The sequence below is a fragment of the Rhinatrema bivittatum genome, chromosome 8 (genome assembly GCF_901001135.1).
Source record: "Rhinatrema bivittatum chromosome 8, aRhiBiv1.1, whole genome shotgun sequence".
Taxonomy (NCBI): domain Eukaryota; kingdom Metazoa; phylum Chordata; class Amphibia; order Gymnophiona; family Rhinatrematidae; genus Rhinatrema; species Rhinatrema bivittatum.
In genome coordinates this window covers 23,249,039-23,382,511 of record NC_042622.1, presented here as the reverse complement: position 1 = coordinate 23,382,511, position 133,473 = coordinate 23,249,039, and the positions used below count along the sequence as shown (strand labels likewise).

The window sequence follows — 133,473 nt, the reverse complement described above, 5'->3', positions numbered from 1 at the left end:
CATAGTGATATGATCCAGGGAGTGCTATGGTCCAATCCAAGTATTTTGAGGCACATTCATGTTTTTCGGTTGATTGTGGTGTTTTATTTTGGGGTTTTTTTAACTTTTTGGATTGTGATCCAAATTATCTTTTCATGAAAATATTGTTCAATCCCTAAAAAACTAATAACACCAACTGGAAATCTAGGATTTGGGGGGGTGGGGAAGCAGGATGGAAGTTTCAATTATTTTAATGAAAAATGCCAATAGAGGATTAGGATCCAAGGGTAGGAACAAGCCCAGAATTGCCTGGATTGTGATCAATACAAATTAAAGTCTGGAAAATAACCTCAGATATAATAACCTGAGAGTAATGAACTTCCCTAAGTGCAAGCTAATATCACCAAAGGAACAGTTTGCAAAATATCTCCGAGAAATAGTGGGCAACTCACCACTTGGAAACAACAATATTACGAATGCATATTTTCTACCTGAGATACTCAGAGAGGTGAAACAGCTATTGAGACGGGGGAAACTGAGTTGAGTGCTCTACATCACCATCGCGACGTTAAGATTTGACCGGGTTTTTAGAAACATCACAAGAAGAGCAAATAGAGAGAAGAGGAGTGTTGCTATTAAAATTTTTATTTCCTGGAGAAAGAGACAACGTACTCAAAAGATTCTTCCGTAATAGAAACAAACTTTACTTAGGTGAAAGAATCTACCTTATAAATGGGCTCTGACCGACGGCCCGCAAATGCGCAGTAGAGAGCAGCTCTACCGCGCATGTGCGGGCGAGCACGTCGGTCAGAGCCGTGCGTGCCCGAAAAAAAAAATGGCGGTGGGGCCGCAGCAGCGGCGGTGAAAAGCAGGAGCGGCGGCGGCTGCGAAGCAGGAGTGGGAGGCGCAGTAGCGGCGGCAGCAGCGACGAAAAAATGGCGGTGGGGCCGCAGGAGCTGCGGTGTGAAAAAGCAGGAGCGGCGGCGGCCGCGAAGCAGGAGTGGGAGGAGCAGGAGGGGAGGAGAAGCAGCGCGCGCGAGTAATAGCCCCCGAGATCTGCCGGCAGGAGCGGGAGGAGAAGTAGCAGCGCCGTGCGCGCGCGGGAGGGACCCCCCCCCCGAGATCTGCCGGTTGTGGATGATCTTAAAGGGGAGGGGATTGAGAGAGGGGGAGTGACTGAGGAGAGGAGGGGAAGGTGAGAGGGAGGGAGGGAGGTGAGAGGGAGGGGAAGGTAAGATGGGAGGAGGAGGAGGTGAGAGGGAGGGGAGGTGAGAGGGAGGGGGAGGGAGGTGTGGGGGAGGAAGTGTGAGGGGGGGGAGGGGTGTGAGAGAGAGAGGGGGGGGAGGTGAGAGAGGGAGGGGGTGGGGGAGGGAGGGAAGGTGAGGGAGGGAAGGGGAGAGGAGAGGGAGGGAGAGGGAGGGGGAAGGTGAGAGAGAGGGAAGTGGAGGGGGGGGGAGAGAGTAAAAGGAGGAGGGAGAATGAGGGGGGGAGTGGGAAGGAAAAGGACCGAGCCCGTTGTTACGGGCTTAACGGCTAGTATGGATATATCCGGACATTATAAGAGTAACTATTACGCAGAAAAAAAATGTCTCTCTTTGTCCAAGAGCCCGTTTACTGGGTGCTCAAATATTGATAAAGTTTCCCTGTAAATGTGTATTAACAATGGATAATAACAGATATATTTTTATGGAGCCCGAACAGCTGGAAATATTTTTTAATTCAAGAAATGAATCTAGGTTAGGCTCAGTTGATGAATGCGGTACATAATAGTAACCCTGTAACGTCCTTTATTTCATAGAGGATTGAATTCAGAATACAGTAGTATTTGGTTAGTATTGCTCCACTTTCTGTTCGTTCTCCTAAATTTCATGGTAAATAAGTTAAGGAGTAAAAAGAGTAATATAGTTTTTGGTATGGGATAAAACCATGGAAAAGAATGATTTAAAAAGTTCTACTTTGATTTATTGCTCATTTATTTCCCTTTTTTTCCTTAAAGAAATATAAATGTTTACACCTTCTGGTATAAGGCGTGTAATAATGCTTTATGTAATTGTTTAAGAATTCAAAAAAGAGATTAAAACAAAAAAAGCTGATGCATTTAGATAATTCCTTCTTTAAGAAAAGAAAATATGAAGGTTTTTACATTGGACTCCTCCCAGTGAAGATCAACTTTGGCCTTAGATTGTTGGTTATTCTGGACCAGAAATTCTTGTTATACAGATTTCACATACCCAGTCAATGTGTTCAACTCTACCATCTGGAACATCTGTCAGGGAATTAGCATAGAGGTCTGCATTCATTTTTAATGAAAAAATGCAAACACTCACATTTCCTTTCATTTAAAAATGAAACAAAAAAATTAATCTCAGAACTGTGTTTTCTTCACTGACTTTCATTTGAGAAAGTCAATAAAAAGATCCTAACACGTGAAATTTCACATCCCCCACCCACTGCTTTTCCCCAGTCTAAGCTTACCCCTTCCACAGGGGTTTCTGATATAGAAAGGGGCAAAAGCGATTCCCCAATTGATACTGTCCTGCTAGCTCCCAGTTCGAAAATGGCACCAATCAACCGGGTGCCATTTTGTTGAATGACTACGTGCTCTGTGGCTCTACAACAAAATGACACTGGCCAGCCCTGAGATTGGCGCCATTTTGTTGTATATCGCTGTGCTCTGAGGCTCTACAACAAAATGACGCTGGCCAGCCCTGAGATTGGCGCCATTTTATTGTATATCGCTGTGCTCTGTGGCTCTAAAACAAAATGACGCTGGCCAGCCCTGAGATTGGCGCCATTTTATTGCATATCGCTGTGCTCTGTGGCTCTACAACAAAATGACACTGGCCAGCCCTGAGATTGGCGCCATTTTGTTGTATATCGCTGTGCTCTGTGGCTCAACAAAATGACGCTGGTCAGCCCTGAGATTGGCGCCATTTTATTGCATATCGCTGTGCTCTGTGGCTCTACAACAAAATGACGCTGGCCAGCCCTGATTGGCGCCATTTTGTTGTATATCGCTGTGCTCTGAGGCTGTACAACAAAATGACGCTGGCCAGCCCTGAGATTGGCGCCATTTGTTGTATATCGCTGTGCTCTGTGGCTCTACAACAAAATGACGCTGGCCAGCCCTGAGGTTGGCGCCATTTTGTTGTATATATCTGTGCTCTGAGGCTGTACAACAAAATGACGCTGGCCAGCCCTGAGATTGGCGCCATTTGTTGTACATCGCTGTGCTCTGATGCTGTACAACAAAATGGCGCCAACCAGCAACATTTTCAAATCATAAGCCAGCAGTGGGGAAGTGGCTGGGGATCAGTGAAGGGGGGGCGGTTGAGGGGGGGGGGGTTTAAGGGGTGAGAACATCTTTTTGTTTTCTTCTTTTAGAAGCAGCTTAATTTAATGTTTTTTGGTTCAGCCAATGAAACAAGTTGAAATAAACATTAAACAAACCAAAACCTGAATCTGAAAAGAAAACAAAATGAAAACAAAACAAAACAAAACATTTTTTTCCATGCATGTCCCTAATTATCACCACTCAGACAGATGCTACATTGGCACTGCCTTACCCTATCCAAACTCTGCACCCCTCCCCCACCCCCTTTTCCAAAAGGAATTCAGGCAGACACTGAGAATTCAGGAAAATTACTTTATAATGGTTGATAATGGCTTCAGCATACAGCAACTTGTAACTAGCAAATACTGAAAAAGGAATTTTATACTTTCAACATCAACATCAAAGGAATTCATCTAAATTATTTGTGGAGTGGTGTCATGCCCTCATCCAGTCAATCAGCTCTCCACATCGATGTCTGTAACACACAAGATACCAGCTCCATATGAAAGCTGACAGTAAAAGTCAACCCCCTTCTACAGGCTAAGAAAGAATGGGCTAACTGGCCATGAAAGCCTCGCTCCCAACATCCAAACATGGTTTCAAAATTCGAGCCTGGATTGCTAGTAAAATGTTTTTTCCAGGAGTCACCGATTCGATCTGTAAAGGAGCAAGGTGATCCAGCTCAGTTGTTTGTAGTCAATAGTCAACTTGGTGGGAAGAGTAGGCTCACCCTGCCCAGGGTCGGTGCCAGCTTTTTTGCTGCCCTGTGCGAACAATTACCGTGTTGCCCCCCTCCCCCTCCCCGCATCATTCAGTCTCTGTCCCGTGCCCATCAAAAAAAGCCCAGCTCCCTCCAGCAATCTATGGTTTTAAAAACTGACACCCCCCACCCCCCCCCTGCCTAAATAGAACCTATGGTCAAGGGAAGGATATTAGGTATCCTAAGCCTTGCACACGCACACACAAATTTAATTATGCATTTATAGAAGATTTTACATGAAAAAAAGGACATTTAAAAGTACAGTCTGCTGAGGCAAACTATCACTTACAACATGCATATTATATTTACATGCACTGCTGTGGTGCCAACCAGAAAATCCTGCATAAAAGACACTTGGAACTCCTATGGAATTGCATTTTTTGTAATGTGTGCTGGGTGTGAGCTTGGCCCTCAGAAAGCCATGAATAAACAGAATTACCATACCAAAACAATCCTAACTGCCAGCACTCAAACAGTAACAACCTTATCTATGAGAAGGTAACACTGCACATATTACACCAGGCCCTAGAACACCAATACACTTCCTATTAGGAAAACAGATCACTACAGATAAATTATATGGTAGCAGAATATCTCACCCCTTGTGCGTGCATGTTATAAAATGCCAGGTCGGCGCGCGCAGCAGGGGAGCTACTATTGCAATTATGTGCAGCAACACATAGGAGCCTTCCCCAGTTCCCTCCTAGTCTGCTCCAATTAAGGAGCGGACTAGGAGGGAACTTCCCAACCCCCTAGCCTAACCTCCCTTCTCCTTCCCCTATCCTACCCTCCCCCATTCCCTATCCTAGCTCTCCCCATTTCTTTAACTCACATTTTGCTCCTGCCTCGGAGCAGGAGCAAGTTGCGCTCACTGGCACAGCAGCAAATGGCCGCTGTGCCAGGCGCCTCTAGCCCTGCCCCGAAACACCCCGCCCCCTGGACCACCCCTTTTTCAAGCCCTGGGACTTACACTCATCTCAGGGTTTACGCACGTGGCGGGCTGTTTGAAAATCGGCCCCGCGTGCGTAAGGCCGGCCACGCGCATAAACCCCGGGATTTACGCGCGCTGGGGTTTGAAAATCTACCCCCTTCTGCACAAATACGTGCAATGCACTGAAAGCGAGTATTTCAATCCATTGAACGTGTCTACAGTTTCTACCTATTTTAAAAATATTTGCGCGTATATTTTCAGGTGCAAAAATAAAGTAGAATTTGCGTGAAATCTGCGATTTATGCGCATAAGTCGGTATATTTTAAAACATGCACACATAATTGAAATTAACCAGTTTACCAATTAGTCCACCAGTTCGCCCAGTCCTTCTCCGGGTCATCGAGACCCTCCTGGTTCTTCAGCCTGAACCCCCCCCCCAGTTCTCCCGGACCCCCTACCCAGCCAACAATACACAATAAATAAGTCTGATATCAATTATGCAAGATAATTAGCAGGTGTAAAATAACACGAGTAAGTCGACAAATACACCCGCATGTCTTTTAAAATAGCAAGTTATGCATGTAACTGCCTGCCCCTCCCCCGAACCTCAGTCCACCCCTTTTGTACTTGCAGATATGTGCACGCGAAACATAAAGCATGCAATACTTTTCCCTTTTATCAAATAGCGATAGCACAAGCACAGGCTACTTACACACGTATATGTTCGTTGAAATTGCCTAATTCGTGATAAATGAATGCATATCTCTAATAATTAAAGCTGCAACTATATAATGCATGGGAACCCAGTAGATGTAAGCAGATAAACACCAGTTGGCCCATTCAAGCTGCATAGTTTTCTTTCGCTTCCCAAACCTCTTCCATTTGGGAAATGAAGAGAAACTGTGCAGTTGGATTTTTAGGATATCCACAATGAATATGCATGAGATAAATTTGCATACATTGGCAACCCGGTTATTTGTTTATATTGCATATAGCATTCACACACAGTATCATCGCAAGCTAACAGCACGGATTCTAATCCGTCTCTCCGGGTTGCACTGCTAGCCTATATCTTTGCATGGATCTTTCTGAAGTCTCTGATAAATGCGGCAATCCATCCAAACAGTTCTTGAATCTTGGTCTTGGGCTTCCCCAAACCTTAGCTGTGGGAAATAAAACACTAATTAATGTCAAGCTCTTGACATCTCGCAGCAAAAAAAAAAATAAAAAAAATGAAATTGCACACACAGTTTCTTCTTGCTTCACTTTAGATGTTATTGTTAGTAAAATACCAGAAAGGAAGTGAAAATCCAGTCCAGGAATGAATTTTACAGTTTGTTTCAAAGTTGAATCCATGGAACATGGACCTCAACCTCCAGGCCAATTGTTGTCCTTCATCCCAAATTTAACTCTGTTCCTTCCATGCAGACAAAAGTTATTGTGGCTCTGAACGGATGGCTTGGATCACCATATAAGTGCTTATCCACCATGTGTGGAAAGGTGCTAAAATGCTAGCAGATTTTGCTTCTTACTCACACAATACTAGTACTGTAATTTTACACATATTATTGTAACTATTCTTCAAATAATATGTTTATCTTTTCCCTTATTAGGCCTATTCAGTAATAAATATTATTCAGATCATATAGGCATACTATGGACTGGTTCTCCAGTAAGTGAAGTATTGTACTGCACTACTTATTAAGGGTGCGTATTCATTTTGAAGCATGAAAAATGCATGAAACAACTCATTTTGTTTAGTGTCGTTTCAAAGTGAAATGAAAAAATAAATCCAATGAAACTTCTTGAGTTTTTCCTTTTCTTTTGAAATGTATCCTATGCCACCGCTGCCACCATCTCAACCCAACTCACCCAGTGTCACTGCAAAAAAAGTATTAAATCCACCCCATCCCCCCTAGCCTCCCTATGCCCATTTTACCCCATGGAATAAATCAAAATAGGGCAGAAGCAATCTCCAATCAGTCATTCTCGCTCAGTTCCCATTGTCCAAATGATGCCAGTTGTCCAGAGGTTAGCACCATTTTATTGTATGGCCATAAAACAAAAAGGTTCTGACCTCAGAGCTGGCAGGCACCATTTTGGTAATGGGACTTGATGGGGCAGGGGTGATTGGAGATCATGCCTGCCTCATTCTGATTTATTCAACCCCCACAGATGGGTATGGGGAGGGTAGGGGAATGGGAAGGCCCCCGGGGGGGGGGGGGGTTAAATGTTTTATTGTAGCGGCACTGGGGTTTTTATGTAGTTAGGGAAGGGGGAGAACCTGGCCCCATTCTTTCTTTTTTATTCCTATTTTTAATTTAATTTCAATTAAATGAAAAGACACAAAATAAACATCAAACAAGACAAAAAAATGGATTTATAAAACGAACAAAAAGAAACTGAAACAAATCAAAAGGTTTTCCTGTCCATATCCCTCATACTTATCTGCAAGAAAAAACAAAAAAGCAGTTTTCTAGGTGACTCTAAAAATACTTCGGAACAGTTTATCTAAAGTTTAAAAAAAAAAGCGTCTCCTGCAGTATCTTCTGTGTAAAATCAAAAAATGTCATCACACTGCATCACAAAGTTGATTTTCAGGAGTATGGTAAAGCTTCTCATACTGGCAGACTTCTGGACAGACTTCTGGACAGCTTTGCGATGCTGTTTTTAGATTACCTAGTCCCTCTTCCCTCACTCCTTCACCTGCTCTTTTCAGACTCCATAAGATTGGACCTGGAGGAGCGCCGGACCACAAACCGAGCCGCGCCCTGTTGCTAACGCGGATGCCTGGGACAGGAAAGAAATCTCCTTGATTCCTTTTCTCTCCCAGGGCTTCCTGCTCATCCGTCTCAGCACCGGCCTCCTCTCCGCTCCCTAGGCGTAGGATATGAGATTAAGAACTGAATCTAGGCCTTCGCTTGGTAGCAGACGGCAGGCACAACTCATAAACCAGGTCCACAAGAGAAGCTTTGCCTGAACAATCTTACTCGTTTTCTTTATTGAACTTAGGTGTCCTTAATTAAATGACTCACCAGTACTTCACTGTAGAGCTTCTTCATGTCACTACTGTTTTTTGATAGCTCGGCATAGTCTGTTTCATACATCTGAATTGCATTCTGAAACACAACAAACAGTCGCGTGCTGGCTTATTCTTTATTATTCCAGAACATGTACTGCAGAATAGCATCAGAAGGAGAGCAGAGAGGGTGGAATAAGTACTTCAAAGCTATTGATATTGCACCAGAAGCAAACCTTTATTAGAGCAAAGAATGCTCTAAGACAAGAGGTTGTGGCACAAGGCTACGGGATGGTAGACTCAAGGAGATCCATATTCAGTCACTAACCAGATAGCAAAGTAATCTGGATAAACATATCCACTATCTTTGGAGGTATATTCAATAGTGCAGCCACATTATTGAATACAGCCGACTACCAGAGTTAGCCTGATGCCCACAATAACGCATGCGATAAATAATGCATCGCGAGATGCGTATACAAATTTAATCAAATGGGAAGAGTTTATCTACACCTTTTTTCCTGGCGTTTCATGGGATTTACAATAAATATCACAAATCCTACGAGAGAGAGCGAGAGAACCTCTGGGGAGCCATACCTATTAGGCAATGTTTTATACCACTGTAAGAAGGGCCATTCTGAATTCGGGGTGAGGTTTTGGTGGTGGGCTAGGTTTTGAGGGGCAGTTTTACATGCCCCTCAGAGGTATGAACAGCACAGTACACATCAGTGAAGATTTTATGATTTGGAGTGATGAAAGGTACACAAAGATGAGATCTGTACCATGAATTCTCGACCTAGCTTGATGCACTCTCAACCTAGCTGCTATCAGTCTAGTTTGAGAGTACAATGCACAAATCTCATCTTTGTTAAACTTTCATCACATCAAATCTTCACTGATGTCTACTGTGCTGTTCCTTCCTATGTGCATGTAAAACTGCCCCCCAAAACCTAGGCCACCATTAAAACCTCACCCCGAGTTACTAGTTGCCCCTCTTACAGTGGTATAAATAGTTTACGTATATGCGTCTTTCTCACTCTCTCTCTCTTTCTCTACCTCCTCTCTCAATATCACACAGATTGTGCTAAAATATCTATGCAGTACCTGGAAAATTACCCTAACCATGCCCCTTTTTTCACGATTTTATAGCAAGATGATGAATCTAGGCCTTAGCTGGTTAAATTCTAGCCAGCTTAACGTGCTAGCTGGCTCGATAAGTGCTCAAATCTTCATTTAGCTGGCTAATTAACTTCTGAATTATCTGGCTAAATGCTTTGAATATGGACTCCAAGAACAGTGGGAAATGTTTCTTCTGGAAAGGGTGGTGGATGCATGGCATGGCCTCCTGGGGGAGGTTGCAGAGACAGAAACAGTGACAGAATTCAAAAAAAGCCTGGAGACAAGTTCAGAGGATCCTTGGTGTGAAGCCAGAAATCAACTGGGGGTCTATGCACCACAAATAAAAATGGGCAGACCGGATGGACTATACGGTCCTCATCTGCCATCATATTCTCTGTTCTTATGTCAAACATAAGCAGAAACACATTATGGCCCTCAAACGCTGAAAAAAGAAAAAGCATTTTGCTAACAATGGTTACCTTTAAGTCTTTGTAGAAATGTGTTTCTTGGGTTGCAGTCTTATAATTCTTGGGTCTGGCCTGTTTTTTGTACTGAACAATGTTTTCCAGTTCTTTCCCCAAAACTAACGACGACAAACATGAAAAGAAAACCAGCAACAAATAAAGCAATTAAGCCTGGCTCTGCATTTTCTAAAATAGTCCTAAATCATCTTTATTTAACCCTAGCCTGGTAAAAGAAACATGATTTGGAACCAAGAAAAGTATTTTGGAACTCAAAACTGTGTGCGTCTAACATTCCCGTCCCTGAACTAAATGTGCATGAGGTTGTCTCTTGAATACTGGGTTTTGTGTTTGGGAATTAGACAGGTACCGCTGCATCTAACGCTGCTGAATAGGGCTGTACGTGCTGAATGTGAATGGGTTTGAATGGCTTGACGAGAACCCAGCTACATGCAAGCAGGAATGTTCTCATTGAAATTCCTCATGAAAAGACTCCGCTATGGAGCACATGGCCGGCAGCAACTCACAAAACGGAGAGGTTCAAAGCAAAATACGGGGGAGGAGTGGGGAGAACAAAAAAAAAAGCTGTCTCCTAGGGTTTTCTTACAATGTGAACACAGGTGAGGAAAATAAAAAAAGACTGAATGTTTAAAAAAAAAAGAAAGAAGCAGATAACAGGGATTGGCCAGAGCCAACCTGTGCATCTGTTAGAAAGGGAGGGAATGAGAAAAAAAAATAAAAAAGGGAAGAGAAAGGAAACAATTTGAGTCTTGAGTGAGTTTTAAGGGGCCAAACTGTAATGATCTGGCGAAGCACTGCGCTGAGGAAACCTAATAATTCAGGAACGGATATATGAAAGGTTGAAAAAGGAAACCCAAACGTAAATTTTATTTGTACAAATCCTCTGACTGAAATCCATTCCATAAGCACCCGTGAGATTTTTTTATTAATTTTCTTTTATTACAAAGAGCGTTGGTAAGCTCCCGTCCAGACTACGGAGCAATATTCCCTCCGATTCGTCAGCTCCCGAGTAATCGCTGGGGGGCCGCCCAGCCATCTTATGGGGGCGGGCGGCTCTGGCAAGTCTAGGGGGGGGCCCCCGATTCATCTCAAACAGGAAGAAGGCTGGCGTGGGCCCCCAGTGGTTAGACGGGTGCCAGCAGCCCATGCACACAGGCTAGCGCAGGGCTTCCCGAAACCTGTCCTGGGGACCCTACAGCCAGTCGGGTTTTCAGGAGACCCACAATGAATATGCATGAGATACATTTGCATACCACAGAAACTCAGCATTTGCAAAGTCTGCATATGAATCGGGGAATTACAAAACGACATCCTCTTTGCATCCACTTTCTTCTTGCAGACCTAAGCCCACCTCCTCTCCCCCACAAATATAAAAGTATGTACTTCTACTACCCATACTGAAAGGAGGGGGGTGGGGAGATGCAATTTTCCGGCAAACGTTTTACGTGAAAAGCACCCTTATAGTGCACGGCTGACGTGTAAGCACTGGCAGGCACTGTTAGAGATTTCATTACCGCTTTGTGCTGGTGGTCCCTGAAGCACGTCAAGCGCCATGCTTTTCACGCAGGATAGAAAAAGCCGCAGGCATCTCCGTAACCTCGCAGGAGCAGCCCTGAAGGAGCCGCTGGAGGCAAAATTCAAGACAGCCCCCAGGTGTGAGGGTACGAGGGGCTGGCCGGAGATCCCCTGGGGGTCTCTGGCATGCAAAAGGAAGGAAACCCGGCAGGGTAGGTGGACCTGGCTTACAGAGCTTACCTGCTGGGGGTTTTTTTTTTAGGAGTGGAAACAAACAAAATGTTTTAAGTAATAAGAGATGAAGAGAGAGGTTTGTTTCCTTACAGACAAGGCTCGCAGGGAGAAGTTGAGAAGCTGAGGCAAAACCCTTCATGGTTTTAACAGGACATTTCGTACCCCGGAGGTCATCAACACTGTTCTACCTCAGCAGGCAATTTAGGTATCGAGATAGAGATACAGTGAATGACCTGTGCTGGTGCACAGGAGTGCGCCTTCATCAGCCCACGCCCAGGGATGCGCGCGTGTTATAAAATATCCCGAACGCACGCACGCGTGCGCAAATGCCACTTCTACCGCGTAAGTGGAGGGATTTTAATAGACACGCGTGCCGGCGCCATTACCAGTTTTCCCAGTTTGTTCCCAGTTCGCCCAGGTAAGGGATAGGACTTCCCCACCCGCCCCCCCAGTTTAATAGCCTCCCTTCTCCCCCGTTAGCTCTGACCTGTTTATCTTTATTTTATAACTCGCACGTCCTCCACAGCAGAAGTAAAGTTTCGCGGCAGGGGAGCCCGGCGCGCGCCTGTGCCCGTAAGTTTTTCGATGTGAAATCCAGGAAAGCCCATGCCCCGCCCCTTGTTTGGAGCTTCTCATTTGTGTGCGTGGTGGGACCTATGCGCGTACCCGGGCGGCTTTCAATATCTGTTTGGCGCACGCCGACCCCCAACTCGTGCGCGTTTCTCCCGGATTGGGCGCGCGCCGGGTTTTTAAAAACTCACCCACATGTTTTCATGTTACTTGGACAATAAAGATGTAATTTCGCAGTCCATATTCCGTACAACAATATATTGTTATAGTAACCAGCCGCATTGCCCCCCTAGAATGACCTCTTCCTCGCCCATTACAAAATAGAAATGAATAAACAACCTGCACGGCACTGAACGTCTTCCCGCAGAGCTGCATTTACATACCGTCCACTTCAGCATCCAGACCCTTGACAGAAGCTGGAATGCAAAAAAAAAAAAAAAATTGTTGGAATAAAAGTCGTGCCCCCCACGTCAGGGTTTTGTGCCGCTCAGGAGTTTTCTTCATCCACTTACCGCCAGGAACCGCTTCAAATTCTGTCAACTCTTCAGGAAAGCTGGCCAAATCGGGCTGGTGTAAGAGGATCTGCTCCACAAGGGCGTGCAGCAAGGTGAATGCCCTCTCCTTCCCCCGCAAGTCAGCCAGCTGCAGAGATAAGAGGGAGGGCGGACGGATTTACCTAAGGATCCGCAGAGCAGGGGGGGGGGGGCCCTGGTCAGGACCGTCTGGGCAGATAGGAAACAGGACAGAGGACTGGGAACCTGCATCTCATCTGGGGTTTGTTTGGGTTTTTTTTTTTTAAAGATTCCTTTCAAGCTATGCCCTCGATAGTCTTAGATGCAGGTTCCAAGTTCCTATTTAAACAAAAAAAAAAATTCTGTTTACTTTTTTAAAAATGAATTGGCTGGCTAGTCTTTCTGGCATTAGCCATCGCCTGAGCACCTCCAGGCCCGCTCAGTGTCTCGTGATCTCCACATTTACTATCGCCACGTTTCCGTGGTGTTGAACCGACAGTCGGGGGGGGGGGGGGGGGTGCTGGAGAAGAAACTGGGAAGAGGCTCTCTAGCAGAGAGGGATTTTGTTGTTGTTATTGTTGTTGACATTTCTCACCTTCGGGCCGATGCGGGAGCGGGCAAACGCCCGCTCTCCCGGCACACGCACAGGCCATTCTCCTGTGCGCGATACAGTAAATAAATTTATTTAAATTAGGCCAGGTGGTAAAAGAGGCTAGGGACACTAGCGCTCCCTAGCGCCTCTTTTCAGACAGGAGCAGCGGCTGTCAGCGGTTTGACAGCCGCTCAATTTTGCCGGCGTCGGTTCTCGAGCCCGCTGGCAGCCACGGGTTCGGAAACCGGAGGCCGCAAATTGAGCGTCCGGTTTTCAACCCGCGAGCCGCAGCCTATTTCAAATATTTTTTTTTTTTTAACTTTTTTAAACTTTCGGGACCTCTGACTTAATATCGCCATGATATTAAGTCGCAGGGTGCACAGAAAAGCAGTTTTTACTGATTTTCTGTGCACTTTCCCGGTACCTGGAGAAATTAGCGCCGACCTTTGGGTAGGTAATTTCTGAAAGTAAAATGTACGGCTTGGCTGCACATTTTACTTATTGAATCGCACAGGAATACCTAATAGGGCCATCAACATGCATTTGCATGTTGCGGGCGCTATTAGGTTCGGGGGTTTGGACGCATTTTGGATGTGCTATTACCCCTCACTGAATAAGGGTAAAGCTAGCGCGTCAAAAACGCGCATCCAAATGCGCACTGTACTGTATCGGCCTGTGTGATAGATGAGGCACCCCAGCAGCCAGAAAAGAAAAATTCGAGCTGTGTTGCGGATTTTGCCACTGGCGATATAAATAAATCACTCAACTGTAAATACAAGTCTTAAAAGTAAATAATAAATAAATGGACCTTGCACTGATGGACCAGGCACAGGCTAATCAGATTCTGCAGGCTCAAAGTAATGTGAATCTTTATTTCCACCCTTAGTTCTGAGATCATGACCCTTACTTTCGGGTGATACAAAGAACCCTAGTTAAAGTCCAATGTACTAAGCTGCATTATAAGTGGCTGTTAATATGCCAGGATGTACAGAAAAGAGCCCCACAATGGAATGCCATATACCAGATAAGTCCTATATACACAGCAATCCACAATGTTTCAATTGCATTTCTGCAGCACCCAATAATAGGGATGTTTCTATATGCACATCATAACACTAGCAACCCGGCTTAATAGTCTGCTTCTTCCAAGATGACCAATATAATCATGGTTCACTTCTTTATAAATTTGATTTTGCTTGCATATAAAAACTTGCATAAGTACGTAACTTCTCAATGCGTATTCCCATGAAGTGCCCAACATGAGATCACGTTTTGAGGAATTCTCTCTCTGCTTTAGGGGGCTCGTCGTTTCAATTGCTGCGCTCCAGTAAAAGCTTCTCTCAGGCATTAAGGCTCGGCTCCAATCCACTCAGACCGGGTGAATAAATATCCCGCCTGCCGTCCGATCCCCCCTACTGCATGCAAATAAATGGCTTACTGCAACCCGAACAACCCCCTCCCACAACCACAGCCAAGGCTTCGAGTGAGATGAGCATGAGACCACAGCACCATTCCGCCAACAGGTCTCCTCCATCCCTACCTACCCCAATCCAATGGTCAATAAAGGCCCATAGAACCAGGAGCGATCCCCACTCCTTCCTGCTCCACAGCTGGAAATGGCACCAACTAACCTTAAGTTCTCCTTTGCCCCATATCACACACACGTGCAGGGCAAAGGAGGACCTCCAGTCAGCTGGCACCATTTTCGGCTTTGGAGCAAGAGGGCAGGAAGGAGTGAGGATCTATTTTGACCCCCTCCAGAATTTATCAGGGGGGCAAGCTGGCAGGGGGAGGGGAGGAGGTGAATGCAAGGATATTAGAGGCTCTGGTAGAGGGAGGGCAGAGGGTGGGAGGCTAGTTTGGGCCACAGTGGGCCCTTTATTTTCTGCGTGGGTATGGGGTAGAGAGGGTGGGATCGGAGTTCGGTGGAGCACTCTTTATTCGCACAGGGAGTGGAAGATCAAGTTGCAGAGACGGAGAGTCGGAGCCAGGATATGGGCAGGCACATTAGCTTGCCATTTAACTTTCTGCATTAGCCGGGGTGGCTTACAGCAAAATCGCATGAGTTAACATGATTTGCGGTCACCCGTTTTAATATCAAGGAACTGCTTTGTATGGATTTTTGTGCATTCGGCCATATTAACCCCAGGCTAACATTAAGGCAGACTAACATGCTAAAGTGTCGAAAATAGCACCGCGTAGATGTACATTAACACGTTTGTTGGCATTAATGCTATTAGTGCATTAGCCCTGCATGGCTTTGTGTTTTATTGGGTGAGTCTTATTTCAGATATATCTACATGTACAGATCTAGATCGAGATATATACTGTCTTCCAAGGGAAGACAAATGAATTAGATCTTGGTTTATTGTTCAAGGGGAAAGTGAGCCAAGATGTTAAGAAGAAAGGGCTCTATTCATCTTACTTTTACCTCAGGTTTTCAAAGCTCTTTTCCCACAGAGAGCAGAGAATAGTCAGTAGTGAGATGTGAAATGCATACGACACATTTACTGCTTAAACAGATTTCTAAAAAGGGTTTATTCCATGAAGAGTACATAAAGTTCTGCAACTTGAGGAAAGGAAACTATAATCTAGTATTGCAAGTCTAAATTTGTTGCAGAAAGCAATGTGGGACTTTTGCCCAAAAATGCTAAATTGAAGAGTTGGACAAAAGCCCCACAACAGCTTTGGCACAGCGCTTTGTTTGCAGATTTCTTCCCATTACTTTCTTCCCTTCCAGACGTTACAGGAAGTATAATCCATGTACCAGAAGGGACACAATTTGAAAACGGAACCAACAATGAAATGATACTGTCATGCAAGCCTCTCTTTCCTCATTTCCGCCCAAAACCTCAGCAGTGAATTTTCAAAGGAGTTCCGTGTGTCAAATTAGCATACATGCACGTAAGTAGCTTGTACTCGCCTACGTGCTATTTTATAAACATCAAAAGTACAGCATATTTTCAGTTTTGTGTGCACATTCACCTGTGCAAAAAATGTGGCAATCTAGGGGCATTCCTTGGCAGGGCCAAGACTACACCTGCAAGTTGCTATTTTATAAGAGATTTTCGCAAATACATTTGGCAATTTATTGGCCTGATTTTAATCCCCCACGCACGTAAAATCCGGGGGTTTGTGCATGGCCGGGCCTTGCACGCACGCGCGCATTTTAGAAGGAGCCCGGCTGCACGCGTAACCCCTGTTACGCGTAGAAGAGCCAGGCCTCTTCCAAGGGGTGGGCCGGGGGTTGGGAAGGGGCAGGGTGGGGGGCGGGGTGGAACAGCGTATTGAACGATGTCCCAAAGACTCGCGCCACGGCTGCTGGTGCGCGCAACAAACTTCAGCTGGGAAGCTGATGTAAGTTTAGAAACAAGGACCAAAAAAAAAAAGGTATGTTAAAGAGGGTGGGAGGAGAGGGGAAGGGTAGGGAAGTTTAGGGGGGGGTAGGAAATATCCCTCCCAGTCCGCTCCTTAATTGGAATGGACTGGGAGGGAACTGGGGACGGGCCGAATGCATCGCCGTACGGAAGTTGCATTCTTTCTTCCCTCCCCTTGCACGCGCTGCCTGCACATATGCGTACACCGCTCGTATTTTATAACATACGTGTAGCCACGCACGCACGTTAAAAAATCTGTGCGTCCATGTGCGCACGCACTCGCTTCTTTTAAAATCTACCCCTATTTGGGCAATTTTACACCTGAAAATTATCTAGTGCAATTGATATCAGACTTGTCTGGTGTCTGCTATTGGTGGGGTGGCAGTTCTGGATGAACTGGTAGATTTTTAGAGTGAATAACTAGGAGGGTCTCAATGGCCTGGAGAAGGAATGGGCAAACTGGTGGCAATACTAGCAAACTGGTGATCTGAATTGTGCGCGCTCGTCTTAAAGCATACCTACTGACTCGTATACATCAGGGTTTTGCATGAGCAAGTTCTATATTTTTAACACATAAAATGCACAAGCGTATGTTTTATATACATTGCAGATATTCGCATGTAACCAAATACACGTGCGGTGTGTGTGTTAGGGGATAGACATACATATATTCTATAATCTGCGCATGAATATAGGGCCTTGCAGAGTTTTTTGAAAGTCATCCTCCTAATCTGATGCACTGATGAACAACGGTGCGTCTGTCCTGCCATTCAGTGTCAGGAAGGAAGAGAGCTGCTGCCCGCCACTGGCCAGGATTGATTTCATTCTTCCTTCTTTGTGGTGAAGATTTTGTTCAGTTTCCTGGCGAGTGAAAGATCTGGCATCTTTTGCAAATTTCGCAAATGCCTGCGTTTAAAAGTGACCCAGAGGAGGGAGGGATTGTAAAATGTACATTATTAAGGGGAAATAACTTCCCTTTGAAATGCATTTGGCTAGAAGGAACTGTTTAGATGAGAAATAGACCCGTTTTGGTAAACGACGAGATCATTTCCCCTTTAATGGGATAGGGTTCCACTTCCAACTGCACTATGGCCATTCAAGAAAAATTAGCTCAAGGAATGATCTTTCTCCGTTATAGCATAATTTGAAAATACAGTCACCTGTTCACTTACTTTTGCCAGAGATGATAAGTGAAACCCTTTTGCCATCTCCTTCCCAGCGTTCTCATTTAAATAATTGCCAATCGCCAAGATATATTCCAGTACGGGCACAATCTCTGACTGGATAGCAGCTGTCTGCATGCGTTGATTTTCCTCTTTATTAGCTGTGACAGGAATTTGTACAAAGTGCATGAGTTTAAATGGTTCAAAAAACTGTAACTGTGAGTGAAAAAAATCTCTCTCTCTCACTGAAACTGTCGCACACTGGCTGGAGCCCATCTAAGCTTTGGATTCTTCTACCACTGGTTTACTTGCCAGGTTCTTATGGCCTGGATTGGCCACTGTTGGAAACAGGATGCTGGGCTTGGACCCTTGGTCTGACCCAGCATGGCATGTTCTTATGTTCTTATCTTCCCCAAAACACATTCGGGAATGGTAAAGACAGTGAAATCTGCACTGAAGACTCACTTTCAAGGCCACTCGGGAACCGTGATGAGGAGTAGTTTGCAGGAAGTCCTGCTTTGGAGAAGGTTAGACCAGAGACCTGTGCCCCCAGACCAGTCCGAGTGGTGCTGGCTTCCCGAAATGACGGTGACATCATGTCAGTGTAGAATGGCGCACACTGAGCCACTTAGCAGTGTGCTAATGCTTCTGCCAGCACGCGACACCTTGTACAATGGTGTCGGGTGCTGCTTGCTATCAGCAAAATATCTTCTTACAAAATTGTTGCACTATATAAATTGATTTAGTGCAAGCAAAACTATGAAAAAAAACATCGGGCTTCCACTTAATGTAACTTAACACGCTAAGCCATTACATAGCGTACTACAGTCCCAGATCTTTTAAAATCTAGTACTGTCACTGAATGTACATTTTGTTCATCTTTCTTAAACCTCTCTGGCATTTGAATAGTTAGTATTAAATTGCACAGCATGTTAAACCTGAGGAACTGTCTACCATGTATGTCAATGGTCAATATTTTACATGTAAAGTCAGTCACTGAATGCTGATATTAAGTTGTAATGATCTTGTTATTGAGAATTAATGTTGTCTCCAATATTATTATCATACAGTAATTAAATTTTGTAGGCATGCTACGAATTCATCCTGTCATTATAAAGTGACAAATCAATTGTACCAAAATGGTGTTTTACAATGCAGTAATTTATTTTGTGGACTCTGACAACAAATGATTTTTAATTTTCCTGTTGTGAAACATGGAAACATGATGGCAGATAAGAAAAAATGGCACCAGAATGTCTTGATAAATTACAGTGCTATAACGGCTAGGTGTGTATTGTTCCTTCTATAATTACTTGATTTGAGTTATGTATTAAGAAAGCAATCGCATTACTTACAGGCTGGAGATCTTTCATACATTTCGGAAGTTCTCGGATTGCAAGTAAAATATCCAGTCTTCTGTTTAAGTGAGGAATCTTGCACATCTACATTTAGGAGGACACAAAACAGGCAGCAAGCCAATGAGGAGAAAAATAAATAGCTTTGTAGAAAACTAGAAATCACATGCATGTGACTGGCCCGGGGGAGTAGCCTAGTGCTCAGAGCAGCAGACTGCAAACAACAGAAAGCAGGGTTCAAATCCCCATTGAGCAAGTCACTTCATCCTCTGTTGACTCAGGTACAAACTTACCCACTCATTTATCAAAATGCGCTAAGGCGTTTTCGCATGTGTTAAGGGCTTATCTCTCTCTCTCTCTCTCAACAATGGTCCCCCAGTGGTTGAATGCAGGAAATACAACAGGTCTGGCACTTATCGCAAAATCTGAAAATGTTATCACAAGTTGTGCTAACTTAGCTCTTCACATAGGTAATTAGCACAAATTGCGATATAAACTGTATATTAGCATAAAACACACCCCTTTTGCTATCACATGCGATGCTTATCGCATTTTGATATATCCAGGCCTTAGCTTGTGAGTCCTCTGGGGACAGGGAAATATCTATAGTGCCTGAAAAGGGAAACATAAATCAATAATATAAATGTTTCTGCAACAGCACTGCCCACCGCCATGGGAGAGAGCTGGATTTGTTTCTGAAGTGCAGCCTCTGCACCTTGGGCCAGCCAAGAGTGGGGAATGCAGCAGAGGCAGTGCTCACAGCCCTCCTGAGGACAGGAGGCAGGAGCTCCAGCCATCAAACAACACTCACTCACTATACTCAGGGAATAGGTGCACTAGATTCAGGAGGGTGCCCAGGTTCAGAAGGAAGAGGAAGAAAGGATAGCTAAGGTGGCAAAGCAAAGTGACAATTGCCTTTTTTTTTTCCAGGTGTGTAGACTGGATGGGCCAGCCAGTATTTTTTCTGCTCATATCCGCTGCATTATGTTACTGTGTTATGACTGACATGGTGATGGCTGCACCACACGGGATGCAGGAGTCATAAAAATCAGGAAAATGCCTGGATAATTCCAAATCAGGGGCGCATTGGCCTATCGGGGGATCAGGCTTCCCCCGGTGGGCCGTCTAGCTGGTCACGTGGTCTCGACCACGTGGCTCTTCCTCAGCCCAGCCTCAGTGCCTCCCAGTCAACCCCCCGCCAAAGACCAAGCCGGCGGGGGCCGAAGAAATTAAAATCGAGGCCGGCGGAGGCCGAAGAAAAGAAGATGGGCGCCTCCTAGCCAGCCTCAAGTGGGGGCTGGCTGGGAAGTGCCCATCTTCATTTTTTCGGCCCCCGCCAGCTTGGTCTCTGGTGGGAGCTGGCTGGGAGGCACCCATCTTCTTTTCTTCGGCCTCTGCCATGCCGGCGGGGGCCAAAGAAATTAAAATCAAGGCCGGCGGGGGCCGAAGAAGTGAACACCGGTGCTGCTAACCGCCGCCAGAGACCAGCTGTTCAGCTGGGGGCCTTAGATCAGAAGGGTGCTTCTGTGTGTGTGTGTGTGTGTGAGAAAGGAATGGTGCTTGTGTGTGTGTGTGTGTGTGAGAAAGGAATGGTGCTTGTGTGTGTGTGTGTGTGAGAAAGGAATGGTGCTTGTGTGTGTGTGTGTGTGTGAGAAAGGAATGGTTCTTCTGTGTATGTGTGTGTGTGTATGTGAGAAAGGAATGGTTCTTCTGTTGTGTGTGTGTGTGTGGTGTGTGTGTGTGTGTGTGAGAAAGGAATGGTGCTTCTGTGTGTGTGTGTGTGTGTGAGAAAGGAATGGTTCTTCTGTGTATGTGTGTGTGTGTATGTGAGAAAGGAATGGTTCTTCTGTGTATGTGTGTGTGTGTTGTGTGAGAGAGAAAGGAATGGTTCTTCTGTGTATGTGTGTGTGTGTGTATGTGAGAAAGGAATGGTTCTTCTGTGTATGTGTGTGTGTGTGTGTATGTGTGAAAGGAATGGTGCTTCTGTGTGTGTGTGTGTATGTGAGAAAGGAATGGTTCTTCTGTGTATGTGTGTGTGTGTGTGTATGTGAGAAAGGAATGGTTCTTCTGTGTATGTGTGTGTGTGTATGTGAGAAAGGAATGGTTCTTCTGTGTGGTGTGTGTGGTTTGTGTATGTGAGAAAGGAATGGTGCTTCTGTGTGTGTGTGTGTGTGTGTGTGTGTGAAAGAAATGGTGCTTCTGTGTGTGTGTGTGTGTGTGTGTGTGTGTGTGAAAGAATGGTGCTTCTGTGTGTGTGTGTGTGTGTGTGTGTGTGAAAGAATGGTGCTTCTGTGTGTGTGTGTGTGTGTGTGTGAAAGAAATGGTGCTTCTGTGTGTGTGTGTGGTGTGTGTGTATGTGAAAAGGAATGGTGCTTCTGTGTGTGTGTGTGTGTGTGTATGTGTGTGTGTGAGAAAGGAATGGTTCTTCTGTGTGTGTGTGTGTGTGTGTGTGTATGTGAAAAAGGAATGGTGCTTCTGTGTGTGTGTGTGTGTGTGTGAGAGAGAGAGAAAGGAATGGTTCTGTGTGGGTGTGTGTGTGTGGGTGTGGTGTGTTGTTCTTCTGTGTGTGTGTGTGTGTGTGTGTGTGTGTGGTTCTTCTGTGTGTGTGTGTGTGTGTGTGTGTGTGTGTGAGAAAGGAATGGTGCTTCTGTGTGTGTGTGTATGTGAGAAAGGAATGGTGCTTCTGTGTGTGTGTGTGTATGTGAGAACGGAATGGTGTTGTGTGTGTGTGTGTGTGTGTTGTGTGTATGTGAGAAAGAAATGGTGCTTCTGTGTGTGTTTGTGTTTATGGGAAAGGAATGGTGCTTCTGTGTGAGACAGGGAATGTGCTTCTGTGTGTGAGGCAGGGAGGGTGTCTGTATGTGTGTGGTGTATATGTGAGCCAGGGAGGGTGCTTGCGTGAGTCAATGTGTGTGTGTGCGAGAGAGAGATGGAGCATGTTTTGGCTGGCTTGTGGCTGTAACAGAGAGAGCATGTATGTGATTGAGCCTGTTTGTAAGTGAGATAGAACATGGTGTGATTGAGAGCTTGTGTGTAAGTGAAATAGAGAGAGCATGTATGAGATTGAAATCCTGTGTGTAAGGGGAGCGAGAGCATTGTGTGATTGAGAGAGACTGGTCAGAGAGGTGACGTGTGTATGTGTGAGACTGATCAGGGACATGACTGGTATATTGTGTGTGTGTGTGTGTGTGTGTGTGTGTGTGTGTGTGTGTGTGTGTGTGAGAGAGAGAGAGAGACTGGTTGGGAGAGATGATTGGTGTGTAAGAGACAAAACTGGTCTTGAGGCTATGACTGGGGTGTATGTGTGAGAGAGAGAAAGAAGAGACTGGTTGTGGTCCTAAGGAAGAGGACCGTGAGGACAGCTTCAGCAGCTACTGCTGCTTCTGGTGTGGCCTGCAAGGGAAAGGAGTAGGAGAACTGCTGAGAGGGTAAGTAAAGGTGGCTTTTTAAGTTCATTTTTGTTGATTGACTACCATTTTAATTATTGGGTAGTATGTGATGTGTCTGCTGCTTGAAATATTTTATTGGTGTTTGATAAAGGTTTCAAAATTTGCTTGATCTTTAATTATTGGATATTCTATTCATCAGTTTTGACATTATTTTATTAGTATGATTTATAATTATGATTATGATTCATGATTTATAATCATGAATATAAATCATGAATCATGAATGGTGACATTTTTGTTTTTCCATTGTTGCACTGTATAGAGTCTGGCGTGATACGTTTTACAGTTTAGTTTTTGTCTGCACATTTCTATTTATACTTTATGTGGCTTTATTCTGTATTTGGTGAGAGTTTGTGTTCTGCATGCAAAGACTGAGATGAAGCATCTTTTAGCATGTGGTTTCTCTGTAGGGATGTGTAGTAGCTTGGCCTGTTCTGTTTTCCTGATAGGAGGTGTATTGATATTTTAGATTCTGGTGTAATATTTGTGGTATTCTTTTTCATAGGTGGGGTTGTTATTCTTTGAGTTTTGGCAAATAGTACTGTGTTGATATGGGAGGACCATGCCGAAATATAGTGGTGTGTACATATATATGTAAATTATTATGTAAATTATTGTATATGTAATTGGGTACCCTTGGGCCAATATGGAGAAAAATCCCCCGGGCCACTATTTTCCCACAATCCGCCCCTGTTCCAAATGAAGACTTATGGGCCACAGCCCGCATCCAATTGAGCTGCAAACAGAAAGGTGCAGAAGAAAGCTGCTGGGCCAGACAGAAAAGTAGCTGTACAAGATATTGCTACACTGAATACTTGCATTCAAACCTGCCAAATCTGAAGTGACGAGCCAGGAGGTCCTCATGCTAGCAACACCTTCTGCATGTTTGGAAAGTTGTTGGATAGATTTTTTTTTTTTTTCAAAATATTATCTTCATGATAAAATGTATTCTTATCTACTTCTACAATTGCTACTACCACTAATAGTAGGTACCTGCGTAGCTGCAGTATGTTTTCTTACCTCAAACATAAATTGGTCAACAATATGTAGCTCTGAAGGAGAACCATGCAAGGACTGGTATAGTTGTATATCTTTCGGTGTTGGCACATATCTGGAAAAAATAAGTATAAACGAGAAATACGGTATATTTCATGCTAGATTAGGTAATTTATTGCCCAATGAATTTCCTGCCATGGCTAGAACCTGCTGAGGCCAGATCCAAATTCAGGTTCTTAAAAAAAGTCTGGGGTGGTGAGAGTATTTGTAGGTGGGCTCCCCTTTCTCAGCCCAGCTGGTGACCAGACAGAATTTGCCATAATGAACATTTCTCTGCTCAAAAGATGTCCAGCACTACGTAGAAAAAAGCGACCGCCCTGTCCATCACTTCCCCCAGAGAGGGAGAAGCCCAAAACGTTCTGGAAAACAAGAAGATATGGAGGGGGCTGTACTCACTGAAGCAAGATAACTGTTTTGTTGCAAAAACAATTACTGCATTCCCTATAATAAGCATCGTTACCAAGCATGAAAAGTCAAAAATGTGCATTCTCGTCGTATGTGCAGATTTTGTTTTAAAAATTTTTTTTTAATGAAATAGAATTTAGCATAATTTTGCACCTGCACAGCTACAAGTGATCAATGTTCATTAAATTTTGGAAAAACCTTTTCACTAATTTATAGGTGGTAATAAAGGACCTACATGGCAGAGATCTGCTTCGTGTAAAAATTTTGTTGTTGGGCTTCGTTTCGGGGCCCCCCCCCCCCACGGGAATTTCGTTTTTCCCACGGTTCGGGATTTTTTTTTCGGGGGCCCCGATTTTCGGGTTTAGTGCGCACTATCGGGAGTTAGCGCGCACTAACTCAAAAATGAATTTTTTCGAAATTTCAGAAAAATTCAATCATTTTTCAGTTCTCCTGAATCATTCCAAATTAGGACAAAATCATTGACATTGCCTAATTCGGGAAAAAACAATTGCACACTCCCCACTAAATGGTCATTTTGTAATGGGAAATGTAAGGTCTGTGCCATCTGTGCCCAACGCAGATATGATTGCTGTTTTGTGCTGAAATCTGTAGATTCTTTGTACTTGGGAAAGGAATATGTCTAAGCAATACTGAGTGATCTCCTCTGATTGCTTCATGAGGTCTGATGCACACAAGGATTGGTAACTTTCAAATCTAGGAACATGGCCATTGTAAAACCTGCGCGCACGTTATAAAGTAGCGGGTCCATGTAAACGTGTACCTGATTTTAAGTGGGCACGCAAATCCCGCTTCTACCACGTACGTTGGGTGATTTTAAAAGGGGTGCGCTCTGACACCATTACCGGTTTACCAGTTCATCACACCAGTTTGTCCAGTTAACAGCTAGGTCCTCTAGACTCCCTAGTTTGAAGGTCTCATTACTCGAGACCCTTTAAACCCCTCCAAAATAGCTCAATCTTTTACATAAGAACATAAGATATTTTATGCAGTTTGTATACCAATATTCATGAAAACTTCATATCGGTTTACATCATATGTCTTTGTACAAATCCAACAATGCATACATTAAACTAATCAATGACTAAACCAAGCTAAAAAAACAATCAGTTCAGTGAGTACATTTTAAAAACATATTATAAAACATAGTTACTATAAAATCATTAATAAATAAATTTAGATTCTAACATCAAAGTAATTCTAGCTGCCCATAAAACTAATAAATAATGTAAAAAAATATGTAAGTACAATAAAATAAATGATATATTAAAGTGAGGGGACCAGACTGACTATGAAAAATGCTTGTTCAAATAGCCCATGTCTTGAATTTTTTCTTAAAAAAATGTAGGTGTGACTCAAGCCTTATGACAAGAGGTAATGCATGCCATATGTTAGGACCTGCTAGGGATAAAAGCTCTGTCTCGAACAGCATTTAAATGTGCTAATTTTGGGGACGATATGGATAATAATGCCTTGCCAGAAGATCATAAATTGCATTGAGGAGTATGAATGTATAGGGCAGCATTAAGCCATTCGATTTTGTCACCGCATATTGTTTTGTGTATTAGGGTCAAACATTTGTAGTGAGATCTATAGTAAATGGGGAGCCAATGGAGGTCTTTCAGAATTGGAGTTATGTGATTGCATTTTTTACTATTAGTTAGAAGTCGGGCATACAGCATTTTGTAGAAGTTGTAAAGGGTGAATCATTGATGCAGGGAGGCCTAATAGAAAGCCTCCCTGCATCAATGTAATCAAGTTTGGAAAACAAAAGGGCCTGAGAACTGTTCTAAAATCATTGGGGTGTAATAAAGGTTTGAGTTTTTTTAGAATTTGTAATTTGTAAAATCCCTCCTTTATTATAGTTTAAATGGACTTCTTAAAATTAAATTTGCTATCTAAAATGATACCTAATCTCTTACTTCGTGAATGATAGTATGGGTATTATGTAAGGATTTTATTTCTGACGTTGCTTTATCGTTGAGTTTCTTACAAAGCAGTAAAATTTCTGTTTTGGAATGGTTTAGGGATAAGTACATCTGAGTGAATAATTGTTGAATTAAATTGAAATATATATTCCAGAGTTTTCAAAGTGTTTTCAATAGATCCTCTATAGGAAGTAAGATTTGCACATCGTCTGCATAAATAAAATGTGTAAGTCCCTAAGCCAGCCAAAAATTTACAGAGTGAGGACATATAGATATTAAAAAGATTCGGAGATAAGGACAAGCCCTGAGGGACTCCAAAAATTAAAATTAATCGGGTCAGATTCAGCAGAGCCTAGTTTAACTTTATATGCCCTGTTAGAAAGATAAGATTTAAACCACAAAAGAGTTGTATCAGCTATACCAATTTCTTCAAGTCTGTTTATCATTATGTCGTGGTTAATTGTGTCAAAGGCCAATGAAATATCATGTAAAATCAAAAGATACGAATTTCCATTGTCTATCCCTCTTAATACAATATCAGAGAGTGAGACAAGTAATGTTTCCATGTTAAAAATTTACGAAAACCGAATTGAGAGGGAGGTAAAGTAAATAATTACATTCAAGGTAATCCATCAATTGTTGGTTGACCACCTTTTCTATTAATTTGATTAAAAAAGGAAGTGTAGAAATAAGGTCGGAAATTGGATAAATTGTCTATTTCTAAATGTACTTTCTTTAAAATTGGTTTAACAACCGCACACTTTAACAAGTCTGGAAATTATCCTTCGATCAGAGAAGTATTGATGATGTTGGCTAAGGAACTCGAATACTGTGTATAATTCTGGTCGCCGCATCTCAAAAAAGATATAGTTGCGATGGAGAAGTTACAGAGAAGGGCGACCAGAATGATAAAGGGGATGGAACAGCTCCTCTATGAGGAAAGACTAAAGAGGTTAGGACTTTTCAGCTTGGAGAAGAGACGGCTGAGGGGGGGTAGGATAGAGGTGATTAAAATCATGAGAGGTCTAGAACGGGTAGATGTGAATTGGTTATTTACTCTTTCAGATAATAGAAAGACTAGGGGGCACTCCATGAAGTTAGCATGTGGCACATTTTAAACTAATCGAAGAAAGTTCTTTTTCACTCAACGCACAATTAAACTCTGAATTTGTTGCCAGAGGATGTGGTTAGTGCATTTAGTGTAGCTGTGTTTAAAAAAGGACTGGATAAGTTCTTGGAGGGCGAAGTCCATTACCTGCTATTAATTAAGTTGACATAGAAATTAGCCACTGCTATTACTAGCCAACAGTAACATGGAATAGACTTAGTTTTTGGGTACTTGCCAGGTTCTTATGGCCTGGATTGGCCACTGTTGGAAACAGGATGCTGGGCTTGATGGACCCTTGGTCTGACCCAGTATGGCATGTTCTTATGTTCTTATTTTTATCGGAATGGGATCAAGAGGGTGGGTGGCAGGGCTCACCTTATTTAATAAATTTACAAATTTCTAAGGATGAGACATTGTCAAAGGTGGACCATTTCAGGTCCGGGTTGGTGGGCAGTGAAATCTGTTGGTGGGTAGGATTGGGCCAAATTACAAATTACCTTTCGGATTTTCTCTTTGTTTAAGTTACCTTGGGGGTGGAACGGTCTACTGGTATTGGTCAATTTAGAAACATAAGAGAACAAAATCTTGGGATTAAATTGAAATTTATGTATTTTGGCAGAGAAAAAGTCTCGTTTAGACAAATTAATCTTAGATCTATACTTGCTAAGGGCAGATCTATAGTGTGCAAGTGAGGATGAATTTGGATGTTTGTGCCATTTCCTGTGAGAATGGTGTAAATCCCGTTTAATAGATTTTAATTCAGGTGTACACCAAGGAGCTTTGTGTTTGAGAATGGATGAATCCATTTCTTAATGGTGAGACATAAGTTACCATACTGGGTCAAACCAAGTATCCATCGAGCCCAGCATCCTGTTTCCAACAGTGGTCAATCCAGGCAACAATTACCTGGCAAGAACCCCAAAATTAAGTATATCCCATGCTACTGATGCTAGTAATAGCAGAGGCTATTCCCTAAGTCAACTTGATTAATAGCAGTTAATGGATTTCTCCTCCAAGAACTTATCCAAATCTTTTTTAATCCCAGCTACACTCCCTGCACTAACCACATCCTCTGGCAACAAATTCCAGATCTTAATTCTGCAGTGAGTGAAAAAGAATTTTCTCCAATTTGTTTTAAATGTGCTACTTGCTAACTTTATGGAGTGCCCCTTAGTCTTTCTGTGGGGAGATATCCCATGTTTTACCACTGAAAGCATGAAATATGGAATCAAAATAGCCAAGAAATATGCAGGCCAAATACTGACAGGCCAAACACTGTCTCAGTGGAAAATAAGAGACCTTGCCCTGATAAGAACTTTACACTGAAGGATACGTTATCTAGATCTGGCCTATTTGTAGGTGCCCTGTTTAAATTTAAAAAAAAGGACAATAAAGCAGCTAAACCCCTAAGCAGGAGTCATGGATCAGCCAACAAGTCCAGAGTCAGAAACACACCCACCTTTGGAAGAAGGGGGCAATCTGAGACAGAGAAAAACACTATGGCATAACAGCTTGGCATACAGACGTGGCAGTTCTCTCATTGAAAAAGTGGGAAGGGGGAAAAGATCTGCAAAGCGGCAAAGACCCTCTACCCACTATGTGATTATACCCGAGCTTATGCATATTTATCAGCTGGAAAGTATAAGATGGTGGTAAAATAAGAGACTGGGAATGAAGGACCCCTGGGAGCGAGACCCTGAAAAGGGAGTGAGACCCTGAAAGAGCGAACCCTGAAACCAGAGCAGAGCGAATCCTGAAACCAGAAACCAGAACCCTGAAACCAGAGCAGAGCGAACCTGAAACCAGAGCAGAGCAAACCCTGAAACCAGAGAAGGGACCCCGAAAGAAAAGGAACCCGAAGAGCAAAAGGGGTGTCCTAAGGGGACCAGCATCCCCTGCTATCGAGGAGGGAGAGAAGACAAGCTGTGGCCAGGAGACCAGAGAGAGTAGACGCCCTGCTCAGATGCGGAAAGTGACACAGAGTCTGAGACATTGAGGGGTGAAAGCAAGCCCCCAACAACCCAGCAAGTACCAGAGCCAGAAGCCAGTCTCCATCCTGGATCACCGCCAGCCTCTGCCAGACCCAAACCCAGGAACCAAGTCCTTCCCAGCACACATTCACCAGACCTCCAGTCAGCGTCTGCTTCAGAGGTGAACAGAGGGGTATTGCCTAAGCTGGGACCAGGAGTAAGTGAGTTAGCCATAAGTATTAATATATTAAGCAGGCTAAGGTTTATGGCATGTTTGTTATCACCCATGGTACAGAACTTTCTTTAGGGAAAACTGGTGCTTAGTGACCAGGATGTTAGAGAGAGGAATTGTTTTTATTTTCTAAATTCTACAACCTCCCAAATCTGATAAATGTCTGTTTCTGAGGAGAACATATTGTCTTTTTCCTGACTTAGGATCGCAAGTAAGATGGGAGGGAAACTGGAAGTGTCCTGTAGCAGACAGGTCCCTGCAACCCTAAACTTACTTATACTTCTGTTATCTGAAAGTGTAAATAACTGATTCACATTTACCTGTTCTGGACCTCTCATGATTTTAAAGACCTCTATCATATCCCCCCTTCAGCCGTTGCTTCTCCAAGCTGAACATCCCTAACTTCTTTAGCCTTTCCTCATAGGGGAGCTGTTCCATCCCCTTTATCATGTTGGTCGCCCTTCTCTGTACCTTCTCCAGTGCAGCTATATCTTTTTTGAGATGCGGCGACCAGAATTGTACACAGTATTCAAGGTGCGGTCTCACCATGGAGCGATACAGAGGCATTATGACATTTTCCGTTTTATTCACCATTCCCTTCCTAATAATTCCCAATATTCTGTTTGCTTTTTTGACTGCTGCAGCACACTGAGCCGACGATTTTAAAGTATTATCCACTATGACGCCTAGATCTCTTTCCTGGGTGGTAGCTCCTAATATGAAACCTAACATTGTGTAACTACAGCAAGGGTTATTATTCCCTGCATGCATCTTCTATAACTTACACACCATCAATAGCAGAAGTAAAGTTACACAGCAGGGGACCTCAGCACATGCTGGGGTGCGTAAATATTTATGTGCACATCTTTTGACCAGGCCCCAACACAGCCCTGCCCCTCCCCTTTCTGACAGGTTTTGAGATGTGCGCACCACGGCATTTACACTTTTTAAAATATAGTCGGTTTGTGCATATACAAATCAGAGAAAGGAAGGAGGAAGAACTTCAGGCTCTAACCAGTACTCTGTTTGGATGTCTTTTTATTCTGTACATTTTCCATTCTGTTTTCAGCTGTGATTAAGTATCCAAGGGAATACAAGCTTTGATTAAAGGGAAGAGATGTAAGTCAATAGTAATTAAATGCTGATAACCTGAAGTTGCTTCTTTCTTCATAAAGGCAGAAGATATGTTGGTGTTTGAAAAAAAAATAGAAGTGTGTGGATTTATGCAAAAATGGTAAGAAAAGCCATTAGGTGGATCAACGGTTGTTGTTGGGTTTTTTTTTAATGACTTTGCAGGCAATTTTTAAACAGTGCCAGGTACAAAAGTCTGAGGGTCCTTTGGACCCAGGGCAGATTTTAAAAAGGATGAGAGCACGTTCTCTTTGAAACCTGATGCAGAATCCGCAGGTGAATAGTACCCGCAGAAAAAGTGGAGAGTCTGAAAATTGCTCTCTTTGGTGTTAATTTTCAAAAGGTTTTCTATGCATAAAACTGACACATGCATACTTGTGTGCTCTTTTGGAAACGTTGCGAGCATGCACATAAATATTAACAGGAGGGGAAAGATGGGGCCGTTTAAGTGCCCACTTTCATGTGCATGAAGTGACTAATGTACATTATTGAAAATTGCGCTGTTTATGTACGCAAAAATTTGCTGACCACCAATTAGTTATTCAATGAATATTCTCCTAGATTCATCATTTTGCTATATTTATGGCAGAATGATGAGATGCAAAAAAAAAAAAAAAGAGGCGGGGAGATGATAGTGGGCAGCCAGCCTCATTGCAGCGGTGCGGTTTTGCCTGCTGCAGTGCAGCTGCGCCGTACACTATTGCCCCCATAGCGCCACGGGAAAAGGTGTAGTTATTTCCTGCAGTGCGGCCGGCGATAATGTGAAAAACTTTATCGCCCGTAGTGTTGCCGGGAGATAACTCTGCCCAAACCCCGCCCAAACTCCTCCCCTTCCCCTAAGAAGAATAATATCACTGCGACGCAGCCGGTATCACATGCAGTAGGGCCTTATCATGTGCTATAACCGGCACATCGCAGAATAAAGAATGACCCCCTGATTATAAGAAAAGAAAGCTGGTCTAAAAGAGCAGGTCTAAGAGAGCTGCACCTGCTTTTGAATGAGGGTCTGCTCAGTTCAGATCTGGTACGCTGGCTATAGAGCTACAGAACGGCTCTGAGAAATCTAGGAGCGTGTGTGTGTGCAGCCAAGCTATTTTATAACATGTGCACATATACATGCACAAGTTATAAAATAGCCGCGTCCCTGGGCATGGGCTGATGCACGCGCACAAATGTATGCTTGCACACTGGTTTGAAAGTTACCGTCCCAGTTTAAGTCTCCTAAATTTAGCTGAATTTTCAGTTGAAAATGTAGGTGCCTACATGACTGAAACTAGGAACCTATTTAGGTAGGGTGCCTACATTTAGGCATTCAGCATTTTTTGAAAATTGGCCTCTTAGACCAAAAGCTTGAGCATAAAGAGTGGTTACCAGGGGCATTGTTAGTCCTGAGCATGCAGGGACCTTGCCCTGAATCTCCTCCTCTATGCTCTGAGTCTCCTTCAGCAGCTGTCAGGCCATGAAAAAAAGGAGAGGCCCAATAGGTTTGCCGTGGATCCCATATCATGCTTGCTGAAGAGGAGTCCCAACAGGCTATCAAGAACCCCCATCCCACAGCAGCCGAAGAAGAGGCTCAACAGGCCACCATGGACCCCCATCTTGTGCTGGCTAAAAGGGAGATCCAAGACAGACCACTGCAGACCCCATTCTTTGGTGGCCAATGAGGAGGCCCAGCATGCTGCTGCAGACCACCATCCCAAAGTGGACAAAATGGAGGCCCAACAGGCCGCCGTGGTCCCTATCCCATGGCAGTTGAAGCAGCAGCCCGAAAGGCCACTGCAAACTCAATCCCATGGCAGCCAGAGTCTCCACAGGCCACCACAGACCCTATCCCATGATGGCCAAAGAAATGGCTCAACAGATCACCATGGATCCCAACCCACGGTGGCCGAAGAGGAGGCCCAACAGGCCACTGCAGACCTACATCCCACTGCAGCCAAAAAGGAGGCCGAACAGGCTGCCATGGACCCCATCCCATGGTGGCCATAGAGGAGGCCCGATATGCCACCATGTAACCTATCTTGTGGCAACTGAAAAGAAAGCCCAATAGGCTTCAGGGCTAAAGGGGAGATCCCTGAAAGCCTTTGTGAGTGAGAGACAGCATGTGGGAGTGTAAGTGTCTGTGTGCATGAGAGAGCCTGTGAGAATGAGAGTGTGTGTGTGTGTGTGTGTGTGCACTCACACATGTCAGTATTTGGGTGTGTGAGAGAGAGCCTGTGGGTTTGAGAAAGAATGTGTGAGAGTGGGAGCAACAGCCAGTGTGTGTCTGTGTGTGTGATGTGTGTGGGAGCCTGTGGGCGTGGGTGAGAGGGAGCCTGGGGGCTTGAGAGCATATGTGTATGTGTTTGTGTATATGAAAGAGATAGAGAGAAAACATGTATGAGAGCATGTGTTTGTGGGACAGAGGAAGTGTGTGTAACAGATCTGTGTGTGTATGAGAGCATTGTGTGTGTATATGAGAGAGAAAATGTGTATGAGAGCATGTGTGCACACGCACACGTTTGTGTCTGTGTGTTAGAGAGGAAGTGTGTATGAGAGCATGTATGAGTGTGTGTGACAGAGCATGTCCGTGAGAGAGGGAGTATGTGTGAGAGAATGAACCTGTGTGTGTGTGTTTCAAAATATGCATGTATAACAGACAGAGGATAAAGTTTGTGTGTCACCACATCCCACCCCACTAATCCAAGACATCTCAAGGTGACTGGAAATCAAAAGTTCCCAGGTATGGACAGTGGAGGATTTTTATCCTTATGAGATTCAATTATTGGGTGCTATTTGATATGTCTGTTGATTTGAAACATTTTATTGGTGTTAAATCAATTTTTTAAATTTTGTATGCATTTTTAATTGTTGGATATTATTCTGTTCATCAGCTGTTTTGAAATATTTATGCTTTTTATTAGTATGTTTTACTATTATGATTGATGTTTTATATTACTTGATTTTATTGTCTGATATTTTATGAGGAATGATATTTTTGTTTTTCCATTGTTGCACGGCATAGAGTCTGGCTTCCTGCGATTTCCAATTTAGTTTTTGTCTGCACATTTGCATTTCTACTTTATGGTCTCATTATTCTGTATATGGTTCAAGTGTTTTTCTGCATATGTGACTGAGATGAGGTAATCTGATAACTTATAGTTTCTGTATAAGGATCTGTTTTCCTAATAGGAGGTATATTGGTGTTTTTTATGGCCTGGTATAATATTTGCAGTGTTGCCTTTCAAAGGTAGGGTTTTTACTGTTTGAGTCTGGCAGTTAGGGTTTTATGGCATGGCCGGCTTTCTATAAATTCTGAGTACATTTTTTGCAGGATTTTGTATATACAATGTTCTTAGCAGTGGAAGGAGTTCGAGATGCTGTTACTGAGGTGACACCTGAATTTGAATAACATTTTTCTATGGTGAGTGTTCTGCTCTGCACCCTTTGTTGGAGTCGTCTCTGTGAATGCAGAGTATGTTAAAACTTGAGGTGCAGGTTTTATATTGGGATTCTGTTACGCTTGGCGGTTCACAGCCTCCCGCGAGCCGCCACACTCTCTTCAGTGTTCCCCAATGCCGAAAAAGGCCACACACGGAGCAGGAGCCCTGAACACAGGCCTCCTCCTACTTCACGGTTGCCGCAGCGATCTCACAGCTCACAACATACCCACTCCCTGAAGCGCGCGCGGCTGATCCTGTCCTTCTTAAAGGGCCAGCAGTGGGAATCAGGGCCCAGTGCCCCTTGATGACCTCACTGCCCCAGGGCCATTTAAGGCTGGTTCCTGCTTCCAGTCTTTGCTTTGGGAGTAGGTCAACTCCTTTTGGAGTAGCGTATTGCCTGCATTCCTGGTTCCTGAATCATGTTCCTCGCTTCCTGGTTCCTTCTGCTGTTCTTAGTTCCTATGTTCCTGTTCCAGATTCCTGGCTGTTGGTTTGCTCCTGAATTCTGGTCTCCCTAGTCCTTCTCTCCTTCATCTGGCTCCAGCGTCCAGTCTTCTATCTGTAGTCCTCATCCTCCTCTCGTCTTCCCTTTGGATTGGTCTTCTGGTTTTGTCCCTGGACTGGACATAGGAACATAAGAAATTGCCATGCTGGGTCAGACCAAGGGTCCATCAAGCCCAGCATCCTGTTTCCAACAGAGGCCAAAACCAGGCCACAAGAACCTGGCAATTACCCAAACACTAAGAAGAACCCATGCTACTGATGCAATTAATAGCAGTGGCTATTCCCTAAGTATAATTGATTAATAGCCATTAATGGACTTCTCCTCCAAGAACTTATCCAAACCTTTTTTGAACCCAACTACCCTAACTGCACTAATCGCATCCTCTGGCAACAAATTCCAGAGCTTTATTGTGTGTTGAGTGAAAAAGAATTTTCTCCGATTAGTCTTAAATGTGCTACTTGCTAACTTCATGGAATGCCCCCTAGTCCTTCTATTATTCGAAAGTGTAAATAACACTGACCTTGTGCTTTGCTGCTTGCTTCTGGCCCTGGCCTGTATACCTACTTTGCTTATTTTCTGCTGACCTCTGGCTGTTCCTCTGCTTTCCTGTCAGCATGCTGGCCACTGTGTTCCCGACTGCCTGGACTTCCACCATCACAGAGGCCCCCCTCCTAAGACCAGCTGGCCCCGGCAGCCGAGGGCTCAGCCTAAGGGGAATGTGGGCTGATATTGGTGAAGCTCCAGCTGGGCCTGCTGATGGTGGGGGCCTGTGGGGCTCCTCCCCACAGGTAGTGCCAACTCCCCCTCAGTCCAGGGGTCCACCACCACAACAGATTCGGTCCTATCTTAATTATACCCTAGACTTCACTTCCATGTGTAAGAATGTTTATTGATCGATGCTCTTGAATAATTTCAGTGGTAGTTTTACTGGATAGTTGAAAGTGGCCAGGGGTTTTCTTCTGTCTAGAGACAGCTGTATAGGAACTTAGAAAAGAGAATATTTAAGTGATGTCCAATTATGTATTTTTATAGGATCGGAAGGATCGGAAGGGAAGTTGCTGGTCATGATTGAGTTAAATATGAAAAATCTCAGGGGGAGGAAAAGAAGGGCTTATGGGCCTATGCCCTGAATCTTTAGGTATGTCTGCTGGCTGGTATAAACTCCTAAAGAGTCCAGCAGATGTACTCCCAAGGTTTCAATCCCTCCAAGGAATTATTATTGACGTGGAGCAGTAGAGAAAAAGAAAATACATCATCTAGAAATAAACCCACAAAATGAGAGGAACGTGAGTGCGTTCCTATACTGATAACACAGAGGGATGTGCATCTTTTTTGTTCACTATACCACCTAAAGAACATCAATTTACAATGTAATACACAATTATATTATTCAACTATTCTCACCAATTTGACAAGAAATTTTTTTTTAAAATTATGTAATTTTATTAAACATGTATTTTTATTACAGGGATAACATATATAAATATATATCAATTTTCTAAAAAGAAGAACTTTTTTAAGACATGTATCTTATATCTTTTAATATAGTGTGGATACCCAAACTACCCTCAATTTCCCACATGAATACAAACATTAAATATCCCATAAATTAAAAATATATACAAACCATTCACTCATCCACATTCATACAATCAATTACTTAAAAACCTCCCCACAATATTGCATCTTTCCCAAAAACATATACAATGCACAGAGATTCAGAATACGGGTATTCTGTTCAGTCATTTGGTTTGAGTTATTCATTTTCCACCCATTTTCTGACCGGGAGGAGTCAGAAGGGAGGGAGGTTTCTTTCAGATTTTTTGGCGGAGTTATTTTTTTCAGAACTAGTGTGTGCACTACTCACAAATAATGATCGCTATTCACCAAAGGGTGAATTTTAAAAGCCTGGCGCGTGCCAAAACCGTGAGATACGCGAGCAGGTGTAGCCGGCGGATTTTAAAAGCCGCCCGTGCACGCACAAATAAAAAGTTGCAAAAAAAAAAAAAGGGTTGGACGTGGCCATGGTCTCGGCAGAGCATGGGCGGGATGTGGGCGGGATGTGCACATAAGTATTTACGTACACAAGCGCGTGCCAGGGTCCCCTGACACGTAACTTTACCACTGCTATGGATGGCATATAAGTAATAAAATTTAAAATAATTGTGCTAACAGGGTAAGAGAGAGGCTATTTAACTAAGGGGGTTAGGAAGTCCTATCGCTTAACTGGGCCAACTGGGACGCTCATATCTTACAAAATGGCCACGTCCTATGGTGTGAGCTGGCAATCGCACGTACATGTGCGCCCACGGGTCAATATCAAAGTTACCATCCAGTACGCTATTACTTTTGCTGCTACTTAACATTTCTATAGCGCTAATCAATATACGCAGCGCTGTACAAAAACATATAGAGGTCGATATTCAAAAGCCATTTAGACGGATAACTTAAGTTATCCATCTAAATGGCAATACCAGCATACTCAGACACTTATCCAGTTAAATTCTAGCCTGATAACTGGCTATCCGGATAGGATTTAGCCGGATAAATGAGGGGCGTTCTGGGGGCAGACAAGAGGCATTCTGGGGAGGAGTGGCATTAGCTGATAATTTATCTGGCCAACTCTGGTTAGGCTACAGACCTGTCCTAAAGATAGCCGGATAAATGTATCCGGCTATCTTTAGGACAGGTCTGTAGCCTAACAGTGGCTGAAAATGGACCCCATAAGAAACAGTCCCTTCTCAGTACAGCTTATTTGGAAATTTTATTTATTAACATAATGGTAAATGGTTGTAAACAGGACAATCAGGGGTTAAGATTTAAAAAGCAGCCTAAAAAAGGTGGCTTACTAGACAGGATTTAAATAAGGCAAGAGAGGGGATCTGATGCACCAGCTCAGGAAGTTTATTCCAGGTGGAAAGCACAGAGTCGGGACACAAACTGAACCAAAAATCAGCACATTTGGATCAATTTCTCCATCTGGATTATCTGAAAATTTCTAGAAATTGATAAAATCTCCTGGATTTGCCATCTAGAGGGCAGTGGCTAATTTTGTGTATTTCTGTTTTGAGATCCAAAGTATATTTCTGCTATAGTCATACCATCCGGACACTGAAAAATGCCACCGGTGTGTAGAAAGTCAAGGGGATATTTCAGTTTTTGTGCCATGTTCCTTGGTGATGGTTGTTCAATACACGCCAGATTTTATGGTGGATATAACAATCTCAGTTCTGCCCCATGAATGTCCCCATGTACGGTGTTCATGCAGTAATCGAAATCTGTGCGTAAGTCTTTATGTGCGCAAGCACACGCCAGGGTCCCTACTGCGTAACTTCACCTCTGCTATGGATGGACGGCATCCATAGTACAATAAAGAAAACTATGGTAGTCAGTGGGGATTTAAGGCTGGGGGCAATTAGGGCAAAAGGGAAGAGAGTTAGCTAGGGGAATTAGGAAGTCCTCTCCTTTACTGGGGCGAACTGGGAAAAGAAGTAATTGCGTTGACGTGCGCGTCTAGTAACCCCACACACACACACACACACACACACACACACACTTACGCGAGCAAGGCAGCATTTCTGCACACATGCGCACATCAATATGAATTCGGGTGCACATGTATGCGCGAACTGCCGATTTTAAAACACGCACATGTATATGCATATGTGCGCGCGTATGTTTTAAAATTGCCGCGTCCATGTGCGCGCGGCTCTTAAAATCTACTTCATAATGAACAGAATTGGCCCCAGCACAGATTCCTAAGATGTTCCATTAATCAGCTTATTTTAGATAGATTCTGTGAGTTTTTTCAGCTAATGGAATTATGAATGTACTGAATTATGAATGTGTATGAAAGGTCCGCGAGTGGACGCTAATTATGGCTTGACAGTTGGCATTACTGCTCACAAATTTCAAACTCTGCTAACTTAACCTCTTTCAGTGAAAGAAATAAAGAATGTAATGCAAAATTTACCTTCTTAGTGCTGTAATCTGCTCGTCAGTAAGCCCACCACTGTCTTCATGTAAAATTAATAATTTTTCTTTCAGTTGGGTTGGTTTAATGTTGAAACTCTTAAGAACAATATCTAAAGAGGAGGGAAAGAACAGTTCTTAAACTTATTTTAAATGCGCGCAGGAAATAAAATCTGGGACAGTCCAGCTGCTCCACAGTCCTGGGTAAAATTAACTCCCAACTCATTCCCCACCGAAAAATCCCAAAATAAAATTCAGAACCATCAGGCTTACACTTTATTCTAAGAAACACAAATACCCTGGGGAGGTTAATTTTCAAAGGCCTATTCACTAGGGATATGCTTTTGCTCGAAATAAAGCAGGAAATTTGAGCATAATTTCCTTTTTTCAATTCATTTTGTTTGGCAAACGAAACAGATGAAAATTTGTTTTTCGTTTTGTTTCATTTTCCACTAAGCAGCCACCAGCCCTAGCTAGGGTCTCTCACCTCTCCTTCTCCCCCGCCAAACAAAAACTAGCACTGCAAAAAATTAAACATTCATAGCCTGCCCTCCCCCCCCCCCCCCCCCACACACACACACCCTCCAACCCCCTTGGATGCCTCCCACTGCTTCCTGGGGGTGGTGAAGTCTAAAGGGGGAAGGAGTGTTCCGCAGTCCCTCCTGCTCCGCGGGTCCATTTTTCAAAATGGCAGCAGTCGGCGCTGCGGGACCTCCGTACCTCAAACTTGTGCCGACACAGCAGGACAGGTGCACCCGGGGCTCATTCCTGTCCCCTTTGGATTTCAGTGACCTAGGGAAGGGGGTAGGAGGTGTCCGAGAGTGGGGGGGGGGGGGGCAGGGTGTGGAAAGGCTCTCAGGCATCCTGGATTTTTTTGAAATTTTTGTGGCGTTGGATTTTTTTTTTTTTTTGGATGGGGGATCTGAAGCAGGTTTTATTTCATTGTTTTGTTCTTGTTGGGTTTGGGGAAGGGGCTCCATTTGTTTTGCATTTTATTTTATCTCAAATAAATGTCAAAAAATGAAAAAAAAACATTTTTTTTTAAATTGAAAACGAAAAAACATTTTAAAATTAAAATGCATATCCCTAATTTCCACAGGTAAAAGAGTGTTTTACCCCCATTAATGGCCGGTTATATAAAACTGTCCGTCCGGAATGCAGGCACACATACGCGTGCATGTGATAGTCGCATGTAAGTTTACCCCAGAGATATTCCCGGGGTAGGGGATGGGGAAGGGTTTGCATGTATGTCTCTGAAATTTCCCAAACATTTAGCAGGTGTACCTGTCTGCAAGTAGTCTGGGGGGAGGGGAGGAATAATGTTCAAAAGGAAATGTGTGCACGTATGCGTAGGCGCACACAGGTCTTTTCCTCTGAAAAATGAAAATTGGTGTAACTTATGCACCTACTTGCCATCTGATTTATGCAACTCTTACAACATTTGCAACAATGTAGCCGAAATGATTTTTGGTCTTGCAGAGCCGGGAAGAAATTTATTAATGCAGTGCCATCTGGAGGCACACAAGGGTAGTAATATGTTCATCATTAATCCAGTGCCGACCAGTTGGTTAATTTGTCAATGCTGATTCATTTTTTATTTGCCTGGCATCACATTGTAGATGTATTAGAAAGTACCACGTAGCAGTGGAGTCCAGTCCCTAGATATGTGGAAGATTGTTTTCCAGTACAGGGGCAAAGAGACAGACACTGTGCAAGGTTTTAGCAGGTGGAATCGACTGAAGCAATATTTAACAGCATGGCTGGAAAGTTGACAACTGTGGAAGTCTTAAGAATTAGAACATGTGGTTCTATGCAAGCTAAGAACAGAAAAAGCTCAGATATCTTAATTTATATGTGTGTGTGTGTGTGTGTGTGTGTGTGTGTTACAAATACTAGAGAATTGTAAGGTTAATAAATTGTAAGGTTAATAAAAAAAAGTGCGAAACTTGCTGGGCAGACTGGATGGGCCGTTTGGTCTTTTTCTGCCGTCATTTCTATGTTTCTACGTTATGCCTTAAATGCTTTTGGTGATACCATTACCATGAAATCAAAGATCAATTCATATCAATATGAAGTCATATCTGGTCAAATAAGTTTGAAATGCCACTTTAACAATAATTTTCTACACTGCATATTTTTATTTGTAACAACAACAATAAATAGAACTCAATTGGGCATTTTTTTTATCTATTGCATTTTAATCACTTATGAGTTATGATATAAATGTATGAATGTTTATTTTCTCTGTTTGTTTGTTTTTTAATTGTAAATCATCTCAAGCTTTTCACAGTAGAGGCAAAACAGAAAAGTGTATATAAATAAATAAATAAGAGTGGGCATCGGCAGTCTTTGGAAACCAGGGGTCAAAACATCACTCACTAACTATTTAAGGGGAAACCCTTGCACCTCATCATGTACAATTGTTCTGTTTACATCATGAAGGTTCCCAGTTCTGGGCTGACCTGTGCTTGCTGGCACAAGAAATTGTTTCATTATATTGAGAGTTTCCCTAGAATTGGGAGACATTACTTCTACATCCAAAGAATGATTTCTGTTCAACCATAAGGTAAAAAAAAAACCCAAAAAAGATAACTATCCAGAAACGTGCACAATTTAAAATGAGTAGAGGAAATATACCAATCTCTTCAATTTAGCATACACAAGTATTACATAGATGTAATTTGCTAGATTTGTGTTTTGGTAGGTCAAGTTAAAAATGCCTGTTTCCTGGGACTGTTTCTAGGGCATCTGGTGATTGATTTGAGATCCTTTGGCTCACCTCATGATTTCCCTACACAAAATTGTCCCATTGGAATGGGAATTAATGGAGAAATCTGAGGGAAACGACGCTGGAATTCTGCGCATTTTCCGCAGGTCCAGACATTGCGCAGCGCACATAACTGCAGCCAGTGTAACATGTAATATGCGTTATTTGCAAAGCACATGCCAAGGATGCATTCTGTGGCTGCACAGGACGCATGCTTTGCTGGCAGCATTTAGCAGTGTGCGTGCTATGGCTTTATGTTACACAGGATGTTGCCAAGACATAGAAGCGTGCATGCACTTTAGAGGAGTAGACCATTTGCTATGTCATACAGGCACAGGTGCTATTAGGGATATAGACTTGTACTGTTGGGGAGCAGAGAGTGCGTTATTGCCCAGCCCAAATACTCTCATCTGCAATTCATATGCACAAAAATGGTGTGTTGCTGTTGTCAGAGGCAGGGGCAGAGTTGCTGGGAAAATGAGAGTACACGTTTAGATGCTTCTTTACCCTATTAGGCAGGCACTTCTACTAATACCTTAAGAATTTGTGCATTGATATACAATTTAAAAAAAAACATACATACTTACTAAAGTTGTGTGCAATTTTTGAATCTAAAAGAATAGGTTGATTTCCCAGCGACTCACTGGCTGAACTATACAGTGGGTCCTGGATCTTGAACTGATTAAAAATTCTGGAGATATCTATCTTCCTTTTGTCTGGGTTATAACATGCCCAAACGGATTTACCAATCTGAAAAATAAGAACAAGAAGGTAAGGTTTAATGAGGTCTTTCCTGCAAGATTTTCAGCTGAAATTCTTATGGGTCTGCAGACCACCAGGATGTGAGAAATCCCTGGGCTGGTTTTTATTTTCAGTTACAGAAATATTTTTCACATCAACATGGGGAGGGTATAAATTACTCTCCCCCCATGAAGCAGGCATTACCGGCACGACTACAAGCTCAGCTTCAAAGGGGAACTCGGAAAAATGCGGCTGGCATGCACAGGTGCAAAGTGCGCACCACAAAGTACAAAGAGGTTTAAAAATTAAAATGCTGCAGACTCTTTTACTCCCCTAACTCTTATCTCTGGGGGGGAAGGGCAATAAGCAAGGCACATTCTTATGTGAGTAAAAACACATTTACCCACGTTAAAAGCTTTGGGGTCAATGCAATACCGTGCGCTACGGCTAGCGCAAGGCTTAACATGCGATCGGACGCGCATTTTGGATGTGCGTCCATAACCCTGCTGCAATAAGGGGATTAGCGAGTCCAAAACGCTCTTCCAAACTGCCGCGTAGCTAATAGCCCTCATCACATGTAAATTCCATATAGATGAGGCTATTAGCTAATACCTGCTGTGCAAAAAATCTCCCACATGGCCATTGCGCCCATGGCTGGCGTAAAGGAATAAGACAATCAAATGAGCTGGTGTATAATGTGAATATCTGAGCCTGCTAATAATTGTAAATCATTTTATCAATGGTTTTATCAAGAGGAAAAAAGACCTCAGCACTGGTATCATTTCTGAATATTTAATCAGATTTGAGACCAGTCGGTCTTGTAATAACCTCTTTTTTTATTTTATTGAAAACTCTCTTTTTTTTTATAGTTTTAAATTTTTCTTTAAAACGAATTTAGTGCTGAATCAGCTACTTTCAGTCTTGTTAATGCCAAGCTTCCGGTGCCTCATAAATCGGTTATTTCAAAAACGCTTTTCAGGCAACATCATAACTATCAGAACCCAGGTAATATTTTAACAAGTTATCGCAGTCTGTGCAATTATTCCATGAAGCCCACAGACCAATGAAACTTATATCGGCAACTTATAGGCGTAAAGTTACTTTTTCTTGGAAGTTAATTTCCTTCTTTGAGATTTGAACGGTGCTCAACGTTACTAAATAAGAGGAACCACAGAAAGAAGATTCTGGTAAAAAAAAAAAAAAAAAAGTCTTGGGTAAGCATAAAAATAGTAATTCTGGGCGCCCAATATAAACGCACGAGATACACAGTCCAGGTCGTGCGTCTTGTGCGTGTAGATTGTGCCGGTAGCAGGAGGAAACGGAGGCTCGTATTGAGCATGCAAGCCACCTCTCCTGGGCGCCTGATGCCGCGGAGGCACTAGGACGCACAGTTTTCCACAGCGCCTCCTCTTTAGCGCAAACCCTCATTTACATATTGCATCGGCCCCTTACTGCACAACTTTTCCCAAAGATCTCATCAAAATAACACCTAGGGGTGTGCATGAGAAAAACTTTATTCATTTTTGGGTCAATTTTAAGACCCTAGCTTGTGCGCATGTTATAAAATACAGGCCTCGCATGCACATGCAAATTTTCATAACCGTGTGCGCCTGTGTGGGCGGTGGCCAGCTCCGCGTGCAGGGGGGAAATTTTAACAAAATACACGCGGCGACGCACTCGGCCCTCCCCCAGTTCCCTCCCAGTCCGCTCCAACTAAGGAGTGGACTGGGAAGGAACTTTCCTATCCCTAACCCTACCGTTCCTACAACTTCCCCTCTCCTCCCCGACCCCTACCCCTACCCTAAGTAATCTATTTCTTTTTTAATTTTTGAACTTACCTGCTCCTTTGAACAGTAGTAACTTCCACGCGCCAGCCAGCTCACGACTCGCGCTTTCCTGGGACAGCGGCTAATGCCCTGCCCCTCCCCACCCAGACCACACCCCCTCCCCCACTCACCCCTTTTTCCAGGGCCCGACTCTTCTGCGCGCAACCCCCAGTTTTTACGCACGTGGCCCTTTTAAAATCGGCCCATTTGTTCCTCTTTTCTTGCTTCATTTTTAAATCTCATGTTGTTTCATCTGTTCACTTACCAGCACAAAATGCGTTTTTTTGCCAGGATATGCATTCGTGTACACACATCAAATTGATTTCATGCAACATAACTACAATTTTGCACGCATAAATTAAGTGTGCGTGTAAAGAAACGAAACAAATGCGCATCTCTAAGACAGTCGAAACCTTGTTCCTTTGATCCTGACCTTTTCCTGAGGGACTGGATGCCAGTGAAAAGCTTTTGTTTTCTTTAGAGCCGTAGATGGAGATGGAGGAAGAGGAAGAGGAGGAGGAGGCGGTACAGGAGGCTGCACCTCAAGGAAAGATGGTGGACAAGCTGTTGGTTCTAGGTTTGTTTGTATCAGTGCTTGCTTGGGAGCTGAAGACAAATTCTTAGCTTGTAGGGCAGGTGAGGGCAAGCTTGCAGGAATGGATGGTAAAAATCCAGTTTTCACATCTTCGGGCGTGATTTGTCCCTCACGTTCAAGCTTTTGGTGAGGCGATCGGTTGATTCCCTCCTCTGGTTTGCCCCAATCTTCTGGCGCAGGCTGCAGGTTTGACAGGCTCTTGCAGGGGGCGCACTGCTTCTGGATGAGTTCAACCCATTCATCACAAATTTTCCTGCTCTCCACTTTACACTGGGTCTGGGCATTAACAGGTATTCGAAATCTAAAAAAAAAATATATATATATATATATGATGTAAGCAGTGCCTAAGATTAAAAACAAATTCAATAGGTTTCCAAAATCCTCTTCTCCAGTTGGTCAGTAGGAATGCACACTGTGTGATACTGTAACTCCAGCCCTCTCCTCATGGCCTGACTTGCTGATGCTGACGTACTGCAACCAGCGCCAAAAATAAATCAGCATTAGCCATGCTTGATGACAGTACAAAGCAGGGTAGAGAGATTCAAATGGACCGCTGAAAAGTCCATATTTAAAAGATCTCTCCTGCTAAATTTAGGACTTAACCAGACAAACAATGGGATTTAAGAAAATCTCACCATAAAGATTGCCTCTCATCTATCTGGATTAGTTTTTAAATGAATAAAACTTATCTACATAAAACAGAGGCATTCCAGGGGCATTCCAGGAAGGGCTAAATTATGCAGATAACTTACCCAGATAACACTGATATTCAGTGCTATGTGGCTAAGATATCCGGATAACTTTAGCTCTGCCAAAGAGCTCTCCTAAAGTTAGCTGGGTAAATATTGGATTTAATCAGGCAGAGACAGTGACGCGGCTTTGCCTTTGAGTAAACTTATCCGGTTAACTTACCCAAACAGCCCAGGGGTGAAAATGGACCTCTAAAGATGTAATTCTGTGTTTACAGGAGTGATGCCTCAGAGCCAAAGTATAATTTACTATTAGGAGAGAGGCAGCTCTTCCTCCAGCAAGGGAAGGGCTGCTTGAATGACTTTTGCAAAAGAGATCCCACTGTTTTGGTGTACAAACAAGGTTTCCATTCAGTGGATTAGAAGTATAAAGCAGTCAGGTTTCCTCTGCCGCCTCCTCTCCTAGCCCTCATGCCATTGGCCATTCAAAAGGGCTCAAAAGATGGCAATGACGAGGGCAGGAGGAAAAGAGAGGTCATCTCCTATTTCACTATAAGGACTGGAAAAGCTTTTTAAGTTTTCAGTGAAGGGCAGCACCAGTGCCTTAGAGAAGTACAACATTTTTGGTGAGGATCTTGCAATAATAATAATAATGTTGCTCTGCCACGTTAGGTGAGACGCTTGGATGAAATGGCACCAGTCCTGGCGAGGGGCCTGCGGCAACTCACTCATTGGTGATTTTAGCTCCTGAGGATTAAGGGTCATGCATGTAAAAATCGGTCATTTCATTTTCCATCTCGTTTTCTATTTATTTGGGGGGGGGGGGGGGGGGGGGGAGGAGTTGTTTAATTTTTGTCATTTTAGCACTCATCAAATGGTTTAATGCACGATAAAATATTTAGCACCAAGGTAAAATGACAGAAAGAAAACAATATTTCATTGGTTGTGTGTGTGGTTTCGGATGGGAAACGAAACAACAAATGCTGTTGTGTTTCCCTGTCATTTTTTGAAAAGGCTGCCCATCCCTACTCAGGATAATTCCTTCCCCTGCCCCAGTCCAGAACGTATTTTCAACATCTGGCCCACAAACATCTGATTTAAGGCAGCGTGCATAGGAGCATTGTCTTTCCTAAAGGCGCCAATTCTGACCTTTTCGGGCACCATTAATTTGCTCAGACTTTTAACATTATTGTGGAAACCCCTTCTGCCACATATGGACTCAGCAGGGTGTTTTGATGCGGGATCAACAAAACCTGCTTGCTGTCACCTTTCCGTTGCATCTCATGTGCGAACACTCATGAGCTGATTTCCCCATTAGCTGAGGCTATCACGGAGGCTCCCTGGTAACCCTTTCACCAGTTGATCTATAAACCACCCTTCTTATTTGCCCTCACAACCACTCTATAGTGGCTTGGCTCTTTTAATTCTTGTATTATACAGATTACACCATTTGATTTTTATTGCTTGTTTCTGCTTCGGGGGCCAATTCAGACAGAGGTAAACTGTTATTCCATTTTATTTTTAATTGCCACCCCTCAATAAATAATTAATTACCAGCAATACTTACAAATAGTGGGTTTCCTTGGTCTGGATGGAGAAACAATCACCTTCCTTTTGTTTATTGACATTTGCATTACCGTCTGACAAAGGAACTGTAGTAGCCAGAGGGCCCGAACTCTCATTCGGTTCACTGCAGCCAATGTAGTGTAAAACTACTTCCCCTTCCTTTAATTTCACCAAGCATCTGCAGGAAGATACATGCAGAGGGGGAAAAAAAAATATCATTCTCCCACCATGAATTGTTAATGCTAACTTTGTCCTTGGTCAGAGCAGCAAATTACGCTTTCATCAATGCTAAATCATTCCGGTTCTCATAAGAACTCCCTCCACGGCCATTCAGTGGATATCCTGTTCCTTTTTCCTGAGCAGTTGTTAGCAGAATAGGACAAAAGCCCCCCCAAATGGCTCCTAAAGAGATTTCTGGATGGGGCTCTCACGTCTGTGCCTACATTTATCATAAGGCACTGAAAAAAAATGAGAAAAGAGGTGGATAACTCAGCGGGCCAGTGAGCAGGAAAATGCACTCTATCTGGCTATTCACACTACCTCAGCTGGGAAAGGCTGCTGCTGAATACACTCTGATCATTTTACTCTGTCTGGTTGTACTGGGAGCAACCTCCCATCCCCAACCAGACTTAGCAGCCAGATTTATCTCTAGCACCAGCTGGAAAACCTTTAGCTCCGCCCCCAGAACGCCCTCCACACTGCCTTTTTTTTTTATTCAGATGTTAGCTGAACACTGACCTCCCCAGGTAAAATCCCCCCCCCCCCACCGTGAGAGGGGGGGCGGGTTGGTTCCAAGCAGCTTAAAAGTTAGCTGGACAAACCTTCTTGGATACTGACCTCCCAAAGGTTAATCAATTAAAAAAAAAAAAAGAAACGTTTATTTGTGTTTTTTGGAGTACACAGCACTGAACAACTTAAATTACAAGGATCCCAGACACCCCACCCCACCCCCCCCCCAATCTAGAGTGGCACACAAGAAGGTTAAATGGATGTGTTGGAATGGGAAGGCAAAATTGGATCTTCAGGTTCCACTACTCTGACCACCCAGCTATGCTGATGTGGTGATAATGAGTTATTACCAATAATAACTGTGTTTTATTACATGGCAGCACTAAGTAGTCTCCTGGCATTCATTCGGTTAAGGAGTTTTTGTAAATCTGAATGACAAATGTAAAAGATACTTCTTTGGGTTCCTATTTAACTCATTTTTAGTTTTTGATAGGATAGCATTGCTGGGGGTAGTTTTGTATCATCACGCATAAATTAGCACGGTAAGAACGACGAAGAAGCTCTACCTATTTTCAAAGGAGGCTGGCGTGCACAGGTCTGCTTTGAAAATTACCCTGGCAAAACTCTGAGCGTGCAATTACACCAGCTCTTTGACGTGCATGGTTTTGCACAGAGAATCGAAGAGGAAGTCCCAAAAATGTATATTTCAGTAATTGTATGTGCATATCAGTTGCAGTTTTCTAAAAGGTCACGTCTGCATGTAAAGGACTACTTTATCCACAGAAGTCCCTTTAAAAAGTATCCTCCTTATGTATTGCTATGTAATAACCTTTATATTTTCCCCTTGGCATCTGCTTCTTTCAGTTTCTAGCTCATCAGAACTGGTCTCAACTGGAGCATAAGCCTTCATTCTCAAATCCTTATGGGGATTTTTAAACACACACACACACCCACACTCTGAAGTGTAACCCAGTTAAAGCATTAGAAATCCTTAGCCATAGGCTGCGGCTCTTTCGAAAACCTGGTATGCATGGTGTCATGAACCTGGCCATTAGGGAAATTCCTGACACCCCCCCCAAGACTTGCCAAAGGTCCCTGGTGGTCCAGCGGGGGTCCTGGAGTGATCTTTTGCACTTGGGCCGAAGGCTGCAAGTATTCAAAATGGCACTGATAGCTTTTGCCCTTACTATGTCATGGGGCTACCGGTGCCATTGGTCGGCCCCTGTCACATGGCAGGAGCGCAAGATGGCGCCGGCCATCCATTGCTCCTACCATGTGACAGAGACTGACCAATGGCACCGGTAGCCCTTGTGACATCGTAAGGGCAAAGGGCACCAGCGCCATTTTGATTCATGGTAGGCCCAATGGCCCGAGAGGGAGACATCGCTCGTGGGACCCTGCCGGACCACCAGGGCTTTTAGTAAGTCTTGGGGAGGGATTGGGATGGTGGGGGGGTTTGTAAGAAAGTAAAATTGAAGGGGTTGGGGTGGTTTTTTTCCGATTCCTTTTTTTCCCCCGATTCGGGGGTTTTTTTCTGATTTGTTTTTCCCGATCCGTGCTGAAAAAAAAACGATTTGCGGAAAAAACAAAATTTTCAACGAAGCGCCCGAACTAAAATCCAACCCGATACAAAAAAAACAAAGCTCATCTTTACTGGGCGGTTCATACGCAGGGTTCCCCAATCCCCATGGGCAAGACAAGCCCAGGTGTCCAGTGAGGCTCCTAGATAAAGTCTCAAAAATCCCTAAACTTAGACCCAGAGGGTGGTGAAGTGGAAGAGGAAATCCCTCCCAAGCCTGGTCAGGACCCACAAGCTGGGCTAGCCTGCCTTTACAGACTGGGCCTGAGAGCAACAAAACGATAAACTCCTGACACCTCTGCACTGTGTGATAACCTAACTGGACTGCCCCCCAAGCTGTAGCAAGGGCTCGGATATATATTGTTTCAAGTCGGCTGCCCATTCCAGACCCTGCAGAAGGAGGGGCTGTATTTGAATGCATCTTCCCTTCACTCTAACCCATTCTCTCTCTCTCTAGCTGAACAAAGGGCTCAATCAGGTCCTACTGGTGACACAACTGGAGGGTCCATCACACTTTTATGGCCCCATCAGTGTACAGCCAGCACCTGGGGATGGGGTTACAAATAAAAAGTGATGGGATAGGAGGCGATGTCCTACTGTGGATTGCAAACTGGTTAAAAGATGGGAAACGGAGAGTAGGATTAAATGGTCTGTTTTCTCAGTGGAAAAGGGTAAACAGTGGAGTGCCTCGGGGATCTGTACTTGGACTAGTGCGTTTCAATCAATATGTATATTTGAGCTCTGACCGACGTTCCCCAATTGCGCAGAAGAGAGCAGCTCTGACCGACGTGCTGCGCATGCACGGACGAGAGAGCGCTGACCAACGTGCCGTAAATGCGCAAACATCTCGCCCTTTTTAACAGGCTCAACGGCTTGTATATTTATAAATGATCTGGAAAAGGGTACAATAAGTGGGATGATCAAATTTGCAGATGACACAAAATTGGGAAACTGGGCAGATGAAATTTAATGTGGTCAAGTGTAAAGTGATGCACATGGGGAAAAGTAATCAAAACTGTAGTTCCATATTAGGAGTTACCACCCAGGAAAAAGATCTGGGTGTCATAGTGGACAATCCTTTGAAATCCTCAGCTGAATGTGCGGTGGCAGTCAGAAAAGCAAACAGAATGCTAGGAATTATTAGGAAAGGAATGGAGAATAAAATGGAGAATATCATATTACCTCTGAATCGCTCCATGGTGAGACCGTACCTAGAGTACAGTGTACAATTCTGGTTGCCGCATCTCAAAAAAACATATAGAAATGGAATAGGTACAGAGAAGGGCGACCAGAATGATAAAGGATATGGAACAGCTCCCCTTGAGGAAAGGCTAAAAATGTTAGGGCTGTTCAGCTTGGAGAAGAGATGACAGAGGTGGATTCATATAGGTCTATAAATCATGAGTGGCATAGAACAGGTAAATGTGAATCGGTTATTTACTCTTTCAAAAAATACAAAAACTAAGGGACACTCCATGAAGTTAGTAAGTAGCACATTAAAAACAAATTGGAGAAAATTATTTTTCACTCAGTAAACAATTAAGCTCTTGAAATTATTGCCGAAGGATGTGGTAAGGGCAGATAGCGTAGCTGGGTTTAAAAAAAGATTTGGACAAGCCCCTGGAGAAGAAGTTCATAAACTGTAATTAACTAGATAGACTTGAGGAAAGCCAGTACTTATCCCTGGACGTTAGTAGCATGGGATCTATTTAATCTTTGGGTACTTGCCAGGTACTTGTGACCTGGATTGGCCACTGTTGGTCTGACCCAGTATGGCAATTCTTTTATTCTTCTACAAATATTCCAAACTTCCTCTCAAATTCAACGGGACAGTCTGAGAAAAGTTTAATAGGTACCTTTTATCTATGAAGGTCCAAGATGTTCCCTATTCTGAATGCGCAGTTTGCAGAAAGCAGCTTTTTCACTCCACGGCACTAGACTGGGGGACTGGCAATTTCAGGCAGGCCAGAAGCAGTGCATGCAGTACTGCAGAAGTGTGGCTACTGCTACCCCCCCCCCCCCTCTCCCCTTAATGGCCACAGGAGGAGGAGGGGCTGCAACTCGTCCCACGGAGGAAAGGAGAGACAACAAGAGAAGGAAGGAGCGGGGAAGGAGAGAAAGAAGCAAAACATACTAAGGCAGAGGATGTGATATCCCAGATCGCATGTCGGTATATAAAAATAATAAATATAGAAACATAGAAACATAGAAACATAGAAATGACGGCAGAAGAAGACCAAATGGCCCATCCAGTCTGCCCAGCAAGCTTCCCTCATTTCTTCTCCCATACTTATCTGTTTCTCTTAGCTCTTGGTTCTAATTCCCTTCCACCCCCGCCATTAATGTAGAGAGCGGTGGAGGAGCTGCATCCAAGTGAAATATCTAGCTTGATTAGTTAGAGGTAGTAGGAGTAGTAACCGCCGCAATAAGCAAGCTACACCCATGCTTATTTGTTTTTACCCAGATTATGTTATACAGCCCTTATTGGTTGTTTATCTTCTCCCCTGCTGTTGAAGCAGAGAGCTATGCTGGATATGCATCGAAAGTGAAGTATCAGGCACATTTGGTTTGGGGTAGTAACCGCCGTGACAAGCCAGCTACTCCCCGCTTTGTGAGTGTGAATCCTTTTTTCTTCTCCCCTGCCGTTGAAGTTATGCTGGATATGCGTGAAGTATCAGTTTTTCTTTTCCCCTGCCGTTGAAGCAGAGAGCTATGCTGGAAATTCGTGATGTATCAGTCTTTCTCCGATGCCGTTGAAGTAGAGAGCCATGCTGGATATGCGTCGAGAGTGAAGTATCAGGTACATTTGGTTTGGGGTAGTAACCGCCGTAACAAGCCAGCTACTCCCCGCTTTGTGAGTGCGAACCCTTTTTTCTTCTCCCCTGCCGTTTAAGCAGAGAGCTCTGCTGGATGTGTGAAGTAACAGTTTTTCTTTTCCCCTGCTGTTGAAGCAGAGAACTATGCTGGATATGCATTGAAAGTGAAGTATAAGAATGGAGTGATCAAGCTAGTTGAAAGGCATCAGGAATAGAGGAAGGTGGAGGTAGTAATCTGGATATTTGGTTTGGGGTAGTAACCGCCGTAACAAGCCAGCTACTCCCGTCATTGTGAGTGCAAATCCTTTTTTCCACATTTCCTCATGCTGTTGAATCTTAGAGTGATGTTGGAGTCACAGTAACCATGTGTATGTTTATTGACTAAGGGTATTGTCTCCAGGCAGTAGCCATCATTCTGGCGAGTCACCCACTCTTCATTGGCGGCCTCTTGACTTTATGGATCCACAGTGTTTATCCCACGCCCCTTTGAAGTCCTTCACAGTTCTGGTCTTCACCACTTCCTCCGGAAGGGCATTCCAGGCATCCACCACCCTCTCCGTGAAGAAATACTTCCTGACATTGGTTCTGAATCTTCCTCCCTGGAGCTTCAAATCGTAATAGATACATAAATAAACATTTTTAAGGTGCTCCTCAAAAGGAGAAGGGTCCTGGAAACACAGAGCAGCTCTTGAAAGGCATCCAGCAGCAGAACTGTATTCCCAGGGAGAAAAGCCGCTTACATTATAACACAAGGTAAGAAACGCTGAGCCTGGTTATTCAGAGACTTTTTTTTTTTTTGGTTCGCCCATCATTTTATTTCCTGCGACCCATGCAGTGCAGCTCTTGGCATGGACTTTCCTACCCGGGGCCCAGGAACACAAAACGTGCAGAGCTGACCTGCATTCATCGGGGGGAGGCAGCTCGCCCACTCCATGGCAACCGCGCTCAGACCACGCACGCCTCTCCCGCTGCCCACACCGCAGAGGCAACCGTCCGCGATGAGACCAGAGGAGATTCTCTCTTGAACTGCAGACCTTGGCGCTCGGTGGGGCCGCGGCGAGGCAGACGTCCACCCCCCCCCCCCGCCCCCATTTAACCAAACAGCCCTGTGAGTTTGTCTTAGGAAAGAGAAGGAGGGAATGATAAAGTTGAGCCGGCAGCCCCTGTGTAGCCGGCATTGCTTCTGGCAAGCAGGTGTTACCACGAGAAATCGGTGAAATTCACTTAGGGGCCGATATAATGAGATGCGCTGAAGCTGCCGTGGGTTTGTACGTGCATTTACGCTCATTTGTATGCGCATTTTCCCCACGCAAAGCCCTATACGGGGATGTAATAAGGGTTTTGTGCGCGGGGGGAAAAAGTGTGTACAAACGCGCTTACAGACCTGCAGTTTTTCCTGCCTGAATGCATGCTAGTGGCATGCAAAGGAGGCAATTAGCTAATCATATGCAATGCAGGGAGCCGTGCTAATGCTAGTGCAGGTTTTTTAATGCGGGTTTTTTACCGCCATGGTCAGGGCACGAGTTAAGTATCAGGACCAACTCAGGGGGCCTATGTCAGTGTCCGAGCGTCCTGTAAACCACCTAGCTGAGCGCCTATCTCGGCGTCCAAGTGGTCAGCTTAGCTAGGCGCTTTTCTGGGTGCCCAGTCATATAGATTCACAACCAACTAAGCACCTAGCTCAGTGCCTTCGAGGCAACATTTGCTAGGCTCCTTTCTGGGTGCCTGAGTGTTGGCAGCTGAGCATCCAGATTGGTTCCCAACTGAGTATCAATCTCACTGCTAATCCAATGTGAATTAGCATCCATGAAAATATTTGCCATGTTTTCTGCAGCACAGTTATTGGAAATATTAAAAATACTTTCCAGCTTCATACTTTCACTTAATAGGGAGACCCGTTCTCTCACTCGCTTTTATGCATGGATTATCGGCGCGGGTTTTGAGCTCGGATGCGGCCGCTTATTACATAGGCCCTTACTGTGCTTAGGTACGCGCATTTTTCCGTACATGCACGAATTTCTGCGCGCAAATCATTTGCATAATTTTTTTTTTTTTTTTTTACATCCAGCGGAAGCGGCAACTTCAGCCGTGCGCGGTGATCAAACTAGTGCCTGTTTTGCCGCCAGTCTTATTACATCGGCCCCAAAGAATGGTGAATCTACGAGTGCGCTAGGAGTGTTCTGGCTGAGCCCATGGGGGGAAAAAAGGCAGTGCTCCGCTATTGGAACTAAGAACCTTCCTATCCTTTCCACAGCAACTTTGGGGGAGGGGCAAGATATCCAACCCCACCCCAAGATAGATTCAGAATGAAACCAAAAGCTCCTTTATTCCTATTGGCCCTGCACAATCTCCCTGCTTTTCCAGCACCTGATTTTTTTTTCAAACATTTTTATGTCCCCGTGTACTTTGCTTCCTCTCCTATTCTAAGGTGCCCTGAGTACAGAGTTATATAAAACTCCTATTAATAAATATGTATACAGGAAGAAAAATGGAGCAATTTTTAAACACCAATGGGGGCTGATGCAAAACAGCGTTTAACCCGCGGTTGGACGCGCGATTTGGGCGTGCGTCCACAGCCCCTTATGCTATAAGCTGATTAACACGTCCAAAATGTGCATCCAACCCTCCCCCCCCCAGCAAAACTAAGGGGTATATTTTAAGACCTGCGCGCGGGCGTACATGTGCTCACGTACCTGGCTCGCACACTTGCACGCCTGATTTTATAACATGCGCATGCAAGGGGGTGCACAATTGTGCACCTTGCGCGTGCCGAGCCGCGCTGCCTTCCCCCGTTCCCTCCCAGGCCGCTCCAAAATTGGAGCGGCCTAAGAGGGAATTTCCATTCCCCCTAACCTAAGCTTTCCACCCCTTCCCCTAACCTTCCCCCCCAGCCCTACTCTAAACCCCCCCCCCCCCTCAATTTTTATCATACCTTTTGTGCCTGCCTGGAGGCAGGCGCAGGTTGCACACGCCGGCAACCTGCCGGCATGCCATTCTCCAAGACAGCGGCAAATGGCCGCTGTGTTGGAGGCCTCTGGCCCCGCCCCTGGACCGCACTGCCCCGCCCCCACCCCCGGACTGCCCCTTTAATAAAGCCCCGGGACTTAGACGCATCCCAGGGCTCTACACGCATTGCCGGGCCTTTATAAAATAGGCCTGGTGTTATGAAAGTGGACCCCTGTTTCGAGGCAGATAACTACCGTCGAAGGGCGAGGCCACTCGGACTGGAGAGGCTTGATAGAAGGCTTCACCCTGGAAGCACGCAACCCCCCCAGGAGGAGCCTGTAGGGGTCCGGCCGCTGGGACTTAGGAGACTCTTCTGAAGACTGTAGAAAGGTTTGGATGCAGGCGCCTCCTGCAGGTCGTGGGTTCCAGATGGCTGGCGCCTCCAGCAGGTCGTAGCAGTCTGAGGACGGAGTCGTAGAAGAGTCCAAAGCCGGTCCGAGGTTCGATACACAGGCGGGGTCCGAGTCCAGTCCAGGGTCTAAGCAGGAGAAGGGTCCAACGCCGTACCAGGATCAAGCCAGGAGAAGACACGTCCACCAGTCCAGAAGTCAGCAGCCAAGAATCAGTCCACGGAGCAGGGGAGCAGAACGGGACGAAGAACGAAGAACCAGGAACACACTCAGGCAGGAACCTCAATACCAAGGCAAGGACTGAATGCTCAGCCCTTGCCTTAAGTACAGGAAGCCAGGGGAGGAGTCTCAGGGGGAGCCATGACACTTCCTGTCATGGCTCCTTTAAGAATACCCATCAGCCACGCGCGCGTGGCTCCTAGGAGCAGAGGAGGAGGAGGAGCCGGATCGCCGCGGAGCCACGCCGCCGATCCCAGCAATGGCGGCGGCCGCCAGAAAGAAGGAAGGGGCTGCCTGCTCCCGCAGGAACCCTAGACACTACCCGGCGTCCCGGGTAAGCTATTTCCTACGCACCCGCCGGCCCGGCCTCAGTCGCGGTCCGCCGCGGCCGGTGGCCACGACACCCGGTCCCGGTCGCGGCGTGCCGCGGCCGGCGGTGCTAACACCTGGCGTGCGTAAGGCAATTTACACGCGTAGAGCTTTTAAAGTCCAGCCCTAAGAGCGCTCATCACATGCAAATGCTTGTTGTTGAGGCTATTAGCTATTCACCCCCAATTGTCAGAGTCAGAGCGTGTAAGCCGGACTTGTCCAGGCACCCCCTAATTTTTTGCGCAGGCCGGGCTTTTAAAATCCGCCTTTAACTTTGTAACTGAGGCAGCGGAGGGTAACGTGACCTGCCCAAGGTCACAAGGAGCGGGAGCGGGATTTGAACCCTGGCTTCCCTTGTTCATAGTAACCAAAGCCATGACAGAATTTCAGAGGTCAATGGCAAGGGCAGGTGTGGGAGTGTTAATAATTAAGAGAAATGGCGGGATGGACCCAAGGCGTTAGACTAGTTGCGGAAACCCTCACTCTCAATTATCTGAAAGAGCAAAAGGCCAAAAAGGAAGCTCCCAAGAAAAGAAGGCAAGATAGATACCCTGAAAGGGCAGCAAGGCTTTGGGAAAATCCCCAATAAGGTCAGGTGGAGGTGGCAAATTTATTAGGATGCTCCTGCAGGCTGATAAAGGGCAAAAGGACAAGCAGCGATCGCCTGCAGAAGGTCAAGCTTGTACGGCTGAGAGCTGGAATGTATTCCAGATGCAGTGGATGGGATAAAGGTAAGGAAGGACGATAGTCACAGGACTCTAGGGATTGTTAAACTTGTAAAGTCGACAGCTGAGAGAGATCTTAAGCTAAAGTAGCAGAGGCAGCTGAACAGACTGGGTGGACCAAATGGTCCTTATCTGCCAACATCTGCTATGTTTCTTGTTCAGTTTAGCTGTAAAGTTTTCTAACTAATGCAGTACAATTCTTTATAACTTAATGCATTTTTAAGTACTCTTCCAACAGTGAATTCTTACTTAATTGAACACGAGTTGTTAAGCAAACTGTATCTTTCCAATCTAGCAAATCTTCGCAGAAAAAAAAATAAAATTGTGAAAATGAAACAAAGGTGAAATTGTCTTCTCCCTCTGTGCTTTCTCCTTCTCTGTAACCGCTGGATCATATAGCAGTGGGAGAGCAGAGGTGCGCCAGTTTAAGTAATGAAAATTGATTTTGAAGTCATAATATAGCTCTGCGAATCACTGTTTAAATACAAACAGCAATGCAAATATTGATGTATTCATATCTGGCAAGGTCTTCCAGTAACACACAAGTCTGAAGATATGTGGCTTGATTGATGAATGGTTCTCTCCCATTTCAAGAACATTGTTGAAAAAGCGGAATGTGAGGTTTTATAAATAAATACATTTTAATGCCCATGGGATGCCAAAGAAGAATAGCAAACACATTTTTTAAAAAATTAGGCTCACAACTGTCCTATGAGAAATGAGTCGTGTTTTGACAAAAAGGGATTACTCTGTGAATAATCTGAAATATAAAACATTCTTTTTTGGAGGGGGTGGGGCATACATTTTTTTTAGCAATCGTTCGCTAACCCATTCCAATCAGTTTTCAGGAGCTGTACGTGGCGCTGTCAATTTCATAGGTGGCCGATATTTACAGCCAAGCTGTGCAACCCCTAAAATTGCCTGAAACAAGGAAACAGCAGGTGGAGCTTAATCCCACAAAGGGTGATTATACTGTGCTGGCTTCATCAAGAGACGTTTTCCTACAAAATAAGGAGAAAAACAGAGCATTGCATGGTATGGATAATTTTACTGGGTGGCATTGGATCGAAATGGGAATACAAATACTCGTTTGTCCCATAAAAAGTACATTTTCAGTATCTTCAAAAATATGGGCATCCTGGGAAGAGCAAAAATTGAGTTTTTAAACGGGTAAATGTGGTTTGAATACACACACACAGACACACACATTTTACTGTGAGTAAAAGTGGTTGGGATTAGGTCAGGGGGAAGGCAAATATGCGCGGGCAATTGCAGGAATGTGCAAATAACAAATCAACAAACTGCAAAAAAGCCTTTTTCAATTCAGTTCGGTTTAAACAAAACGAATTTCTTGTGGCACTGAAAATTCTTGGGTTATTCACTGTTTCCAATTATTGTGCACTAATTGCAAACAGAGTGCACTTTCTGGAAATAAGGTGTGCTATTTCCCAAAATGAATAAACACAACAAAATAAATGAAAAAAAAATCCTCCCAATGAAATAAAATACAGCCAGAACCACCTTCCATCCCCTAAATGAAACAAGATGACATGATTTGTGGTCTGCACACCTCTAGTGATTTAATTGTGAAATCACCACGCATGCTGTCAGGCATGTACTTTGCACTTGCTTTAACGTAAGCCCATGGGTACTCCCCTCCCCTCAGGAATCCTTCTTTTTAATGAGATAAAGTATGTACATTGAGAAATGAATGCCATACTTTCAGATGACTGAAAATCCACTATGTATGCCTTATATTATGCGCACAGGGCCGGATTTTTAAACATACGCGCGCGGGGTACATTTGGGTGCACTACCCGGAGCGCACAAATGTACGCCCGCTTTTATAACATGCGCACGCAGACACACGCATGTTATGAAATCCGGGGTCAGTGCGCGCAAGGGGGCGCACACTTGTGCACTTTGCACGCACCAAGCCCTAGGGGAGCCCCAATGGCTTTCCCCGTTCCCTCCGAGGCCACGCCAAAATCGGAGCGACCTCGGAGGGAACTTTCCTTTGGCCCCACCTTCCCCTCTCTTCCCCTATCTAACCCGCCCCCCAGCCCTACCTAAATCCCCCCCACCTTTATTTTGTAAGTTATGCCTGCCGGCCCGCGATCTCCTGGCATGGCCACTGTGCCGGAGGCCTCGGTCCCGCCCACGCCATGCCCCTTTCACAAAGCCCCTGGACATACGCGCGTCCCGGGGCTTTGCTCGCGACGACGGGCCTATGCAAAATAGGCTCGGCTCGCGCAGGAGCCTTTACGCACGTAAACCTTTTAAAATCTGCCCCACAGATTCCAACAAAACCCTTAACAATGTGACCCTAAATATCAGGTCTGTAGAGGTAGATGGCTTATTACACTACATCCATTCTTCTAGCTTTATAACTCTAAATGCAATACACATTTTTCATTCTCTGAAGACCTCTTCTTTTCTAAATTAACAATTGTTTCTTAAGATACCACAGTTTAAAGAGTTCCCATTTCATTACATAAGACACATGCAAATATGCCATGGCAAAGTTACAGGACAGTAATGCAGAGGAGAAGCAAGTGACAAGTGCTCCACCTCAGAAAGCTTTTACATAGGGAAAGACAAGCTTAAGGGTGAGGTTTAATGATTCAGCATGTTCCCAGAAAGCGTCATCACAGTAAATAATTGATGTCTGGAAGCTGATTACATCTAACAAGTCAGCAAGGAAGCAGAATAAATGCTCAGAGTTATTGAGTCAGTAGGTCGGAAGGACAAACTAAGACAACAGCAAGCTTAAATAAGCTCAGAGCTGTGCAACCTTTCAGTCTGCTTAAATCAGGGGCCTGTTTACTGCAAGAAATAAAAACACTCAGGCATTTTTCATTTTCCCCATTTTAGTTCATTATCTGTAAACCCTGTTATAGTGTATATCATGGCAGAAGAGGGGTGGAAGGTGTGACCATTGCAGGATCCGGCTGAGGTACCCTGCCACCACTGAAAACAATAAGGGAAGATGGCGTAAGAAGGGAATATTAACGGATAAGTCAGTGAAAAGCTAAGAGAAAGGGATCTGCTTCCCAACCTCTTCAAACCCGAGCCTCCACGGGGCAGGCAGCGTCGACATGGAGAGGACGCGTACGGACAAATGAAGAGCCAAGCAAAGCACTGAAAGCCCCACCAGTCTCTCTTCCAAAATTTTAAAAAGAAAGGGAGAGGGGGTGGAGATAAGGCATGAGGCGATAACGATGGATGGGCTCTTTCTTGGTACATGTGCAAGAGAAGGGAGAAGTCGGTGGGGGGAGGCAGGCGACCAGCTCCGTTAGTTGTCTTGGCTGCCAGTGCTTCCATTGCTCAGTGCACACTCTCCCTGTCTCAGTCGGCCTGGGGATAAGGCGGACGCTGGAAGGACTCAAAGGAAGAGGATCAGGAGGTGGGGAAAAGGAGAAGGTGCAGAGTACAATAGGCGTCCTGCACAAAGCAGGACCCAGCTAATGCTGCCCATTAATCACCACCCTCCAGGGCTCAGGCTATGGCTAGGAAGAAGGAGCATGCATGATTACACCGGTTCTCAGGAAGGTGCTCCTGCTCCTTGAAGAAGCCACTGCTGGCGTCTCTTGCTGCCGCCAGGTGCTGGTGTGAATTTGAGCCTCAGCCAGCGGTGACGTTTCCGGGCCACACCTGATCGAGTCGGGAGGCACACAGGCGTGCCATGCTCACTGGCTGGGAAACCCTACCAGGGGATGTGATGTTAGGCAGGGTCAGCAGTTAAATGAGAAGGTGGGAGTTTAAAAAAAAAAAAAAAAATGTGCGAGATTGAAAAAAGGAGGGAATTTGTAAATGGAAAAGGTCCTGAAGGGGGTGGAGCTTAGAAGGAGAGGAGGAGGAATGGAGCAGTGAAAGTGGACAGTTCCACTCCCAGAATCCTTCCCTCCCGGTGTGGTTTTGGAGAAGATTTGTTGAGGTGGAATGCCTATGAGTAGAGTTTGCAAGTGATAAGCCAACTGCAGGCAAGTTTTTGCAAGAAGGCTGGAAATGTTCACATGCAAAAGGTCTGAGCGGTATTAAGTGGGAAGGATAAATAAATGAGACGGTTTGGATACCAGAGTGGGTGGGGCCTCAGGGCAGAATGCAGTGCATGAAGAGCCTGTGAATAAGAAGGACCAAGCTGTTCAGAGCAGTAGCTTGGTGAGTTTGGTGAAGAATATCTGGTTTGTTTATGCCAGGTAGCAACATTGCTGGGGCAAGGGGGCGGGGCATTTCTTCATGTTTGGCCTGTCGCAGGTGGGTTGCTCTGCATGTTAGTAAGAAAGGAGCTGAGGCAAGTTATAAATTATGGAGGGAATTTTCAAAGAATGATGCCAGGATTGCACGCATAAAAATTGCACGTGCGCACGTAAGCTGCAGGTGTGCACGGATGTGATATTTGAGAAGCTTCACTAGTGTGCATGTACTTGCAATATCACGTGTAAATTTTAACATGGGGCGGGCCAGGGGCATTCCAGGGCATGCAAGTTTCTATACTGCAAGAGATGTACCCCGCATACACCGCCAAACTTGTCCGAACAATTTTTACGCTTACCAACTGACACGTGCAATCTAATCAGGTTTGTCGTTTGTGTGCAGTTTTTGGGTGGGGAGGTCTGAGCGGACTGGGGGAGGTATCGACAAGCAAATAATTTTCAGAATGATGTACGCACATACATTACAATATACCTGCCTCTGCATTTAATTCAGAGCTGTTACATGGACATTTTTACAACTATTTCATGTCTAAAATATATGCATGTATTTTTTTTTTTTTTTTAAATGGGTAGAGGGAGTGTTCTTTAGGGGCAGAAATAACATGATATTTTATCAACTGTGAGCCTCCTATCACGTAGGTTTGAAATGCTGGCACAAATCTCCACGGGCCCACTTAACGCACACAAATTGAGTACCACAGACAGTTTTGAAAATTGAGATCCTTGTATTGTCATAAATTAATGCTAATAAAGCTGCAGTCTTGATAATCTGTGGTTATTATAAGCTGGCAGAGGTATACAAGGGTGCCCAAGTTATGATATTGTCTCATAAATCACATCTTTACTAACAGGATGCTTTCTACAGGTTATTAATGAAAAGTGCTCTGAGGGTACCCATGTGGTGAGGGACAGGCTGAGCTGGTCTGGGTTCTACTCCATTACCTCTATGGGCTTACAAGTCCAATTTTCCAGAAAATATAAAGCAGGGCTGTACATCCATAGCCTAGGACTGGTACACACCCTATGCCTTATGACATGGAGCTATCTCACCTATTGCCAATGCAGAACAAAACGAGGAATGCACTAAAAAAAATAAAATAAAATAAACTGCAGTGATGGAATGTAAAACTCAGACTTTTAATCTTAAAATAAAAGAATGCAGCTGAGCCTACAACCCTGGAATAAGGGGGGTACATAAAAAAAATTGTTTCATTTCAGTTTTTTCCGCTTCATTTCTTTAACTCGTTTTTTATTTCATTTGATATTTATTTCATTTCATTTAGTTTATTAGACATAAAATATACAGCATAGTGGAAAGGAATAAAAAACCAAAAGTTAATTCTGCCCCCCACCCCCAGCCTTCTCCTTCTCTCCCACCCTCCCCAGACGCCATTCAACTCATCCATGGGGTCCCAGTAGTTGAAATAGGGCAGAAATGCTCCCCAGTTGCTCCCACCCCGTGGTGTCCAGTTTGTTGCACGGTTGCATGCTCTGTGCCTGTACAAATAAATGGCACTTGCCTCAGAGCTGGCCGGCGCCATTTTGAAAATGGACCCAGCACAAGGCAGGAGCATCTGTGGATTGCTTCTGCCCCATTTCAACTACTGGGACCCCCATGGATGGGGTATGTGGCATCTGGGGGTGGAATGTGATGCAAAGGCCCGGGAGAGGGAATGGTCAATAGTTTAATAATAAGAAAAGCTGGGGGGGGCATTCATTTGCAAATGAAAGAAACTTAAAAAAAACACTACGAATTTCAGCAGAGAGGGTTTTTTTTATTTTGTTTTCTGACTTAATGAAATAAGTTTTTCATTACATTTTTCATTTTGTTTGAAAACAAATGCATCTCCCTACCCTACAAAAGGCAAAATGTAGGATCCCAGTGTGATTTTTTTGCTGCTGCTCCCTCTAGGAATCCAAGTCAAGCAATGCTGTCATTAATCAATAAGCAGAAAATACAATTAACCAAAATCCATTGACAGGCGAATGCACAGACTGACAAAATCAAGTCATATAAACGGGACAAGATACATCATACTATTAAGCTTAGATAGTGGCAGCAAATTAAATCTAAAAATCTATTACGTTTCCTTTTGCAAAAGGACCTTTAACCAATCATCTCCTCAGAAGGCCTTCTTAACCAAATCATCTACAATGAGATCAAAAACATCAAGCCAGTTATGTGGCTCATTTGTAATTAATGTCGTATATGCAATTTCTGATTTTATTTGCAGGTGCAAGCTACATATATCTTCCCACATTTATCATGTGTACTGCTAAACTAAATAAACTCTCTCATCACAAACTTCCCTGCTTGTGTCTCCTGCTGCAAATGATTTACTAGGCCAGGCAATCTGATGTCGGAGGCAAAGAATGAGATGGCACTCCCCCAAGGCACAGCACAGGTCAAATCATCGGGAGGAACAATGGGAGGGGAGTCTCTCACACACACACTCATATGCACATGGGCACTCACTCACACCTCCCATTCACAGGCACGTAGGCTCTCTCTCAGACATGCATGCATGCAGGTACTCACACCCTTTACGTCTCTCTCTCACACACACAAACGCACAAACAGGCACAAGGGCCTTCTCTCTCACACAAACACACACTCATACTCTCTCTTCCTTATACACCCACATACATCCATGCATAAAGGCTCTCTCACACACACACACACACAGCACAGGCACTCACTCACACCCTCTCTCTCTCTTTCACACACACACGCACACACATAGATATGCACATATCTCACATACACATATTTATGCATGAAGGCATTCACTCACACCCTCTTACACACACACACACACACACACACACACACACACATATATACACATATATATGCACACAGGCTCTCTCACATACACATACACCATGCATACAGGCTCTCTCACAATACACACACAGGCTTTCACTCTCTCTTACACACACACACATTCTCTTAGGACCTACCCCTCTCTTATTCAGCCACTGAGGGATAGGGTCCACAGCAGCCTATAGCTCCTCTCTTTGGGCCTCACATCTTGAGGTTGTGGTGGGTTGGGCTCCGCCATGGTCCCTCCAGGCCTTAAATTTTTGGGTTGCAGTGGAAGGGACATTCATGCCACAGCAAGATGGGTTCCCCCATGCCCTCACTGAAGCCCCACCAGGTCTTGCATCTTCAAGTTGCAATGGGATGGGCTCCGCTGTGGCCCCCACCAGGGCTCGCATGCTTGGGCTGCGGTAGAATGGGCTCTGCCACAGCCCAACTGAGCCTTCAATCATCGGTTCACAGCAGGATAGGCTCTGTCGCAGCCCTGCTCTGGCATGGTGAGGTGACCGCCACAGGAGTGCTTTTGGATGCACTTTTTGCCTCTCCCAGTCTGAGGCAGCTGCCTCACCCTGCCTCATTATAGAACTGCCCCTGAACTAGGCACTGTATAACAGCAAACACTCCCTCTCTGTCCCCCTCCTTACCCTATGCCTTGTCCATCCCCTTTCCCACCTTCTGTGTTTTCTCTCCACATCCCTACTCTCTGCCTTCTTTCACCTCTTCCTGATCATCTGTCCATTCTGTTTTCCAGTTCAGAAAACTTTGCTGTAAATTGCACAATCAAGTGTTCCTTATTCTCAAAGAGGTTTTGAAGATGCTATCTACAAGAACATCTTTTACAATTTCTAGACTGTCTGTAACTTAACCCTGGATTTCTGATAGCAAATATCTTCATGCAGAATCTTTTAAAAAGACACACCAATTCCATCTCCAAATGCTCAAAATGGCCTTGCTTGAAGTACACCACCACTGATAAAGCTACACTTTCTGTCTGTTTGGAGTTTATTGCTTTCCTAATAACAGATCATGGGAGGTTTGATTTGTTTTCTTTTTATCTAACTCAATATCAAATATTATATCTTGTTTCCAGGAAAAGCAACTTCAAATCTTATAGTAAGCTTTATTATTGCACTCTGTAGAGCAATTTCATTGAAGAAACTGACCCACAGGTAGCCCTCTTACATTAATGTCCTGACAGATCAACTAATGCTGATCTTACATTAGTAGTACGCAAGAAAATTAGATACACTAACAACTCAGTTTTATCTTTTACATGTAATAAGGATAACTTTCAAACCTATTTACTTACTAATGCTTTTAATTTTATTTATTTAATTCTAAGTGTTGATCTATATTTTTGATGCTTTATGGTTTTATCAGAGTCCTATGTATTATTTATGAATTTGTTTTATTCAATTTGCACTGGACAAATTTTATGGAAGATGTGGAATCTACGACTAAATAAAATAAATAAATAAGTGGGCATGCAGGAGATTTATTCCAGTATTTTATAAACTGTGCCTGCGGGCTGCTGCACAGTTCATAAACTACAGCACAGTTCAGCTCGGAAAGTGTGCAACGTATGCTTCAGTACGCATGAATATTTGCAATGCATTGAAAGCATGCACGCTCGCTACCTATTTGATAAAAATGCACATGTATATTTTATATGCAAAAACCATTTTTTAAAAAAGGGAATGAAGAAAAGAGGATTTATATTCAGACAACAACCAACAAGGACTAAATTGCACAGCCTGAGTAAACAAATAGGCGTGGGAGTAGCTTGCTTATTGCAGCGGTTACTACCCCTAACCAATTAGGCTTGAAACTTCACTTTGATGCAGCTCCAGCACTGCTCTCTACATCAATGGTGGGGGTGGAAGGAAATTAGAACCAAAAAGTTACCAATAAGGGCCCTGACCTCAGCAGTCAGAGTAACAGATAAGTATGAGAAAAATAAGTATGAAAGCTTGCTGGGCAGACTGGATGGGCCATTTGGTCTTCTTCTGCCGTCATTTCTATGTTTCTATATATACATGCATGCATGACACCTTAATTTACATGGAGAAGTAGGTATATTTTAAGATATGTATATGTACTTGAAATCATGAGTTTTCCAATACCTCCATCAGTTCACCCAGTCTATCTCCAGTTCACCAAGTCCCTCCTAGTCCTTCACGCTGAACTGCCCCAGTTCACCCAGACCTCCCACCGAAAAATAGCAGACAACAGATGAGTCTGATATCAATTGCTCTATATAATTATCAGGTGTAAAATTATGTGAATAAGTTGCCTAATATATTCATATAAATCTCTTATAAAATAGCAATTTCCACACGTAACTCTTGGCCTCACTCTGGAATGCCCCTAGATTGCCCCTTTTTTGCGCAGGTAAATGTGCATTGGAAACCAAAAATACATGTATATTTTCAATGCTTATAAAATAGCAAGTACATGATTACAGGCATAATTACTTTGAAAATGTACTCAAATAAGTTGATATTCTACCCTGTCTGTCCATCATTCACTGACGTCTTTCGCTTTTCCTCCTAGCAGACAGTAAGGTAATAGCACCTGGCATTTCTGATGCCAAGGAGGTGTAAAAGCTAAATTTCTCATGCTGCAATAATTTTGCTAGAATTTGACATTGATTGCTTTTTCGTGAAAATGTTTGCTGTAAGGTATAAGCCAAATCTTTCATGCAAAGCATAATAAATCTGCACAGAACGAATGGTGAAACAGAACTGCTGGGCGTTCTCATGTACAATAGTGCAAAATTAATTGGTTATTTACAATATGTGCCTTTGAGGTTAGGATGAAAAATTAAGCAAGGTGTGGCTATAAATAATTACAAGGGGCAAATCCTGCAGTTTTTCTACGTTTTGGCTTCATTTTAGAAGATTTTTGCACATCCCTGCCTGTGCTCGTAGTTCTCTGGACTCTGATTCTGTAGGATGGGGAACCTCCAGTCTTCGGAGGCTGCAAACCAGCCAGGGTTTCAGGATATCCTTAATGAATATGTATATTATAACTCTCCTTACAATTGTAGCATGCAAGCAAGAACTCTCTCATGCATATTCATTAGGGGTATCTTGAAAACCAACTGGTTTGTGGCCCTTGAGGACAGGAGGTTTCCCCTTCCCTGCTGTAAGATCTCAGAAGCAAAGCAGCTTTGGGGCTTGGAGAACCGAAGAGAGACCTCCGTGTAACTCAAGATCCTGAGGGTAGGCTCGGGCATTCTTTCTCCAGAGCTGGTACTGACCCAGTGACCCAGCATGACGTCGAAGTTCTCGGCGCTACAGAGGCTGCTGTCTTTCAGATGAAACATTTAACAGTCCTGTTGTAACGTTTTAAGAGCATTATCGAAAGAGTAATGGTGTTATTTCTGGTGTCACAACTGAAATTCCTCCCCCACAGAAAGAGCTTAATTAGCCTAAAAATATTACACATTGTGCATATCACTTTTAAATTGTACAGTGATTTGGCTGGCAGTTTAGCAAAGAAGAGACAGCTATAAACTCGGGTGCCATAACTCAATAATTCCCTTATTCGCCACTCACTCAGGCTGATGCAATACATTGCGCTCAGCCTAGCGCACAGCTCAGGGTGCACTTGGATGTGTGTTTTGCTCACGCTAGACTAACATCCGATGCAATAAGGGGATTAGTGGATCCAAAACGCGTGTCCAAACTCACCTGTAGCTAAATAGTGCTCAACACATGTAAATACCACGTAGATGAGGCTATTAGCTATTACCTCCCGTTGAAGAAAATCGCTGCTCGGCTAACACACCTGTTATAATGCGGCAAATTTAACGCCAGCCCCGGAGCTGGTGATAAATCAACCACGAGTCTTGTTCCCTTTTTTGTTCCTCCTGCTTGTGATACTAAAACAATGCAGTGGATACTAAAAGACTAAGATAATCCACTGGAATTATAGGGTGATACTAAGATAATTATACCAAGGAATTATAAAATAATTGGAATTATATGGCAGAAATACAGGACATCAATGTCAATGCGCCAGCTTCTCTCACTAGCCAAACTGTAGAGCCAGAAAACGGATGCTCGTATTGAGTGCCCATTTTCCTAATGGCCGCCCAGCCACTGCTCCCCTGGGCGCACCATGCTCAGCGCTAGGGATGCACAATTTCCCCCAGCACATCCCTTTTAACAAGGCAGCTACTTAAAATATACCATCACGCATCCAGATGAGGTGGTTGTGCATGCGTGTTTTATTACATCGGCCCCACTGTGAGACCCTAAATATGTCACTTAACCCAGGGGTCTGCAAGAGGATTTGAGTTGGTCAAGCAAATCTAACAAAAAAAAAAAAAAAAGAAATAAAACAGAAATATGCATGGTTAAATGTATAGCTAATTTATACACAGAAAAATACCTGTGTTGTGGTACAAGAGGGCGAAACAATTTTTACAACTGGGGAAAAGAACCATAGAAGCCATAAGTAAAGAACCTAACCTACATGAGATCAAACTTAAAATGCAATGTTTTCTGGAGCCACATACCTTGCAACCATATAAATTAGCTATTCAGTGAAAAATAGGCTAAGTGCTCATTAAATAATAATTATAAAGCCATTACAAATAATTAGCATATAATATGAATTTCTCATACCGCAATTTATCTGATTCATGATCCTTCTGTAAATCCAACAAGCCTTCACGTATGACATGCATCGGAGGAGGTCTTCTAGCAAAGGAAATTACAGCTTTAGGGGTGTTCTGTATAATTTTGTCCAGAAGAGCCATAATCTAGATAATTCAAAGAAAAGAGATTCATAAACTCAAGTTCAATATTTTGAGAAAATGACATTTATTTCTGCCTTCAAATCTTGAGGCCAATGTACTAAAATGCATTTACATCTGTCATTAATGTGTTAATTAACTTGCATTAATTAATGTGCCCTAACAGCCCATTTTAATGATGTGCAAATGAGTTTTGCATTCACTTACTAACATTAAGATTAGTGCGCTAACGCAGATGTTATTGCAAGAACCTACCTACATCTCTTGAAGACGTAGTTCTGTTTTCTGTATTAATGGGTCTGTGTTCGCTCCTGGGCACACGCACAGGTGTTATTTTTCTACGCACTGACAGGTAATGAGCTGTTCTACACAGGTTTATTTTTGCATATCATTAGCATAGAATTTTTCATTAAAACTTTCATAATCTAGCTCTTTCCCCTGCTTTCCCCCTCCTGCAGCATTTCAAGTGAACAAAAGGGTCAGACCCAAAGGGGACACCCCCCTCCCCGCCCCCCCCCCCCCCCCCCCCCGGCCCTTTCAATGGTTTGACCGGTGTGTGGGAGGGGGGAAGCCACCATCTCATCCCTAGTTTCACTCGCTCTCCTCTGTAAATGAGGTGGTTTCTATCCCACCCCTATTGCTACTCTTGCCAACCAGCAATGGTCCTTTTCCAAGGAAGCAGTGCAGGTAAAAATAATATACATGTTGCGATTTTTACTTCAGAAGAGAATGAATGGCCTTTCTCATGTAAAATCTGTTATTATAAATGCATCATTTTTAAATGTAAAGTTGGCCCAGGGGCATCGCGACCTGAAAAGAGTCCACCACACGTAGTCTGCAGCCATTCACCCATCTCCCACTTTTCTAGGTGAAAAATGCAGGGGAAATGTGTGGAAGGCAGGTCTTAGGGCTTCTGGGAGTGGGACAGGTTTGCATTTGCCCACATTTGCCGTGCTACTATGTTACAAAGCTCACAGTGTTTGTAATGAGCTGACCTTGCAAAGCAAGTAGAAGCACTCCTTAAATTTCCACCAGGGACAAGAGAAAGGAAATAAGTGCAGAAGTTTTCAAAAGCAGAGACACATCCCTTTCTTGAGGGGGTTTAATAACAAGGAAGTGTAAGGTGATCTAATCATATGGACAATCTGATGCTTTGTGTTAAAAGCACAAGTTCATGGCTTTCTGTTCCCGGTGCTGTGACAAATCATCAGATTACACATTTTCAATGATCTGAAAGACCAACAGCTGTGAAAAGAATGAAAATGAAGATGTACAGAGCATGGCAAATGACGACTGCTCTGAAAATTATTATTATTATTATTATTAATAATAATATTTAATATTCAGCCTTTTCCCAAAGGAATTGCAAACATTTAAATGAACAAAAGCATTAGAACATGTGACGGTCAAATCTGAATTTGCAGTTAACGAATAATTTCAAGACCCAGTCCCGTGTTGGGTGTCCAGGAAGTTGGACTGAAAATGTGAGTAGGGTCATCCAACTCATTCAGGACAGCCTTACTCAGCCCTGTCAGGGTCCTCCTCTCTCTGTTTGCTTTCCTAACCTTCTGGGATCTGTAGTCCCCTATCAATAAGAAACTCAAGGACTAAGAGACGCATAATAAACACCCGCCCAGCGGGAAAGATTATCAGACATTCAGCTGAATTTATCCAGATAAGTGTTCTGCTGAATATCCAGATAACGTTACCCAGACAGAAGGGGGGATGTTTTTGAAGGTCAAGATTTATGTGGGTTAAAGCTGAGTTTATTTATTTATTTATTTATTTACGGATTTATAAACCGAAGGTTCCTGTATAATATACATATCACCCCGGTTTACAATGAACAGTAACTATCGCTTCAAGTTAGCGGTTTACAATGAACATAGTTAATCCAAGAAACAGAAAAAAAAAATATATATATAACAATGCTAACAATTAATAAATAACAATTAATAGATGAAAATAAATGCAATAACAATTAATAAATAATTAATAAATAAACAACAATAAATATCAATGAAAAATGGCAATAAAAAATGACAATAAATAAAATACAATAGCAGTTGGTAAAATAACATGAGGGTTAATGAGAAAAATAACATGGTTAAATAGCAAGGTTATGTGAAATATGCTGGGGTAATCGGAAAATATGTGACTGATTTTCTTCCTGCTCTTGGTTCTACGGGAATGCTTGTTTGAATAACCAAGTCTTAAGTTTCTTTTTGAATGTAGCGTGGCATGGTTCAAGGCGAAGGTCTGGAGGAAGCGAGTTCCAGAGTGAAGGGCCCGCTGTGGATAGAGCGCGTTTCCTCAGCGAGGATTTAGCCGGTTGGGTGGTTAGTCTGTTTTGATAAGCGCTTCTGGTCGGTTTTGTAGATGTGTGTAGTTGAATTTGGAATGTTAACTTGAGCGGTGCGATGTTGTGCAAAGCTTTATGTATCATCATTAAGGATTTGAATTGGATCCTGAATTTAATCGGGAGCCAGTGGAGATGAAGAAGGATTGGGGTAATATGATCTCTTTTTTTGGCATTTGAGAGGATTCTTGCTGAGGCATTAAGGACCATCTGAAGTGGTTTTGTGGTGCATGCTGGTAGGCCTAGAAGGAGGGAGTTGCAGTAGTCCAGTTTACCCTCATAAACCCTTTTGAATATGGACGTCCAAGTGCATGAGGGTTGGAGTCCAAATAAAACTGGCTGAAGGATCTACAGGCTTCAAGAGAGCTCATTTCATTATTGCATTTGAGAAATAATGCATTGGTATTATAAGTAAAAAAAAAAATCATTACTGAATAGACTGTTATTCTATTACAGTTTCAATTTTGAAAGAAAAATTTTTATATGCATTCAAACTAAATATTTTCATTTTCAAGTACGGAGAGTTAAAAAGTGACCGTGAAACTGGCAAGCTTTACAAGTTAATGCCATTATCTTATTTTAGGAGATACTGAAAGTAAAAAAACAAACAAACAAACAAAAAGTCCTCCTCAAAGCTGAAGGTACTCCTAATAGTGACTATGTGAAGTGATTCCCTTTTGTTCAAGCTGCTTTAAAGAGAGGCAGATAGAGATACTACATACTGTCGCTCCTTATGTTTGGAGTGAAATTTAAGATTGTTTACTTCTCAACAAAAGGGAATACTAGAATACTTTTTCCACCCTCCTAGCAAGCAAGGTCACTCTGTGTTTCTTGAAAATCTGCGAAGACACTAACATATATGGCTGAGATGTCTGCAGAAAATGTAAACGGTGTAATTTTGTTGAGAAAAGTTGTGTGGGGAAGCTTTTACAGTGGCTGATCTAAAAGATGGCCGACGTTGGCTGCGCTGGTCACATGACAGGCCGTCTCCTCTGTCATGTGACCAGCGCAGGACAGACGATCCCCTTCCCCTGGTCCCCAGAAGAGGAACCGGGGATTCTCTCCCCCGGACCAGCAGAGGAGAGACGCAGTGAGCACAGGGCAGAGCAGCTGTTCCTTGGTTGAAAGAAGCACACAAAAAGGGAGGACCCCCCCCCCCCTTCTCCAGCATCAAGGAGGAGAGAGGAAGTATAAGCACAGAATCAAACGTGCCCTCCCCAGGCCAAGGGAAGCACAGAGTGGGAAGACATGAAACTTTATACAAATTTTACCTACACCAATGCTTGTGGGTATCCAACTGCTGACTAACTCGCTCTGTTTATGAGAACATGGTGCCCTATACAAGACAACTGATGTGATTATGGGAAAAGTATAAACCATAGTTTTGTAAAATAGTGTTTTTAAGAAAAAAAAAAAAAAGAGTGAGAAAGAAAAACTCTCGAAGCTAAGGATCTGTGCAATGGCCGCTGCCTTAAGAATAGCCGACACCCAGCTGCTTCTATCACATAGCCAGGGCAGGGTCAACGACCGAGTCCTCAAGGCAGAAACTGAGCGTGGGGACCACATCCCCACAGGAGGGGGGAGAAAGTGCATGAAGCCAGGGGATCCCATCTCTAGGCCCAGAGAGAAAGAATGGAGCAATTTTTCCAAAAACATTCACGTCTGCATTTTTCCAAGGGATTTCTGATTGTATTATCTGTGGAGCGCTCTTGTTTCCGTTTGTTTCCCTCTTTCTCCTTTCTTTGGTATAGCTCAAGGTGGCAGAAGAGTTAGCTGTTTTCTCTTATTGTATCTATAACAGAGTTAAACATTTTAGGCTGACTGGCTGTTGACACCTATTTTTGAAATACATCTAGTGTAATGAAAAATCTCAAATCCGATTTCAGATTCTGATTCGCTATCTTATCCAAAAAAAAAACAAAACATACAATATCACCCAATTTGGTTGAAAAAAAATTGGAAAATTTTAGGGGTCCATTCTGCCCACTGAAATTGAAATTTTGGGATTTTGGACTCTTCCTGTCAGGTTGAATACTTGGCCTTTCCGTCTATAAAGTTTCAGCTTCCTCCCCAGCCTAGAAGTTCCTCCACAAATGACAGCGAGATTGCAAGGGAGCCGTTCTCCTATTCCTGCTGCACTGTAACAGAAACCAGAATCAATTCTATCCTGAAACATTTGCAAACCCTGCCGAGGAATGACAGGCATAATTATAAGCTGCTCTTCCAGGTCAGCCTTCCAGTTTCTAGCAATTATCTCTCTAGAGAAGCTTCTTCTTTTTTTTTTTTTTTTGCCAGCCTGGGAAGATAAGTCTGCGCGTGCACTCCTCCTTCTGCCGCCGCTGCGATCTGGAATGCACGGCGCACTGCTGTGAGTCCTCGAGGCGACGTGATTTATGCGGTGCTGCCCTTGCATTTCCAGGGCAAAGCCGACATTAGGAATCGGGTTTATCTGTCGAGTTACTGCCCAGCGGAGCAATTTTTTTTTTCGGGGGGGTGTGGTGATTAGATCCCATACGATGCTAAACAAAAAGCAGCTATTTGATTGGGATAGATATTACTGTTGCTCCCAGATCACAACATTTACAAATCTGTCCAAAGGATATACCATTGTAATTCAAAAGGCTTACATGTCTCCAGTCACAGGAATGAATACATTGGGAAGGAATAAGGGTACAGAGTAGCCAGTAGGGGTTCAGCCACTCAAACTGCTCAATCCTTTTTTTTTTTTTTTTACAATCATAGGGCCTGGTTTACAGAGGATTGCTCCCACAAACACAGAATGGGAGAAATCCTTTAGAAATTAGGTCCAGAGCATCTTGCATTTTCAACTAGAGCATGTCACAAGGCGCTTCTATTGTATTTTTCACTTTGTACAAGGTTGGGTTTATCCATTCCGATCTGACCTGAACTCTCCGGAGATCCCTGTTCAAAGCAGACCTTTCGAATATCATTCCCCATGACAGAAGACTGAGTACCTCGGTGATCTTTCATCTCTTTGTGACTATATTTAAATAACAAACAGCAAGTATCCTCTACTGGAGACAGAGAAAACCAAGGCTCGTTTTTTACATACAAATAGATTATATCAATCAGGCAGTCAGAGTGAATTAGTGTGTCACAGCGGGACCTATTTATTAAACTACATTAATGCCTTAACATATGTTCAGCGCTCAAGTTGTGGTATCTCATACATGATAAAGCAGCAGTAATGTACAAACATAGAAATGCACAGGTTTGTGTTATCATTAACGTACACAAAGAAAACCCCTAATGCTGAAAAATTTGAACGAGCTGTATGCAAACCAGCTCATTAATACTGGAATGGTTTACCACAAATCACACTAAGCCAGTGACTTGTAGCAACCCACTGGGCTGACACCAGAAGTTAACTACACCTCAAGAGGTGAAGTAGATTTTGGGTGAAAGGCATGGGCAGGCTAATGTGCCTGCTGATGTCCCAGCTTACAGCTCCTTATCCTCCTCCCCTGAGCAAATGAAGGGACGCTGAGCCCTGACGACCCCACCACCACTCCTCCCCTGTACTAAGGCACACTTACTCCTGCTTAGTTCATCTAATGCCGGCCAAAGCCATGGGGCGAGAGAGCTCTTGCTCTGTCCTGCTCGAACAGAGGCGTCAAGCAGCACTGGCTGGCTGGAGGCTCTCCTCTGCCCCACTATTTAATAGAGATGTGAATCGTGTCCTCGATCGTCTTAACGATTGATTTCGGCTGGGAGGGGGACGGAATCGTATTGTTGCCGTTTGGGTGTGTAAACTATCGTGAAAATCGTTAAAATCGTGAGCCGGCACACTAAAACCCCCTAAAACCCACCCCCGACCCTTTAAATTAAATCCCCCACCCTCCCGAACCCCCCCCCCCAAATGCTTTAAATTACCTGGGGATCCAGCGGTGGTCCAGAACGGCGGCGGTCCGGAACGGCCCCCTCAATTGAATCCTGTTGTCTTCAGCCGGCGCCATTTTGCAAAATGGCCGCCGCAAAATGGCGGCGGCCATAGACCAAAACGATTCGACGCAGGAGGTCGTTCCGGACCCCCGCTGGACTTTTGGCAAGTCTTGTGGGGGTCAGGAGGCCCCCCCAAGCTGGCCAAAAGTTCCTGGGAGTCCAGCGGGGTTCCGGGAGCGATTTCTTGCCGCAAATCGTTTTCCGTACGGAAAATGGCGCCGGCAGGAGATCGACTGCAGGAGGTCGTTCAGCGGCGGTCCGGAACCCCCGCTGAATGACCTCCTGCAGTCGATCTCCTGCCGGCGCCATTTTCCGTACGGAAAACGATTCGCGGCAAGAAATCGCTCCCGGAACCCCGCTGGACTCCCAGGAACTTTTGGCCAGCTTGGGGGGGCCTCCTGACCCCCACAAGACTTGCCAAAAGTCCAGCGGGGGTCCGGAACGACCTCCTGCGTCGAATCGTTTTGGTCTATGGCCGCCGCCATTTTGCGGCGGCCATTTTGCAAAATGGCGCCGGCTGAAGACAACAGGATTCAATTGAGGGGGCCGTTCCGGACCGCCGCCGTTCTGGACCACCGCTGGATCCCCAGGTAATTTAAAGCATTTGGGGGGGGGGTTCGGGAGGGTGGGGGATTTAATTTAAAGGGTCGGGGGTGGGTTTTAGGGGGTTTTAGTGTGCCGGTTTTCCTGCCCTCCCCCTTCCCCCGATTTACGATTTTTTAACGATAAATCGGGGGAATTGGTATTGTATCGTGGCCCTAACGATTTTTGACGATTTAAAATATATGGGACGATATTTTAAATCGTCAAAAAACGATTCACATCCCTACTATTTAATGCCTCAGAGCAAATAGGCAAGGATCTTCTGCCCGTATAAACTTAGGCTGGCATTAGATGGGGCAGGTGGGGGTGGTGCAATGGCGGGGGATGGGTCACGTCAGGGCTTGGAGTCCCATTTGCTTCTTTAAGGGGGTTGGAGAGGGAATTTTGGCCTCAAAGTCCCTTCTCCAGTTCTTAAGAGGCTGTCGTCAGGCCACAGTAGGTGTTTTACTCACTGGGGTTGCATTGCTATGGCTAGCAGCCCCGATGTGTTACTGACAGCAAGAATACAGCAACTTCCTAAAGTCTTTACACCCCTTAGCAAATACTGCATTAAAGATACGGCATTAATGCACATTTTTAACGCACTTTAGTAAATAGATTTCTTTTGCATCGCGTCTATCCAAGCCTGTCAGACTTGGAGGCCTATTCATTAAAGTGCGTTAAAACCATGCATTTGTGCCCATTTTTAACACGTGCTGGTGCTGGTGCTCTTCACTAGAGGGCCTAAAGCAGTTCTGAAAGACAAACAGTGCTTTTTATTCCGCATTTGTATCTGAGACTCAGGCTGAGCCTTTGACCTGTGAAACGGGGGTTGTTTCACGGTGGCCTTGGGAGGTCTCACCTGTTCTTTTTCTCCAAGAGAAGCTGCTTCCAGCTCATAATCTGAATGTCCATGAAACGAAACCGTGAAGCGCAAGCCTTCATTGTCTTCGGTGCTTTTAACTTGGGAAAATGGGAACTGCCTCTTCAGTTGCCCTTTCTCTATGTTATAAATGATCTTTCTAAGAAAATCAATCTGGAAGAAAACACAGACCTTCAAAATTGCATCACTCTTATTTATTTTTATTTTACTTGTTTAAAAACACTTTTGACCCACTCTCTACCGTTCAGCTCAAGTTGGTGCACAGTAAGAACATTCACAATAAAAACAAAACAAGTTAGATTTACATAATAAGAATGTGGCTCTAGATGTGATCTTAAAAGCAGAGTGGAATTCATTGTCTAGCAATGTAGAATGCCTTTTTACTGCACTGGAGTTGTTTTTAGGGTCTCAAGTTTTTAGGGTCTCAAGTTTTTTAGCAAAAAGGAAGGTTTTAAGTGTCTTTTTGAACATCTTAGGGCCTGTTGTCACCAACGCAACTGGGAACCGCCGCCGGCGCACACTGCCACACGCTCTCCTCTCCGGCTCACCCACGTTGCCGTCACGACCTGACCAGGTTGCTGCCGGGGCGCCGCGCGCCGACCAGGCCACGGTCAGGCCCCGCGCTGGCCTCTCAGCTAACCCCTGGGCTCCCAGGCGCATGTGCGCACCATGTGACCCCTTTTCAGCATCACCCGAAGGAGGGGCCTGGACTCCTCCTCCACGGCCTCATGCTGTTTAAGGCAAGGTCTGCTCCTCAGACCTTGCCTTGGCTACTCCTAGCTCCTGTTTGTTCCTGGAAGCTTTGTCGCTTGTTCCTGAGTTCCTGTTCTGCCATACGCCGCCTGCAAAGACCCTTGCCTGCCTGACTATGAGATACGTGATCTGCCAAGACCCTTGCCTGCCTGACTATGAGATACGCGACCTGCCAAGATCCTTGCCTGCCTGACTACAAGATACGCCGCCTGCCAAGACCCTTGCCTGCCTGACCACGAGTTTCGCTGCCTTCCTGAACTCTTGTTTGTTTACTCAAGTTACTCTGTCCACCAAGGCTCTTGCCTGCCTGACCTCAACCAGCTTCCTGAGACCCCACCTAAGTCCAGCTGGCCCCGGTACCCAAGGACTCAACCTGAGGGGAACGAGGACTGGTATTGGTGAAGCCCCTGCGGGGTCTTAGGCATCACCAGCCTCGTCTGCCAATGGTGGACACCCGTGGGGCTCCCCCCCACGGGTAGAACCATCTTCCCGTTGGTCCAAGGATCCACGTTGCTAAAACCTGTAATGTCCCATAAGTAATCTGGAACAGATAGACTAAAGAGGTTAGGACTTTTCAGCTTGGAGAAGAGATGGCTGAGGGGGGATATGATAGAGGTGTTTAAAATCATGAGAGGTCTAGCACAGGTAGATGTGAATCGGTTATTTAGTCTTTCAGATAATAGAAAGACTAGGGGGCATTCCATGAAGTTAGCATGTGGCACATTTAAAACTAATTACTAATGACGCCTTCTTGTTTCACACTTATCGCCTCCCCTAACATGTAACGTCTGTTACAGCCTCTCTCTCCCAACTTTTTACTCTCTCTCCTACCATCCCACTCCCCCAACCTTCCCCGTCATACTAATTTATTTCCACCAATGTTAATTTTTAAGCTATTTCTATGTAATATCCTAAGTTGTTATATCTATTATTGACCCTTTGCTACGCATATTTAATTAACTTAAGCCTTGTTTGCCTCCTCCACATTATTGATTGTTCATTGTATTAATTTTACTTTTTATATTTTGTTTTATATATAATGCTTTGGCATATAGTTTATTAACTTTTACTATCTTGTTCTATGTATAACGCTAAAGCGTATGTTAATATGTTCTCTGTACACCGACGTGATATCTTGATAAGCGGCAGTATATAAAAACCAATAAATAAATAAATAAATGAATAAATAATCGGAGAAAGTTCTTCTTCACTCAATGCACAATTAAACTCTGGAATTTGTTGCCAGAGGATGTGGTTAATGCTGTTAGTATAGCTGTGTTTAAAAAAGGATTGGATAAGTTCTTGGAGGAGAAGTCCATTACCTACTATTAATTAAGTTGACAGCCACTGCTATTACTAGCAACAGTAACATGGAATAGACTTAGTTTTTGGGTACTTGCCAGGTTCTTATGGCCTGGATTGGCCACTGTTGGAAACAGGATGCTGGGCTTGATGGACCCTTGGTCTGACCCAGTATGGCATGTTCTTATGTTCTTATGTTCTTAATTCCGCAAACTAGAACCTGTGACTGAAAAAGCTCTTACACGAATAATGTCCAGATGAGCCTGCTTGGACGTTGGAACATAAAGTAGATTTTTTTTGAAGAAGACTGTAATTGTCTGATGGGTTAATAAAGGCGGAGTGAAGCATTTAACCACAGCGATGAGTCATTGGGCACTAGATTATTTATCAAAGGTAGGACTTTGTATTAGATTCTTGAGGACATCGGGTGCAAGTTGAGTTCAAACAGGATAGGCATTATTTGGTCTCTGATCTGAGTACTGGTTAGGATTCATGTCTCAAGCGTATCATATTTGCAGGAAGACCAAGGTATAAACAGTTGCAGTAGTCTAATTGGTTCAAAAATTAGATATTGTGATACCAGCCAACAGTGCTGGTGTTCAAGAAGGGGTTTTAGCTTTCTTAATAATTGAAGTTTGTAAAAGGAAAATGTTATAGTCTTAGAAATGTGCAGTTGCATCGATACATTATTGTCAAGCAGTATACCCAAATTCCTAGCTTAGTATACAATTGGGATGCAGCTTCTCTAGGATACAGTAAACAATAGAAATTTGGTTTATCAATGTTTAGCTTCAGTCTATTATGGGCAAGCCACCAATTATCAGAATTAATGCAAAGGGAGACCAAACCCAGGGTGTCAGACCAAGTGGTGTTTTTTGGAATGAAGAACAGGATATTGTCCACATATATTTTGTGAGTCTCTCCTATGCAGGCAAGAATTCTACATAATGGGGCGGATTTTCAGCGCCCTGCTCGCCTAAATCCGCCCAAAACCGGGCGGATTTAGGCGAGCAGGGCCCTGCGCGCCGGTAAGCCTATTTTACATAGGCCTACCGGCGCGCGCAGACCCCGGGACTCGCGTACGTCCCGGGGTTTTCGGAGGGGGGCGTGTCGGGGGCGTGTCGGGGGGCGGGCCCGGTCGACGCGGCGTTTCGGGGGCGTGTCGGCCGCGTTTTGGGGGCGGGTACGGGGCGTGGCTACGGCCCGGGGGCGTGGCCGCGCCCTCCGTACCCGCCCCCAGGTCGCGGCCCGGCGCGCAGCAGGCCCGCTGGCGCGCGGGGATTTACGTCTCCCTCCGGGAGGCGTAAATCCCCCGACAAAGGTAAGGGGGGGGTGTAGACAGGGCCGGGTGGGTGGGTTAGGTAGGGGAAGGGAGGGTAAGGTGAGGGGAGGGCAAAGGAAAGTTCCCTCCAAGGCCGCTCCGATTTCGGAGCGGCCTTGGAGGGAACGGGGGGAGGCAGCGTGGCTCGGCGCGCGCAGGCTATACAAAATCGATAGCCTTGCGCGCGCCGATCCAGGATTTTAGTGGATACGCGCGGCTCCGCGCGTATCTACTAAAATCCAGCGTACTTTTGCTTGAGTCTGATGCGCAAGCAAAAGTAGGCTGTTCGCGCGCCTCTTAAAATCTACCCCAATGGGGTCAAGTAGATGTTGAATAATGTGGATGATAATGCAGATCTCTGGTGTATACCCAAGGAAACTGCAACCCAATTGGAGAAGGCAGGGTCAATTCTTATCAATTGAAATCTGTCAGGCAGCTAAGAGGTGAACCATTTCAAAACAATGCCTTGTATGCCTAGTCTGGAGAGTAAAATGCAATATTCTAAAGTAACAAATGCGGCAGATATGTCTAATAAAACCATTATGTAGCTGATGTTAGAATCAAAGCCGCATATTATGGTATCAAAGGAGGAAAGAATAAGATCTTGGTGCTAAATCCTTTTCGAAAAGCATGTTGATGTTGCGCAATAATTGTGTTATCTTCTAAGAAGTCAGATAATTGATGTAAAACAACCTATTCTATTATTTTTGCCTCAGCCTATGCATTTAGGGGTAGATTTTCAAAGGGTTACGCATGTAATATATGCGCGTAACCCTTTAGAACCCCTCCTGCACACGCCGAGCCTATTTTGCATAGGCTCGGTGGGCGCGCATAAGCCCCGGGACGCGCGTATGTCCCGGGGCTTTGAAAAAGGGGCGGGGAGGGGGAGGGGCACTGGTCCGGGGGGCAGTCCGCAGTGTAACTCCTTGAAATAAGATGGGGGGGGGGGGGATTTAAGTACGGCTGGGGGGTGGGTTAGGGGAAGGGAGGGGAAGGTGGGGGTGGGGGGGGGGAGCGGAAGAAAAGTTCCCTCTGAGGCTGCTCCGATTTTGGAGCAGCCTCGGAGGGAACAGGGAAAGCCATCGGGGCGCCCCTAGGGCTCGATGCGTGCAAGATGCACAAGTGTGTACCCCTTTGCGCGCGCTGACCCGGATTTTATAACATGCGTGCAGTAGCGCGTGCATGTTATAAAATCGGGTGTACATTTGTGCGCGCCAGGTAGCGCACGCAAATGTACCCCACGCGCGCTTATTTAAAAATCTGCCCCTTATAGTGTCACTACAAGGACAAGGACTCTACAAAACCTTGCATCTGCCCTTATACACATGCAAGGTTTGTTCTGACTCATATTTGTATTTCTTTTCATATTTATAGTATTTTACAATAACAAATATTGAATGAACCTGGTTATGAAGTTAGTTTTATAACACAGACAAAGAATCACCCGAGCTAAAAGATCCCAAATTATCCCTGTCAACTGAAAAGCAGGCTGTTAATATAAACAAAAAACAGAATTTGAAATGTCTGTATGCCAATGCCAGAAGTCTAAGAAGAAAGATGGGAGACTTAGAGTGTATAACAGTGAATGATGAGCTAGACTTAACTGGCATCTTAGAGGCATAGTGGAAGGAGGATAACCAATGGGATACTCTCATACCAGGGTACAAATTATATCGCAACTTGGTGGGGGGATGGCATAGAGCCCAAAAGGATAAGGATCCTGCAAGAGACTAATTGCACAATAGAATTATATGGGTAGAAATCCCATGTGTGTTGGGGGAAGCATAAAGAGATATGAGAATACTACTGACCATCTGACCAAAATGATGAGACAGAGTATGAAATGCCAAGAGAAATCCGGGAGGGCCAACTAAATTGGAGGTGAGTAATAATGGGAGATTTCAATTACCCAATATTGACGGGGTAAATGTAACATCAGGACATGCTAATGAGATAAAGTTCCTGGATGGAATAAATGACAGCTTTACGGAGCAATTGGTTCAGGAACCAAGGAAAGAGGGGACTATTTTAGATCTAATTCTCAGTGGAGCGCAGGATTTGGTAAGGAAAGTAACGATGGTGGGGCTCCTTGGCAATAGTGATCATAACATGATCAAATCTGAATAAGGAACAATAAGTAAATCCATGACTCTAGCAATAACGTTCAAAAGGGAAACTTTGAGAAAATGAGAAAAGTAGTTTAAAAAAAAGCTAAAAGATGCAGCTACAAAGGTTAGGTGTGTACAACAGGCATGGACATTGTTACAAAATACATTCTTAGAAGTGCAGTGCACATGTATTCCATGCATTAACAAGGGTGGAAGGATCTGAAAAGAAATACGATGAATGAGGTAATCATATTTGCAGATGATACAAATTTATTCAGAGTAGTTAAATCACAAGCAGATTGTGATAGATTGCAGGAAGACCTTGTGAGACTGGAAAATTGGGCATCCAAATGGCAGATGAAATTTAATGTGGATAAATGCAAGATGATGCATATAGGGAAAAATAACCCATGCTATAGTTACACAATGTTGGGTTCCATATTAGGTGCTACAACCCAAGAAAGAGATCTAGTCATCATAGTGGATAACACATTGAAATCGTCGGTGCAGTGTGCTGCTGCAGTCAAAAAAGCAAACAGAATGTTGGGAATTAGGGATGAGAATCATTTTTCTGATGGATGAAAACATCGTACGATATTTTCTCATCCGTCAGGTATCGGGGGGTCCCCAAAAGCGATAGGAAAACCCCACGAAATTTTCATGTGTTTTTCTTATCGTTTTGGGGGGGAGGAAGTAAGGGTACACAGAAAAACAACCCCCAAACCCACCCGACCCTTTAAATCGAATTATTTAGAATCCCCCACCCTCCCGACCCCCCCCAAACTTTTCTAAAGTACCTGGTGGTCCAGCGGGGGTCCCGGAAACAATCTCCTGCTCTCAGGCCGTCAGCTGCCACTAATCAAAATGGTGCCGATGGTTCTTTGCCTTTACCATGTGATGGGGCTATCGGTACCATTGGCCGGCCCCTATCACATGGTAGAAGCAATGGATGGCCCGTGCCATTTTTTAAGAAAAGGTTTTGGGGGGATCAGGAGGGTGGGGGATTCTAAATGATTACATTTAAAGGGTCGGGTGGGTTTTTTTTTCTTCGGCTCAGGACAGCCGAACAAAAGCGCTCACGCGATGGTTCTACGAATACGATACCAGAAACTAGGGATGTGAATCGTGTGCCCGATTGTTTTAATGATCTGGATCGGCTGGGGGGAGAAAAAAATCTGATCGGCATGATTTAAAAAAAAAAAATTGTTTTCCTGAATAGTGCGCACTAACGCGAGTTAGTACGCACTATCAAAAATTGTTAATGGTTTAAAAGTAACATTTGAGGAAATGTTCGTTAGCTAGAGGTGCTTGGTGCTGTCCCCCATGGCCATTTTGCTACCAGATATAGCACGCACTAGCCAGAAAGTGAAAAAAAGTGCCAGCAGGCTGCAGCAGTGACAGTGCCAGCAGTAGCCACTAGCCAGTAGCCAGTCTAGCCTCAGCCTGCTCTTTAAATTTAACCACTGTAAATATAATAAATTAATAATAAAGTTTTTTGTTTAGTTTTTCTATAGTATGTTAATGTTTTGAAGCTCGGGTTGCAAGTTTCTTTATTAAATGTTTTGTTTCACTAAAGTAGAATATAGAAAAGTACTTAATTTCAGTTTATGTAAAGTTTCTTTAGTTTAATACACAAAGTACTTCATTTTATTTTATTCTACTCTAGTGAAAAAAAAGAAGTTTAGTTTAACACAGGAACTGCAAACTTGAGCACAGTGAATGGGGGGGGGGGTGGAAGAGGGATGTGAAGGGGGAGACAGCCCCTGCATTCAGCAGCTCTGATTTTCTGAAGAGATCTGTCCTTCAGAGACCAGGGAGTGGGACTGCTTGGCCCTTCATCTCCCCCTTTCCCTTCCCTTTGTCAAGCTACCAACCGTTTCCATTTCCCATCCCCCATATATTAAACCATTACCTCAGTGGGAACCTTGGTAACATCAATAAATAAGAGGGCAGGCAATAGGAATACATATTCATTCCTAACTGACCTTAACTGACCTGAAAAGTGTCAAATTGTATCATTTTCTGTTAGTGCGCACTAACTCCTGTTAGTGCGCACTAACCAGATTAACAATTTTTTAACGATAAATCGGGGAAATTTCTATTGTATTGCACTCTTTAACGATTAATGACGATATTAAAAATATCAGACGATAATTTAAATCGTTAAAAAACGATTCACATCCCTACCGAAAACAAGTCCAGTACCGATTCACATCTCTGTTGGGAATTATTAGAAAGGGAATAGTGAATAAAATGGAAAATGTCATAATGCCTCTATATCGCTCCATGGTGAGTCCGCATCTTGAATACTATGTACAATTCTGATCACCACATCTCAAAAGATATAGTTGCGATGGAGAAGGTATAGAGAAAAGTGACCAAAATGATAAAGGGGATGGAATAGCTCCCCTATGAGGAAAGGCTGAAGAGGTTAGGACTTTTCAGCTTGGAGAAGAGATGGCTGAGGGGGGGATATAATAGATGTATTTAAAATCATGAGAGGTCTAGAATGGGTAAATGTGAATCTGTTATTTACTCTTTCGGGTTAATAGAAGGTCTAGGGGACACTCCATGAATTTAGCATGTGGCACATTTAAAACTAATCGGAGAAAGTTCTTTTTCACTCAATGCACAGTTAAACTCTGGAATTTGTTGCCAGGGGATGTGGTTAGTGCAGTTAGTGTAGCTGGGTTTAAAAAAAGATTGGATAAGTTCTTGAAGGAGAAGTCCATTACCTGCTACTAATTAAGTTGACCTAGAAAATATACACTGCTATTACTAGCAACAGTAACATGGGATAAATTTAGTTTTTGGGAACTTGCCAGGTTCTTATGGCCTGGATTGGCCACTGTTGGAAACAGGATGCTGGGCTTGATGGACCTTTGGTATGACCCAGTATGGCATGTTCTTATGTTCTTAAGGCCAAACAATTGCTGGTATGGTTAAAAGGCTATTTTAGCCAAAAGATCTTCCTTCAAAAATTGGAAGAAGCATCCATCTGAAGTTAAATGTAAAACATTGATAAGACATACTAAAAGAGAATTTGAAAAGAAGTTAGCCGTAGAGGCTAAAAACGTTTTAAAAAATATCTGAAGCAGGAAGCCTATGAAGGAGTCAGTTGGACTATTAAATGATTAAGGGGTTAAAGGGGCACTTAGGGAAGATAAGGCCATTGCAGAAAGACTAAATGAGTTCTTTGTTTCGGTGTTTACTGAGAAGGATGTTGGGGAGATACCCATTCCAGAGACAGTTTCCAAACGTGATGATTCAGATAAACTGATCCAAATCATGGTGAACCTGGAAGATGTAGTAGGCCAGATTAACAAACTGAAAAGTAGCAAATCACCTGGACTAGATGGTATACATCCCAGGGTTCTGAAAGAACTCAAAAATGAAATTTCAGCCATATTACAAGTAACTTGTAACCTATCATTAAAATCATCTATTGTACCTGAAGATTGGAAGCTGGCCAATGTAACCCCAATATCTAAAAATGGCTTCAGAGGTAATCAGAAAAACTATAGGCCGGTGAGCCTGACTACAGTACCAGGAAAAACCATGGAAACTATTATAAAGAATAAAATCACAGAACATATAGATAGACTTGATTTCATGGGCACGGCCAGCATGGATTTACCCAAGGGAAGTCTTGCCTCACAAATCTTCTACAATTTTTTGAAGGGGTGAATAAGCATGTGGATAAAGGAGAATCAGTAGATGTGGTGTATTTGGATTTTCAGAAGGAGTTTGACAAAGTCTCTCATGAGAGGCCTCTAAGAAAACTAAAAAGTCATGGGATAGGAGACAATGACCTTTTGTAGATTGCAAAGTGATTAAAAGTCAGGAAACAGAGTAGGATTAAATGGTCTGTTTTCACAGTGGAAAAAGGTAAACAGTGGAGTGCCTCAGGGATCTGTATTTGGACCTGTGCTTTTTAATATATTTATAAATAATCTGGAAAGAGGCACGACGAGTAAAGTGATCAAATTTGCAGATGTCACAAAATTATTCAGAGTAGTTAAATCACAAGCAGATTGTGATAAATTACAGGAGGACCATGCGAGACTGGAAGATTGGGCATCCATATGGCAGATTAAATATAATGTGGACAAATTCAAGGTGTTGCATATAGGGAAAAATAACCCTTGCTGTAGTTACACAATGTTAAGTTACATTTTAGGAGTTACCACACAGGAAAAAGATTTGGGCATCATAGTTGATATTACATTAAAATCGTCTGCTTGATGTGCTATGGCGGTCAAAAAAGAAAACAGAACATTAGGAATGATTAGGAAGAGAATGGCTAATAAAATGGAGGATGTCATAATGCCTCTGTATTGCTCAATGTTTAGACTGCACCTTGAACACTTGCAATTCTGGTTGCTGAATCTCAAAAAATATATAGTTGTACAGAGAAGGGCAACCAAAATATTAAGGGCATGGAACAGCTCATTTATGAGGAAAGGCTAAAGAGGTTAGGGCTTTTCAGCTTGGAGAAGAGACAGCTGAGGGGGGATGTGATAGAGGTCTACAAAATCATGAAAAGACTTGAATGGTTAAATGTGAAATGGTTATTTACTTTTTAAGATAATATGAGGACTAGGGGGCACGCCATAAAGTTAGCAAGTAGCTCATTTAAAATGAATTGTAGAAAATTCTTTTTCACTCAGTGCAAAATTAGATTCTGGAATTCATTGCCAGAGGAAGTGGTTAAGGCAGTTGGTATAACTGGGTTTAAAAAAGGTTTGATTAAGTTCCTGGAGGAGGTCCATAAACTGCTGTTAATCAATAGGGAATAGCCACTGCTTGTTGCCAGCATCAGTAGCATGGGATCTATTTAATGTTTGGGTAATTGCCAGGTACTTGTGACTTGAATTGGAGACAGGATTCTGGGCTTGATGGACCCTTGGTCTGACCCAGTATGGCATATCTTATGTTCTTATATACATGCAACCCAAACAATCTGCCCATCCACAGCCCCCACTCAGCTTCATGATCCCTTCCTCTCCCTCAGAGATCTCCTGTCCTTGTCCCATGCTTTCTTGAATTCAGATACTGCTTTTGTCTCCAGAATCTTCACAGGGAGGCTGTTCCATGCATCCACCACCCTCTCTGTAAAGAAACATTTCCTTATATTACTCCTCATCCCATGACCCCCTCGTTCCAGAGCCTCCTTTTCCATTGAGAGAGTCTCTCCTCCTGGGCATTTATTCCTTGGAGATATTTAAGTATCTCTATCACATCTGCCCTCTCCTACCTTTCCTCCCAGGCACATATGATTAGATCTTTAAGTCTGTCCTCATATGCTTTATGATGATCGAAGACTGCTGACCACTAGCTGTGGCCACATACGTTGTTTTGTTTTGGGTTGTTTTTTTTTCATTTTGATTTTTTTCATTTTTTTTCATTTCTTTAAAATAAAAAAAATTAAGAAAAATTAAGAAAACAAAACAAAAGTCAGATCTTCAGCCAAAAAAAAATAAAAGATTTGGGCAGCACCTCCCCCGCCCGCGAACCTTTTGCCTTCTGCTTCATGGAGCGGGAGCAATCCCCGGATGTTCTTGCCCTGCAGATGCCACAATTATAAATGACACCGACAGACCAAGGCCAGCACCACCTTACATTTGTGCTGTACAAAATGAGTCTAGGCCTGGCTGGTGCCATTTTCTATGACAAACATTTGAAATGGAGTGGATCTGATTCTGCTGGCACCATTTGTAACAGTGGTAGCTGCAGGGCAGGAGCAACTGGGGCTGACAAAGAAACTTTCAACAAGAGAGTTAGAGAGTTAGAGGGCCTTGGAAGATAGTTGGTGAGGACTGGGGAGGATCCAGGAAGGGGGGGGAGGTATTTGGTGGCAGTGATGCCTTACTTTTTAAAAGAAAAAACAAAACAGATGAAAACAAATGGAATTTTTTTCATTATTTTTTTTTAAATTTTAAAATCAAAATGAAAAAAAAGAAAGGGCTATTTTGTTTAAACTTTCATTTTTTTTTCCCAATGAATGAATACCCCCCCTATCCATTTTAGTAGCTGCCTTCTGCTCTGACGCCATCTTCTTTATATCCTTTTGGAGATGCAGCCTCCAGAACTGTACAGATGATTCTTGTGACGGTGGCTTTGCGGCTCTGACTACGGCTGGTTTGGGGATTGTTGCGTGTTTGAATCCCCCTCCCTCTTGTGGCCATCCCCTTTTGGACTGGGTCTTGACCTTTATGTACTGGGTGGGCGTGCTCAGATCAAGCTCTCAAAAAGAGGAACGTTGGAGCTGAGGAAGGTGTTTTTGGCCTTGGAATTCCTGGTAAGCCTCGCAGCTTTTGCTGATTTTTGGCCAGTTTCCAACAGTAGGGCCTGTACACCCTTAACAGAAGGGCTGGATTTCCTATGAGCTCATCCATGCAACCAGCTAGCAGTGGGGACAGACACTATTGGCTCAGAAGAAGTTTTGCTACCCAGTACTGAAGTGTTTTTTCCATTTTTTTTCCTCTTGCTTATGTCTGTGAGAGTGAAGAATTTCCCCACCCTTCAAGGAGAGGTCACATGGGACATTGATCCAATCAAAGGAGAAGCGTTAAGAGGAGGGGCACTGAAGGTAATTGCTGTTTTCCTTTTTATGTTAATGATCTTTTCCCGTTTGACAAGGATTCTGTTCGTTAAGTTAAAGTAAACCACTTTTTTGTTGGACCGCTGGCGGTTCTTCATTCGTGTGACCTCAACATTGTAACTCCTCCTGTCTGCGAGGACTTATTGAACTGAGAGTTAAGGAGTGGCTGACCATATCTTGGATCCGTACCACCTCCTCCCCGCCTCTCGAACCCCAGCGCCCGGGGCTGGAAGTCTGATGTGCGGAAAAAAGATAAGAGGTCTGGGGCAGTGACGTTTTGGCCCTGGGACTCTGCTATAGCCCTGCATTAGGTCCCCTGACCCCCAAGAGGGGGTATACTTTCCAAATGTCTCACCAGGGACTTAGAGAGTCTGCTGGCTATTCCTCTCCCTATGTACCTAAGCATGCTTCTGACATTTGCCGTTGCCTTTTCTACCTGTTTTACCATCTTAAGATCACCAAGATCCCACTCTTGTTTTCTGCACGGAAGAACTTCGCTCCCTATACTGTATTGCTCCCTTGGGTTTCTGCATGAGCCTGAATTTTCTAGCATTCATTTCTAGCTGCCGGACTCTAGGCCATTCCTCAAGCTTCGCTGGATTCCACCTCATGTTTTCTACACCTTCTTGGGTATCTACCCTGTTGCAGATTTTGGTTTAATCTGCAAAATGGCAAAACCTTCCCAATATCTCTTTTGCAACATTTGTTACAAAAACATTGGAAAAAAAATGGACCTCAAGTACCGAGGATCAATTCCTGCGGCATATCACTGGTAGAGATGTGAATCGCGTGCCCGATCGTTCCCGCTTTCGGGTTCGTCTGGCCGTGGGAAAATCTTGTTTTCCCGTGGAACCCCGTTTTTGGGGGGTTTTTTTGTGAAAAATCATTTTTTGGGTTAGTGTGCGCTAACGGGAGTTAGCGCGCGCTAACAAAAATAGCAAAAAGTAACAAAAATAAATGTTTTTTTGTTAGCGCGCGCTAATTCCCGTTAGCGCGCACTAACCCAAAAAATGATTTTTATGAAAATTTGGGGGGAAGTGATCGTTTCTTTTTTTACCTGATATATTATTGAATTTAGAAATATCGTACGATATTTCAATTCGTTAGAAAAACGATTCACATCCCTAATCACTGGTAACCACTTTCCTCTCACTCAATCAGTGTCTAACTCTTGTCAGGCACTTTAGGACCTATACAAAGGGTACTCAGTTTGCTTATAGGTCACCTTGGTGGAACTGTGTCAAAAGCCATGCTGAAATCCACGTAATGCTGCATCTAGTGTTCATAGTTACATCTACCCACAGAAGGTAAAGGTTCAGAGTTACATTTCTAATTACCTGTAAGATCCGTTTCTGCCACCTGTATCTAAATTTGTAGACACTGAAGTTGTACTGTGTGTCCGTCGGAGAGTCCTGGGAATTCTGAAGAAAAGAAAATAATTTTACTGGTATTCTCTTACTGCCCCCTTTCTTTGGACCAACCTTGCCCCTGATATCTAGAAAGCCCCCTTTCTGATTATTTTCAGAAGGAAATTAAGTGCACACTTATTTACACTGGCTTTTCCAAGTGCCTAATCCCGCTCTGCTCGTTCACTTTTTCATCTCCGTTAAGTCTCAAACTACGTACCACTGGTTTGTTTTTCTATTTTATTGCAAGGTCCCCTGTGAGCAAAATAAAACATCATACTTGTTTAGCACATCTCAAAGTCTAAGTTCATTGTGATTTTTTAAAGCAAGGGTGGATAATTTTGCAGAACAAAAGCCACGTCATGCTTCCTTTCTGCGTGAATGAACAAAGTGGCATGATGGCCACGTTAGGCCATTCACAGCAGGAATACAGTGATAAAGGTCAACCAGCAAGTCGTAGGTGAGACCTATTGTTTGGACTAACTGAGCCCTTGGTTGCGGTTTGATTGCCACATCGGTGCAGGGGGATACTTAGAAACAGAAGTCGGAAATGTCACAAACGTACCGAGTCCTACTAGAAAGGTCTCGCCTACAGCTTGCTGGCTGACCTTTTATCTTCCCTGCCACTCATCAAACCAAAGCATTCAATCCACTTATCAGACAGCGAGCAGTTCAGTTTCATGAGTTCCTGGTTTCGTTTACCAATCTATGTCCATACTAAAACGGGGGGGGGGATTTCCACCTGCAATCAAGTTAATTGACGTTGTGTAATGCTTCCAGCCTAATTATACATTTACTGGATTCAGAGCTAACCCTTGATGACTCGCGTTAGCTGCTGCTTGAGTGTATTAAATGTGTCCTTCATTAGTTAATCTCTCTCTACTTCCTTAGCAGAGGTATTAAACAGTCTGAAGGATCCAAGTCAAAAAAGGGAAGAAAGACACAGATTATGATTAGTTTCTCGCTTGTGCTTGATGTCAATTGAAATGCAGCCAGTCTTTGCTAGGAGGGCAATACAATCAGTAAGGATTTCTCCTGTCTCGTTTTTGCCTGCGGTAATAATCCTTCTCCTTGAATGGGGTCTAACTAATTATATTTGATCATTTTCCTCACTTTACTAAATACGATATGCATCTCATTAACTGGCATTGTGTTAAATTGTAACTATACGACTGCTTTTTTTTGGCAGTCTCGCTACAAAATACTAAAAGGCTGGGATAATGTTTTGATAGAGTTCTATTAGATTCAGAAAATGCCTCGGCTGTCAGTATGCCAGCAAGTATAATTCAATCAAATAATGACAAAGCAGAGCGTGATAAAATGTTGTAGGGAATGGCAGCAGATTTACAGAGTTAAGTAAATCAGAGAGTGTACTTCATACATGCATTAGCCAGATGCGCTGTCTGTGAGACAGTTTTACAGTCTTAAGTGATATCACAACTGCAAGCTCAAACAACTCCCAAAATATAATAAAGTATTGTGATATCACTTAAGATTGTAAAACTGTTTCACAGACACCTTCACAGAGCAGCAGTTATTACTCTTAACAGAAGGCATGGGGGTAAACCGCATGGAGCTACAGTTACTACCCTTAATCGAAGAAAAGGGGTAACCTGCATGGAACAGCAGTTACTGCCCTTAACAGAAGGCATGGGGGTAAACCGCATGGAGCTACAGTTACTACCCTTATTAGAAGAAAAGGGGTAACCTGCATGGAGCGGCAGTTACTACCCTTAACAGAAGGCATGGGGGTAAACCGCATGGAGCTACAGTTACTACCCTTATTAGAAGAAAAGGGGTAACCTGCATGGAGCGGCAGTTACTACCCTTAACAGAAGGCATGGGGGTAAACCGCATGGAGCTACAGTTACTACCCTTAATCGAAGAAAAGGGGTAACCTGCATGGAACAGCAGTTACTGCCCTTAACAGAAGGCATGGGGGTAAACCGCATGGAGCTACAGTTACTACCCTTATTAGAAGAAAAGGGGTAACCTGCATGGAGCGGCAGTTACTACCCTTAACAGAAGGTATCGGAGTAACTTGCACAGAGCGGCAGTTACTGCCCTTAACAGAAGGCACAGGGAGAACTGCACAGAGCGGCAGTTACTACCCTTAACAGAAGGCACAGGGAGAACTGCACAGAGCGGCAGTTACTACCCTTAACAGAAGGCATGGGGAAACATAGAAACATAGAAATGACGGCAGAAGAAGACCAATCGGTCCATCCAGTCTGCCCAGCAAGCTTCACACTTCTTTTTTCTCTGCACAGAGTGTCAGTTACTATCCTTAACAGAAGGCATGGGGGTAACCTACATGGAGCGACAGTTACTACCCTTAACAGAAGGCTTGGGGGTAACCTGCATGGAACAGCAGTTAGTTACAACCATAAGCAGCTTGCTGAGCAGACTGGATGGACCATTTGGTCTTGATCTTCCATCAGTACTATGTTACTATATTTTTAATGTCTAAAGCAGCGCTTCTCAACCGGTGTGTCGAGACTCACCAGTGTGTCACCAAGCACCGGCAGGTGTGTCGCGTGCTCCTGGTCTCTCCCACTGCTCTTTCTTCCCTGCTGCCGTTGCTGCTGGGCTAACAGCACGTTCAAGCCCAATGGGAACGGCAGCAATGTTAGAGGAAGCTGTGGCTCCTGCGGCTGGATTTTTCTTCTTCCCGCGCCTGTCCCGGAACAGGAAGTGATACGCAGTGCAGTGCGCGAGAAGGAGAAAGAGCCGTGCCACATGGAAAAGTAGCGGCGGCAGCAGCAGTATCAGCCCCCGAGCAGTAGCATGGCCCGGAGCAATCGAAGCAGCCGGCAATCAGCAAAGGAGACAACAGTATCCTGTGGCCAATGGGATTCTTCTTTCTTGGCCTGCAGGGGCTGGAGGAGGCTGCTGCAGCTACCATTTGTGCCTTGGGGGGGGGGAGGGGGGAGGAAGTGAGTGAGAGAGAGAGAGAGAAGACAGCCAGCCTGTGTGTGATTGAGAGCATGCATTTGATTGACAGCCTGTGTGTGATTGAGAGGAACTGGTCAGAGAGGTGATGTGTGTATATGTGAGAGACAATAAAAGTGACTGGTCAGGGAGATGACTGGAGTGTGTGTGAGAGAGTGAGAGATTGGTCAGGGAGGTGACTGGTGTGTGTGTGTATGTGTGTGTTTGTGTGTGTGAGAGAGAAAAAGCATGGAAGTGAGAAATCTGGGTATGTGAGAAAGCATGGGAGTGAGAAGCCTGTATATGTGAGAGTGAGCATGGGAGTGGGAAACCTGTGTGTGTGTGTGTGTGTGTGTGCATGCATGAGAGAGAGACTGGTTGGTAAGGTGACGGTGTGTGACAGAGAGAGACTGGTGTGTGTGTATGTGAGAGAAAGAAAGTGATTAAGGGAATGAGAAGCCTGTGCATGTGGAGAGAGTGAGCATGGGAGTGAGAAATCTGGGTGCGTGTGAGACACAGTATGGGAGTGAGAAGCCCGTCTATGTAAGATAGAACATGGGAGTGGGAAGCCTATGTGTGTGTATGGCATGAGAGAAACTGTTCAGGAAGGGACTGGTGGGTGTGTCAAAGACTGGTTGGAAGATGATTGGTGTGTGAGAGACAGAAATTGGTCATGGGGGTGTGACTGGTATGGTGTGTGTGTGAGAGACAGAGAGACTGGTCATGGGCCCTAAGGAACAGGATAGAGCTTAGCCACTACTGCTGCTTCTGGTGTGTGCTACAGCGTGCATGGAAGAGAAGTAGGAGAGCTGCTGGATGGGGTAAGTAAACGTGGCTTTTTAAGTTTATTTTTCTTGATTGACTGCCATTTTAATTATTTAATATTATGTGATGTGTCTGCATTTTTGAAATATTTTATTGGTGTTTGGAGAATTTTTAATAATTTTTATGGGTTTTTAATTGTTGGATGTTATTCTGTTCATAGCTGTTTTGAAACATTTATTCTGCTTATTAGTATAGTTATACAATTATTTCTGTGTGGGGATCTATAGCTGCTTGCTAGTTCTGTTTTCCTAATTGGAGGAGTTTTGGTGTTTAGGGCCTGATTTAATATTTGTAGTGTTGCCTTTTCATAGATAGGGTTGCTCCTGTTTGAGTGTATTCCATAGTGCAGGTGTAACTGTGTGCAGATTAGTTTATGTGCATTACTGCAGATCCTGGGAGTATGTTAGGTCGGTTCTGATATGTGACAGAGGTGAGGTATTTTACTGTATCAGTCTTATTTGTTGTATTTTCTCAAGAGGACATGCAATAGTGATAAACAGCTGTCTTTTCATAAGTAGGGCTATTGAGCCTGGAATTAGAAGGAGTTTGAGTTGCTGTTACTGAGATGACACCAGAACCAGAATATCTTTTTTGTAAGGTGAGTTGTATGGGGAATGTCATAATTCTGCTTTACATCCATTATTGTGGGTCAGGGGGGTTCCCATGGATACAAACTGTACTTTTAAATCTAGTCCCGTGATGATCATGGGTTCAGTGTGTCACGCATGTGAGAACCATCTGTCAGGTGTGTCCCGACAGAAAAAAGGTTGGGAACCACTGATTTAAAGGATGACAAAAGGAGAATTGCCTGATCTTTGCACTTCAGACATAACAGGATCTGCCTTAAGTGGCCATCACAACGTGGTTCAGGTGTATTGTGGACAAGGTTAAGGGTCAACTCACCCAAGCTCCTAAGCAGTGCTGTTATGCCAAGTTTATGATAAACCAGGAATGTCTTAATGCTAACTTTGAAAATTGCCCCATAATGGTTAAACTGTCTACATCATCAGCTCAAAGTCCGTAGGAACTCTGAATCCATGGACCTCGTTCCTAATTTTCAAGGGTGAAAAATGTGGGTACTTTTCACTTTGAAACTTGCCATGAACTTCCTTTTTCTGCGAGTACACATTACAAGGAAAATAACGTGTGTAGATTTAAAAATACAATCTATGTGCATTATTTTCTGATTCCGCCCAAAACTAGCTTCCCCCTTCCTTTCGTCCAGCTAAAAGTGCCACCCTATGAGCATTTTTTAGGGATGTGCTGAGGCAAAATTTGTGTTTCAGTTTGTTTGTTTCATAGGTCGCCTTCATTTGATTCATTTCAAAGAGTAAACAATTTTTGCTTCTCATTCCATTTGTTTTTTCTTTTCCTTTAATGTCAGTGGGGGAAGCCAAGCAACCTATTTTGAGCTCCAACACTGTTGTTTTCTAATCAGTTCTAATGAAACTTGTGGGTAGACATCATCAGAAAGGGGAATAGCTTAAGGTGCAGTAACATAGTAAGACGGTAATGATAGCAGAAAAGGACCAAATGGTCCATCCAATCTGCCCAGCAAGCTTTTTATGGTAGTAACTTCCACTCTGAGCAGTTATCCCCAAGGGTAGTAATATTAATCACACACAAGTCACTGTAAAACCCATAACAAATTACTGCTAGCAACATTTTTACTGGGTGAGGAGCCTTCTCAATAATTCAGACAATGTTGCTTGACGTACTTTGCTTTTGCACTTGGCCTTAGAAGCCATCCTGTGCTTCTCCCTTATGCCTGCAATTCACTACCACAGACCATAAAAGTCAGCACCCCGTGTTGGCTATTATCTGAATTCAATTCCCCTCCCCCCCACCATTGAAGGAGGGAACGATGTTGCATTCGCATCAAAAACTTCAAGGCTTTTTAGTTAAGGGTAGTAATACGCAAACCTTCCGTTAAGGGTAATAACTGCCACTCTGTGCAGGTTACCCCAAGGTTACCCTGGAGCAAACAGGTACCAGCAGTGGCAGGAGTTCTCTAATACATCATGAGAGGAGCAATGCAGCAGCAAGAGTGGCAAGAGCACTCAAAGGCTTCAAAAGAGGCTTCAAGAGTGACATGAAAACCCCAAGGCACCATGAGAGGTGCAAAGCAATGCCTACAGTGGCATGAACAGCCCAAGACATAGAGTCTCAGATATGGCAATAAGAGAGAGTGGCAGCAGGACCCCCAGGGTGAAAAGTCTGGGATATGCCAGCAATGCTGAATGGCAGAAAGACCCTCAAGTGTAGGATAAGTGTTATAGCAACAAGTCAGAGTGGCAGAAAGTTCCCCAGGGTGGTATATCAGTGTATGGCAGCAAGGCAGATAGGCACCAAGATCCCTAAGGTGCTTTCAGTCAACCTGCCACTTGAATGGAAATTCTGGGAAACCAGATTGCTTTTCAAGAAGATTAACTTTTCCATCAAATCTGTCTTCTTTTCCTGGGGGTTGCTCTCAACACCATCAATATCATTTATCTCCCCCACCTCCTCAATGGAGGCTAACATGCTACTGACTAAAGCCCCAAGATTTTTCTTGGATACTAGCTCTTCAATATCTTCTCAGGGAGTCCATTTTTTTAAATACTGCCTCCATTACCTCAGAAGCAGTAATCATGGAGAAGCACACTGATGGTTTTCAAAGGAAAATTGGTTCTTACCTGCTAATTTTCGTTCCTGTAGTACCACGGATCAGTCCAGACAGTGGGTTGAGCCTTGTTATGGTTTTTTGAGATGTTGGAGTGGATTCTTGAGTACTGCGGTGATGTCCACACCCTCGGGGAGGAGCCCCATGAGGAACCGCAGTACTAGGCTAGACTCTATACACGCAAACACAGAGAATTTGTATTTTGTATATAGCTTGATGGTACTGTCCGGGGAGCGGACAGCAATGAGGTAACCCAGTAGAAGTAGTCCAGGGGTCCTCAGCAGAGGAGACCAGTCCCACACTAGAGTAGATGATGGGCAACGCAGGGTAGCCATGGAAGGTCCTGGATGAAGACTCCAAGCGCTGAAGCTGAAGGTGAGACAGACTGACAAGGTTAGTACTCACTGAAGTAGATAGCTGTATTGATGAAGATCCTGGCAGGGAGAAGTAGTTCCATAGTAGGCAACAGAGAAAGGAGAGCAGGCCCTCGAGGAGCGAGTAGCCGATATCCCAGATAGGTACCTGAAAGAGAACATAAGGGCCCCCGAGGAGCAGGTACCCAGGTTAGCGATGAATTACCACGAAGGGCAGAGAGAGAGCTTCCTGCAGCAGCTGGGAAGCAGCAGAGCAGCTTAGACCGGAGGCATTCCAATTCAATCTCGATCCTTGCTAACTCGGTTTGTTAGCAAACGAAGGGCAGGCTAAATATCAGGATGTGATGACGTCACTCGGAGGGGACGCCCCCGAGGTTCCCGCCATGATGTGGATAAAGACATGGGTGGCGTGCATGCACACACCCTAGGAGGCCCTCAGGAAAATCATGGTGAACACCGTCGCCATTGCTATTCCAGGGACGCCGGAGAGAGCGGCATGAAGACGCGGCAGCAGCCATCTTCCCAAGGCTTGAGGAGAGAGAAAGAAGAAAGATGAGGCACAGAGGTCGAAGCAGTCTGAGACCGACGAATGCAACAAGCCTCCTGTCCAGCAGATGGAGACAGAGAAAAACTGAAAGGGTATCCTATATCAGGACAGAGCCCCCCCCCCCCCCCCGCGTCCCTTCAGTATAAACGTTAACAAAGCTGAGAAATATAAAGATAAGTAGCATAAGATCAAGCAAGCAACAATAAACTGGTAATTTGAACAATTCAAACATTGTAAAGAACCACTCTTACATATATATCTATCATGTAGATACTTCCGGTGCCTTAAAGTTCCGAGAGGAAGCAAATATATCCAAAATGTTGTGAATGAAGAAAAAACTTCGAGCGGATGGATTAGAGTTAGATGCAGTCAGGGCGGGAGTCTGGACTGATCTGTGGTGCTACAGGAACAAAAATTAGCAGTTAAGAGCCAATTTTCCTTTCCCTGTACGTACCCGGATCAGTCCAGACAGTGGGATGTACCAAAGCTTCCCTAAATAGGGTGGGACTGAGATAGTCCTGCTTGAAGCACCTTGTCTACCGAAGGAGCCAAACACTGGCGCCCGGACATCGAGATGATAATGTCGAGCAAAGGTATGCAGAGACTTCCAGGTAGGCGCTCTGCACATTTCTTGTGGTAAGACCAACTGACTCTCTGCCCAAAAGGTAGCCTGTTAACGCAAAGAATGGGACTTTCAGCCCTCCAGAACGGGCTGTCCCCGACAGATATACGCCGACGCAATTGCCTCCTTTAGTCATCTAGCAATAGTAGCTTTAGAAGCCTTATTCCCCTTATTGGGTCCGCTCCACAAGACAAAAAGATGATCAGAGACATGGAACTCGTTTGTGGTCTGTAAATACTGCAGTAGAACCCTCTTCACATCCAGTCTCCGGAGTTCACCGCCCGGCATACTGGCAATATCCTCTGAAGAAAAGGCCGGGAGCTCTACGGACTGATTTATGTGGAAAGAGGACACAACCTTCGGTAAGAAGGATGGGACTGTTTTGAGAGAAACACCTGAATCAGAAAAACGAAGAAAGGGTTTCCTATAGGATAAGGCTTGGAGCTCGGACAATCTCCTGGCCGAGCAAATAGAGACAAGGAATACCATCTTGAGAGTCAGATCTTTAAGAGTTGCCCACTGGAGAGGCTCGAAGGGCGCCTCACATAGAACTCGAAGCACCAAATTAAGGCTCCATGATGGACAAGTAGCCCGGACGGGCGGGTTCAAATGCTTAACATCTTTGAGGAACCGAACAATATCCAGATGGGCCGCCACCACGTAACCATCGACCCTTCCTAGGAGGGAACCGAGAGCCGAGACCTGCACCCACAAGGAACTGAAGGACAAACCTTTTGAGAGACCAATCTCTAGGAAGGAGAGGACCTGAGTCACCGGGGCCTTACATGCCAGTACTCTGGACTCGGCACACATATTCTCAGACACTCTGCAGACCTGGATATAAGTGAGAGATGTAGAAGTTTTACATGCCTGTAACAGCGTGGATATAACCTCCTCCTTATAACCCTTCTTCCTCAGTCGCCACCACTCAAAAGCCAGGCCGCTAGACAAAAGCGATCCGCCTGATCGAAAAATACGGGACCTTGGCGCAGTAGGTTTGGAAGGTGACCGAGGCGAAGAGGACCCTCCATTGCGAGGTTCACAAGATCCGCGAACCATGGTCTCCGCGGCCACTCCGGTGCCACAAGAATGACTGGCCCTTTGTAAAACTCTATCCATCTGAGTACCTTTCCCATGAGAAGCAGTCATTTTTTTGTGGCTGTTGACTGTGCACAATGCACTCCACGGCTTATCTGCAGACAGATTGCAGTGAAAATAAGCGCAGCCTTGCCAGCCTTACATAAGAATATATGGAATACTGGGTCAGACCAAGGGTCCATCAAGCCCAGCATCCTGTATCCAATAGTGGCCAATCCAAGTCACAAGTACCTGGCAAGAACCCAAACATTAAATAGATCCCAAGCTACTATTCCTTATTGAGTAACAGCAGTTTATGGGCTTCTCCTCTAGGAACTTATCCAAATCTTTTTAAAGTCAGTTACACTAAATGCTGTAACCACATTCTCTGGCAATGAATTTGACAGCTTAAATATGCATTGAGTGAAAAATAATAATTTTCTGTGATTTTTGTTTTATTTGTTTTAAATGAGCTACTTAGAATTTTCTCAGATTTCTCAGTTTATTCTTTTTTTTGACAGTTTTTTTTTTGTGAATGCAGAAGGAGCCAATCAGCTGTGCACACACACATTCACTATGCATGTGTGTATGTGTGTGAAAAAGACATAGGGATAGCCCTAGTAAGATAGAGAATGAGTTTGTGCCACTAGCAAGCTGCTAACTTTACTTGGCAAGTTGTCATTGTGCTTGCTAAGCACTGACATGAGCTCAGTCTGTCAACTTTATTGAATATGCATGACTGATAGACAGTCAGTATTAGAGTAGTGCTGGTGAGTGGTCTGGTATCAATAAAATATATTGTGATATCAAAGCCCCCAGTATACACTTGCAATTCAATCATGCTACTGTAAACAAAGGGGGAAAGAAGGGAATGACTGGGCAGAAAAATGGCAGGAACAAAGGACTGAGTATTTCAGCAAAGTCAGCCCAGCCTATCAGAAGCACAAGTAGTAGTAGTAGTAGTAGTAGTAGTAGTAGTAGTAGCAGCAGCAGTGAGAAAAGGGGGAATCCTTCCCCTAAACTCTTTTGAGACTTATTTTAGCTGCAGAAAGCCAGGAGTGGAAGGTAGCTCAAGCCATAAGAAATTGAAATTGGGAAAGCATATGCCATTGCCAACTGTTTCTCTCCCTCTTGCTTTGTGGTAGGGGAAAATGGTGGGAGAGTCACCCAAGGCTAGCATTAGTAGGGCAGGGGCAAAGACTGGGCAGCAGAAATGCAACATTCCCTGTACGTACCCGGATCAGTCCAGACAATGGGTTGAGCCTCCTGTCCAGGAGATGGAGACAGAGAAAAACTGAAAGGGTATCAGGACAGAGCCCCCCCCCCCCCCCCCTGCTTCCCTTCAGTATTTCTCTGTCTCCAGCAGATATCTTGATCGAATGTCGGTATACAAAAACAAAATAAAAGATGCAGGCAGTTGAACCTGCGGTTCCCTCTCTTTGCTAATTTCCTTCTCTCTGTGAGATTTTGTTTCATACCTTTTTCAGGATCAAGCAAGTATTACTTATCTACTGATTCTACTTTATATTTAAAAAAAAAAGTCAAGTAAAAAAAGTTTCTCTTGGACAACAAAAATTCAAAACCTGTTTCTCTAAGGGAGACAGTTCTGTCTCCTCGCTCTTGCAGGGTCCTAGGGGGGCTTGCCCCTTGATTGTTCAGTCTAGGATTCCTTTCCGGGTGACCTCTGCCTGGCTGCCCTGACCCTTGAGAAGTCTATTGCCTCGGGTCCCATAGCAGGGAAGAAATAATGCCTCTGCGATTTAAAAAAAAAAAAAAAATAAGATTGGAAAAAGAGCCTAAATAAAGATTTTGGCAGCACAGCTCACCCGCGTTTATTTGGCTCCGTGCAGGGAAAGTAGTGTAGCAGGTTTCATTCTCCTACTCCTGCTTGCAATCGCAGCCAGGCTCAACTGTTCTCATTTCTCCGTGGCATTTTTTTCTTTTGATCATGCCGCGTTCAGCGGGCTGTCTGGCCTGCAGGGAGCCTTCGCGGCTCTCTTGCGATGGGCTGTGTTCTACATGTTTGCCTGGCGGAGAGGGTCCCTCTGCGACGGCGGCGAGGTCGGCAGTCCATGGTCGGGCTCCCAAGAGTGTTTTCAGGCTGGCTCCCTCACAGAAAACCGTGGGTACGGTGGCCATTTTGAGCTCTGCTCTGCAAGTGGATTCGGGGGTGAGGGGAGCTTGATTTTGCGGATTTGCCGCCGGATTTAAGTTCTGTGGACTCCCAGAGGGGGTCCCTGATCCTTCTCCCTTGGTCCCCCCTCCCCCATTACCCCAGAAATCTAAGCCTTATTTCTCTACTGATTTTGTGCTTTTAATGCACAAATCCTATTTAGCCAGCCTGCAGGAAGAGGATGATCCCTCTCCGGACCCCCCTCCAGCGAAACTCCCTAAGGTGTCCCTTCCCCAGCCCCCTAAGGTTCCTGATGCGCAGGGCTCCATCAGGGTCAGGACCGTAGTGGGTGTTCCAACCTCCCCAGCCCTCTCCTACCCCTGATCCCGATCCAGATACAGATTTACTTCTCCCAAATCCGTTTACTGAGGGGGACGACCCACAGGTTCTCAGATTGTTCCAAAGGGAAGAGCTGGATCCGCTCATTCCTTTTGTATTAGATGAGCTGGGGATTGAAGTTCCACCTGAAGAATCTGCCACTGCCGCTACTCCAGGAAACGTGGACCCAGTCCTGACGAGATTTAGGGCTCCTCCACGTATGTTCCAGCTTCTCCTTTGGGAATGGGAGTCCTCTGAATCAGGTCTCCAAGTGGGTAGGGCAATGGATAAACTCTATCCCCTACCTGACCAATGTCTAGAGATGCTTAAGGTTCCCAAGGTTGATGCTTCAGTCTCCACAGTCACCAAACGAACCACCATCCCAGTGGTGGGGTCTACGTTGTTGAAAGATACTCAGGATCATAAACTGGAACTGCATCTCAAGCAGATCTTTGAAGTCCTGGCCTTAGGCGTTCGGGTGACAGTCTGTAGCAGTCTCATGAGGTGGGCAAGTCTCAGTTGGGTTCAGCAATTACTCAGCACTCAGGACCTCCCGTTTGCAGAGGCGGAACAGGAAGAACGGCTGGAAGTTGTGGTGGCGTATGGGGCTGATGCCCTCTACGACTTACTCCGGGTGCAGGCCAGAGCTATGATTTCAGCGATGTCAGCCAGACGACTTCTCTGGCTGCGCAAGTGGTCGGCAGATTCCTCCTCCAAGACGCAGTTGGGCACGCTTCCCTTCAAGGGTAAGTTGCTTTTTGGTGAGGACCTTGAACAGCTTATTAAATCTTTGGGAGACAACAAGATACATAAGCTGCCTGAGGTCCGTCCTAAACAGTCTAAGTCCTTTTTTCCCTCATGTTCTCATTTCAGAGAGCAGCGCTGGTATATCACCAGAACACGGGGATCGTTTCAAAGAGGTACCTCCACTAGATCACAGCCGTGGTCTCATTCCTTTCGTGGCCGATGCCCCTTACGGGATGGTAACCTGACAGGCTCGGCTGTAAAGTCCTCTTCACAATGAAATATGGCCGGCCCATTCCTACGTTCCCAACTTAGGTGGACGTCTGTCCCTGTTTTTTGAGGAATGGGTCAAAATTACGATGGATCAGTGGGTCCTCGACGTGATCGAAAAAGGCTACGCATTAGAATTTGCTCAGGACCTCCCGGACCACTACCTAGTCTCTCCATGCGGAAGTCTGAAGTGTCCAGCGGTATGTCAGACTCTTATACGACTGCAAGAGCTCGGAGCCATAGTCCCAGTTCCTTTACAGGTACGGGGGTCCGGCCAGTATCTATTTCGTAGTGTCCAAAAAGGAAGGCTCCTTTCGCCCAATTCTGGACCTCAAGAGAGTCAACCAGATCCTCAAAGTTCCCCATTTTCGAATGGAGACCCTGAGGGCGGTTATAGCGGCAGTTCACTCGGGCGAATTTCTGGCCTCCTTCGACTTGACGGAGGCCTACCTTCACATCCCGATCCACCAGGATCCTCAGAAGTATCTTCGATTCAGCATCCTGGGGCAGCACTTCCAGTTTTGGGCACTCCCGTTTGGTCTCGCTATCGCACCATCACCTTTACCAAGGTTATGGTCGTGGTGGTGGCTGCTCTACTGGGACGGAGTCCTAGTCCATCCTTACCTGGACGACTGGCTCATCCGGGCAAAGTTGGAGGCACTATGCAAGACAGCAGTCGACAAAGTCTTACTGTTTCTCTCCTCCCTTGGGTGGATAGTCAACTTCTCCAAGAGCAACCTTCAGCCCTCTCAGGTCCTGGAATTCCTGGGAGCATGCTTCAACACCCGAGTGGGCAGAGTGTTGCTGCCTGAGTCTCGGGCACTCAAACTTATGAATCAAGTGCAGAATCTTCTATCCCTCTCAGGTCCTGGGCTCTATGGCTTCAACTATCAATTTGGTTCCTTGGGCTTTTGCGCATATGCGTCCTTTACAGAAAGCTTTGCTGTCCCGCTGGAAACCGGTTTCGGAGGAGTTTCAGACACCTCTACCGCTCTCTGACTCTACCATCGCCAGCATGCAGTGGTGGCTCTCGCTCACTCACCTTCTGAAGGGCATACCCCTGATGACTCCCCAGTGGATTATTGTTATGATGGATGCCAGCCTCTCTGGCTGGGGAGCGATGTGTCAGAATCAGTCTACCCAGGGCCTATGGTCCTCAGTTCAATCCCAGTGGCACATCAATCGGCTGGCGGCCCGAGCGGTTCATCTGGCACTCAAGTCCTTTCTACCCTTGATCCGTCGCAAGGTGGTAAGAGTCCTCTCCGACAACACCACCACGGTAGCTTACATCAGTCGCCAGGGCAGCACCAGAAGTCTTCTGGTGGCCTTGGAAGCCAGCAAGCTTCTCTCCTGGGCGGAGCGACATCTGGATTGACTGGTGGCCTCCCACATTGCGGGGAAGGAGAATGTTCAAGCCGACTTCATCAGTCGTCAACATCTAGACCCCGGAGAGTGGGAGTTGTCCCAGGAGGCAATGGATCTGGTGGTACGCAAGTGGGGAGCTCCCTACTTGGATCTGATGGCCACCCTGGGCAATGCAAAGGCTCCCATGTTCTTCAGTCGCAGAACGGAGCACTGTTCAGAGGGCGTGGATGCTCTGGTCATCCCCTGGCCTCCCCTGGTCACTGTCATTTGATCCAGATGTCAGCTAAAAGCTAATTTAAAAAATGTTTCACCTTGACTGGTCCTATGTCCGATCGACTTGCCTATTTCTCCCACCTCAGCTCCTGCCCATCTTCTATCTCACACAGGCATTGGTTGATTGCTATAATTACCGATCACACTGCAGCACTTTTCAATGTGTCATAAATCTGAATGTTAAACAAATGAATGAAATGAAAATGTTTATTTAAATTTATGGGAGTCTCCACATGTTTCAGGGGTCCAATAATGAAGCAAAAATGTATTTTACCCATTTATTTCAAATGAAGACACATCTCTGAAAGATTGAGGTAAGGTAATTTTCAGATGGAAAATTAACCTAATTTATTATCTCTGGGGTAGAAATTCAAAGCTAATCATTTAAGTACGTTAGCTGAATAAGATTTATCTGGCTAACTTGCAAGGGATATTCAGCAGCAGAGATATCCTGCTGAACATTCCAGTAAAAATCACTAGCTAGCTTGGTAAGTCTTATCCAGCTAACTTTAAACCTGTTATGGAGTAGCTTTAACTTATCCAGTTATCTTAACTGGATAAGCTTAAATATTGTTACTTATCCAGCTAAATTAACCACATAAGAAGGTCCTCCCCGAAACACCCATTTCCCGCCCATCATTTAGCCAGATAAGTATCCGACTAAGTACTTATCCAACCAAGTAGCACTGAATGAAAGCTTCTCTGAGATTAGTAATGCTCCAAAACTACAACAGCACTTCCCACAATATCATATGTGATGTGAAAACCTCTGTACAGAACAGTAGATATAAAGTATCCCAACAGGTCCTTAAATATTTTTGCATTTAAGATATCGCATCCCAAAAATCATCTAAAACTCGCTTTATCCAGGAGTTTACTGGCAGTGGAAAGTGACTGAATCAAATTTTTTGCTTCTTACTTTATTTGGCTTATAAATGAATTTTGCTTGTGTGATTTAGTTCTTTGTTGTTTTAGCTTATTACTGTGTAGAGTTCTTATCTTTATTACAGAGGCCTGAAAGAAAAGCTATAAAATTATAGAAGTCATTTCAATAAAGGGAGGGAGCTTTTCTGGTTAAGAGGAGATGATGTTTACTTTGGCAGTAAGAGGTAAGATGAGACTGGGCGAGTCCTCCCTGTGTGACTCCAGCAATGTGTGACCCATTGCCTCACAAGAGGGAAGTGTAAAGGATTTATCTTAATGCATGCTCAGGTGTGCCTTAGAAGGCAGAACTTTCAAAGCCATTGACGTAGGATTTATGCACTTAAATGGCTGTTCTAAATAGGTGAATGATATGCATCCGGTAGAGAATTTAAAGCAGCGAGGAATAACGGAATAATGTGAACTGGGTTTTACAAATGTAAGTTTGTTTATATGGTTTTGATATTTAAGAAGAGTATATTAGACATATGTAGTTGGGATATATGATTAAACAATCATTTTGTTGTAGTTGATTCGAGAGATTGTTGGAAGATATCCAGTGAATATAAGAGATGAGTTGGTGATGTAAAAAAACACCATGGAGAGTGAGTAGTCTGGAAGTGCAGTCAATATATATTTGATTATGTATATTTTGTTGTAATTAATTATTGTATATATTGTAGGAAGTGTTGGACACCATAAGAATTTGAAGGTTTGGGACAGCGAGATATTGGCGAAACGAGGTTCCTTGTTGGGGAGGTGGATCCCATAAATTGATTGAGAAGTGAAAGATGCAAGATGAAAATATCAAATATGTGAAGATCGTGGATCGGCATTAAGTGTATCTTGAATACCCGTGTTCTGAATTAAGGAATAATGCATGTTGAAGAATTGGGTTACGGTGCAATAAAGCATGGTGGGATGGTATTTTAATTGGTGTGTGATAATATAAGGATGGATGTGGATGGATGAATGTATGTATTTAAATTTTAGGGAATGGGGATATTTATCATTGTATAATAGGGGTATTGGTGTGAGATATAGGTGTCCAAAGGTTTTAAAAAATTGTTCAAAAATATTATAAACAATTAAAATTTGTGATTAAATATTATGTATGGAGATTGCATTTGTAATAAAATTCTAATATTAAAAAATAAAAAATATTTGATTATATGTTTGTTAAAATTGCAATATTTAAATACCATTAATTAGTGTCCTTATGTTGTGATATTATATTTGTTTAGTATAAGGACAGTTAGCAGCCTTTTGTGTTTTGTTCTTAATATGACACAGTAACATAGTAACTACGGTGGGAAAGGAGCAAATGGTCCATCCAATCTGCCCAGCAAGCCTCTTATGGTAGTATCTGTCATGCCATGCAGGTTACCCCCATATTTCTCTTAAGGGGAGCAACTGCCACTCCATACAGTTATTCAATGAGCTTTCTTGAAAATTCAGACTGTCCTGACATGTTTTGCTTGTGGACTTGGTCTTAGAAGTAGTCCTGTACTTGCTCACTTATGACTGCTCAATGCACATAAAAGTATGCACAGAACCCAGTGTAACCCATCATCGGGGTACAAAATATGATGGAAGGGCTTTCTCTATTGCTTAAGGGTCATCCCTTCCAAATTTATTTAGTGGGTTCTCATATTTCGTCATGCAGATGGTGAAGTGGACCTGAATAAAGGCTGAATAGGGGGGATTCCCTTCAACTCTCCTCCATAGCCTCTGATCCCATGCCTCACCCTAGTATTGGCTAAATAAGAGTATATGACACAACTTCCAACGACTAACTTTGTTTCATGGATGTGAAGCAGGTTACATGTTACATCAGAAATTCATGGGCTTCCTTCACCTCCACCTCCTTTTTTACACACAATTACTTTTCCTTGTATGAGTTAGTCTGAGCTCTCAGGTTCCCAACCCTGGTTAAAGAGAAGGGTTCACTTCTTAGCAAAGCCATCTCAAAATTCACATCCAAAGCAGAACTAATGCAACTCCCATTAACATAATTGACTCACATCTGGATCCATCTCACCCTTCTCCTTATGCACGGTCCCCGGACTACTGTACTCACAGGACACTCTGGAGTTCTCCTCATCTTGGGCTCACCCCTGTTCTAACTCTCCTGCCCACTTCCTCAGAGGCAGGAAATAATTCATCTTTTTTTCACCTCCTGGTTAGTTCCTCAGGAGGAAGCAGAAACCACTCCCTCTACATTTGGTCTTCTTCTGCCTTCATTTCTATGTTTCTATGTTTACATGGCCTCAGGACCTTCCCTTTGAAGGGAAAAGCTCCTATGGGGTACCACTCCCACTGGAAGGGACCATGGGCCCACCAGGCTGCAGGCTGGCTGGCTCCAGCTAGTCACATCTCTGGAGATCCCTATTACCCATCCTATTTCAGAAAGGGCAGACGCAGAAAGGGAAAATCCACCCAAAACTCCCCATCATTATACTTCCCGCTACACACTAAGTCACCCAGTCAGAAAACCCCAAATGTTTAAGGGAACACGTACATTTCCACATCGTCGCATTATCACCTAAAATACAATGTTCATTCACACCTCTAAAAATGCCACTGAGTGGTCACGAAGCATTACTACAACAAAACCCTATTAAACATTTTCCCAAACATGTCAACATGATAATAGCAGGGTCTCCCCTACCCAAATGTCTTGTGCACTGAAACCCAAGAAGAAGGTACATTTGGTGGGTTTCCCCATACCAGCTTAGTGTGAACTTTTATGTGCATTGGGGAAAGGAATTCTAGGAGGGGTGGAACTGGGGTGGAGATGACACTTATGCACACATACAGTTTTATTTTTTAAAAAGTGCAAGTAAATGTACATGCCCTCCGAACAGGAGGTGTAACTTTTACGGGAGTGAATGAGTGCACTGATTAAATGAGTAGTTTCAAGCAAGCTTACACGCATCAATTCACTTTGAAAATACTTGGTAAAGTCTGTGGGTACAATGTACACACACACACACACTCTTAACGCTATGCAGGCTGTGTGCTTATTACCCTCAGTATGCTTGCTTGGTGACTTAGTGTTACACAGAAAAGAATACAAACCACAAACATGTCATGAGCAATTGGCTGCAAAGATCCTTGGATGACCGTGCAGCACAATGAAGCTTGCTGCCTGATCACCTGACCTCCATTGTCCAATCCTAGCGCGCCATTTATAAGTGATATTTCAGAGGCACTGCCCAAGTTTGGTGCCTTGCAGACATGGACATCGCTCTCAGGGGAGGTGGGGGGAAAGGGGATAGCATAAGGATGTAGTAACAAAGGCACACACCGCTCCTTCAATACAAAATAAGCTAATTTGGAGCAAAGCAAATGGAATACCCAAGAACTAGGCCAACAGATGGAGGGAATGGGGACAAAGAAGGGGCAAGCTGGTGTCTTCCGAAATATAAACACCACTGATTACGTTAAGCTTGAAATTCCTAAGGAAGTAGACCACCAGGTCCCTGTTTTTATCAGTACACAAGAAGTCTCAAGCGCAGACTTACTGAATTTGCCAGTTTGGTTCCCTCTGAATTTTTCTCTCTTTGTGCCAAGTCTAGGGCCTCATCTGCAGTTATTTCCTTATTCTTCACCATCTTCATGATTTCCAGGATTCGCTCCTGGCTCAGCTTGCAGAAAAACAAAAATAAAGTCACTGGAAAAGCATTTTTTTTCCTGCATTAGATATGCATGTCTTGCTACAAAATGTACAATTCATTCATATTTTATGCAGTATTGACAACCTTTCCTGTCAATTCAATCAAACTCCGAAACCTAGGGAGGCCTCCTATGGAAAGCACATGGGGGCTTCTACAGTTTTAGCTGCAGAAACTGATAAATGAAATTGCCAGAGATATATCCCTTATTTATCTCCAAAACATAAAGCAAAATGAGAATATCAATGGGGTTTTTTTTCTGTTTGTATCTGGTTGTAACAGCACCAGTATGAAGCACTGCATACAGAAACAGACAGCAGGAAAGTGAATCGATACGATCAAGCATGCACTATGCTCCACACAGCACGCGGGGCATTTCAGAACTTGCACTGCGCTATTGATGCCCTTTTACTGCTTTGCATGAGCTTAAAGCCCAAGAACATCAGTAACAGTATCTTTCTCTACTATGTATCGAGGCAAAACACTACAGTATCATTCTGGCTCACTCCAGCGTTCTCTCTCAGGTATACAGGAGACCCTGCCAGCACCTTTCGGCCATCCTGTGATTAAAACTTTGGCAACGCAGACAGCTCGAACAGGCTATAGGGATGCCTGCAGGTTAAACTGTGGGATGGCTGGAGTGTACCTGGTAGGGAGAAAAGTGTTGGGCGGTTATCATCAACCAGGGGTGATACGGATCCGGGTCCAAGTCCAGACTGGGGGAGGGAGAGAAGCTGTAGTGTGAGTCGCTGTGTTCCTGTGCCTGATCCTGCATTGTCTCTCTTGCCTGCCTCGTCCTCCCCGTCCTGGTGTCTTCATTCTCCCAGAGTCTTCCTCGCCTGCCTCAGACTGACTTTCAGATCTGACCGTGGGCTGCAGGCTGACCATTCTTGCTTGCCACCTGCCCCCCTGACCTCAGCCTGGACCTCGACCATTCTCGCCTGCTGCCTGCCTCTGACCAAAGCCTGAACCATGACCACCTCTGTTCTTCCACCTGCCTCTGACCCCAGCTATGGCTGGGACTTCTCTCATGGCCACCTGCCACGAGACTCTCGCCTAAGTCCTGCTGCCCCCCCCCCCCGAAACCCGAGGGCAAACCTAAAGGGAAACCCTGGACCGGTCTCGAACCAGCTCAGTCGCGCCCCAGCTACAGGGCCTTCCACGTAGACTGAGTCAACCTACACGGAAGGCCCAGCAACAAGGGTCCCACAAACCTTTCAGCATTCTTACATCCCACACAAGCCTCCCCATGAAAGGTGGGATTATGGCAAGGGGAGGAATCCCAAATATCAAAACCCCCTCCTCCTGCCCATTGCTGGAAAAGTAATACACATGGGGAGATAGTGTTAGTGATTGGCAAAGGCAAAACCTCTCCTGCAGCCTCTCATTGCTAGAAGCTAAAAGCTTCTTTTTTTCAAAGGTATGTGGGCTTTCATTACAGAAGCAATCTGCCTTGAGGTAACCTTAAAATAAAGAAACGGTTACTTAACCAAACTACCCTCACACATATTTGTCCAGTTTTCAAGAAAAATAGATGTTACAGTGAACATCTAACATCTAAATCAGTTTGTTTTCCTTTTGCCTCGAGTTGTTACCCCTGAGCTGGCTGAACCCGGATACTACAGACGTTCCAGAGGCCATGTCTCAGATATCTATTTTAAGTGAAACACTGTTATTAAGTCATAAGATGTACTTCCAGGGTTTCCAGCCCCAGGGAGTGGGTGGGGAGCTTTTTTTTTTTTTTTCAAGGCCTATAGCATTGCTTAGCAGAAATCTCAATTTTATTTATTGTACACAGCAGTGATAATCTCAGCATAGATAATCACCAAAGACACAACGCAATGAAACACTTGAGATGTATCTGGTGACTTCCAACATTTCTCTTTTACTGAGAAGGTGAAAACGACGACTTGAAATCTTTACAGCTGAATTACTTCACTCTTTGATGATACAGATGCTTTCAACTTAAGATGTTCATCTTTGGACAGATGAGTTTCTTGAAGAAAGACAACCTGTGCATTATTTTTACACAAAAAACTGTAAAATTCTGGTCCTTTTAACTGGGGACGATACACCCCGAACTTTCAAGGATATTGATTTAAATGGTGATGCCAACACTCCAAGTCTGCAAAAACCAGGGCCTCATAGCAACGCGTAATAAATCAGATGATGTAAATGTCCAATAAATCATGAAAACTCTCATGAGAGTATCAGAGAAGAACACAAACCTGATAACAGCTGCACTCTGTGTTTCAAACTTTTGTTCTTAAACCTTCCATACCCTCTTTCACCACCCAAACCCCGCTTCACCTCTTCCCCGCTCCAATTAGCAGAATCACAAAGCCGGAAATGCTGTGATCGATACCCGAAATCAAACCAAAAGGGCGCCAGGAAAGATAAAGAAGTCCATGTCCAGTGAAAAAAAATAACGAAAAGAGAAATTCGTGGGAGGGTCAGGACGCACCACAACCATGCACTGCAAGCTCCGCAGCGGCCGCAAGAGCTCGCCAAACGTAGGGGCCCCACCAGCCATCAGCTAAAGGGAGTCAGGCATCTCAAATAAAGTTTCTGCTCCCTGTCCGTTTCTGCAGCCCAGACGAATCAGGTTTTCTGCCCTCCAGCTGCAAAAATCTAAGCACTTCCTCAGGAGAATCAAAGAAACAAGGTTTCCCATTTGGAGTGATCTCCAGTGGGGCAGGGTACAACACAGCACGCTGTATCCCTCTCTCTCTCTCTGGCATCAGTCATTTCCTTCTGCGAAACTCTTGTCTCTTTTTCACCACAGCCTGCCAGAAATCCTGAAAGAGAAATACCTTTGTGTCTCCAAGCACGAGGGCACCCTTTGTCCTGGCGGCATCCAAAATTTTCCATTTGTCTCCACAATCATGCAACTGACTGAGCAATCATAGCTCTGGGTCTCCCGCCAGTTGTTGGGGTCCAGGAGAGAGAGGGCGGCCATGTTGAGGCAAATGCGGCTGCATCGGAGCCTTCGGCCTGTTCAGGGAGGCCAACGATTCGCAGATTATTTCTTCGCCCTCTGCTTCTCCTAAGCCTTCCTATCGATCGTCTATCAAGGAGAGCATTTTTTTCCCCAGCATGTCAATCGGGCAACCAGAGGGAGGAGGAATAGCCTAGTGGTTAGAGCAGTGGTCTATGAATCAGGAGACCAGCGTTTGAGTCCCGCTGTCACTCCTTGTGACCTTGGGCAAGTCGCTTTACCCTCCATTGCCTCAGGTACAAAAACTTAAATTGTAAGCCCTCTGGGCATAGAGAAATACCTCCAGTACCTGAATGTAAACCGGTGTGATATCTCAGATCAAATGTCAGTATATAAAAATAATAAATAAATAAAAAAAAGGTTGTGAATCCATCCTCCAGCTCACTTACCCGAACCTTCACAATATCCAGCCTGCTCCTGTTGTACATTCACCAAAGAGACGAGCTGAGGCACTTTGTCTACCACATCTTTGAGTTTGGAGTCAGTGGTATCAGACAGACAGAGTTTTAAACAACTGTTGGAGAGTTTCCAGAGATTCAGTGGGTAAAATCTGGGCCGAGGAATCTTCTCCCCAGCTCCGATTGCGGAGCAGCTACCCCAAAGCCCTCGAGGTTAGAATATCATCCACATTTGACACTTTAGCTATCTTATCAGTCCACAATTTTGGAATGGAGCACTTAGGAGTATTTTAAAAGTCGTTGCCGTATTTGGCATCCAGCTACAATGCAATCAATAATGACAAATATGAGGTCGGCTGGTGGGAGCCCTCACAACCTGCTGCTGCTCAGTCTAGCGCATGACGTGACCTCTCCTCACCCAGCACCTTTATTTTGGATCTCTAATTCTCTTGCTCTGCCTTCTGCTTCTATATTATGCAAAGCAGGAACATTTTTTTAATTGCTCCAACAAATATATTCAGATGAGAGGTTAAAATGAGAAATGTCCAGGAATTCAAATACTCTGCTTGCTTGCTTGCTTTCCTTGTCACTGCTCTCACCATCTCAGAGCCGGAGTTACACAGCAGAGTCACTCCTGAACCTCCTCAAAACGACCCCACAGACTGAGAGCCTGTTTCCTTTCCAGAGTGATGGAAAATCATTCCAAGAAATGAGATTGCAACTTTGAATACTGCCTGCGTCTCCTTTATTTTTTTTTTATCTGTCTTCTCAAGGTCAGTGGAAACAAAACCTTTTCAGCTCAGCTGATTCACTGCTTTCATTTTTAAATGTATAATATTGTACTGTAGAGCTGTTCCTAACATTTATGTCTGGCATGTCCATTATGTCACAAATTCAAGCACTAACATTATGTCCATTATGTCACAAATTCAAGCACTAACAATCCACGGTTATCTTTTCTGCGGAAACTGAAGAAAAAGGAGCAAGCTATGACTGACATGGGTAAATAAAAAAAAACAAACCATGAAACACAAAAGAGGATGTTACTAGCCACGAAAACACTGAATCCCTACAAGGGAGAAATGTTTCAAGATTGCAGGGCGAGCTTAAAAAATTATTACTCCATTATTACAACCACATGCTGAAACATCGGTCTATGGATGCAATAATATCTTGACAATTCTTTGAATTCCTTCTCCCTAAATCTGATTAGCCCTTTCGGATCCAAACATGGGGTAAGAAAACCTGAGATACGCTCTCTACTTTAGAGAGATTTTTTTTTTTTTTTAAAGATGATTGAATTATGAATATATATGAAATAGCGGTGTGTATAGGCATTGTTTTGTTTTGGTTTATTGTTTGTTTTGGTTTATTTAAAAATCCCTCGACCCCCTCAGCCCTCTTACCGTAGCTTTCTTCTCCTTCACGAAGAAGGACCCATGCCCGGTTTATCGTGTATGTTTCTCTCGGCTAGACTGCAAGCTCCACGGAGAAGGGACTGTTTCTTATGTGTATCTGAACACAGTGTTGTGTATGTGTCTAGCGGTGCCTTGCAAATAATAAATAGTGGTAGTTGCAGCCAGCTCTGGGGTGGATTCACAGGCAGCCTATTCCTAGTAGCTGGATGACATGCAAGTTTCAAAATGGGAGGAAGGATTGATGCTCTTACCTTCTTGGGTTTAGGTAAACTGAAGCAAAAGGCAGGCAGTGAGACATGCAGAGGGGAGTCCAGAACGCAAATCCCAGGATACCTCCCCATACAGGATCCAGTGGTCTAACCACCTCCTCCCAATGTGCAGTGCTACCACTTCTGTCTGCCTGCTAATATCTACAATAAATAGGACTCTTCCTTTACCATTTTTATTTTATTTTTCACAGGAATCTATCAGTGTTCATTGCACAAAATTGTTTTCACTAATTTCTCCAGTTTTTGTTCTTAGCGTAATAACAACTGATAAATCCTTGGGGAAAAAAATGAAATAAAAACTGAAAACAAAGGTCCCTAACAATAAAACATTAAGAAAACAATAAGTCCATTGAAGTGTAAGGTAGGCATCCTCATTAATCATTCCTACTCTGTACCAGGAAAAACGTTTACTCCTTTTGCATGCGTCAAAAGATGCAAAGAGGGCAACACAGCCACCCTCCACAGGGCCTCCAAGCCAATTTTCAAAAGAAAAATCCCCTTTGAAAATCCCATGGCAGCCGGTGCTGCAGGGATTCTTTGTCACCCTCCCCCCCGTGCTCTGTAGATGCAAAGTACTGAGGCACAGGTGATATGAGCAGATTTAATTGTTTTATGATATTGTATTTTGCATTTATTTTACATGGTTAGATGATAATAGTGGATTTATTATTTTATGAGATTATATTTTGTTTATTGTGTTTCATGTTTGCTTTATTTGTTTTTATGTTAGATTTGTACACCGCTTTGATTGGCATAATGCCAGAAAACAGTATCTAAGAAGTTTTAATGTGTAAATAAATAAAGAGCATACGTCATTGGCCTGCCCTTCCCCCTCCCCCTTGCCACCCTTTTCCCCCTATATACTTGGGGGGGGGGGGGTGCAGTTTTCAAAGGGTATTTTTCCATGGTTAAACAGCCATTGACTCACAGAAATCTGTTTGATCTGCTTGCCTTCACTACATGGTAAGCTCCACAAAGCAGGGACTGACTCTGCTGTGCCTTCTGTACATTGCTGCCCGCACCTAGTTGTGCCATAGTAATGATAAGGAGGAGGAGCAGTTCTCCAGTGCGCCAGTCACAGAATTCCTGGACCCCGTTGCTAGCACGTTAAACATTTACTACCGGTCTGGAAGGACTACGACTGTGCCCAGGCAAGGTGCACTCAGACGCCTTACGGAAACTGAGTTTTGTTCCAATCCTGTCGAACCCTCTTTAAACCGCAGTGTGCCAGCATCTCTGACCTGCTGGCAACAAGCCTTCCCCTTTGTTCGTTCGCAATCTGTAACCTTCAGGTGCCGAAGGAGAACTCTGTCCTGTGTGCAGCAGCAGCGCTTAGCTTACCTGAGGCGCGCTCTGTGGCCATCCTGGCGAGGCCATGCCTGCAAGCTCTGCACCTGCTTCCTGAGAAAGCTGCTGAAAGGTTAGGCACGGGGTCAGTCTTTGTTTCCACACGCCTGCTTTTCCTACAGAGAAAGCATTTCACATCATTCCTGGCTCTTACTGTTTTAAGGGAAGTTACTTCCTCATAGCAGTGCCAGTAGCACTTAACTTCCTTCTTCAGCAGGGTAGGCAAGAAATAGTGGGAGGAGAAGAGCTCATGTCCTGGCAATGTGTTTGTTGCTACCCTTTCTTTCTTGCGCGCCAGGATAAAATTTAGGGGCAATGCACAAACAGCCCCTGCATGGAGCTTTTAGAGCAGCGATTTATGTAAGTTTCTTAAGAGAAGCGACCCGGCTGGTTTCTCTTGAAGGCGCATGTAAAGTGGGCACATTAGGGGGTCAATTTTCAAAAGTCCGTGCGTGTGTCCATGTGCGCGCGGTTTCCACCCAGCACGCGCGCACATGGACCACGGCTATCTTATAATGCGCGCGCGTCGGCAGCTAGATTTTACTGTCTATGTGCAATGGGGAGGGATTTTCAAAAACGCTCGGTGACAGGAGTGAAGGAGCGGACTGGGAGAGAACATCCCTATTAACCTAACTACCCTTCCTAAGCTTTCCCCTCTCCTCTCCTCTCCTCCCCAACCCCTACCTAAATGTTAGATTTTTATTTTTTTTTTTTGCTTTATTACTTACTGCTCCTTTGGAGCAGAAGTATCTTTGGCGTGCTGGCCAGCTGCCGGCGTGCGCTTCCCATGGCCGCTGTCCCAGTTGGCCCCCACCCCTGGCCTACCCCTTTTCGTTGGCCCGTCAGTTCTGCGCGTGGCTGGGCCGTTTCTAAAATTCACTCGGCAAGCACACGGCTCAGCCACGCACTTAACCCCCAGATTTTACACGCGTGGGCCTCTTAAAATTTGGACTTAAGGGGTGAATTTTAAAAGTGCGGCGCGGGAGATAAGCGCAGAGGTCGGGCCGCGCGGATTTGAAAGGGCACCCGTGTATGCATGCATCTCCTGGAACACGCACAACATTTTTTTTCTGAAAAAGGGGCGGGGAGTGGGTGTGTTCTGGGTAGGGCAAGAGCATTCCAAGATTTATGAATGAAACCAGTGCATGAATACTTACATGCACAAGTGCGCTCCGGGATCCCCTACCGCGTAACTTTACTTCTGCTACGGATGCTGTGTAACTCCTAAAACAAAAAAAAACTAGGCTGGTCAGAGGAGTTTTAAGGGTAGGGGCTAAGAGGGTAAGAGTGAGGCTAATGAACTAGGGAGTTAGAAATCCTATCCTTTACCTAGGCAAACTGGGAGCGAACTGGGAAAACTGGGAATTGTGTCAGCGCGCGTCTACTAAAATTCCCCCAGTTGTGCGGTAGAGACGAGATTTGCGCGCATATGCACGCATCCATCTAAAATTGTGCACACATGCACACGCGTTCAGCCTATTTTATATCACGCCCGCATCGACGCGCGTATGTTATAATATGGTTGCGTCCTTTGGCACGAGCCGGCATATGCGCATACAGAGTTACCGTCCCTAAGCCCCCGCTGTTTTTCTGATTGGGTGGCCAAAAAGGATGGATGCCTGGAATGCCCTTCCGGAGGAAGTGGTGAAGACCAGAACTGTGAAAGACTTCAAAGGGGCGTGGGATAAACACTGCGGATCCATAAGTCAAGAGGCCACCAATGAAGAGTGGGTGACTCGCCAGAATGATGGCTATTGACACAATACCCTTACTAAATAAACATACACATGCTTACTGTGACTCCTACATCGCTCTAAGCTTCAACAGCAAGAGGTAATGGAAAAAAGGATTTGCACTCATAAAGAGGGGAGTAGCTGGCTTGTTACGGCGGTTACTACCCCAAACCAAATATGCCTGATACTTCACTTTCAATGCATATACAGCATAGCTCTCTGCTTCAATGACAGGGGAGAAGAATAACTGATACTTCACACATCCAGCAGAGCTCTCTGCTACAACGGCAAAGGAGAAGAAAAAGGGTTCGCACTCAAAACGCGGGGAGTAGCTGGCTTGTTACGGCAGTTACTACCCCAAACCAAATGTGCCTGATACTTCACTTTCCATGCATATCCAGCATGGTTCTCTCCTGCATCGGCATGGGAGAAAGACTGATACATCACGCATTTCCAGCATAGCTCTCTGCTTCAAGGGCAGGGGGAAAAAAAAAACAAAAAAAAAAACTGATGCTTCACGCATATCCTGCATAGCTTCAACGACAGGGGTGAAGAAAAAAAAAGGATTCGCAATCACAAAGCGAGGAGTAGCTGGCTTGTTACGGCGGTTACTACCCCAACCAAATGTGCCTGATACTTCACTTTCAATGCATATCCAGCATGGCTCTCTGCTTCTACAGCAGGGGAGAAGAAAAAAAAAAAAAAACCAACAAGAGCTGTACAACATAGTCTAGGTAAAACAATAAGCATGGGTGTAGCTTGCTTATCGCGGCGGTTACTGCCCCTACTACCCCTAACTAATCAAGCTAGATATTTCACTTGCATGCAGCTCCATCACTGCTCTCTACATTAATGGTGGGGGTGGAAGGGGAATAGAACAAGGAGCTAAGAGTAACAGATAAGAATGAGAGAAAAAATGTGTGAGGCTTGCTGGGCAGACTGGATGGGCCATTCGGTCTTCTTCTGCCGTCATTTCTATGTTTCTATGTTTCTATCCTCGGGGGGTGTACTATTAAAAATGCCAGCAAGGCACGCTGATTTAACCCCCCCGCCCTAAACAAACATTCCCCTCCCACGCCCCGAAAAACGCTGCCTCATCATCCGGCTAAGAGTTCTGCGCATTGTGGAATCCTGCGTGCACTTTTCGCCGGGCCAAGCAGGGCTTTTTTTTTTTTTCCGGGTGGAATAATCTAGGCACATCAGTCCATTTTAAATGCAGTGAGGGAAGCAAGAGTAGGAGCTTTGCCAAAGGCCCCCTCCCCCGTGAGGCTGCTGCAGTGGTGCGTTCCTGTGGAGTTGGAGGAGATCTGAGTGGTGTTTTTTCTGTGGAGTTTGAAGAGAGAGGATCTCTTGTGCTTTGTACCCTGTTTCTCTTTGGCTGGGTTTTACCCGGATGTCTGGGTGTGTTGGAATTTGTTTAATTTTTGAACTTGTATCCTGGAGGTTTTTCCTGGATCCCAGAGTCCCTCCCGTTCAGGGGGAGAAGTCCCCTGCTCTCTTTAGTTATTTAGATTCTGCCTTTCAGCCATTTCAAAGTGCATTACGTTCAGGTACTGTAGGCAGCTGCTCTGGGAAGGGCCAGGAAGAGAGAAGGCCATTTTTTTCCCGATTCACATCCAGTGCTTGGACTGTGGTATCTCCGCCCTCTTTGGTGATGTTTTTGGAGATGTTGAGCGTTTTGGTTTTTAAGGTTTCGGGGGGACGTTTTCTGCCACGTTTGCTGCCCAGAAGTGGGGAAGGAGGGAGTTTTTCCTGCTGCGTGGCTCTTGGGGACTTTCAGCCTGAAGGGTCAAGTAACAAACGAGAGGGAGAAAATTAGAGGAGTCTCTGCCGCCTTGGAAGAGAAAGGATTGGGAGAAACACCTGAGACCTCGGGTATTTTTCGGCTTTTTCTAAGGAAAGCCAGTTTCAGCTGGGACGCCCCATTCCACCCAGGGAGCCCTTACTTCTCACTTCCTGTGACGCGATCCATGGGTCGGCTCGCTAGAGCTGCACTCTCTCCACAACGGTTCCCACGTCACCCCGTTCCTTCTCACAGTGTTGCGGGTCCAGAACTCAGGAGATGAATAACCTGCCACTATTTAAGCTTCTAGAACAAGTCTCTTTATTGCCTCAGTAGCACACAGTCTTTTAACACATTTACCTTATTCCTTCCAATAGTGCCACTGCTACAAAATTCAGAAAATGCATCCTCTGTGTCAGGTTCAGCGTTAGGAATAAGGTTCAGTAGTACCTCAGTAGCATAAGGTCCTTATAACACAAATTTACCTCATTCCTTCTGTCGGTATCACAGTGCAGCAATTCAAAATGTCCTCTCTCACGAGATAGGTTGTAGAAATGGGATCCTGTCCTCACAATCAGAGCAATCTCTATATTACGAGCAGCACAGTCCCTTCTTCATAAAGGCACACTCTCTGCTTTAAATGAAGAGACACTTACACAAACTCGTCACCACCACTGAGATTATAGGAACAATTGTGGATGTTAAGAATACGTATTCATTTTAAACAAAATGCACATCCAAACTGCAAATGGTCTTGCCTGAAAACACCAGAAAATTTGGGGTATTTTCATTTTGGATGGCACTGAAGTGATGTCACTTCAACCCCGATCTCAGGTACGGCCGCTGCCATTAAGTTGTGTGGCCTTAAAAAGAGGAATCGGTCAGGGAAGGAGTGAACAGGCTTAGCTCCTTCCCCCTTCTTCTCTGTCTGCCCTGTGGAAGGGATAAGTGGGGCCAAGGAAGCCCCTGATCCCAGCATGGAGTGAAAGGAATCCAGGGAGGGCAACAGCTGGGCTTGGCCCAGTGCCCCAACACTACAGGTGAGAGGAACTTAGGTTCAGGGAGGGAGTCAGGGAAGCTCCTGTGCCAGTAATGACTGTAACAGGGAGATGAGAGGTGCACCCACTATCAACATAAGAACATAAGATTATGGCATACTGAGTCAGACCGAGGGTCCATCAAGCTCAGTATCCTATCCTGTTTCCAACAGTGGCCAATCCAGGCTACATGTACACGGCAAGTACCCAAAAACTAAGTAGATCCCATGATACTAATGCCAGCAACAAGCAGTAGCTATTCCCTATACATTAATACCAGTTTATGGACTTCTCCTTCAGGAATTTATCCAAACCTTTATAAAACCCAGCTACACTAATTGCACTAACCACATCCTCTGGCAGCAAATTTCAGAGCTTAATTGTGAATTGACTGAAAAAGCATTTTCTCCGATTAGTTTTAAATGTGCTACATGCTAACTTCATGGCATGCCCCCTAGTCCTTCTATTATCCAAAAGAGTAAATAACCAATTCACATTTACCCGTTTTAGACCTCTCATGATTTTAAACACCTCTATCATATCCCCCCTCAGCCGTCTCTTCTCCAAGCTGAACAGTTCTAACCTCTTTAGCCTCCCCTCCTAGGGAGCCGTCCCATCCCCTTTATCATTCTGGTCGCCCTTCTCTGTCCTTTCTCCAGAACAACTATATCTTTTTTAAGATGTGGTGACCAAAATTTCACACAGTATTCAAGGTATGGTGTCACCAAGGAGCGATACGGAGGCATTATGACATCCTCTGTTTTATTTGCCATTCCCTTCCTAATAATTCCTGTTTGCTTTTTTGACCACCACAGCACAGAGATGATGTTTTTAATGTAATATCAAGTATGGCATCCAGATCTTTTTCATACAGCATGGGTTGTCCTTGCACTTGTCCACATTATATTTCATCTGCCACATGGATGCCCAATCTTCCAGTCTCGCAAAGCCCTCCTGCAGTTTTATCACAATCCGCTTGTGATTTAACTACTTTGAATAATTTTATGTCATCTGCAGATTTGATCACCCTACTCGTCATGCCCCATTTCCCGAGCATTTATAAATATATTTAAAAGCACCAGTCCAAGTACAGATCCCTGAGGCACTCCACTGTTTACCCTTTTCCACTGTGAAAACAGAGCATTTAAACCTACTCTCTGTTTCCTGTCTTTTAATCACTTTGCAATCTACAAAAGGACATCACCTCCTATCCCATTACATTTTAGTTTTCTTAGACACCTCTCATGAGGAACTTTATCAAACGCCTTCTGAAAATCCATATATATCACATCTAATAGTTCACCTTTATCCACATGTTTATTAACCCCTTCAAAGAAATGAAGCAGATTTGTGAGGCAAGACTTCCCTTGGGTAAATCCATGCTGGCTGTGTCCCATTAAATCACGTCTATCTATATGTTCTGTGATTTTATTCTTTATGATAATTTCCATGATTTTTCCTGGTACTGAAGTCAGGCTCACTGGTCTGTAGTTTTCCGGATCACCCTGTAAATATTGGGGTTACATTGGCCACCTTCCAGTCTTCAGCTGCAATAGATTTTATTTATTTTATTTATTTATTTATTTAGTGCTTTTTTTTTTATACCGACATTCATGATACAGATCATATCATGTCGGTTTACAAGGAACAGGGGGTTAAAACGTTAACATCAACATAGCAGAGAAAGGCAAATGTTACAATAAAACAAGGGTACTGGAACTGGGTACTCCTGAGTTGCAGCTAACCTTTCAGAAAAATAACACAGCCTGCTTTGTTTAAGGCAAGCCACATCATTTTATTTATATAAATTTAGGTGTATGCAACATTTATGCATGAAAATGTCATAAATTTCAGCATTTCAGGCTTGAAATCCTTGGTTAGGTTATGCTAAGTAGTCATAAGGATTGAGACTGTGCTTTTAGGCCTAGCTAGAAATAGCTGAAGGCAGAAGTACTGAGAAATGACGTAGCTCCAGCAGGCTAGAAATTATATATTATACCAACATTAGTAACCAAGTATAATCATACATGGATATATTTAGAGTTGTTTACTCCAGCAAGCTAACTATTATCACGTAGGCATAACGTCAGATTATACATAGGTATTAGTTACACGAATTAGGTATTCGTTCTTGGAATTCAATTAATATTGATATAATGTCATTAATATTCATGAAGAGTGTGATATACTGACTCTTGATTTATCAATATCTATTACTTGTTATCAATGCCTTAAGATCATTTATAAGGTGCACATTTTTGCTACGCCACTCAGTGCTCTTGCAATTTGCAGGCCGCAGGCTGCTTCCACGGACAGCCGCTCTTACTTCTATTCCCGGGCCCAGGTTGACCCCAGCTGACGTGCCAGGATGCCGCCAAAGACTCTGATGTGGCTGGATGCTGCCGACTTCCTACACGGCGCATTCCTCTAGAGGCCTGCATGTGTGTCTCTGTGGGATTTATAGGGACCACGGCGGGAAATCCCCCACGGCCCCTGATGATGATGTCAGACATGCTAGCCTATTAGGCCCTTGCTCCCTGCACCTAGTGCCTCGGCAACGGGTCAATGTGCTTCTAGTAATGTGAGTTGCCAGTGTCTTTGTTCCTGCGTCTCCAGTTCCAGCTTGTCCTTGTCCCAGGTCCTGTCTTCAGCTTTGTCCTAGGTCTTCAGCCTTCAACTCTGACCTCTGTGGTCCTTGTCTCCTCATCAGTCCTTCTGGTTGCCTCTTCAGTTCTTCTTCGTGCTTCCTCTGCTTGTTCCGCTCTTTGCCTGCCTGCCCTGCCCATCTGTCCCTCCTTCACTCTTCGGACGGATATTGGATATTGACCTCGGCCTGACTCTTGGACCTGCCTGACTGCTGCCTGCTTTGACCACAGCCTGCCACCAGATATGCCTTGCCTTCTCCTGTTCCTATCCTGCCATGCCAACTGATTTTGCCACAAGCAAAGGCCCCCCAACTAAGACCTGCCAGCTCTGGTACCCAAAGGCTCAACCCGAGGGTAATGCAGGCTGGTAAAAGCGAAGCTCTAGCTGAGCTTCTGTTTCATCTGGATCCGCCTGCCGACGGTGGGGACCTGCAGGTAGCGTCAACTCCGCCTCAGCCCAAGGGTCCACGCTCGCAACAAGCACTCACATTTTGGGTTACTGCTGGAGACCTGTTTTATCTGTGCATGCACGATAAGATAATAAATAGAAATGAAGCTGGTTAGTGCATTCTGGTTCGATAGTTATTACAAATCTTTCTTATAAAGCTCTTTAATTTGTACCTGCACAGCTAAATGAAGGGGCCTCCCAGGGAAATGTCATGAGGGTTCCTCATAAGGGATTTTCCACACAAAACAGCTCTTGAATATGCACATTTTTGGATGAAAATATCACGCGATATTGCTGCGATAAGTGTATATCACATGACAAACGCTTATTTTGGCTTAGCAAATTTACCCCCGTGTTAGAATTTAGCCTCAGGACTGAGTGTGACCTCTCAGAATAATCTAGAAGAGGGGCTGCAAGGGCAACAATGCATTTAGAGCCACATTTATTGCATTCCTTAGCAAAATATTAGTATCGTGCGTATGTAGGCAAGAAAAAAAGTCCTTCAAGCAGCTTCCAATCAAATTAAATATATTAACATATAAAGCTGTTCTTCAGTGCAGTGTTTCTCAAGCTAGTTCTGGAGTACCCCAATGAATATGCATGAGGTAGATCTGCATACAGTGGAGGCAGTGCATACAAATTGCCCTCATACATATTCATTGTGGATATCCTGAAAACCTCGCTGGCTAGGGAGTGCTCCAGGGTCAGCTTGAGAAACTCTGCTTCGATGCCCGATTAAGAAAAACATTTAGGTGCAAGGGACTGCATTCGGTTAGAAGGCCTGGTCTTCATTTCAAAACTTAGAAGGCAAAAAGGTTAATCTGTGCTTTATAAATCTCAAGCAAACACTTTGGCAACACAAACTTTCTACCCCTGACAGAATTTGAAGATCAACAGTGGCACCCAGTGGACGTTTAGAAGCAAATTCTAATCTCCCTGCTGCTGCCAGTGGGTCCCTGGAAAAGAAACACGCTTATAAATGATAACTTTTTTTTTTCCCAAGCAATTTTGTAAATTACTGCTCTGCAAAATAATTTCTAAGCAAACACGCTGAAGGTCAAACATGGCATTAAAAAAAAAATAAATTCATTATTTTATGAAAGCTAAGCTAGCCTCACAGAAGAAACATAGAAACATAGAAATGACGGCAGAAGAAGACCAAACGGCCCATCCAGTCTGCCCAGCAAGCTACGCACTTTATCCATTTTTTTTCCCTTTTTCTCTCTCCCACCTGTTACTATTGGCTTCCAATACCCTCCAGCCCTAATTCCCCTCCACCCCACCACCAATTTAGAGAGCAGCTCCGTATCTGCATCCAAGTGACATCCAGCTCAATTAGGGGAAGCAAGTGCTGTAACAAGCAGGCCACACCCTTACCCCATACTCTTACCCACCCTGTTTTTATTTTTTTGTTTGTTTTTTTATTTTTGGAGATAGCAGCCCTCCATCCTTCCGCTCCGTGAAGGTGGAACACCAACTACTGGCCACTGGCATCCCACTCCGTGAATGCCTCTGTGGCTGGCTACTGCCGCTCCGTGCAGTGTTTGAATGCCTCTGTGGCTACTGCCGCTCCGTGCAGTGTTTTGCTGCCTCCTCTTTATTCACGCCCTCTAGACTTGATGGATCCACAGTGTTTATCCCACGCCCCTTTGAAGTCGTTCACAGTTTTAGACTTCACCACTTCCTCCGGAAGGGCATTCCAGGCATCCACCACCCTTTCTGTGAAGAAATACTTCCTGATATTGGTTCTTAGTCTTCCTCCCTGGAGCCTCAGCTCATGACCTCTGGTTCTGCTGATTTTTTTCTGATGGAAAAGGTTTGTCGTTGTCTTTGGATCATTAAAGTTTTTCAAGTATCTGAAAGTCTGAATCATATCTCCCCTGCTCCTCCTTTCCTCCAGGGAGTACATATTTAGATTCTTCAATCTCTCCTCGTATGACATCCGATGAAGACCCTCCACCTTCCTGGTCTCCCTTCTCTGGACCGCCTCCATCTTGTCTCTGTCCCTTCGGAGATATGGTCTCCAGAACTGAACACAGTACTCCAGGTGAGGCCTCACCAAGGACCTGTACAAGGGGATAATCACTTCCCTTTTCTTACTCGATATTCCTCTCTCTATGCAGCCCAGCATTCTTCTGGCTTTTGCTATCGCCTTGTTTCGCAGACTTCAGATCATTAGACACTATCACCCCAAGGTCTCTCTCCTGCTCCGTGCACATCAGCCTTCCCCCCCCCCCCCCCCCCACCCCCGAATACAGTTCATTCGGATTTCCACTCCCCATATGCATGACTTTGCACTTCTTGGCATTGAATCTTCTTCTTTGCACTTCTTGGCATTGAAACCATGACAGCAGATAAGGAATTCGAGGTCCATCCCGTCTGCCTAGCTCCATTCCTTGAAGCACTGTCGCAGCCTGCCAGCTCTCGCTCGGCTTTCCTCTCGCTCCTTTGAGGCCAGGAATCCTCTGCGCTGTCTATTTATGGGAAACCATGCAAGCCTATGTCTGTTTCCTAGAGGGATCCTAGAATACAGAGGTGCAGGATGGAAACTTTGTGTGCGGTGAAGCCCTTTCCTTGGGCTCAGCAGAAAAAAAGAAAAAAAAAGGAGAGGTTATAGCTCAGGAGCTTTCAAGAGATCTCTTTAGAGTGGGAAGAAGGCCTCTTCAGACTTCTCAAAAAAATGCATGGACTACAAGGAGTGTTTTGTAGGTGCAGTGAGAGGTAGCGCTCCTCAGGACCAGGGCAGCCGCTGGAGCTCTGCACGTCTTACTGACTTATTACTTGAACTGGATTTCACAGGAAACATCGGAAATCCCAGAGCGGGTTACAATAAAAATCGCTCTTACACAGAAACCAAAACAAATACCATCCAAGCCATAAAACTAGCATCATCCTCGAAGAGCACAACATTATCGTTCTCACAAACGCTGTCATTATTGACCCATACTAAAAACAGCCCTGTCTGCCGTCCCATGACCCCCCCCCCATACCTGCACCCCCCCTCCCGCCTCCTCCCTTCCCAAATAACAGGCACCACCCAAACCAACGTGAGCACGTGCGAAACAGCCAAGTTACAAAGCCATTTAGGCAGGTGAGATGCGTTTTCCCCGCGTAACGTTGGCAGCCTAAAACCTACTCTCCATTAACCAGGCTCAGGGGCCGATGCAGTGAACGCACATAGGAAACGTGCGCTCATATTGCGTGCCGGTTTTCCTAACGCACACCCTTCCACCTCTCCTGGGCGCAGGATGCAATATGTTAATGAGGTGCTGCGCTAAAAAGGCCGCACGAGGGATCAATTGTGGTAAATTGAGCGTCTGTTTGCCTAACCTGACTGTCAAGACTTTCTTTTTTTTTTCCTGATGCTGCTTTCTGTGGTTCCTCCTACTTAGTATCGCCAGGATATTAAGCTGGAGGACCCACAGAAAAGCCGTATGTTTTGCTTTTTTTGTTGAGGCCTGGGGCGCAAGAGCTGACGCCAACTCCAGGGCTGGCATTAACGTTTGCACGTCAAAACGTGCACATTGTGTGCATCGTGATTTTTTTTTTTGCATTGGGGTAACAGCCAACGTGGCATTTACATGTGACGAGTGCAATTACCCACACGCTGGTTTGGATGCGTGTTTTGGACGCGCTAATCCCATTATTGCATCGGGAGTTATTCCAGCACGTCCATAACGCACGTCCGACTGTGTGTCAAGCTGTGCGCTAGGCCTCTCAAAGCACGTGAGGCGCTCTATAGCACGCGTGCACTTTCAGGGGCGCGTTTGGGTCGAGGGAGGAAGGGCGTGGGTACACACAGACAGCATTTCCAACCCATGCGTGTTACAAACGGGCCTGGGTACTTCGTCCTTGCGGGAAGTCTCTTAAAGTGAAAGCACACCCCGTCTAAGTCTCCTTGGTCAAGTGGTGCGAAGCCCGCAAGCTAAAACACCGCCCCCCTTCTAGTAGCCACATACTCCAAGCGATCAGTAACACCAGAATTTTCAGGCAAATGTGGCTGTTGCTGGAAAGCCATAAAAAAAAAAAAAAAAATGTAAACTTGCTTTAAATGTAAACTTGCTTCCACTTATTGCAAAGTTTTCTGTTTGTGCTGATCTTCGCCTGCAAGAGATGTTAGTCTGATTCCTAAAGATGAACGAGCTGACAGTTGAGTGGCTCCAGAGTTCAGGTTTTCGGCTGAATGCGTCTTCTCCAATTCTGCAAATGGCAATGAACTGAAAGTAATAACTGTCCTTTACCGTGCTTTGCTTGCCTTATTACTAGAGGGCTTCAGGATTTTATTTTATAAAAAAAAAAAAAAAAAACATATGAAAGGCTGAGGATGGATGAGCAAGCCGCAGCACTGAATCTGCTCTCTAATGCGGCCTCCATGTCAAGCAGGCCGACAAGCCTCAGCCTGTCAGCGCTTGGCTCCCAGGAGTGCATTCACCGCAGGGATTCCCAGGAGTGCATTGCAGAATGCCGTCGGACCACTCAATGGATTGTTAAGTAGAAAATGTATGATTCATTCTACTGCCTTTTTGCCATCACTGGTTATGTAAAACTGGCTACAATTTTCGGGTGCTGTACAGGGCCAGCAGAGTTTAAACCAGTGCCTGCCTTGAGGTTCTCTCTCACCTGCCAGCTAATTCCGTAGAAAAGCCTCTCAGGCCGGCTCTTCTGGGCCTGTGCTTTCTTCTGCTCCCAGGTTAGCTCTAGGTGTCTGCGCTCTACGGGACCAATGCAATATCGTGCGCTCAGGCTAGCACGCAGGTTAACCCATGGTTAGACATGCGTTTTGGACGCGCTAGGCTAACACCTGATGCAAAAAGGGGATTAGCTTGTCCAAAACGTGCGCCCAAATGCCAAGTAGATGAGGCTATTAGCTACTACCGGTGATGGAAAAAATCCCCGCTCAACCAATGCGCCCTTCTTAACACCACAAATTTAACGTCAGCCCGAGAGCTGGTGTTAAGCCATACAGCATGTATCGGGCTGAACAAAAATAGCGAAAATTGTGCTTTCTGTATCATTGCCATAGTAAGGAAGAACGGAAGAAAGCAGCACCACGCTAATTTAAATTGCTTGCCTGAAAATAAATTTCTGTGCGCACAATTTCAATACACAATATACATAGTCCAGGCCGAGTAATACTGTGTGTGTATACTGTGCCGGTCAATTAGGTGAGCATCCATTTTGGTAACCCGCACACAGCCACGTCTCTTGGGCGCCCGATGCCAAGGACGCGCTAGGCATGCACAATTTATCCCTAGCGCGTCCTTTTCAGCGCGGCGGCTCATTTACACATTGCATCCGGCGCCCAGGAGAGGTGAATGTGCACACATTAAAAAAGCAGGCGCCCAGTTTGGATGCACAATTTTACGTGCACTTTCTTGCACTGGCCTTCAGGTGTTTGTATTGTCTCATCTCCTGGTCTTACATTGGAGCAGCGAGATCCATAATTACTCGGGGTTTTTCAGCCCTCTCTCTTTTCAAACCTGTGCTAATTCAACCCTTTTTTCTGTCTGTTTCCTCAGTCTGTGGCAGACCCTCCTGGTCTGGCCACCAGATGTTGCTGTCCCTGTCCTTAGAACACACTTTGTAAGGCGCCATCCATACCCCTGAGGATGGCGCCTTACAAAGTCCCTCCCACCTGGAGGGTCTGGATTGGATGCCTGAACAGTATTTAGCCCAGCCATGTTAATACACCATGGGATTTAGGGATGTGAATCATTTATCAATCTCGTCAGATATCGGGGGGTCCCCGATAGCAATAGGAAACCCCACGATTAATTTCGTGGGGTTCTCTTATCATTTTAGGGGGAGTGGCGGGAAAAAAGGGCACTCAAAAATAACCCTCAAACCACCCCAACCCTTTAAATGTAATTATTTTGAATCCTCCACCCTCCCGACCCCCCCCCCAAACTTTTTTAAAGTTCGCGGGGGTCCCGGGAGTGATCTCCCGCTCTCGGCCATCAGCAGCCAGTAATCAAAATGGCACCGATGGCCCTTTGCCCTTACCATGTGACAGGGGCTATCGATGCCATTGGCCGGCCCCTGTCACATGGTAGGAGCACTGGATGGCCCAGTGATGGATCCTGCTGCCAGAGACAGTGAGGGCAGAAGATGTATCAGTTTAAGCTTTAAAGCAGTGGGCAGGTTTTGGATCCCCCTTCCCTGCTGGGATTTCGGAGCAGAGAACTTGCCTGATCCCACTGACTTTTGCCCAAGAGAAGTTCCCCTGAAAGATCAGACAGAGAATAAGGATTGAAGAAGCATTGAGGAAGGCGAAGAGCAAGAGACCCCAGTCGGATCTCTACAACCAAAGGACCAGGACGGGCTGGATGTCTGAGGAGAAGATGCCTAAAGGTAGGATTTTTCAGTAAAGTTGGGGACCCCTCCACCAGGATCCCCACAGCACAGTCGCTGGGAGAGCTTGCACGTTTAAGATCACCATGGGCTCCACCCAGAGGTCTGGTAAAAGGACATCTGCCTACCCAGAATCATACCTGTACTATGGGTCTGATGTAAATTCACCCTCCTTCCTGGATAATGGACTTTTAATTTCTGAGTAGTAATCGGTAAACTTTTATTTAGCACACGGTTCTGGTCCTGTCTGAGTTCTTACAGCCCCTCACCTCATGGGAAGCACTAAATGACTACACACACACACTGGCGACCTTCTTTCATCATCTGGGCCATAAGCGAGAGCTTCCCCCCCCATAAAAGGAGTTTCCCCCTCCCCCCCAGGGATTAAGAGTCAGCGTGGGATGGAAAGCTTAAGCCACAGCAGCCTCAAAGATGTAAATTAGTTGTGACTGAGCCCTTAGGAGCAACAATCCTCCAAAAAAAGGGGTTCCTTTCTCTGGCTGTTTTTCGGCTGGTGGTTCAGGTTTTGCATTACCTCTTATAGATTATTGTAATGGGCTGTCAGTGGCACCGCCAGTAATGAGTGTTCACAGGGAGCAGGTTATGCAAAATGTGGCAGCAAGGTTGATCTATGGATGCCCTCAAGAGGTCAGTGCTGCTCCCTTACTGAGGCAGGCACACTGGCTTCCAGTTCAGCAAAGAGTGCAATTTAAGATTATGAATTCAGGGGTAAACATTCAGCCGCTGAGCGGCTAGTTAAGTTAGCCAGATATGTGGTATTCAGCTAGCTTTAGACCTAACCTTTGGCATGCTAGAGTTAACTGGTTAAGTTTTGCCAAAAGGATTCCCGGTTAGCCGCTGGGTGAGCTTTGCACAATTAAAATCTCCATGGGAGCTCTCCCCAGATGCCTCAAATTAAGGACACCTACCTACAGAGAAATACACATGTACCAGCAGTCAGATGTAACTTCAACATTATGGTAATCATTAATTAAAAGTCCATTTGTCCAATCAGTAAACTTTATTTTAACACCCAGATCCTGGTCCTGTCTGATTTGTCCCATGGGATGCATCTATTATCTACACACACTGAAAGCGAGATACCAATGTCTGGGCTATAAGAGTGAGCATTCCCCCCATAATAAAAAAAAATCCACCATGAGACAAAGAGTCAAGCAGGGATGTGAACTGCTAGCCAGAGCAGCCCCGAAAAAAAATAAATGTATTTGTGTGCCCATGGGGTTAAAACCTCTAGTAAGGATTACATGTGGTGTATATGCATGTCACTGCGCCTCCATTCCTCATGATCACAATCACGCCCCAAACCATTCCCAGCAGGCAAGCAGTCCCATTGGTTACTCTGCCCTGTTTATTTCTTATATGCAGGTCTAGCTGAGATCCAGCACTCTTGCAAGGATAAGAGACAAGTACACTGACAGATAATCTGCGGACGCACATTTTATGCCAGCCTGCACCAAAGGCTGGCATAAAATAGGCTGTATGAGCATACATGTGCGCATAGTTCTATATGGATGTGTGCATGTGCGTGCAAATGCCGCCTCTACAGCGTAAGCGGGAGAAGCGGGAGAAGTTTAGTAGAAGTGTGCTGACGCAATTACCATTTTCCCTAGTTTGTTCCCAGTTCACCAAGGTAAAGGATACGGATTCCTAACCCCCTAGTTAAGTAGCCTCACTTCTACCCTATTAGCCCCTACCCTTAAAAACTCGCTGTCTAGCCTATTTTTCTTTGTTCCTGGACTTACACACCATCCATAGCAGAAGTAAAGTTACGCGGTAGGGGACCCCTGCACGCGATTGTGTGCATCCATGCAGATGATACAAAATTGTTCAGAGTAGTTAAATCACAAGCAGATTGTGATAAATTGCAGGAAGACCTTGTGAGACTGGAAAATTGGGCATCCAAATGGCAGATGAAATTTAATGTGGATAAGTGCAAGGTGATGCATATAGGGAAAAATAACCCATGCTATAATTACACAATGTTGGGTTCCATATTAGGTGCTACAACCCAAGAAAGAGATCTAGGTCTCATAGTGGATAACACATTGAAATCGTCTGTTCTGTGTGCTGTGGCAGTCAAAAAAGCAAACAGAATGTTGGGAATTATTAGAAAACGAATGATGAGTAAAACGGAAAATGTCATAATGCCTTTGTATCGCTCCATGGGGAGACCGCACCTTGAATACTGTGTACGATTCTGGTCGCCGCATCTCAAAAAATGGATGGAGAAGGTACAGAGAAGGGCGACCAAAATGATAAGGGGAATGGAACAGCTCCCCTATGAGGAAAGACTAAAGAAGTTAGGACTTTTCAGCTTGGAGAAGAGACGGTTGAGGGGGGATATGATAGAGGTGTTCAAAATCATGAGAGGTCTAGAACAGGTAGATGTGAATCAGTTGTTTAGTCTTTCAGATAATAGAAAGACTAGGGGGCACTCCATGAAGTTAGCATGTGGCACATTTAAAACCAATCGGAGAAAGTTCTTCTTCACTCAGCGCACAATTAAACTCTGGAATTTGTTGCCAGAGGACGTGGTTAGTTCAGTTAGTATAGCTGTGTTTAAAAAAGGATTGGATAAGTTCTTGGAGGAGAAGTCCATTACCTGCTATTAATTAAGTTGACTTAGAGAATAGCCACTGCCATTAGCAATGGTTACATGGAATAGACTTAGTTTTTGGGTACTTGCCAGGTTCTTATGGCCTGGATTGGCCACTGTTGGAAACAGGATGCTGGGCTTGATGGACCCCTGGTCTGACCCAGTATGGCATGTTCTTATGTTCTTATGTTCTCTGGCACACACTGGGCTTTTAAAATTCAAATAGAAATACAAGTACCCTTTACTACTCAATCACTAGGGATTCCTTCCATCTTTTTTCATCATCTTCCATTCCCACACCTCCTTATCCGAGTCCATCTTGCCCTATCTGCTAAGGTGGCAGCTAGGTAGCCATCACCAAGCTTCCCACCAACCAAGATAAGAGAGAGCTTGCTCTTCGATCTTGTGTCTCAGGCGAGTATCATCTGAGGAATATCTGCAAGCATTCCTACATCTGCTAGCAGAGGCAGTGGAGGCCAGCACTGTCATGGAACTTAATCATGCCTGACTGGAAGGGGCCTCGTACTAAAATTTGGGCTAAAAAAGTTATAGCATGCATGTTGGAAACAAATGTAACATGCACTCCGAAATATCACTTAATGGATGGTATACAGACAGTTTTACCATATATGTGCAAAACATGACCTTCGTCGCATCTGACCTCTATAAGCTTGCACATTATCCCATAAAACTGGAACGGCTGTGCACCAATAGCAGCTGTGTGCTAAATAGCGTGCACAGTCCTCGTTTTCTCATGGCTCAGCGCCCTTGCTGCAATCCTAAAAAAAAAAAAAAAAAAAAGCCTTGCACATGAGGCTGGAGGTCAGGGCAGAGGACAGGCGGGGCAGAGCAGCCGGACTTCAGAGGAGGGAAGGGAAGTGAGACTTCTAGGAGGAAGAAAAACCCTCAGAAGTCTGCCAAGGAGAAAGATGGCATCAGAAGGTGCCACTGTATGTCCATCCAATGGATGACAGAGAGGGAAGTCTGCCAGCTCACAGTCAGGACACCTGCATCCGACCATTCCCCCTCCCCCCAGCGCACTGTAGTGTTCGAGCAACAATGGCACAGAAAGCCTGCAGTGGTCTTTGGCAATGACAGCAGTGGCCGTCTGCAGATACCTGTAAAGCAATATCAGACAACCGACGGTACCACCGTGAGCTCCATCCACTGAAGCCGCTCCCCCTCCCTTTCTGCAGCGTCCACTACGTCTGAGGAGCAGCCAACTCAGAGGGCCCCAGAGCAGGGGTGAAAAGGTCAGAGAGGAGCGGCCAGCCTTGGGCGGGAAGAAACTGCCTCATGGAGCTTGCCCCCCTCCTGGTTCCCACTTGATGCCTGCTGTGAGGGACTTACACTGTCACTGCGGCCGCCTGTAACGCCTGTCCCGCAGATCGTTCAGACCAATGAAGCCATGCAGGACACAAACCACACATAATGCAATGTTTCGGCACAAACCTGCCATTCGGTTTCGACTTGCGGGCTGGACCTGTAGGTGCAATAGTTAAAACATTGTGCCTTACGCTCTGTGCAGCGCACCGCATTGTTTGAAAAACAGTTGTCACCCATGAACTTCTGGTTTTTGTCTAAATAAACCTGCTATTTTTCTTTTCATTCTTCAAGTGTGTGCTGGTGTCTTGTCAAGTTCCCAAGGCAGGTTACCCTGAGTCCAGGGACAGAGGACCAGCCGCATCCCGCAGGATGAGGGGTTAGGTATAAGTCTCTGGGGTTCAGTCTGCAAGTAGAAAGGAGCAGCAAAGTGCAGCAGTAACAGGTCCAGTCCAGATAAGAACAGAAGCAGGAGGCTCAAGTTGTTCAGGTTTCAAAGTAGTGAACTCATGTGTTCAGAGGCATTGTCTCAGCCCCAAGTGTGATGCTGGGTAGCCTTTAAGTAGCTGGGAACAGCTTCCTGGCTCCCAGATCACATTTTGAAGGCCAAAGGCCCAGTCTAGCTCCTCAGGGGTGTGGCTATTGGCCCTGGCATCGAACACATTCCCTCCAGCACTCCCAGTTTTACCTGTGCCAAAGGTTTAGCCTAGTAGCTGGAGCAATGGTTTGCTTTGCCAGTCATTCGCTAGTTCAAGCCCCCACTATTGGCCAGTCTCGACATGTCTATAACCTCAGAGACAGATTAAGGGGTTTGCCACCCCTAGGCACTGTTGCGTTTCCCCCCCCCCCGGTAAGGTCAGTACAACAGTGAGCAGAAGGTATAAGGCACAGTCCCCCAGTTTGCAGCGGCAGCTCAGGCACAGATTCTGTGGCAAACACTGGAAAGGTCTGCAGCACACTGGCCAACATTTCCATCTCCCATATTATAAAAATAAAGTCATTTTCTAACCTTGTTGGTTAAGAAAAAGGGATCTTAAGTATCAGTACCGGGTTGAGATCTCAGGGGTGGGCAAAAGAGAAGGCAAGGGTGAGAGGACCAGAGATGGGGAGAGGAAAGGAGAGAAT

The 133,473-nt window shown here is 44.5% G+C and overlaps 1 protein-coding gene across 1 annotated transcript; it reads right to left on the bottom strand.

The window, feature by feature from the left end:
* Positions 1–12,455: 12,455 nt before the first annotated feature.
* LOC115098097 (disheveled-associated activator of morphogenesis 2-like) lies at positions 12,456–114,553 on the bottom strand. Its single transcript, XM_029614413.1, has 13 exons — positions 114,406–114,553; positions 107,832–107,954; positions 89,134–89,217; positions 75,688–75,861; positions 67,791–67,927; positions 46,324–46,500; positions 43,906–44,368; positions 41,493–41,655; positions 38,140–38,251; positions 23,412–23,502; positions 18,943–19,029; positions 17,597–17,748; positions 12,456–12,585 (listed from the first exon to the last, which is right to left on the bottom strand). The coding sequence occupies exons 1-12, from the start codon at positions 114,439–114,441 to the stop codon at positions 17,653–17,655; spliced, it is 1,743 nt and encodes a 580-aa protein (XP_029470273.1). The 5' UTR covers positions 114,442–114,553; the 3' UTR covers positions 12,456–12,585; positions 17,597–17,652.
* Positions 114,554–133,473: the final 18,920 nt, after the last annotated feature.

Bases quoted from the DNA above. Each gene is read 5' to 3' on its own strand.
- LOC115098097 (XM_029614413.1), bottom strand. From the start codon at position 114,441: ATGGCCTCGCCAGGATGGCCACAGAGCGCGCCTCAG. The intron at 89,218-107,831 runs GTAAGTCTGCGC...TCTTTTCTTCAG, and splicing joins GAACCAAACTGGCAAATTCA to AATTCCCAGGACTCTCCGAC. The intron at 44,369-46,323 runs GTAAGTATTGCT...TTTTTTTTTTAG, and splicing joins ACCAAGGAAACCCACTATTT to ATTTCGAATACCTGTTAATG.